This window comes from Plectropomus leopardus, chromosome 14 (genome assembly GCF_008729295.1).
Source record: "Plectropomus leopardus isolate mb chromosome 14, YSFRI_Pleo_2.0, whole genome shotgun sequence".
Classification (NCBI taxonomy): Eukaryota; Metazoa; Chordata; class Actinopteri; order Perciformes; family Serranidae; genus Plectropomus; species Plectropomus leopardus.
Genome location: NC_056476.1, coordinates 16582448 through 16725935, shown reverse-complemented (window position 1 = coordinate 16725935; position 143488 = coordinate 16582448). Strand labels below are relative to the sequence as shown.

The 143488-nt window shown below is 39.5% G+C and overlaps 8 protein-coding genes across 10 annotated transcripts in view; 6 read left to right on the top strand and 2 right to left on the bottom strand.

Moving 5' to 3' along the window:
* mnat1 (MNAT1 component of CDK activating kinase) overlaps positions 1–19799 on the top strand; it is a 45239-nt gene extending 25440 nt beyond the window's left edge. Inside the window, exons 7-8 of the mRNA XM_042501250.1 lie at positions 1380–1501; positions 19687–19799. Coding sequence (XP_042357184.1) covers positions 1380–1501; positions 19687–19798 — 234 coding nt within the window. The 3' untranslated portion in view covers position 19799. The remainder of the gene's footprint in view (positions 1–1379; positions 1502–19686) is intronic.
* Positions 19800–20222: 423 nt separating this feature from the next.
* Positions 20223–25439, bottom strand: trmt5 (tRNA methyltransferase 5). The gene is made up of 5 exons (XM_042501249.1): positions 25371–25439; positions 23429–24021; positions 23170–23294; positions 22374–23013; positions 20223–20303 (listed from the first exon to the last, which is right to left on the bottom strand). The coding sequence occupies exons 1-5, from the start codon at positions 25376–25378 to the stop codon at positions 20242–20244; spliced, it is 1428 nt and encodes a 475-aa protein (XP_042357183.1). The 5' UTR covers positions 25379–25439; the 3' UTR covers positions 20223–20241.
* Positions 25440–25506: 67 nt separating this feature from the next.
* slc38a6 (solute carrier family 38 member 6) lies at positions 25507–43206 on the top strand. Its single transcript, XM_042501422.1, has 16 exons — positions 25507–25771; positions 28715–28845; positions 29296–29369; positions 30783–30835; positions 31447–31486; positions 34297–34375; positions 36823–36908; positions 36996–37054; positions 37882–37953; positions 38410–38466; positions 40003–40082; positions 40181–40281; positions 40393–40517; positions 41682–41826; positions 42163–42257; positions 42360–43206. The coding sequence occupies exons 1-16, from the start codon at positions 25679–25681 to the stop codon at positions 42441–42443; spliced, it is 1374 nt and encodes a 457-aa protein (XP_042357356.1). The 5' UTR covers positions 25507–25678; the 3' UTR covers positions 42444–43206.
* Positions 43207–51713: 8507 nt separating this feature from the next.
* On the top strand, positions 51714–82618 carry prkcha (protein kinase C, eta, a). Of its 2 annotated transcripts, none has more exons than XR_006106538.1 (14): positions 51714–52432; positions 59653–59716; positions 63200–63353; positions 63446–63480; positions 63572–63654; positions 66103–66232; positions 66333–66466; positions 67327–67455; positions 67699–67872; positions 70816–70970; positions 76589–76730; positions 78215–78403; positions 78761–81603; positions 81708–81854. XR_006106538.1 is itself a non-coding variant. In XM_042501395.1 (14 exons), the coding sequence occupies exons 1-14, from the start codon at positions 52082–52084 to the stop codon at positions 82170–82172; spliced, it is 2037 nt and encodes a 678-aa protein (XP_042357329.1). In that variant the 5' UTR covers positions 51726–52081; the 3' UTR covers positions 82173–82618. The 2 variants fall into 2 exon arrangements, 1 of the variants encoding a protein (XP_042357329.1); XM_042501395.1 differs by lacking the exon at positions 78761–81603 and adding an exon at positions 82023–82618 and having other exon boundaries at positions 51726–52432.
* Positions 82619–89620: 7002 nt separating this feature from the next.
* On the top strand, positions 89621–110390 carry hif1aa (hypoxia inducible factor 1 subunit alpha a). The gene is made up of 15 exons (XM_042500379.1): positions 89621–89873; positions 100837–101027; positions 101718–101869; positions 102462–102546; positions 103173–103282; positions 104558–104760; positions 104954–105060; positions 105192–105339; positions 105542–105846; positions 105952–106154; positions 106566–106688; positions 107076–107323; positions 108479–108578; positions 108692–108767; positions 109169–110390. The coding sequence occupies exons 1-15, from the start codon at positions 89842–89844 to the stop codon at positions 109330–109332; spliced, it is 2247 nt and encodes a 748-aa protein (XP_042356313.1). The 5' UTR covers positions 89621–89841; the 3' UTR covers positions 109333–110390.
* Positions 110391–111184: 794 nt separating this feature from the next.
* Positions 111185–115547, bottom strand: LOC121953346 (serine protease HTRA2, mitochondrial-like). The gene is made up of 8 exons (XM_042500380.1): positions 114720–115547; positions 113824–114028; positions 112914–113108; positions 112481–112513; positions 112192–112300; positions 112031–112100; positions 111822–111917; positions 111185–111688 (listed from the first exon to the last, which is right to left on the bottom strand). The coding sequence occupies exons 1-8, from the start codon at positions 115166–115168 to the stop codon at positions 111523–111525; spliced, it is 1323 nt and encodes a 440-aa protein (XP_042356314.1). The 5' UTR covers positions 115169–115547; the 3' UTR covers positions 111185–111522.
* Positions 115548–115820: 273 nt separating this feature from the next.
* On the top strand, positions 115821–126414 carry mis18bp1 (MIS18 binding protein 1). Of its 2 annotated transcripts, none has more exons than XM_042500082.1 (16): positions 115821–116842; positions 117792–117932; positions 118840–119141; positions 119886–119959; positions 120153–120274; positions 120434–120524; positions 120689–120810; positions 122310–122470; positions 122575–122641; positions 123216–123927; positions 124031–124203; positions 124882–125015; positions 125119–125258; positions 125351–125438; positions 125544–125598; positions 125835–126414. In XM_042500082.1, exons 1-16 carry the CDS (start codon positions 116005–116007, stop codon positions 125930–125932), a joined length of 3318 nt encoding a protein of 1105 aa, XP_042356016.1. In that variant the 5' UTR covers positions 115821–116004; the 3' UTR covers positions 125933–126414. The 2 variants fall into 2 exon arrangements, with proteins under 2 accessions (XP_042356016.1, XP_042356014.1); XM_042500080.1 differs by having other exon boundaries at positions 124876–125015.
* A 1474-nt stretch (positions 126415–127888) lies between these two features.
* Positions 127889–139732, top strand: tpp1 (tripeptidyl peptidase I). Its single transcript, XM_042500907.1, is given in 13 exon segments — positions 127889–127939; positions 128398–128472; positions 129641–129718; positions 130139–130357; positions 130840–130961; positions 131946–132130; positions 132891–133089; positions 134051–134239; positions 134820–134892; positions 136170–136290; positions 136372–136533; positions 137300–137425; positions 137583–139732. Coding segments are annotated over 13 exon segments (1701 nt in total). The 5' UTR covers positions 127889–127928; the 3' UTR covers positions 137724–139732.
* The last annotated feature ends 3756 nt before the right edge of the window (positions 139733–143488 follow it).

Genomic DNA, 143488 nt, shown 5'->3' with positions numbered 1-143488 from the left:
TCAGTTGCCTTCCTGGATTTATTTGCCAGATGGAAAATCTACCCCCATTTGGCACTTGGTGGCTGTTAATTTCAGACCCTGCCTGGATCGCTTTAATGATACATATTGCTGATGCACCACATTATAAGAGTCTAAGTTGTCTTTGTGTAGTTTTTGTCTAACTATCCTACTCGCTGGCCTGGATAGAACAGTTACCACCATGTAGTGTTTGGCTCAGAAACCCTGCATCTTTTGCTGTCTCAGTGCTCATCACTCAGTGCTTTTGTAACTTCCAGCTCAGCTTTGGTTGCTTGATTTCCCCTTGTGTGCGCGCCTATGGGCCAAAGCATGTGTGAGGGCAGGCAGACTGAGGCCGCGGGGCACATGTTACTCGTTTAGTTTGGTTTTCATCAGCTCCCCTCTGTGTTCTGTTGTTTATACTCCCCCACTACTCTTTTCTTTGCTTTCTCTCTTATCTTTTTTTTTATCTTCCCTTTGTCTCTGAGTTCCTCTGCTCCTCTCTAAAATAGTCACTGTTTGTTTAGACATCATCTTTTTAATTCCAGGTTTGTTTCATGAGTCTGGCGCGTCTTCTGAGTCTCATTACTTTAATGCTGGAGAAAACAAAGTGGTCTGACGCTGTGTGGAAATTCCCCTTTGATGGCAGAGCCCCAAATCGAACAATTCTACACTGTCCTAAAGAAGTATCATGTTTCTCGCTCCATCACCACGGTCAGCAGCGTTAGGAACTGGAGTAGCATGACTGAAATCTCAGCTTTGAGTACTTATGGATCGAAGGGGTTTCTGTAAAGCACACTACAGTTTCCAGTGCTTGACACTGCAGGTCTTATGACTGTGGGAGACCAGTGTTACTTTTGTTAACAAAATCTATGACTAAATATGTTTGTGAACAACCATTTTTTCCGAGGCTAAATTGAGACAATAATGGGACGGCACTGATGTCATTAAAATACGACTGTGACCATATCAACATGCAGTATTGATACGTAGTTCTCCTGCACAGTGTTTGGTTCTCCTTTATCAGATTTCCATCAGGAATAGTTGTTAAGTTGCCAACAGTGTTTTGTTTGCTAAGAACATGCTCAGTCATTGTCTCATTTAGTTCCTTCAGTGAACCAGCAGTGCCTGGGGAGAGCGAACATGTTGTCAGACTAAACTCTTATTGTCAAACCAGTCAGTCAAGAACTGGTGGTTGATAGTGTTGCTGTTTGATTGACATTAAGCCTTTTCCAAATTGTTTTTTCTGTTTCTGTCATCCTGATTGTGCCATAACTGTAGTTTCCAGGGTTACACTGAAAACTAAACTGAGACAATGGAGAATATTGTCCTCTGCTGAATGCTGTCTCTCTGTTGTTGTTGTTGTTGTTGTGTTTTTTCAGCGTCAGACGGTGTCTCTTCAGCCTGCTCCAAAGATAGAGGAAGTTCTGTACCACTACAAGCCTCTTCAAGTTGAAACCTATGGACCCCCAGTGCCAGAACTGGAGCAGCTGAGCAGATTCGGGTACACACTTACACACTCACGCATCTGCCACAGCCAGGGATGGGGGCATTTTCCCATCCTTAATGCTTTACATAAACTATGAGTTTAAGTTTCACTTGTAGAGCACAGTTGTCTAATTGAATCAAAGAAGAATAACTGATAACACTTCCATAATTTCGCCATATGTTCTTAGGAAATTTCTGGAAAGAACTATGTGATTTAGTGCCAAGTAGGCTACAGGAAAAACAGCAACAAAGTGCTGGTACTGTTGAGATTAATTAGTTGTGTCTAGGCATGGGACAATATAAAAAATTTAATATCTCAATTATCCTGTCCAAAATAAGTGTTATTCACGCTATTATTATGATAATCATCAAAGAATGCTTAAAACGCATAAAATTGCCATAAAACAAACTTGAATCATTTAAATTTTTCTAAAAAAGAAAAAAAATTGTGCTTTATAGGACAAACATAGTGTAAAACAAACAACTTTGAAACCATTTCAGATGGCATCATATCTCTCGCTACGAAATGCTTATGATGATCTTTTCCTTTGTTTTGAGGTTTGTGCGTTGAGCTGGGTTTTTTTTGGCAGTTTTAGTTTATGGTTGCCTAGCAATATCTTTTGGTGCTGCTGGACACAATATCTATGATTATCTCGATAAAAATTCACCACGATCATATTACTGTGAGTGTTTTTCATATCATCCCATAGCTGTGTCCAGTTTCTAAGCAGCTTTTGATTTCCAGTGAAATTTCCTTGAAAGAGCCGCTTCATTTAAACCCAAGTAAATACTGAGAAAAAGCTCATCTGATCTGCTGGCACTAACTTAAATAGCAGTAATTTTGATTAATTCATTTAATATATACCAACTCAACTTTCCATGTAATTGATCCCGAATTAAAAAGTTCTTTCCAGGGACCCCCTTATCAATTTACATTTCCTTTCTAGGAAATTATAGGAAACTATGAGACGGGTAAAATAAATTGTTAGTGATTAAACTTGAATCGTGTAGTTTTGTAATTCTCAACATAGCTACAGTGGTGTAGTGTACATCGTCACAGAGCTGCCAGAGAGTCGGCCTGCTTGGAAAGCCTGGCTCGTCTCACTTGACTCTCCTCTGATTAACTGGGAGAGTGAAAGCAAATGAGGAGGAGGAGGAGGAGGGCTGGTAGAGAGAGAGGGAGTAACAACTATCGCCCTGCCACAAGCCGCCACAGTGCCTCTGTAGGAGCGTCCATTAACACACACAGGAAGTGCTTTCCCCGACGGCCCCTTTGGGCCAATCAATCCACGACGCCATTGGTCCAGTCCTAGCTGAATGTAAGCTATCCATCAGACAGCCCAGCGCCCAGCCATCTGCACTGCAACTGGCTGGCACTAAAGCCTGCCCACACACTGAGAGCGGCCGGCTTTTATTGGGTGACAGGAGCAAAGCGGGGTCATATTCTTTAGGCGAGCTCATTGACTTTCAGCGCTGCTTTACCCGCACAGTAACCTTCATTTGGCTGAGATGTGCGGGTTTGTACATAATGTCAGCATGTTTAGGATAGGAGTTTTCTAGTTTCGTCTTCTTTATTCTTTCGATAAAAGTTGCTATTGACTTTTGTTTGCACAATCACATTTACCTAATTACCTGGAAAATCACAGACTTAAGGTGAAACGTTTTCCTTACAGGATTGTGGGAGAGTTTAAGCAGAATAACTGGTCCTTATTTACATTATGTATTCAGCGAAGTGCTGAGGTCCTACTTCTTTTGGCCAGGCTGATCAATATGCAGATGAAACACATCTCACAATTTTTGCCGCATGCTGGAGCTCAGAGGAGGGAGGAAGAGGGGGGGGGTGGGGGTGGGGGGGGGGCCCGGTGTCAGCAGTTCAGGGGTCCAGGAGGACCGATGCTGGAGAGGAAGGGCTCTGCCATGGAGATAAATGAGGTTCAGTTCAGTGAGGAACACCAGTCCCATTGGTGCGGGCCGCAGGCAGCGACACAGACAGGCCCATTTAGACAAACCACAACTCCCAAGATGCAATGTGCTGTTAAGTAAAAGCAAGGAATAGTGCTGACACTTCTGCGCAGTTGGCAGTTTGTGATTCAGCGAAGTTTGAGGTTTTGTGCATGCAAGCTAAGATATACATAGATGATCAGGCTTGCACACACACATGCACACAGACGGTGTCCCTTAAACTGGCTACACATTTGTGTCATACACACTCACACTCACCCCTGTTATTGCAGTCCCAGCGTTTTGGCCACAATGGAAGTTGTGTGTGATGTGGGAGAACTTCACAAGTGTGAGTGTGTGTGTGTGTGTGTGTGTGTGTGTGTGTGTGTGCGCAGAGGAGAGAGAATGCAGACAGCGTTGAGAGGGTGAAAAGTGAGTCCCCTGTGTAGAGCGTTGGACTCCAGCTCCAATCCTATGACCTGTGAAGGGAATATGCTCAAACGTGTGAGAAGATATGGGATGTGCCTGAGCGTGGATGAGGTGAAAGGGGCTGTGAGGGGGCAGGTACTTATTTTAAAACACGGCTGTTTGTCTTGGTCAAGACCCACGTTGACAGCAGCACCACTGGTGATTTGTCTTGGACTCGGCCATCTCAAGTGAGACTGAAGAGTCGAGCTCACACACCCCCTCCCTGGTGGCCCCGGGGCCCCTGGGGCCAGTCTCTTGCACAGGATGTCCAGTCAACACAGAACTGACTGGTGCTTTTTTATTTCGACTCTTTTCTTCTACGCCGCTCTCTTTCTCCCTCTGTCTCAGTGTCTGTGTCTTTTTCGCCTTGTCCCTTTGCCCCCAAAAAACCGCAGGAGTGCTGCACGGCTGCCAGGAAAAAGAAGGGCCACGCCTCTTTCACTGTCTCTCCCTCTCTGTCAGCTGTACCTGAATAAATATGGGCTGAGCTGAGCGCTTATATTAAAGACAGCTGCCTCAATACTGAAGCAGAGGAGAGGCTGCATGTTCAGGCAACAGGGGCCTCCGAAAGTGCTCATTCAGCTTCAACATCTACCCCCCTTCACACACACTCACATACATACCCAAACGCTCCTCCCCTGATGTGCATAGGTGCGTATGATTTGCCACAGAGGATAGGACCCTTACTGTGCGTGGCTTCTATAACGGCTGTCGATCTTGTTGACTGGCACATACCCAGAACCATGCGTGAGTCGTGAGAATTATGAGTTGACTACGGATGAAACCTTACAGCTCGCTCTCCAAATGTCCTGCCATGGCTCCTTGCTTTTATGCTGAACAGTAAAAGCCTCTAATAAACAAAATCAAAGTAGAAGTAAATACTGCTTTGGACACACAAACGGAAACATATGATGTTTACGTTGACATGGCTGTGATATGAATCCCAGCACACAGCAGCCAAAGACTGGAGCGGTAGCTGTTTTAACTCCCGCCTTCTTGCGCCGACCCCATGCCTGCTGATGGATATAACCCGAATGGAGGCACTTGGATACATTAGAATACACCAAATGAAGCCGTGCCTGCATTTCAGCTAAAATAAGTCAGTTTCTGTGCACACGCTCAATCTGAAATTTTTATTTTTGTGTGTAGATGAGCATCTGGGTCCGAGTTTGAAGCTCCGACTGCGTAGGCGATGAAAGACTGACTGGGATCTTGGACAAGGACAAATCATATGGGGGGAAAAAATAGGGGAAAGAGAAATTGGCTGCGGAGCGTTGAAAAATTCGACTCAAACCTCAAGTGCTGACAATGAGAGCTAGCCAGAACAGTTGTTTGTGTTGGCACAGGTTGCCCTGAAATTAGCCCATCTCTCTCTGACAGAGGTTGCTCAATGCGCTTCGCCAAATGCCAGTGTGTATAATATCATGAAGTTTTGCCTCCTCCCCCCGCCCTACTCTGCATTGCTTTCTATAATTGGTGGAAAAAGTGAGGTTTTCTGTTGGGAGCGCTTGTCAAGCATCCGTCTCTTGTCGGTGGGGTGAAGGGGAGCAGCTGAATGAGCAGAGTGTTTAGTCTGGAGCTGGTCTCCTGGGGATACACTTCTCCGCACAAGGAAGTAGTCCTCAGAGCACTTTCTCTCACCAAAACAGACAACTTGGGACTAGCTGAGGGGTTAAATGGCCACGGGTAGTATTCTGTGACCTTCAATCATAAACAGAGGACAACCAATCGTTTTCATCCCCTCAAAGCTGCCCTCGAGTCCTCATTGAAAGTGACTCTTTTTATGGACATATGTACACACACGGGCACACAGAAGTACATAAATCACTTGTGCACACATCCATAGACTAGCTATGTTTAACGTGTACTTAAAGGACGCCTGCTCACTGTTCTGGTTGGGAGCCAGGGGTTAATGGGTCTCTGAGTGATGCTCTCCTCCTGCCTGTGTTCTTCAGCTTTCAAAGCATCCCCTGGCGTCTGCGTGTTTATGTGAATGCTGTGTGTATCCGTTTGTTTGTTTGTTTGTGTGTTGGCTTATACTGCATGTTAAGTGCTTTGGTGGGAGGGAGATATCCAGAACAGTCAGTGGTGCCATCACAGCCCTCAGTTCCTGGCAGCCGGCTTTGCTAGCCTCTCCCTGCCTTGTTGGCCTGACTCCAGGTCTGAGCTCTCCCATCTTTTCCAGCTCTGGCCTAGCTGGCCAAGAGCACTACCAGCGACCCAGGATTTGGCTCTGGGAGTACGCAGGACCACTAAACATGGTCCATAGAGTGCTCTTGAATCCATTTCTGCCATCGCTAAATTGGACTATATGAGGTTTAAATTGCATACAAATCATTCTTTCCTTCCCCTGCTTTCCCCTCTGACTCTGTGATGAAAGTGCAAGTCAGCCGTGATATTCTTCTTTTTCACTCAGTGTGCAGCTACCCCAGATGATTTTTTTTTTGTTGTAATGCACATTTTTGTTTTTATCGATAATAATAATAATAATCAGGAACAAAAACATGTAAAGAAACAAAACAAAATAATAGTGACACACTGACATCATCTCCAAAGTTAAACCCAGCCATCTTTCGGTTGCATTAGATTATTGCTTTGACCCCTAAGTTGCATGTAGCCAGCCGGTGAAAAGGCCCCATATAAACATGTAATGATCGAGTTTGTTCAAAAGAGAGTATGTCACCCTCTCATAAGCAGACATTTTAGTTGTGCATTTTTAATATGGGAGTAGGTTTTTTCTCCAGTGTCTCAATAGTATCTGTTTAGCTGTTGTGAAAGCAAAGACAATCCATCTCATCTCAAATTTGTCAGAGTCAGAGTCCTGAAGATCCATGGTTGAACCTAAAATAACCAGTTTTTTTCAGGACATCAACCCTAACCTGTTGAATATTATTTCCACAAATCCTCAAGTGCTAAAGTGCTAAAGAGCCATGAATAGCTTTTCCACGTAGCCCAGGTTCTCTGATCGCTGCAGGGTACATATCTATCTGATGGGCCTGGAGAGGCCAGGGGGATGGGGTCAGAGGTCACTGACCACGGGGGAGCTGAGGTGCAGCACTGGGACGTCAGAGTGCTGAGACTGACAGGAGCAGAGTGATGGCACCTTAGAGAGCAGGGCCTCGTATTCTTGGCCTCGAATAGTCATGCACTCGCTCTCCCTCACACAAACACAGCTTTGATGCTTAAGTTATGAGCTGGAGACTGAGGCGCCGGTTAGCATGACCTCAGATGAACTCCCTCAAGTGCAGCACGCTTTGATCTACTTTTACTACTATTAGATAATGTCTCAAGGCTCGTATTTTTCTCTCATTCGGCCAATTAAAATATTCTGTGACGTTGCCAAACAGAACCATTTATGGGAAAAAATTGTTTGTTTGGCTCTTGCATAACAGCAGGGCTTTCCCTCAAATACTTTGGGGTTGCCACCATAACCAAGACCTAAAGCTGAACTTGGTTTCTCAGATATCTGATATCCTCCTTTCTTCCACACTACACACTCATTGCGCGTGCCACTGTCTTGTGTTACTAGATCCAGAGACTATAGACTTCAATGCTTCTCTGACCATTTAAGTGTTTCCATATAGCAGAAATACTCGGCTTGCTTTGCTCATGGGACACTTTTGCAAAATGACAGGAGGCCGGGGGCCAGTTGCAGCATCCTCATACATGTTTCTAGGATTTTAGGATCTTTCTCAGATTTTAGAACGTTTCTAAAAAATTTTACGACATTAAAAGTATTTAAGGACATTTCTATGATTTTCTGACATTTCTAGGATTTTAGGGATGTTTCTAGGACTTAAGGGCATTCATAGGACTTTAGGACATTTTTTGGATTTTGGAACATTTATAGGATTTTTGGACATTATTTTCTCTTGATTTTGGGAAGTTTCTGGTATTACAGGATGTTTTTAGGATTTTAGGACATTTCTGGGATTTTAGGAAGTTTCTGGGATTTTAGGAGGTTGCTAGGATTTTAGGACACTCCTAGGATTTTATGATGTTTCAAGGATTTTAGGACATTGCTGGGATTTTAAAACATTAGGGGCTTAGTTAAGACCACTTAGCTAGGGGAGTCAGAGGATCCTCCACTGGCACTTTTTTTAAATAAACAAGCTGGCACCTTATGTATACTAAAAGTACAAAAACAATTCCCAGTGTGAATTTTTATAGAAAATTAGAAAATGGTTAGGGGGGTCATCCGGGTCCAGATTTGGCCCATGATCTGTAAATTGAGTATCACTGTCAGATAGCTTGGATCTGAAAGCTTTTCTGCAGCCGTGGGACTCTCAGATTTTAAAATTTGCATAACCAAAAGAGAGTGCAGGTATTGTAAAAGTGTGGAGGTTCAAGTCTGGCTATTTGACTTGCAAACGTGTCTGTGTCAACACAATGCCCCGTCTTCATTCGCAGCATATAGCCATCGCGTTGCTTTGAGCTTCTTGTACTGTAGGTGCTTCGTTACTAACTTGATCAGAAACAGAGTGGAGCGTGGGCACCGGCCAACTCTGCACCAGCCCCCACCCAGCCCATTATCCCGTCTGTCTCAGTAAACAGACCATTAACAGACAGAGCTGGTGGAGGCCACATCACTATTGTTTTCCCTCCCATAGATCTGTGCAAATATTGATCTTCTCTTGAAGTATGAGTCAAAATAAGCACGCGCTGTAGTTGACTGGAGGCTTTTTACTCGTGGGTGAGTCATTTCTGACCCAAAGAGCGGGGCGGAAACAGAGGGAGCATTTCAGAATGACAGAGCGGGAGAAAAATTTGTCTTGTGTGTATTCTGGTCATCTGGAAGAGGTCTGCTTTTAGTGTTATTGTTTTCCTTCTGTGGGCTGTGTGCCAGACAGACAAGCGGTCTCCTCCCAAGATGAACTGAGGCCAGGCCAAACCAGGCCAGCGAAGGAGACACCGGCGGACAGGGAACTCCGAGTATAACAGCGTCTGTTGCCTTCAGGTTTATTTGTGTCACAGCCTAGAGGCGACAGGGTCAACACCCAGAGGAGGGTGAGGTGATGCCTCCTGACTATTTTAAAACACTGATCTGTGTAGCGGTTTGGGAAGCGGCCGCATGTGTTCTAAGGTTGCATGCTTTGATTTTGATGGTGCTCATAGCTCTGTGCACACGCCCTCACAGTTTGTGTGTATTTTTCACACAAACACCATCAGACCTGTGCCTCTCCCCTGCTCTTCACCCCTGGGGCAAAGGGCCTGGCAATGTACAGGGGGATTAGCAGGCTCATTTTCCCCTCTTAAGAGCTGCAGAAAGAAAACAAACTCCCGTCATGTGGGGCTGGGCTGCTCGGCTTGCCACGCACACCTCATGGCAGGAGGTACCTCTCGACTATATGAATTATCACCCTCCCCCTGCTGCACCTTTCCCTTTTTGTTTTCCCTCTGTGCTCTCTTTCCATCTTTCTCCTTAATTGAAATCCTCTTTGCCTCTCCTCGAGGTGCTTCTGTAACTGATACCTGTGGAGGCGACCCATTCCCGTGGGACGACTCTATTCTCCCTCTCTGTATCGGAGCTCTGTTCCCACAATGTTACATCTAACTGTCAGGGCTCCTTTGCTGTGGATGTATGGGTGTGCCTTGTGCTAGCAGCCATTCACTGAACAGCATATGTCCTTCCATTGTTTACGGCCCCATTTGGTTAACGATGACACTGATGTCATGTCATTATCCTCCCTCTCCAGTCTGGTTTGACCCCCCTTCCTACTCCTCCTCCTCCTCCTCCTTCCTCTATGCTCTCCAGGGGGCAGAGTTATCAAGTGGCAGCTCAGGAGGCAAAAGAACGATGCTGTCTGTATCAAGTGGCTAGCGGGCTGTGTGATGCCTCTCCAAGCCTGCGGTTAGGTGTGAGGCCAGTGATCCAGCCTGTCTGCCAGCCTTTACTGCCCCCATCAGGTCAAAAAGAGGAGGTGCAGGGCCGACACACAAAAGAGAGCTGTGGATGAGTAGTGACAGGTGATGCTTGGACCAGGAAGTGAAGTTTGGGCACAATGGGCCTTTATCGTGGCACCTCTACAACGCTGTCTTTTACAAAACAAGTGCACCGCTTTGTCTTTATCGCTGACACCAACAAGCTCTTGAAGACAGCTTGTCAGTCACTTCACATATATTTCTATAAGTGTTAATGTCAAGTGTCACCCAAAGCTTCTGTTAACACTCTAAACATGTTCTCCCCTTAACTAAGTGTTAGTGCTACCCACCTCCTGCTCCTCTTTTGGGATGCAAAGACTCATTCTGTCGGTGGTGATGATAAGACACACGATAAATGGATAAGGGGCTCGTGAGGATATGACGTAACCGCCCCCCTCAGACACACTCAGATAGTACAACTTGAGATAATCTGGTGGACAGTGGGTTGGCTAATGGCTGAGGATCTGTCTCACACACTCCCATGTCCCAGAGGAAGCTGCATTCAGTGGAAAAGAGTGTGACCTATGACCCACAGTGATGAAAGACCGCTGTTGACAGATATAGTATACCTGTGAGAGTCCTCTGTGTTTGGCTTGTCTGCGGGGGTTTTTTGTTTCTGGACCGCAGCCTGGACCAATTCACACGTTCTCCAGAATTCTGCTCCATCAGTTTGCCATCGGTATCGATACAAACAGCTCTGACCTTAAAAAAACATGTATTCGCACGCGTGAATTGTATAGACACACACATGGGGGCATAAGCACACATCGCACATCCACACAATGCGCTCAGTGTGTCGTGTCTCTCACAGGGGTACATTTTCTCTCAGGATAGAGTGTAGGAAGGAGGGGCAGATGGGGCGGCAGTGCTGTGAGTGAAACTGGAGCCGCCTGAGGAATGCAGGGGGTGTTTTTGGAGGACTGGAGTGGAGTTTGGGGGGTAAAGGGGGGTTGACTTAAGGGGTAGGATGGGTGATTAGGGGGTGACAGCTGAGTGCTGACCCCTCTATAATGACAAATCATCTGGCAGGTGTGTGGCTCTGCTTCTACTCCCCCTCCTTCAGCCCCCATCATTTCCAGGCCAGGAATCCTCAACCGCTGCCTGAGCAGAGCGCTAAAGGAAGACTTCCGGACATTCGCACTGCCGTCCAGCAGCCTCATGACTGGCCTTTCAGAAGTTTGGGGCAGCCTCTGTTCAGATATAGCCTGCCCTGTGCTTGTCAGTTGCCCTCTTTGTGCACTCAACACACCCGTCTAAGCTCCTTGGTTTAATAAACATAGTTAATGAGGCTTCAGTCCTTGGGGCTGTCTCAGGTAGGGTAGGTTTCATTGATTTATCTTTGCAGATGTCATTTTTCCTCTCAGTGTTGATTAAACAGAGTTTACTTCTCCAACTGCCTGAAAGTCAGCGTACCCTGTTTGGGTAATGAATCATGCTGATGACAAGCAGAATTCAAAAAGCCTCTCATCTTTTGTGAAGTAAATACAAGTACTGATCCTGGATCAGTGAGGGTGAGAGCAGGCAGGTGCCAAGCTGAGACCAGGTCTCAGGTCAGTGCTTTGAAGGAAAATATAAAAGTAGCAGGAGTTCAGAATTAATGGATTCTCTCAGAAAATCCAATTCATTTTCTGTTGAAGGAGCCGCTTCAGCTTGAAGCATGAAGGAAGTATTTCACTGCTGGAAAGATGGTGCTTGTTTTTTTTTTTTTTTTTTTAAATATAAAACTGGGCTATCCGTGCAGTAGAAATACATTTCAGAAAACAGAAAAAGGGCTGTAGCATTCACTTTTGCCTAAGAGGTAAAAAAAACCTACAACTACCAAAATGCACTGCTCCGCACCGGACCAATAAATGCTCTTTCTGTTTACAAATTTTCATATTGCAAACAGTGCAGTAAAATATGCTTCTGAAAACGTTTTAGGTGAGAAATTAACAGTGCGGTTACAGAATCTTGGTCTCTCATATATATATATTTATAGTTTGATCTCAGTTCTTTTCAACCTCCTTTTTTGCAATACTGGAAACAGTATGCCGACCACTTCCTGGTCACAAATTCTTGTAGCTGCACTAAAATATGTTTCTGAGAACATTTGAGGTGAGAAAAGGGCAGCACAATAAAGGATTCTTGTTTCAGATTTGATCAGTTCTGATCAGTTTTACTGTTTGATCTTGTTTTTTTCAGCCTTTGTTTATACAATGCAGGAAACAGTATGGCGTCCACTTCCTTTTCACAAATTATCCTATTAAAGCCAAACAGCTCTCTAAAATATGTTTCTAAAGACATTTTAAGCAAAAAAAAAAAATAGGCAACACAATAACAGAATCTTGGTTTTTATTTGACGGATGCCTAGTTTTCCTGTTTGGTTTGAGTTTGAGAGAGAGGGGAGCTGCTCTCTTTTGATTCGCTTCTATACTCCTTGTGTCCATGGTGGTGGGCATACAAAAAATGCTAAAGTATAAGCTATAGTTCGAGCAAAAGCAAGAGCGCTTGGCTTCACCAGTCGGATTTGAGCGAAGAGATAAGCAGGGAGATCTTGGCGCTGGTAAGATGGAGGGAAGTTTACACAGTTCATTTACACATACTACCCACATTGTTATGATACAAAGCTGGCTGAAAATTGGCAAAGTATCCCTTTAAGTCTCTATGTAAGAAAGCAGCCAAACCACATACAGTAATTCTACAGTAAACGTTGTTTAAGACTGATTCAGATTGCTCCATTGTCCCGTGCGTCTGCTCTGTGGTTTGTATGTTGATTAAGTGTCGGCTTTCTGAAGTAGCCATTGTAGCATTACAGGCCTCTTTTCTTTTCCATCAAGCCCGAGCTTCCACAGCTCGTCTTAATCCAATTCCAGTCAACACATGGAGTCTAGACAAGAGGCCCAACGCACCCTGCACCTCCGTCTGATATTGCCCGTTTTCCCTCCAGAGTCCTGACCTCACTGCTATTTCCCTGAAGAGCCCAAACACCCTCCGTTCTGCAGCCGTGTCTTCGATCCAAACAAAAAGAGGAGCCGCACATTCTCAGCTGGAAATCACGCAGAACCCGCCGGAACATTTCGCTACTTATCTTTTCACTCTGAATTAGAGATGGGCCTGTGTGGTGTTTTCCAGGCAGCTGGAGTGGGTAATACTTTTGGGGTCCCGTCAGGAAAATCTCTGACCGTTATTAGCATTAGCAGGAGACATTGCCCAGGTATTTTAGAGTTCCAGACCCAAGTGGAAAAATGCTGCTGGGTCTGAAAAGTTGTGATCCAACTGCACATGGCTTTTTGAAATGAAGGGGTAACAGCAGATGGTATGAGTAGAGGATGAAAAATAATTCAAGCACTTTATCTACTGTTATACTTTTGAGAATCTAAATTCGACACTCATGCTAAGAGGATCTGAGAAAATTTGGCAAAGCATATCTCGGTCCTTTGAGTGTATACTAATGGAAAGCCCCGTCATATTCCCTTGTGGCAATTGCAGTCTGACAAGCACACTGTCGTACTGTGTCATACTGTGTCATTCAGTTGTCTTCATCACCTGCACTCGTCCTTTCCCATTCCCCCCGAGCGACATAATGGGCCAGTCCAAAGTGACCCATATTTACCCAATAATACAAGGCTTTGAAAAGACCCATATCGAGTTGCAGCTAATGCTCCAGTGGGGCCCGGAGAGTGAAAGATGTTACCGGCCGACACGGCTTGGGTTTCAGGGCCCTGCAAACAAAAGGCAGTCCAGTCCTCAGAGAGAAAGGGAGAGAGAGAGAGGGGATGGGGGGGTTAACGGGAGATTGTGAGTGCATACTGAAACAGTAGCGTCAAAAGGGTCTCGACATGTTTGTTTCAGAGGGGTGTACGGGGTTCCCGCAGATCCTTAAAATTTTTTAAAAGGCATCAAATTCATTCAACTGAAAATAAGGCCTTATTTGGTGTTAAAATGCCTTTATCCCTTTAAAACCTCTGCAAATTGATGTAATTTCTCTCAAAAACATGGGAAGAAGGCAATGAGCAGCTTAAGCAGGCATGTCCCAGAAATTAGGAGGAAATTTGTAATAAGTAAAAGAAAATTACCTAATAATTAGCACAAAAAAGAGAGAAAAACAAACAAACAACAGGAAAGCAACAACAAAAACAATCAAAGACAAAAGGTAAATCACTTGATAAAAAAAAACTCTTAAAATTATAATTATTTTGTAGAACAAAAATAATTTTAAATATATATTAATATGATAATTTGAAATGTAGTTCTCTTTTTTCCCCCTAGCTTTTTAAAAAACTGTTTTCCTAAATCTACTAATTTCTTGCGATTTGCGGGACATTTCTTGCCAAGTTGCTAATTGCCTTCTTCCAGTGTTTTCTAAATAAGTGTCACCAATTCACTTACAAAGGTTTAAATACTTGTGAAAGGAGTCTAAAAAGTGCAGTAGAAGAAAAGTGATGTCGATTCAGGTTTCAAAGGGTTAAGGAATCTTTTAAATGTCTTAAAAATGTAAGGATTTGAGATGTAGAATTTTATGCATTTTTTTTCTCATGTTGCATTGTAATATCTCAAAGTAATTTGTAGCATCTTTTTTTTTTCTTTTTTTATAATCATTTACTGAAAGCCTCTGGCAAGAATGTCACAAGATCAGGATAGTGGAACCAAAAACAGTGTTTGGGGTTTTTTTTCCCAAAAAATTGAACACGTTCACAAGTCCTTTGTGGCCCAATCAGAATAGACCTGCAGCCCACTTTTGGAATATGACCCACCAGTTGGGAACCACTACCCAAGACCACTGGTTCCCAACCTGGGGGTCCCGCCCCCCACTAGGGGATGCCAAAGCTTCATTGGGGTCACAGAGCCTTCTTGATCTTAAGCAGTTTAAGCAAAGTTTTTTCAATGAATATAAGCCGTTTTTTCTCCATATTTTATCCATTTCTATAAAGAAAAATAAATAAAATTGTTAATATTAGAGTTAATCATATTAATCAAGATATAAACTTTAAAAATAAATGCACAGGATAATAGCATGTTGAAGACCAGAACACAAGCTATTCTCACAGAGCGCTCACTCTTTGCTCAACAGCCTCATCCTACATTATTGTGTTCTGTACTGTTATTGATTCACATTAATATGCTTAATATGAAATTTCTGAAAGTGTGTCACTTAGGCAGGGGTTGTCACTTTAGTTAATGATAGAGTAGGCGTCCGTTTCGGTAAAAGGTTGGGAAAACTGCCCTAGATGACATGGAACAAAGTGCAAATTCAAGGAAAATTGGCTATTTAACCAAAATTTTGTTGCATGGCTGAAACCGGCCATGCAACAAACCAAGGTAATGCATTCAATGCTCTGTGTATTTTGTGCAAAACGTTTTTTTTCAAACACAGCAAGATGTTCACACATGCAGACTGTGAAACACAAAATTGCTCAAAAACTAGCCAACAAACGCCAGATTTAGGTTAAATTACAATAATAAGAAAATACAAAGTATATACAATAGAAGTAATTTCAGTGCTGGAGAGGAAGGAATCCTTAACTGCTTCAAAGTCCTCCCTTGTTTACCAAAAAACTGACATAACGCATTAAAACGAAACAAATTAAGCAACCAACAAACAAACAAGAAAACAGCACAAAAATATCTCTATATACACATGAAACAAGTAGTAGTGAAAGAAGAAGAAAAAAATGCCACAAGAAAAAAAGTAATTTTTTCGAAAACATTTTGCAAAAATTGTGTGTGCGTGCGCGCGCGGGTGTGTGCGTGCGTGCGTGCGCGCGTGTGTGTGTGCATGCGTGTGTGTGTGCCTGCCTGCCTGCCTGACGTGTCTCATTTTGTGTGTGAGGACAGTGTAAAAAGGCTTTCTTGGTTTTGTAGTCAAGCGTGCTGCACACTTTTAATGCATATCATGTTGTTGCATGTCTCAGCTGTTGTTAGACCACTCTTAACGTCTCAGCATTGTCGAGTACAGTCATGTGAAAAGAGTCGCGTTTATCTTTTAGCTTCCTCTACAGCCAGCCGGGTGTGTGTGCATGTATGCGTCTGGCCTTTACAGGAAGATGCGGATTCGGCCGCTGAGTTAATGTAGCAGAACTGAACTAACCCCGGGTGTTAGGGGTGAGCAGAGGGCAGACAGGGTTGGTTTAAGAGAAGAGGGTTTGTGATGATGATACCCAAAGGTGATTTCACCTCACATCCTCCCTCCTCTCTTTACTCACCCCCTCCTCCACTCACCCTCCTCCTTCCTCTCCTTCATGTTCTCTTTTTGCTCTCTCTCTCTCTCCTTAGGGGCAGGCAGGTATAAAGTTACACAGAGCTCTCAGCTTTCTTGGAAGGAATGACCACATGAGTAGCTTGGGGATTAGATTAGCAGGAAGAGCAGACTTAGCCGGGCTGTAAATAGCCCACTTTTTTCACCATTAAAAAGGCCCAGTACAATATAATCAATAGATAGCACTCATCTGATGCAGGAAGCCATATGAGAAGACCTCCCTCAAGTGCTCTGAAGGACAGGCTACAGCAGCTTGGGCCTAATGAAGTTATTATTAATCACTGGGCCTCCTGTTTTGAACTTGTGTGTGTTGTTTCTCTAGTGGGTGATGAGTGGCCTTTGTGTGCGAGATGTGCTGCTGATTGGCATCTCGTGCTGCTCTTCCTCTTACTTTCATTGTCTATTGTGATACAAAACAAGGTCATCCTGTGTGATATTCATGGCTGTTTGATAGGGGCTTCAACTAACTTTACTATTTCCTTTGTTGATTAATCTGTCAGTTATTTTCTTGATTAATCGATAATGTTTGATCTAGAGAGAGGTTAACTCCCTCCCCTTCTGTTTGACCCCTGTGGGAACTTATTTTGGAAGACAGTAGTAAACGAGAGGCAAAACATTTTTTGATTTTGTTTGAAATGTGCCATGAATTAAACATATGATGTGTGTCAATTTACAAGATGATTTTTGAAAGTCGCAGTATGTCATAGCTCTGTTTATTTTTGGGTGAAATCTCTGAAAACTACATCTTTTAAATAACTTCTCGAAACCCATTTTTATAGATTGGCTTTTAAGTGATGTTGTCTTTTTTATTTCCTTTTTGTTTCTTTTATTTCATAATTTTGATTTATGTTTTATCTATTTTATTTCCTTTTATCTGTATTTTGATTGCTTTTAAGGTTTCTTTTGTCGATGATTTGGGCTATTTCTTTTTATTTACAAATTATGCATCTTGCATAATTTGTCCAATGGTTTTAATTTTTCCTAATTCTACCTTAGTTTCTTCTTGCTTGTGTTTAATAGGTCTGTTTGGTTTTCTGTATCCCATTTCTCCTTTGCTTTGTTTGTCAAAGCACTTCGTATTATTATTATTATTATTATTATTATTATTATTATTATTATTATTATTATTATTATTATTATTATATTTAATATTGTCATTATAATGCAAAAGTCTTATGACAACCTGTGACTTTCTTGACTTACAAAATTACCTTACAATACCTACCTAAGTTGATAAATGTGTGTAATTCATGAAACAATTCGAACAACATAAAGATAATACTTGTCTCTCGCCGTCAACTACTTTACAATTTTTTAACAAAATATGGTCCCGTGGTGGTCCAGCAGGGGGGGCGGAGCTCACCCCTTCACGGGATGTGGAAAATTGGATATTGAAGAACTCAGCATCCCTGTTATCTATAGGATTAATCATTTTTTATATATTTTTTAGACAAAGTCAGTCTAACCTTTTACAAATGGGGACCAGATTAGCTAATGGAAAAAAAATTTGGGGTCAACTGCTTCCCGCATCATATGGGTTATTGTTTAAAAAAAATTGCATACAAACAAGACAATTGCAACTGTTTAATTTTCCATTTTAAAGTATTCAACTTTCCACTGCTTCTGAGGGCTGCAGCCCTCACTTGTTGATTTCATGTTACATTTTTGTTTGTTTGCTTGTTTACAGTTTGTTTATAAAGAGTGATCTTGCTTGATTAACCAGTATTATGTGGCGAGAGCCTCTTATTTTGAAAGAGAAGCCGCAGACTGTCCGTGGGCCATGATTGGCCCCCGGACCAGACTTTGGACATGCCTGCTGTAAAGTGTACTAGTCTCTCGTACTTAGAGAACAGTAGATGTGAAGGTTTCTGAGTAATTCTGTTTTCGTCAAGAGCTCTCAGCTGGCTCTGTGACTTCTACTATAAACATCATTGATGTTCACATTTGAATGTTTGTTGTTTTCCCTGAAGTTACAATCAGTTCATTTTTACCTACACATATTACTGGTTTATTTGTCAGCAGGATTGTGGAAAAACTACTGTCCCAATTTTCATGACATGTTGGAATGGTGTAGCAGAGGCCAAGGAAGAGTCCATTACATTTTGGAGAAGATCCAAATGACAGAGCGGATAAGCAAATAAATTTTCACTTTCGTTAATGTTGTGAAATGCAGATAGGGCTGCAACTAACATTTATTTTAATTGTTGATTAATCTCTCATTTATTTTCTCGATTACTCAAGTAGTTGTTTTTTTTTCCTATAAAATGTCAGAAAAAAATGTAATCAGTGATTTCCAAAGCCCAAGATGACGTCCTCAGATGTCTTGTTTTGTCCACAACCCAGAGATATTTAGTAAAGAAACCAGAAAATATTCACATTTAAAAAGCTAGAATCAGAAAATCCTGACTTTTTTGTGTTAAAACTGATTGTCAAATGACTTGGCGACTATTTGTTGAGAACTCATTTATTAATTGTTGCAGCGCCACAAATTGACATGATGTGTGATATTCATGAATGTTTGATTGATGAATATTTGACTCGACGTTTATGCCACAGATGTGCAGATGTGTTTTCAGTTTAGGCGTCATTGCTTCATTGTGTTACAGGCAAAGCACCTCGTAGAATCAGAAAGCAAAATATGATCTTTTCAGCATGTAGTTTCACCAACACCTTTTCCTCCCTGTTCGTCTCCCTTTTACACACACACACACACACACACACACACACACACACACACACACACACGTCTCAGCTCTCCAGTCTCTCTGAGCCTCCCCACAGGTGTTAGGTTACTCTGTAAAGCAGCTTGAATGGTCACAGAAATCACAGAGGGCTGTCTGTGCTCTTGATTCCCGTTTCACTTTGAAGTTTCCCCTGGCTCACAAGAACAGGGGCCACAAAGCCAGACTCGTGTGAGGGCTTTAGCCCTCTCTGCCAGGACTCTGATTTCTGCAGGGTGGGGGGTTGTTGCGGAGGGAGACGGTATTGACAGGCAAGGCTACGTGTTGTCTCAGTCGCCGGAGGACTTTGCTTTTTTAGCTTTGTAGTCGAGATGTGACGAGAAAGTGGCACAGAACATGTGTGCTGGTCCTGATGACCAATCTTTGATGGGACAAAACAGTAGAGGAAGGATTAGAGTGGGTGGGGACGCAGGTCAACCCCCCCCCCCTACACACACACAGTGCATAAGTGGAGGGACATCTATCACTGTGGGGACTAAATTAACAGCTCGACTGTTTTTCTGTCTGTGCTCGAATGTGAAAATAAACAGTGACTTTTGGCTTTGCTTAAGAACCTGAAAAGGGGCTTTGGCAGGATACATCTGTCAGCACTTAAAAAATAAAAGACACCCATAATACTTTAATAGAGCCATGTTGGAGAGGCTTTTAGGCACAAGGTGTTCCAGTGTTGGTGTACGGGTACGTCTGTCTTCGTTGATCTCATCAAAAGGCCAAAGGGTTGCAGAGAGCCAGAAAAAATAACTCCAAGTGTGGATTTAATGAAGAATAAACTTACACTCAAGTTACACTCACAGGAACTACTTTCTGAAAGCGGCTCTCGGGCTGCCAGTCAGTCACATTATTTACTAAATAGCTCACCGCTGTTACTGACCAGAGCGCTCTGTGTGTTCTCAGGTATCTGAACCACGTGCGGGCTGCCATGCCTCAGGACACAGCTGGAGGATACAGCTCAGCTTTGGCGTGTCATCGAGCCATTCAGGATGCTTTCAGTGGGCTGTTCCTCTGAGAACATCCAGAGCTCAAACTGCACAACAGCCACCAGGTGATAATGTGACCGACAGAACTACAAAAGCAGACAGAGAAGGTAAACGCTGCTCTGGTGGACGGTGCTCTGACTGGTTTTTGTTTAGGGTGTATATGACTTTTTATATTTTCTGTTCATAATTTTATATTTAAACAAATCAAAAGCAACACTGATAAACTGTATTATTCGTAGAATTTATTTTAAAGGGAAACAACTTCAGACGTTTGGTCAAGCTCTGAATAATAATAGTTCTAATACATTCTAGTGCGAACAAAAGGAAGTCTTTGAAGTTGGATCCTGATTTCTTGTGAAGTTCACCAACACTTTCAATAAAGCATCGGTAAAAATCAGTTTGTTAAAAAAAAATAAAAAGCGTTAACTTAAATGTTTCCTTGCGTTCCTTATAGTGGCGGGTCGATAGGTGATTACGTCGAATCTGTGGCTTCTTCACACTTCTGTCTCTTCGGAGCAGGTTCTGCTGACGGCTCTGTGGATAAACACAATCTGTTTAGACTTGAATAGTGTAAAACTTTATTGTTCACAAAGGAGGAAAAGAGTCCTTGGCCCATCTGGCAGCACAATAAAACATACAGGTACCCTTAAAGTTACGTTAGTTAAGAGCATTACGCTTCTCATATTCTGTAGCTCATATAATTATCTAATCATGGCAACAGTCACAAATATTCAGTGTATTTCTGTTTGTTTTGAAGACAGCGACGGTACAAAGCAGGGCGGGGAATTAACGCAGGTCATCAATCGAAGGTGGACAGTTTTGTCTTTGTCTCCTCATCAAGCCACTTTGCAGATAATTGATGTGTTTAAAGGGATAGAGTATTTAAACTGTCAAATGAAGTACTCTTTTGGTATCACATGATACCCTTTTTGTTCTACTTCATCTGATATTCGTCATGTGAACGGAAGCATTCAGTTGTGTAAAATGCCTCCACCATTCCTCCCCAAACAAATGTTTTACACACAGACATTTAAAACAGCGTTCAAATGACCAAAATACGAAATAAATAACTGTATAAACAACTCCGTTAAATGCACAGCCCTCGACTTCACCACAGAACAGACTGTATGTGTTTCAGCTGCTGCAGTAAATCACACGTCACATTAAACCGAAGATTGCCAGCAGTTATTGACTGCAAGCGAAACCACACAATAGTCATTTTTTTCTCTAAATCTGCACAAAACAGATCGAATGCATTTATCTCTAGACTAGAGAGTTTGCGATACTACTTGGGTTCAATCCTTCAAGGTATCAAGTATCGATATCCAGCCCTCGTAAATACAGTAAGGCTGCAACAAAAGATTATTTTCATTATTGTTATCACGATTGTAAGTTGTTGAAACGCTGAAAGATTGCAGTCATGATTTCCCAAAGCTGATGGTGAAATATTAAATAACATGTTTTGTCAAACAGTCCAAAAGATCTTGAGTTTACTTTAGTACAAGATTTAAAGACGCTCACTTTAGAAGCTGGAAACAGATCATTTTACTTGAAAATTGACACAATTGCTTACTTAAATAGTAGCACTTAATCGATTAATTTACTTTGAGCTCTTTTTAAATAGTAAAATACACAAAAATTAAGTAGAAAAGAAACAAACCAAAATAATTAAAATTGGATGTCCTAGACCTGAGCAGCCTAGTTACCTGTTGGATAAATTACTTATTTCTGTTTTTTTCTGTCAAAGGCGTCCTGTAGTAAGACGAACCGTCCTATCACACTCTGAAAACAGGAGATGTGAAGGTTTCTCCGTATTAACTGTTTCCAAAGAGCTCCGAACACTCAACTAAACATATTACCCATGTTCATGTTTGAACATGTTTGTTTCTTTTTCCCAAAAGTAGTTTCATTTATTATGTCCTTCACCAAGTAGGTAATGTTTTCAGTTTGGTTTGTCAGCAGCGTTATGGACAAAATACTATTTGAAAGGTGAAGCATGGGCAAAGGAAGAACCACGGGGCGGATACAAACCTTATTTTTTTCTTTTGTTAACAATGCGAGGCCTTTGGCCTTGGCAGAGGTCTGTGCTCTGAGTATCCTTCTACTTAGTACTCAATTCTTGCCCGATATCAGACGATATTGTTAAGTCTTTACACTCTGTTTGTATCTTAAGTCCGACACTGCGTCCACTCCAACTGATTCCTGTGGGGAAGGGGGATTTGATTTTCCCTCACCAATTACAAGAGGCAAACATACCCATAATTTAAATCATTTTAACTGATGCGTAGCCATGCCAACATACTTTTTTGCAGGGTTTTTTGTGAATGAAGTGTTGGGCATGTTGATTTAAAACAGCCCTGATAGCAGCGTCTAATCTGTGTAATGTGCTCATCATTGTCGTTATTAGTTCTCGGTGGTTCTGGTGCACTGCTAAACAACAGCTTGACAACAGCGTTACTCTTGCCAGTGGTGCTGATTGGTTCGATTTTTATTTTACCCAAGAAACCGTTGTCTCATGTCACGACACCAGATGAATCAGTCAACTCGGTGGAGTGGGCAGACTCAAAGGTCTGGACCTGTGCTGTGTTATGAGTGAGCTCTCACCTGTCTGTTCCTGATCGTCGCTGAAGAGGACCTCTTTAGGGAGCCTGAAACTCACACACATCATGTCTTTGTTGGGCGCTACGTTACGCACAAAATGCACAGAGCAGCGGTCCTTCAGTGGGAACCCGACACTGCGGGACGCCCTCTCCACCACATCCGTCTCAGGGTTGTCGTCTTTAGAGAAGCCGTAGCAGTGCACTGTGGGTAGATTCTCGTCGCAGGAAAGCTCCTGGTGCAACAGGCCTCTGAAAGCATCCAGAAACTCCAGAGCCAAGGCCGGCAGGTTCATGACCACGTGAACGCTGGCGTCTCCCGTCAGCAGCGCAGGCAGCTCCTGCTTCACTGGCCCCTGGATGAACGCTCTGCCGTCCAGGTTAAAGGTTCGGACTTTCTTCTCCACCTTGTTGAGTTTGCAGTTGTGCTGCAGCCATCGGTGGGACTCTGGGTTCAGATCATTGGCTAAGACGTTGGCACCCAAGCGGGCGGCCGGAACGGCAAAGGGTCCAACACCAGCAAACACGTCAAACACAGTGTCACCACGTTTGACAAGCTGCACCACGCGCTGGTGCTCCGTGCTCAGCCGGGGATTCCAGTACACACGGGAGAAATCAAACTCATACGTCACTCCATTTTCCTTCACCTGCAGCACGAACAAAGATCAACCATCAGTCAGCGATCTTATTATATATGAGAATTACTTAACAAATTGTGTTACAGTCTGTTTGTATGAAAAGTGAAATACAAATAAAGTCTGATCAACTGACTGAAATATTAGCAGGTCTGTGATTTAACCTACTTTGGCGACCATGTTTTCCTCTCCAGCCAGCACCTCCATCTTGAAGTTGCGGTATGTGGAGTCGATCATGTTGGTCTTATTGACCACGCAGGTAACACCGGGGTTTTTGTCCATGATGACCTGACCTACAATAGAAGCAGCCAAAAAGTTAGCAATGCAAACGGGTTACTAACTATTTTCTTTGGTAAACTATAATCCTGTATGTTACATACTAATCAGAAAATTGCTGTCCTGAACTCTTGCACCATGAGCCTCTCACCTATGAGGTTTTTATATGGCAGCTGGTGTTCCCTCAGGTTCATGTGTGCGATGTGTCCCACCCGGCTGAACCCAGAGGTCACGTCCTGACCCTGAGGCAGCACGGCCTCCAGCACTTCCTCACTCTTCAGGTTGTGGTAGGTGAGCCGCAGCTCATAGTACTGCAGGTCCTCGGGGACACTGAACGACCTCAGAGCCTCGGCTTCAGCCGCACTGAAGGAGCTCGGCGAGGTCACTCTGTGGGGGTCCAACAGGACTAACCGAAAGTCACTACTCTCCTCTTTATCCTGCACCACTCTGGGCACCCCTGGGCGCTGGATGGTCGCCTTTCTCAGGCTCTTTACCACTTTGTTCAAGACCCCGGTGGGCACACGAAGAGCTGGGACACTGATGGTTTGTGTGAAGGCATCTTTGTCCAGAGAGGTCATTCCCCGGACCTCCGGAGGGGGACGGTACAGTTTAGGTTCCATTATGAGGTTCACAGCAAAACCAGAACAAGCTGTGGTTGTTAGAGCAGAGCAGACGCTGCGGTGCACAGCAGCAGCTTTTAAGTTTCTCTGATTTGGTGTAGATGTACAGACTCTGGAGAGAAGCCTGAAATGACAAAAAAATGTTGCCTTAAAAACCCTTTAACAGCTGCATTCAGATGCCTTTCACAAACATTGAATTTTCTGAAACCTGAGGAAACTGGTTTTATTTCTCTAAAAAACGTGAGGCAAAAAGCAATTAGTAACTTGGCAAGACATGTTACACAAAATGCAAATAACTAGTATAAGGAGACAAGAAAATGCTAATTTTTAAGTAACATTCTTGGAACTTTTTTACTAATTTCTTGAAAATGTTTGGGCCAGTTCTTGTTAAGTTGCTCACTACCTTTTTCCCATGTTTCTTTTTTTTTTAAGAAATCTTTCCAATATGCTCAGATTTAAAAGGGTTGAAAAAATAATAATAATCTCTGTTCCAAATGATGTCTCCTACTGGAATAACCTAAATTCAGGCCTGGGCTGGAAGAAAATCATATGCATACCCTCTAAATATATTTTTACAAACAAGGTTAAAGAGAGAGGTGACTTTTAGGATGAATCATTGTTTTTATCAAATCGAAGTATTTCTACAAAGATATAAAAAGAAAAACATTGTTGTGGACAGTTTATTTACTCAACTGATTCCAGATTTATGCCATCTATTTTGATCTTGTGCCCATTCATTCATCTATTTTTTTCAATCATAAACCTTCCTTTTTAATATTTGAAAATGAACTCAAACAATACATTGCCATTTTGAAACTTTTACTTAAAATTTAGCAAAAGAAAAAGGTTGGAAAAAATAAAATTTGTAAAAAAAATAAATAAATAAAAGTTAAAAGTTAATAATACTTATAATTGTAAAAATTACAAGGACAGTGTAGTTATCTGGGAAATTTTCCCTTTTTTTATTATTATCTTCTATTTTCTCCCCTTTCTCCCTTTTTTTATGACTAATTTTCGAGTCTTTTTCTTTCCTACTTTCTTGTAATTTGCAGAAAGACACGCTGCTCATTGTGTTTTCAGCCATGTTTTCAAAGAAATCACTAATTTGCTCACCTTTCCAAAGTCTAAAGGAAAGGCGTCCTAACGCGACACAAGAATACTGATGTCGATCTAGGTTTCAAAGAGTTAAATTAAGTCTAGATTTTAAAACTACAAAAGCTCCTTCAGCAATGAATCTTTGTGCGCTATATAACACCTCATGATGTGATGTATGATTTCTGTTTCATGTACGTTTTGTGTTCATGCTGTTTACGTTTTAAAAACGGCATGAAGCGTTGCGGCGATGAGGCAGAAAAGCTAAACATAAACCAAAACCGTTAACCGGGTGTTAGATTTAACAAAACGGAGCAAAACTTGGTTAAATAACCGATAAATGAGCTATTATTTTGGGGAAAACTCGTATGTAAAGCTCACCTCAACATCCTCCGATCTCACGCATGCTTCTGTGGCGTCATCAGCGTTCGACCAGAGCCGGCTCGTGATTGGTCGCACGAGAGGAGAGTCACACTCTGACGCTTCAAATGCGACGGAAGAGAGTCACATGACGGGTGATAAACAACAACAGTCGGACGCTGATAAAGTTGATAAGAGGAGTGTATAAAAGTGACTCAACAGAGGATGGTACCATAACGCCTCAGGTCGTCAGGGTAACCGGAGTGAGGAGTTTGGCACGAGGCACAGAGAGTCAGTTACAGTAGTTTGTGTCGTGAGTTTTGGAGAAAATGAGCATCAGTAGAAATGCAAACGCAGATTTATACAGTGAACGTGTGTCCGGGGACATCGAGGGAAACGAAACTACACCTTTATTATCAAATGTAAGTACTGAAACAGCTTCTTCACCGCTAAGAGTCAGAAATTCAGTCTAAATGTTTGAACCTCTGGAATAAGCAGCAGTAACTTTTTTGTCATGCACAGAGAAACTACTGTTGAACTAAGTTGTCTGACTTGTCATATTGCTGATCATGACTGAAATCACGTGCTTTTCAGCTGTTCGGCTTCCTCTCTCCTTTCTGCCTCTGTCAGCACTTATAGGGGAAATCCAATATTTTTATTTCCCCAAAAAATAGCGAAGTAATAATCAACTTGACAAGATATGTCCCATTAATTGCAGAAATTAGTGAAAGGTGACAAGACAATAGCCTGAAAATCAGTTTTAAAAAGAGAGACAGGCTGAGAAAAATGAAATCATTACAAAACTATGAAATAACCAGGGAAAAATAGCAAACCATATTAACAAGAATTGTTATTGTATCTTTAAAATAAATAAAGGTTAAAGGTTAAATTTAAAAGAAACACAGAGCACTTTTCTGTACTTGTAGCATGTAAACTCCTCTGCAGTTGTTAAACATTTCCAAATTCTCAACATCAGTAAAGATGACATAACCCTGGTTATGTAAGTACCAGCCACATCCCAATCAAGACATGCACTGCTCATCATTGACTGTGATAGTGTTTTGAGTTGGTCATTTTAACACTAGTGATTGATTCAATGAGTTTTTTTGTTTAAGATTCAAAAAGTTTTATTTGACGGCTTCCAGTCAGGCATTGAAAATGTCTCCAAGTTTCAGTAAATTCATGTTTTCAAAAATATTGATTTATCTTTCTTAATGTATTTAATGCTTATTTACGTATATTCTGCAGTACTGATACACCTGCTTGGCTTTCTCGCTCTCTTCCTTAAATTATAATATTTAATACAATACCATTCTGCTGCTATGTGCTACTAACAAAGCCAAGAAAAGTCATCGTTGTCAATTAGAATTTTAACTTGTGTGCCCTTAAAGTCAAATTTTCCCTGTGATATACGACATACTATATAAATATTGATTTTTAAAAATATTTTAATTGATATTTTTTCACCATATTATATCATTGTTAGATTCCAGTAGAGAAAATGGTTCAGATTTACGATGGCTTTTTTAGCACATCCTATACTTTTACTGTGAAAATTCTAATTTTGGGTGGTTTTTCTCTTCCATATTCTTCACATCACATATTCTGATAATAGACACATGCAGAGGAGTGTGGATCAATGTCGAGTTTCTGTAGAGCCTCTTCATCAGTGGTGATGAGTGATCTGAGTGTGTTGGTGGATTCCTACACTGATCAATCAGGGTCATTCACACCCACTCAAAAAGGAAGCGGTGACAGCGGAAACATCTTTGCATTGTCTTAATGACTCATTACACATGGTAAAGATCAGAGGATTCAGCCTTTAATCTAGATTGATCCCATCAACAATCTGAAACAAATCTGCGATGTAAAGTAGATCAGGATACAGGTGAGATAAGCAGTGACAGGGAGATGCTTGAACTCCACTGTGACCCTTAACAGGTATGAGCAGGTGATGAATGCAGCTTTAGAGGTACATTACTGAAACAATTAAGCAAATTAATGACAAAATAGAAAAAAAACATCCTGATTATATGACATCTGAAGAGAGTAAAGACTCAATAATAATAAAAAATAAACAATAAAAATAAATAAATAAGTTCATTAATTCAAAGTTGCATCAAGTAAACACAAGTAGATGCACAAGTAAACTATCTGTAGGGTAGGTTTTTTTTTTAAGCTTTTCAGTTAATAAAGATAAAATTAATTCATTAATTAATCAATCAGTTCATAAATTAACTGTTGTATCAATGATAGTGGTGAGCTGGGGTACTGTAATAGTAACAGCCGATGAACTACTACTACTAATAATAATACATGACAACAATAATAAATGAAATTTATAAATAAATTAACAAAATAATTAAAATTAAGTAATAATAGAAGAAAGGATAGAGATAACAGTGGAATTGTAATAATGATAATGTTGAGAAGAAATCAAGAAAAAAAAGTTAAAAGTATAGTATAATATTATTATATAACACAATAGTTCATATTTATTTTAAAAGTCACATTCTTAGCACTGTATATTCAAATTTGTGTCAATTTGCTGCATGACAGTTTCACACAGCATCCAGTCTACATTTACATAAATGGCTGTGTGATATGGAGAAAATCCAATATTATAATTTTTTAAAATTTATTAAATACCTTAAAATATTGTAGTGTTGAGTATTGGTGCTTTCACAAAATATTAACACTATCAGATTTTTAATAAATAATCATTTGTAATGTTGATATAATAAATAAGCAGGTAAGGACAAGTATTAAAACAGCTGTAACAGTCTGATGAGTTCAGAAAATCACTTTACTGTAATGCTGCCTTTAAAACCAGGAAAAGAGAACGCGAATGATATCCAAAATCTACGAGGATATCTGATCTCATATCACAATATTGATATAATACTGATACATTGCACAGCACTTTCTCCATCAGGTGTCATGCTTTACTTCCTGTCTTCCTGCACTGTAACGCAGGGTGAATCTGATTCGGCGGCCTGCAGGTCAATCCGAGCTTGTTGTGACACTGACACCAGAGTTGCCACTCGTTCTCTCCAGGATATCCCCTATTAGAGAGGTCAAGCAGTTTGGGCAGCTCCCCTTATCCTGAGCTCAGGCAGCTGTCCCACCGCCAGCAGCTCAAATCCCAGCCCATCCATTCCCATTTCCATCCCCTGATCCTGCATGCCTCTGCAGTGTCGTTTCATGACATCCATCATCAGGGCCCGCCAGTTGTTCTTAATACTGTCAGGAGCAATTCTCGTAAAGCTCTTACAAAAATAATCTGCTTTCTTCTGCTCCTTTGTCTTCACACTCATTATTTTACCTTTTTATATCCGCATGTGATATCTGTGCTGTGTGTGCAGGGGTCAGCGCAGACCAGAGCCAAAGGAGCCTCCTTCGCCTCCTCCGTGTTTAACCTCATGAACGCCATCATGGGCAGCGGTATACTCGGATTAGCTTATGCTATGGCCAACACTGGAATAGTTGGTTTTTGGTAAGAATGCTCTCACTACACCGTCTGCCATATCTTCTGTTTAACCCTTTGACACCTGAGTAAATTGGTAAAAATATGGGGAAGGGGCACTAAACAACTCAACAAGACATGGCCCAAAAATAAGTAGGAAATAAGTTTAAAAAAAAAAATGAATGTAATAAAAGTATTTATTTTATATACTGTAGAAGATTTTTTTAGGTCATTTTCTTGTCACATTACTGATTTCTTGCAACTTTCTTGAGACATTTCTTGCCAGGCTGCTCATTTTGCATGTTTTAAAAAGAAATCAAACTAATCTGCTCAGGTTTCAAAGGGTTAAATAGCTTGTGAAAGGCGTCCGAACACAGCACTAGAAAACTGATGTTAATCCGGGTTTCAAATGGATAAATATCTGACCCAAATACAACTACATGTACACTAAGTTCTACTCTTTGTACCTTTTCTCCACAGTATCCTGTTAGTACTGGTGTCCAGCCTGGCTGCGTACTCTATACATCTCCTTCTGACGCTATGTGACCAAACAGGTGAGAGACTTACAATCAATACACAATCTAACTTTTGACTTTTCACAATCTAACTTCACTTCCCCGCTTGTTTATCTCAATTAGATTAGTGTTCAGGGAAGCAGCAGATGTAGTACTATCTCTTTGTGTCTTTATTTCCTTCCTAAGTGAATCAGGTGATGGGTTAATAATGTTTAAAATTTTCAAAGGAGCAACAATTTAAGATAAATAGAGATAACAGTTGGTCTTTGTTTATCAATGATCACCCAGTGATTGGTAAGAGACTCCTGAAGGTAGTGACATCCTATCCTAATGTTTGATCAACTTTTAAAGGGAACTCCAATCAAATTCACACTTTAAAGTGTTTGTCAGGCCTTGGGGAGTACTACTGCGTGCGTGTGCATGTGCGTGTGTGTGCGTGTGTGCGTGCGTGTGTGTGTGTGTGTGTGTGTAAAAAGTCTTTTGTGGTTCCAGAGAGAGGGTTGCAGCATTATTGAAATGCTGCATTGTTGTATGAAATAGTTGAAGGTTACAGTTATCATTACATTTGCTTGTCTACAAAGCTTGTCGCATGACAAAAAAGAAAACTATTACTGACTTTTTTAATAACAAAATTGAACACTGATCTGAACACATAGTTAGATAGTTACACTATAAACTAGTTAAATGCAGTTTTCTGTCAATACTCTTTTTTTTTTTTAAATCAACTGAAACAAATCCCAGAGTAAAATTTTGCAGTCTTTCAAGATGTATTTGTCAATCAAATTGACATTAGGCTTGGGCGGTATCAATGTATTACAATAGACAGTGTATTTAAAAATCCTGAGGGTATGACTGTGTGGTCGGGATAACGTTACAGGTCTCGAAAACAAGAGCAATGTCTCTGTTTCTGTTTGGGAGTATTGCTATATATAACATTGTCTTGCAGTGTCTTCTTTAAACAAAAAACACTTTTACCAGCTGCATGATTTTATTCCACAAATCATCTCTGTTCAGTCATGTGTCAGCATCAGATGCTGTAACAAGTGTCATCAGGTCCTCTAGCAAAAAGGGCAATAATTTCATATCTATTTATTATTCTGTGGGCCATAAGCATTTCAACCCAGCAAGTTATCTAAATAGGCTAATTAATTACGTTAGAAACACAACACTGTATACAATACAATGTGATTCATACTACAATAATTATGCAATCATTTGCAAGTATTTCAGCATTACACAAATTTAGCCACTTCTCGCGTAACCCACCCAAATCTACATCAAACTGTTAGCTGTCAAGTTGCACACGACAACATTTCAGGTTCTGCTGTATCAGTTTTGGTCCTTTCTGTTTTAAACTGTCCGTCATGATGTTACAGGAGTGCAATGCTGGATCTGTGGTGCATTGTTTTAGTAGTGGAGTGGGTCTGATAGTTTTGTATTTGACTTTCTTAGGTATTAATTCATATGAAGAGCTTGGAGGAAGAGCCTTGCAGAAACCAGGAAAAGTAAGTGTTGTCTTTTGGATTATTTTGCCCGGTCAAAAAAAAAAGTGAGTTCCCTCAGTTATATTTCCCTCAGATATCGAGGTGTACAGACATGGAATGATATTACATGATGATTATTATATTTAATTCATGATGTTTAATTATTTTCATATATATATATATATATATATATATATATATATATATATATATATATATATATATATACATATATATATATATATATTATATATATATATATATATATATATATATATATATATACATATTTCCATTTTTCCGTTCCACTTTGTTTTGTGTTGTATGTAATTCTTGGTTTTTGTTGGATTAATGTTGACTCACTGGTTATTTTTGTTGTTGTCATTTATGTTAACTTAGTAGGTTTTTGTTTGTTTTTGCTTTGCTTTTGTTATTGTTGTTGTTTTCAAGTTGAAGAGGTTCATTTGTATAAGCCTCTGGCTTCTTGACCTCTCCTGATACATTTTGTTTTTTGTTTATTTTATTCAACTGGATTTTATGCAGTTTTTAATTGTGTACAAACAAACTATGCTAAAACTAAACATGACAAGAAGAGATTTTCACACGAACCTCCTTTTCAAATTTCTTTTTAGGTTCTGGTTGGAATTTCTATTCTTATCCAAAACATTGGTGGTAAGTCAGCTCCCATTTCACTCTACAGTTACATACACTTCTTTTGACATGTCGGACATAAACCGATTTTGTGGGGTTTTTTTGTAAGTAAAGTGTTGAAGGGGCCAGACTCTGGCCAGTGTATTTTGGAGGCAGACAGTGCCTCCTGCTGGTGACCCGAAGCCCCTGCGCTCACTCCCTCCCTCCTTCCTGTGAGTCTATTATCTGGACTCCCTGATAACCTCTGACCCCGTAGCCGCTGTCCTCTCTGCCCGCTCCCCTGGGCCTGAAACCTGACTTCTTGTCTAATTGATCACTGATGGTAAACCCACCCAGTGTTGAGTAACCTAATGGGACCCCTCCCTTAATCCCCCCACCCACACACACTTCTCTCTCTCTCTCTGCCATCTCTGCTCGTCCCTCAGCCACAGACAGTGGAGAGCTGAGGTGATCGCTCCTCCACAGTCATTAGTGACACGGCTGAGTGGATTACTGCCGTGCCCTCTGGTATGTTTGTGGTTTTCCCAGCATGGGGCAGTATGTGTGAGAGTGTGAGAGCCAGCACTCCAGCATGCATCACTCTCCACCCCGGGCCCCTTTTATAAGAGTGCAATTAGCCTCACTCTGGGTAAACATTCATCTGTACTGCCAAAGGCTGATGGGCCAATTGACCTTAATTACTGACCAGCCCAGGGCTCTCACAGCCAGCCTGTCCCCTCACTCTTTAATGAAATGAAAGTGGCTCTGTCTTATGTTGAACACACTCTCCCACTGTTCACTGACCACACACAGAAGGCTTACATCAGTTTTCCTTGAATTTTTTATTTTTTTCATATACATGCTTATTATAAAAACATGTTTTCCTACCATTTGGCCAATAACAATCCTTTTTCTTCACTCAAGGGCCTTTTTTTGTTTAGAGACGTAAGTACCAGGAATTCCCATGAAAGTGTCGTGCTTACAGCAGGGATACTCAACTTGCTTTGCTTGCGGGCCACTTTTGCAAAATGACAGGAGGCCAGGGGCCAGTTGTAGCAGCCCAATATGTCTAGGACTTAAGGACATTCTAGGATTTCAGGATGTTTCTGGGACTTTAAGACTTTTCTAGGACTTAAGAACATTTCAAGGATTTTATAAATTTTTTTTAGGATTTTTGGAGCTTTCTGGGATTTTAGCACGTTTCTAGGATTTTAGGACATTAGGGGCTTAGTTAGGACTTCTGTCAGTAGGTGTGGGAGATCCTCCACTGGCACTTTTTTTATAAACAAGCTCTAATTTCATGCTGTTTTATGCAAGCTCTAATTTCAGGCTGTTTTATGCCCTTTGGCACCTTATGTATACTAAAAGTACAAGAACAATTCCTATTGGGGACCAAATTTGGCCCGCAGGCCATAAGTTGAGTATCACTGGTTTACAGTAACCAACTGCATGAAACTAAACCATTGCACCATGCCTGTTGTGTGATCCCTGACAATGTGTCTTTGTGTGGTTGAAAAGTTTTTTTGTGGCTTGTTTAAATTGCAGGGAAACTTTTGAGCTAAAAACACTAAATCAGCTGCCCCAGAATAACCTCATTGACAGATTTTAGTGCTTATAAATGGCATTTGCAGAGTGTCCTTGCGTCTGTGTGGGCTCAAGGGTTATTGGAGGAATTTTCTTTTATAAACAAATACAGGATCTGAGGGATTATGGTCTAGGCTTATTTAGCGGCGAGTGCTAGACCTGCCCTTGAGCAAAGAGGTCCCGGCTAACTCTGGCTCTGCCTGGCTTCGCAGATGTAAACCCCTTTACATTATCTCCCTTTATGACTGAAAACACGCTGCAACTGAATCAGACAGAAACATCCTCCATCTCCTTCCATTTTCGTCCCGATGTTTTTGGCAGTGTTGGATGAAGCCACACTTGAATAAAAGTATAGAAAACTATCTGATAATTACTGTACTTAAGTATAGAAAGTAGTTTTATTATATTAAATGTACTTAGTAGTATTGAAGAAGTATTGAAAGTTAAAGTAAAAGTAAATGCTGATTTCTTGGAAACATATGTCCATTCAAAATGGAGCGTACATTACACTTGAATAAAAAGGTCTCTTTTTACAGCTTAAAGGATTTAAAGAACAAAATCCAGTTTTTCCTTCCCTTTTATTTGTTTATTCATACGCTCATCCCTCCATCCTCCCCTATTTTGTAGTAAGTAACTAAAATAATTTTGGGAAAATGTAGTGGAGTGAAAGTATACATTTTATTAAGGGTATGTAGTAGGGTAAAGGTAAAACAGAAATATAAAAACAAAAGTTAAGTACAGATACTCCTAAAAATACTTAAGTACCTTTTAACACAGTATTGCTACTTCATCACATTACACTACTGGTTATTGGGGGCTTGTATGACCCTCAGGAAGTGACCCCGATCCCCTCTCTGACTGGCTGTCCATTGGAAGGAGCCCATCGGAGGCTGATAATATCCTGTTTCCTCGTGAGGTGGAGCAGTGGGAGAAATACCTGGATTAGCGTCAGAGATCATTATTGTTAGCATTCCTCCCCCCGCTTGCACCTCTCCATCCTGGCTGCTACTCCGGTCTCCAGCAGTTGGAAGATCTGCATAATGTCTGCTCCTCTGCACCGAGGGCTTTACCAGTGATCCCCTTGAGCTGCTTGCCCCACCCATCTGCATTAACTCAGAGCCGTGGTTCCCTCTCCACCCTGCCTTCCATTTCCCCGTGCTGGAAAACACACACCACCCTTGCACAGCAATTTAGGATTGCTTTCAGCAACACAGAGTCATCTGCTATGTTTGTGATCTAGTATTTCTTTTTTTCCTCTCTTCCCTCAGCCATGTCATCCTATTTGTTCATCCTGAAGTCGGAGCTTCCTGCAACCATCAAAAGCTTCATGAGCTCAGCCAATGAAGGGTGGGTACATCAGCTCTCTTCCTCGCCAATAAGGAAATTTGGTTCAAAATCTGTCACAGCTGCGGGTTAAAACCGAACCATTCTTTTAGATTAGCTGCACTAAGATAACGAATGAGTCAGCCCTGTTCCCATGATGTTGTAGATTATACCTTTGGCCTTCAAATAAGTCAAATTTGACACCACAAAGCTACACAAACTGGAATTAACAGAGCAATGAGAAACGTATGAATAATGTGGTGGATGAAGATCTCTCACCAAACCACATACACTACTAATGTCTGTGAGCAACTGGAGGGAAACTGGCCCAGAGGAAATGTATTTACGGCGGAGAGCCATACATCACCCATCATGAGCAGGCCGTGTCTTTCATTGGCCTACATGGACCAGCCTTACAGAGACGTCGCGGGCCAAGAATGTAACTTCTATCACTTTATTATTGGCCACACTGGTTTAAGCGAGAGTTGTAGCTGCTCTCGGCCCAATCCGTCAACATCTGAATCTTCCCCACACAGCTGCTTTGTATTAGTGCTCTCCTTTCACCCCCAAATCTCTCGCACATGTTCCCCGGAATCAGACTGATACAAGGGGATATCAGTTTTGCCATTCTAATTACAGCTCACTGCTGAGGGAAACAAAACATTTCTGTTAATGAGCGGCTTTTGGGATGTTAACAGACGTACACTCGATCCCATCAAAGCCCTAATGAACGAGTTGTTTTATATTAAACAGAGTTTCTTTTTTCTGGTTCATTTATCATAATGCGGCAGAGCAAAAACACAGTTGCGCTCAGTCTTTTCAGTCTCTGTCTTTGCTAATGGACTCTGCGTACAGCACAAGCTTGAGGTGCTTAAATAACTTGAATTTGGCATTAAAGTATTGCAATACCTTGAAAATCAGACATTTTTTAACTTGGTTCTTTAAGAAACAAGTACTTGGAAAAAAATGAAATAAATAAATGGTTTTATATTATTCTAAAAATATTTTTAACCAGGAAGCAGAGAACAGCCATGCTTGCTGTTATTTTTTTAATGCTGTATGTGTGATATGAGCTGCGTCCTGCTCGCTTGGCACTTTTTTTGTCCTTTTGTCCGTTTCTAGGATTTAAGGACATTCCTGGGATTTGAGGAGGTTTCTTGGATTTCAGGATGTTTCAAGGACTTTAGGACATTTGTAGGATTTTAGGACATTTCAGTACATTATCCTGTTTTTTGTCTTTTGCCAATTACATGCCTTAACTGAGCAAATTGGTTATGTAACTCTGGAAACATGAGTTTGCTCCCTTTATGAATCTTCGCAACTCTCTGGCAAGAGAAGGTTGTGGAGAAAACAATTTCAGCTTGAATAACAAAAACTAATGCTTGAGAAACTATTTGAAAGTCCTTGAATTTGACTTTCTCCTGTTTGTACGGACCCTTGTTTTAAGTTTCACCCATCGTGTTTTAGTACAGCTGTGGATTTGGGTTTTTGCTGCGTTTGCCAGATTTACACTGATCTTCAACACTATGTGAGATTGACTCATTGGCAGTCATACTCCAGTCTTAACTGAGAGCTATCCTGCATCTTGTTATACCGTGAAATGTGGAACATTTCATGGGTCTTCTAGGTATCCTGCGTCTTTACAGTAAGCCTCGAGCCTCCTGAGTGGATCCTGGTGGTGGTGGAGATTTTTATACGTCCCTGTGTGTGCGTAACGTTGTGTAAAAGTGGAGAGGGGGGTTAGTGAAGCTGCGGTCGGGTGCTTCAGCTAAACTTAGGTTATAGTAGAAGTGATTGAACAGGAGAGAGTCAGGGTCAGATCGGAGGTCTCCCTGACATCCAGTTACAGGGCAGAAAACGGCGTAGACGCGGAGACAAATCCATCAGCGCCTATGGTAACGCCACAGCTGTGAAACTGCCAAACAAGGGTCAGTGGGTGTTGATGTGGTCAGAGCAAGTGCTGCTGACTGTGGGAGCCTCATAAAGAGTGGTGGAGCCAGTCCCTCATGACCCCACGCTGCGGTCCAACACACTGCAGCACCCTTCCCATCCGACCCCGACCCCAGTGGAGCCAGCATGCCTTCCACATGTGTCACCTCGTACACTGCCCCTCCTCCTCCTCCTCCTCCTCCTCGAGCTCCCCAATCCCGTATAAACCGCCAAGGCTATCCCTCAGCAAAGGAAAATATTATTCCCCCTCTCTAAAACCCAGCAAGTGAAATGTGGTCTCATCTGACGGAGCGACACAACGTTTGCATGTGAATTACATAATTGTTATGGTTTGCAAGAACTAAAGCCCTTAATTCGTACCACATGATGAATCTGTCGCTCTGTATTTGAGCACGAAATGGAGACAAATTTCCAGAGTTGGTCCGTTTTAAGGCGCTGAAGATTCATCTGTCGCCCCTGACAATGCAGGAAAGATTACTTGATTCAGCATTTAAAAATTCATGTCCCCATGTTTTTTCCAGACCTGTCTGGTATGAAGACGGCAGATTGCTTCTGATCCTTGCCACACTTAGTGTTGTTCTACCTCTGGCAATGTTGCCTAAAATTGGTAAGTATATATAGATCTAATCTTGATTTACTGCCCCGACTGATTTGAATTGTTGTTTCTCACCAGATCTTTCTCTCACCTGTACAGGCTTCCTGGGCTACACCAGCAGCATCGCCTTTTTCTTCATGCTGTATTTTGCAGTTGTGGTAAGGTTATTGTTGATTGTTTTGATTGCTTGATTGATTGATATCTTTATTTCAAACATGTAAAATACAACAATTACAGTAAAAACATTAACAACAAAAAGAGAAAAAGAAAGACATAATAAATTCCATCAGTGTAGATGAGTGAAAATGAGTAAGAAGAAGCATAAACATAACAGGAAATATAAACTTAGTCCAAATATATACCTTAAAAAACATTTTTTGTATGACTCTGCACCAGTGACAGCTGTGGCCTGAAGCGTGATGTTTTTTTCTGTCCGTACGTCCGTCTGTCTCAATCTCAAAAAAACATCTCAAGTATTCAAATTCAAATTCAAATTTAAATTCAAATTCAAATTTGGCACAAACATCCACTCCTCAGTCTGTCACCCTGTTAAAATCAGAGCATGGCTTCTACGTAGCCTCAGGGAACCGGGGTTTGAACACTGAACGTAATAGGAATAATAAATGTGTTGCACTGCATTCCCTTTTTTGCAATGTCTGATAGATTTGTAGTGTTTGCAGTATGGTTTTGTTGATTGGTTGAATGTTTTTTTGTATTTAAGTATATTTTTTAAGACAAATTTGCAATTTTTTTCTGAAGATAACAAGAAATTAAATCAAATTATTCAACATCACACCTCAACAACACTTCTGTGCAGCAACTTCCATATTTGAAGCACCGTCTACTGTCATGGCTACATATGTGTCTGGACAGAGATGGATGTAAACTCTGCTTTGACTGGTTGCCGGAGGCATACAACCATGAAGCTGTTATTTCAGTTTTTTCAACCTTCTGTTGTTGACTTGTTGTGTCGTCTGCTCTCCAGGTTGTGATAAAGAAATGGTCCATCCCCTGCCCACTGCCTCACAACGTAACAACACTCTCAGCTGCCTTTCAGGTAAAAACAACCCCAGTTTCTTTCTGTTAGTGTCCACGTTAACACAGACACACACATAAGATACTGCAGGTCTGAGGTAGGTAGTTTGGACCTGACGGTCATGGTCATAGGATTATGAGGAAAACCCAGGAGACTGAGTTTACTGATTATGTCGGCTCTGGCTGATGAGGACCAGAGAAGGCTGCAGAGAGCTGTGTATGGTGAATGGTGCCAGTCCTGAGGGGAAGGAAGCTCAGGTGACCTTGTATCAGTCTGGAAATGACCTCTGCCCTTTAGGAATTACACAGACCGGAGTATGGCCTCAGACCTGGCACAGTTTACTCAGATGGTTGTTTTCCTTTTAACTCCAAAGCCAGGAGATGGAATCTAGCTTCATGTTTCTTCCATTTGCAGCACTGCAGAAGTCATCTCCTCTCAGAAATAACACACTCTCTCTTCTCTCCTTTTTTTCTCCAGATATCAAATTCCTCTGACTCAGAATGTATACCCAAACTCTTCATCGTCTCCAGTAAGGTACGTGTGTGAAAACAGACTTTTTTCCTCTGAGCTGCACATGCAGAAGCCATGAGGTGGCAGTGAGAAGTTGTTATGTCTGCTGGTGACAAGTCACACCCTCTTCCTCAGTTTGGGCTGAATTTGTGAGGATGTCCAGCTGTCACTCATATTTATGTTACACGTAAAGACCATATGTACGTGCAGAATTAAACCAAGCACATATTTGGTCCAGATGTTTAAACCATAGACTGTATTAAAGAAGTGGACACTGTTACATCACCCATCGCTTTGTGGACTACCATTTTGAAACCTCCAGTTCTGCATTTTGGCAGTCACCATCTTGATTTTTGGAAGCCAGAATTGACCAAATTTGGCTGAGAGGGTACCTCTATTCTGATTGGCAGGTCACTGAGGTAGCCGCTTGTCTATGACAAAGTAGCCACGCCCTAAAACATACCCTGCTTTACGTCTTTTCTCTTTAAATAGGACTATATAATGAAGTTGGTGAATTTTCTCATTGACTTTTATACAATTGGCCTTCTTTTTGCAATGAGTGGCCATTAGAAACAATAACGTTTAAGACACTCCATATTGGCTTTACTGAGTCCATTTTTCTTATATACGGTCTATGGTTTAAACACAACTTGAAAATGTTTGCAAGAAGATCCTATACAGTTATGAATTACACAGTATTTAGTAATGTATATTTCCATCTGCTGAATAAATTTACTCAGTAAATTTCACACTTAAACTTTGTATCATCACATTCTGCAGCCCAGATAGTAATTACCAGTAGTGGATGAAGTATCTGAAGGCCGTACTTGAGAAAATGACTTTGGTAGAGTTTGAAGTCCTCTGTTAGTATACTACTCGAGTAAAAGTCTCAATGTATCTGATATTGACTGTACCTTTGCATCAAGTGTCATTTTTATCATATTAAGTAAGTACTGAAAGTGAAAGTACAAATAAATGCTGTTAAGGTTGTAAAAGAAAACTTCTGAGCTTCAGGTCTGACACACTGCACTGGAGCAGTCGCCATATATGTACTTATCACGTCTTCGTCTCTTTGAGTCATTACTGGCCCTCTCTTTTGTTGGATGCCTTTTGCTGCTTCCATCATAAAGTCTGTCTCATTATCGAGTGGAATTCTACTCATGTAGACACCAGCATGTAGCGTTTGATTAAAATGCAGCCTGTACTTCACTAAAATCGAAACGTATCTGCGGCTCTGAGAGCTGTTGTGTGCACTGATTGATTAACCTATGATCTAACTTGCCAAACCCTCCGATTTTAATTTCTAGCAACATAGTAACAAAAATGTTTAGGGCAAATGTTCCGCAGTAAACGTGTACATTTTTTTTAGGAGATGTAGTGGAGTAAAAGCGACAGTTGACAGAAATTTAAAAACTTTATTTAAGTACCATAACAAAGTATAATTTTTTTTGTTACGTAACACTACTACGACAAAAACCCACCTGCCCCCTCACTCCTGCGTAACAGTGTAAGCTGATAAGTTGTGAATGACGGCTGTGCTCCGACTGATGTGTGTTACAGAGCGGTTACGCCATCCCCACCATGGCCTTCTCCTTCCTGTGCCACACGGCTATTCTGCCAATCTACTGCGAACTGGACCGGTCAGTACTGCAGTCTCTCACCTTTACTGTTAAAATCACCGAATCAGTTCTCCACCAGCCAAGTAAACATTCACTGAATGTGTCCTTGTGTCTTTCAGACCCTCTAAGGCCAAGATGCAGAACATTACAAATGTCAGTATTAGCCTCAGCTTCACTGTGTACGTTGTTTCTGCGCTGTTTGGCTACCTCACCTTCTACGGTAAGCCTGCAGTGACACACTTAACTGAAACTTATCACTGTAAATACTTTTCCGAGCCCTGTCATATCAGTGTGCATTGTTCCCTCACTCCGTGCTTGTCTCCTCTCGTAGCTCATGTGGACTCTGAGCTGTTGCTTGGCTACGACAAGGTTCTGCCTCATGACATCATGGTGATGGTGGTCCGACTGGCCATCCTGTTCTCCGTGTTGTTGACTGTGCCCCTCATTCTCTTCCCTGTGAGTACACCATGCACAAGTATCAAACAGTATCCGGATTATAATAGTTAACTAAAACTAAACTAAAATAGGTGTGAAAAAATAAAAATCAACTAAAATAAAAATAAAAGCTAGACTTTAGAAACAAAATGACAAACTGACATGACAATTTGTACCAAATAAAATAAAAATATACAGGAAATGTCTTTAGTTTTAGTCTTTGTCAACTTTGTTTGATTGTCAACACACAAGTTTGAGGATGCATTGGTGTGTATGTTTATTGAGACTGGGATGTTTGCTGTATTTGTTTTTATTAATACTTCTGAGCATGTTAAATCTTAACCCTGACAAATACCCCACATATTATAAAATGTGTGTATTTATGGTGCTGGTCACAGTGTCTTATGTTGGTAAAATGTGTCATCTGGCCTATATTTATCAGTTTTCAGTAAATTATATCCTATGGAATGATATTTATGCAAGCAGCTTAATTATATCCTATGAACCCATATTTGTAACTTTTTGACTATTTTTTTCATATATATGTAGATTTTTTTCCTTTCATTCTTTTTCTTTTTTATAATTTGCAACTCCAGTATTACTAGGTCAAATATTTTTTTTATAATGAAAAAAAAAGAAAATGTAATAAAAGTAATCACAAAAGATTAAAACTGATACTAAAAATAATAACAACTAAACTAAAAGTAAATTGTAAAAAAAAAAAAACTGAAATGACCAAACAAACTGAAACCAAGTGACACTGAACCAATTTGAAACAAAATTCAAAAACAAAATAAAACACAAACTAATGAAAAAAAATCATAATATAACTGTAACTGGATTTATTACTAAATTCAATGAAATAAATTTTTGTTTTTAAATATTTCCGCTTTTTAATGGTTCTTAAGTTTATCACTAAAAAAACATTATTATTGGTTATTAGAGGTAGATTTGTTTTTCTTTTTTACTGTCATTTGTGAATTTATATTTATTGTCAATGATTAATTTCATATGAAGTGAATGTCTGCATATTTGTTAAGCTCTTGTTTTGCCATTGGAAATAGATTAACCCTTTAACTCCTACCAACAACTTCTTCCTTCCAGTCCTACGACACCACAGTTTTTTTTTATATCTTTTGTGAGTATTTTTGTTTAGACTGATCTTTGATTATGTGTACTTTCCAGGCCCGTAAAGCTGCATCCTTGCTGCTGTTTGGATTTCGTCCTTTCTCCTGGCTGATCCACATCACTTCAACTGTAATCATCCTGAGTGTGGTGCTGCTGCTGGCCATCTTTGTGCCTGATATCAGTCATGTGTTTGGAGTCGTTGGTAAGTGATGTTTTTAATATAATGGGAAAAACTTGTTTTGTTTGATATTTTGCTATTTATTAATTATATAATGATATTTTTTTTTATTGTAGAACCACAATAATTTTGCTTAACTGTAACCTTTGACCCCATTCTTTACAGCAGACATTAAAAGCAGCCAAGCTCTCAGCCAAGACGTCAATATTTCACCGTTATTGATCGTGAGAGCTAAAATCACAGAATCTACTTATACATAATTAATGATGCAGGCCGGCTCGAACAGCTTATGAAGCTGCTATAGACACATGCCGTGGGCTGTCTGTGCATTTCATGTAACTTTCCTCTTTCTTTTCGTAGGATCGACAACATCCACCTGTCTGATGTTTGTTTACCCCGGCATTTTCTACCTCAAGATAAACGGGGCACCCCTCAGATCCTGTAACTCCATTGGGGTAACTAAACATTGAAATATATGCAAATTTTGGGAAGGATTTTGACCATTTCCTTGTAAGTAATGATACTAACTTTGTTGCTTCTCCTTTTTGTGTCTTAAGGCTGTGCTCCTGGTGATCTTTGGTCTCATGATAGGAATCCTGAGCTTCGTTACCATCGCTCTCACGTGGGTTCTTGCCTACTAACCCCTTTCCTGTGCTAAGCACAAAAGCAGACAAAGGGAAAAGTGTGCCAAAAAAATAGCGGTAAGAGCGGATAAAAAAAGGGAACAGAAAGATGCTTATCAGCATCACTTTATTATTATTATTTATGGCGAGGTCGTGTTCTCAACAGTAGACTCGTATTTGTTTTTATAACTCTGAAATATAGACCAAACGCAGCACGAGCCAAACGAAGCGAGGACTTTTATTTTTTTATTTTTTAAAAAACATTTTATTTGCTGACTTTTAGACAATACCAGGGTAAATCTTTACTTTTTTTTATGTACCTGGAAAAAAAAGTTTATTGTGTCAGAACGCTAAAAGAAAGTGTAAAGTAAATTGCCCATTATTTTCGAGTTCATTTTATGTACTTGTTTTATATTTTTACTGTCTGAAAGCCCTTTGTATTGCTCTGTGTGGATGATCATGCACCTTATGTAAACCCGTCTGTTCGCATTTTAAAATGCTGCAGGCCAAGTCTTAATTTCGTAAATGTGTCACATTTACAGTTTTCTCAAACGTTGTTTATAGAAGATTTTCACAGTTTTGCATACACAATCACTAGTTCTCATTAATTGTATTCACACAACTCAACATGGTTTATTTAACACTTTGTTTTGGGGGGATTTTTCTTGTCAACTTGTTTTTATTGTTGAATACGTGTATTGATTTTCCAAACCTCAGGTAGTGTTTCTGCTGCTACTCAACAGTGCCTTGGCCTTTTAATAAAAGGGAAATTGCTTTTGCACTGGCATGTCAGTGTGCTCATTTAACCGCAAACCTGTCGTTATTAGTGTTGTGGAAAGCTCATCAGTGTAACATGTCAGATTCATGGCCGCATGTTTGATTGGCAGGCTCAGCATTGATGCTGAGACCTGCTCCTCAGTGTTGTGCTGTGAGTTCAGGCTGCAGCTAATGAAAGCCACATGCTCAGTACGTTTCTAATCATGATGCTGTTTAGATTGTCTTCATGCTGCCTCTACAGCCACCCGACTGCTGCTTTTAATCTAAGGAATTAGGCAGACTGGCCCCACAGTCCCTGCAGAAAGCAGTGGCTGCCTGCTCTTCACGCCCCCTTAAAGTGGTTCCCCAGTCCAGGAAATATGCCATGCCTCTATACTCCTCTCTGAAAGACACTCCCATGAAGTCCGTGAAGTCCCCCACAACCACTTGCAACGCTAAATATATATTTAATACAACGATGTAAAAATTACAAGTCCTGCTTTCAAACAAACTAAAAATACTCCTTCTGCAGAAAACTGATTTTAGACAGCATGCCAGCATCGCAGAACCAAGAGTCATGACATTTTATAGTACACCATTGGCCTCAAGTGCGACATATAACATGCATCTGCTGCGCTTAATTAACAATAACAATGGCATTAATATGGCAATCACAATTATTTATCGCCTCGGTTACATGGCAGCTGAGCTCCTGAGTCATTGTTTTCTCAGTTCGCAGATATTTACAGCAGTTATTCTTCTTCTTTGAGTTAGCCACTAACTGCTGTTACCCGCTTTAAAAATTTCCCAGGGTGGGTCGCACACATAACACGTCATCTAAACATCACACCCGTCCTGCTCGTGATCCAAACTTGCTTATGCAGACACTGTTTTGGCGCTGTACCTTAAAGGTGAGACAACAGTGTTATATTCTCGCAGCTTCCAGTTGAGTATAAAGCAATATTACCTTATGAAATGTAGTAGAGTATATAAAGTATCAAAAAATGGAAATACTGAAAAAAAGAACAAGTACCCTAGATTTACAGTGCTTAACTAAATGTATGTTCTGCTTTTTTCTGGTAGAGACAGGAAGAGTTGAACATATCTATCAACCATCATCAGTCATCTGTCACCATATCTGAGGAAACAAGCTCTTTAAGAAATTAAAACAGCCTCTGACTCCATGCATGGGTTCTCATGAGAACCACTGAACTTAACTCATTTGCAAAACAAGATTACCACCTAGTGTCAGACTTTATTCACAGCAGTCCAGTTCTTCCTCATTTCATTGACATTCCTTTGCTGGTTTGTTAAATCCCAACTAGGAAGAGATAACCAGATGCTCCAGTTTTCTCCCAGTTTTATCATGTGTTGGAAACATGCACATTAACACAGACCAGAGCTGTTTTTATGGAGGTCTGACTGGGGCATGAGTCTTCATCCCAGGGTGGGAGTGTTTTTGTTTAGTTAAACTCACTCACACCCCGGGCCTGTGTCCAGCAGTATGACAACACCATCTCCCAGGGTTAAAGGATGGAATGAGGCGGAGGAGCGATGGTGGGCTGAAATGAATCCCCTGTTGGCAGCCTCAGCTCTCGTATTGTTTTAAGAGGAGTCGACTGTGTTCTTTGAAAATTATTTTCTGTTGTTGGAAATCAGGATTTTTTGGCAACAGCTGGGTTTGATCCCAGTGTCACTGCTTTGACCTTTAACACAGTTTGGTATCTTATTGTTTGATAGAATTGCTTTTATTGAATACATCAGTGATACCCAACTATTGACCTACTACTAATTAAAGGAATACTTCAGCCAAAATAAAAAATATTATTTGTATATGAACTACTCAACCTGTGTTAAATTGAATTTATGCCGAAAACTTTTTTCTCACATGCCTCCATGGTGACGGAGAATCCAAAAACCTTGATGAATTGAACTCTGCGTTTAACAACATCCGTGTACAAACTCTCATAAAATTAGTATTATCCAAGTCCCATTTATCCAGTCACATGCTCAGCACAATTCCCAATACATTTTCGGTATAACCTTACAATTGAAAACATGGTTGCTTATGATCCTTTAAACACTTAAAAGATAAACAGTTAAAATAGTTAACTTCAGCAAGGTATTGAATATGCACTTAAAATAGTTTTCTTAATTTAGGCTAATGGAGAAGTTAAAATAGCTAAAAGTAAGGCAATGGACAGACAGTTAAAAAAGATATAAGATAATGGATTAATAGTTATCTAAGTAAAAGATAAACACTTCAAATATTTAGCTTAAAAATATGGTAAGGAATAGGCTAAAATGTTAAGTTAGTTAGCGTAAAGTAAGGTAAGGGATAAACATATAAAGTAGTTAATGTTAATAAGATAATGGATTAACATTAGTTACCTAAGAAATAGTTAATTAAAAAATACAGTAATGAATAGGCTAAAAAGGTTAAATTAGTTAGATAAAAGTAAAGTAATGGATAAACAGTTAAAGTAGTCAATACTGGCTAAACATAACATAATGGATTAACAGCTAGTTAGCTAAATGAATAAAAAGGTAAAATATTTAGCTGAAATTGAGTCAATAGATAACGTCAGACAATTAATGTTATTTAGCTATCAATAATGGATAAACAGTAGAAATAGCCAAAAGGACGTTCATAAACAGTGGAAATAGCACTGAATGAGCTACTTGAGCTGACATGACTGTGGGGGTACGTCTGACCAAAAAAGGTTGGGAACTCTGGATTGGGTCATCTGCAGAAAGCATTCAGCTGTCTAATTGTTCAGTTTGACTTTGAAGTGAGGTGACTGACGCTTTCTACAAATTACTATTGGCAGAAAGTAGAGCCAACGCAGAATTCCACTTCCTCTTCCTGTTTGTGTTTCAACATCTGATCAGCATGCCTTCACAGGTAGTGGATGTCAGAAACTGCAGCAGAGCTGAGAACATGCACATCTGCTTTCTGTTTACCCGCATAATCTTGTTCAACAGGCATTCCTGGCTGAAAGGTGCTTCAAGGGTCTTTTCACATGAGCCTTTTAATGCTGGTTGGCATGATGAGTGGTTTTCCTTGTTAGTCACGGTGGCGGACTGCGACTCAGCAAAAGCCATCGATATGCAAGTGTCATCACTGATGAAGTGCTCTCCATCTATTTTTTTCCCCCTTTCCTTCAATTCTCTCCGTTCTCTCCATCTACCACCACTCCATGCTGCTTTTCTGCTTTTAATCGATTTCCACGCTCTATCAGTAAACATGCTCTTTGTGTCACAGTAAGAGCATTCCTCGCTCTGAGGACTCTTTTTGAGACAGCAGATGCTCTGGCCATAGTAGAATTTACTCTTTCTGCGCTCAAATTTCTTCATGCTTTTTGTGAAATTGTATTGATAAAATGGCCATGAATAAAGGCAGTAAAGACTTCCTATTTGGACCTAATCAGCTAACAAAGCGTGTGGCACATGGAGTGTTATCTCACAAAAGAAGCCCTCCAGGTTGTCTTTAGTGGTCTTGTATAACAACGCAAGTCTTGACATTGTCATCTGCCTCTGCTTTTTAGCCAGTGTGTCTCATGCTTCATGCTGCACGTGTGTAGGCAGGTGATGTCCTTCAGCTTACGCCCATTCTGGGTGTCAGAGCACCACAGGTTGCATAAAGCTGTCTTTCACCGTAAACACTGAAAACTGTGCTTAACCATTGTGTACAGCACACATGTTGTTGCCTTGAATAGAGACTCTTGAAACAGCGTTCAGGGGAAGAATTGTCCACATTCAGGGCCGACATAATAGCAGAAACACAATAACATAATATAGACTCCATGATTGCTGTCACCATAGTCACCAAGACATAATAATCCTTGGGGAGAGAATGACAGTGATTTTATATTGTCAGCATAGAAATCAAGGTCAAGGGTGAAATAACTCTCTGGTAAATAAACAAGGGGGATTTTACGATGTTTTAAGAAGTATTGCAGTGCTTAGTTATTTTGGCAGATGATGAGCCGGGGTTGAGAGGTAGGGAGATGGAGGCCAGTGGTCAGCAGCGCAGTATGGGGTTCAGTCTGTGTTTTTGGGATGGTGGATCGGGGTGAGCTTGTCTCTCTGCGATCCCATCAGCCCCGAGCTGAGCTCTTAATGCGGCCCTGACGCCTTGCTGGCGCAGGGGCCACGCTGCCTCACATCTGGAGCCAATTACCCCGGAGGGGCTGTGACAGAGCCCCCACCACCCTCTATGCTCTGCTCTGCTGTCCAACGCAGCTCCGACCACTCTCTCAGTCACATTCCTCCACTTTTCACAACATCATGCTTTATTTTTGTCCATGCCTCTTTCCTTCCGCCTGCCTCACAAACAACACATCCTCTTCATTGATAAGGATTTCTATTTAACAGAGCATCAGCGGCATAATGGTGACTAAGGGATTTAACAAACTGACCATGTAATCAGGAGTGTAGGTTTTATTGCAAAACTTAAATTTCATCAAAGTAAAAGCCGTCTTCTTCAGGTTATATTCAGGCTGCTCTTATGCACTAAATGTCTTATGAACGTCCGTACCGTGTTTCTTTTCCTAAACCTAACCACCACGTCCATCTCATCAAATGTTGCCGCTTTGTCAGTGGACTTCTGTGTCTACATATTACATCTACATATTCTGCGTCTGCGTCATTCCGGGGTGCGACTACCATTATGTCTACAAATGCACATGGTGGGATGACACTGCGCATGCATATGTTAAGGCAGCAAAAGCACATGGCAACTCACGCTTCAGCGTCAACAAATGCACATGCTTGCACAACCACAGTTACCTAAAAATGCCCAAATGACAAATACACATATTCTAAATATTGAGGGACATGTCCTTAGCGCTCTCCCCTCCCTTAAGTCTACACCTATGCATTTCACATTGTGTTGTTGTATGTCATCCCTTCTCTTTCGTCTTATTTCCTAAAAAGGCTCTGATAAATGCCTAAAGAAATACTACTTTTTCTGCTTGATTTGACACCATTTTTTCACTGTCTCACTACATTGTGGTTGAATTTCTGTAGAATCGTACAATCTTAAGTCGTGTTTTCCTGTGGTAGAGAACTGGCAGTAAACACCACTTGTGAATAAAGCACATTTAGTACCAAATCAGCTTTTACAGGTGTGATTTATGGAGTGCCTCTGCTTGAACAGGAGAGCCCAAGGGATGTGTGTGTGTGTGTGTGTGTGTGTGTGTGTGTGTGTGTGTGTGTGTGTGTGTGTGAACACACCGTCTTACCTGTGGAGAGGCTGGGGTCTTATGACTGTAGTATGGGGGTTACTTTTGTTGCAAGCAGTGACTGATGGATGTAATTGAGTTTGTGGTGGTGCAGGAGGCGTGGTGGGGGTGTATACTGGCCCCGTAGGATTTCTCTCACCGGGTCAAAAGAGCTGGGAACGGGCTTCGCCATATCTGGGCCATACTCTCCTTTCTTCCGCTGCCCCGCTTGGCACCAATGCTATGGTTCATTAGCTGCAGCTATAGGGTGTACCTGGGCAGGGAGCCAGAGGATTGAGCTGTCCGGGGTTACACGGACATAAATTGGAGCGTAGACTGCGAAGTGAATGTGGAAACTCTACAGGTGGCTGAAATTAAGTCGTATACAGAGAATCAGTCTGAAATATGGGAGGCTTTTGGTAGCCGGCCTTGTGCTTGGGTGCAATAAAATTTTGGCATCTTGACGAGACACATCAGAAATATTGTGTGTGTGTGTGTGTGTGTGTGTGTGTCTAAGGCATGCACGTGTCTGTGTGTACATGTACACATTTAGCCCACAAGTCTGTATTCTCAGTTGTCGAGAGTCGTGTGAAGCTGCAGACTTGTCCCATGGGTGCATAACTCTAGGTTGACCATGACAACCACTTACAGGGAGAAAGTTAGACTGGAATGAGGAGGAAGGGATGCAGAGCCATAGAGTTGACGGACAGAGGGAGACTGCAGGGTAGAACAAAGAACAAATCACACTGGACCGTAAAAATGCCAGCTCTGGCTCCAGGGTGAAACAAAGGAGAGAGGAAGTAAAATACATAGATTTTTAAAGTTGTTTTATCCTAGGAGAGAGGTGTGTATGGAGGAAGAGGATGGAGAAAATTATTTAGCAGTCTTATTGTGCCCTCTGCTGGACAATTTTAGATGTAATCTTCATGCTGGAATGGAGCCCCAGTGAGCAGAGGTACACCACAGACATCAGTCTATGCTCGGCACCCACAAGTTGTGGCCTCTGCCATATTGTCCAAGCACAAAAATACCTTTATCATTATTTTAAAGATCCAGCGTGTAGGATTTGCAGGAATGGAATAAACTGTGTTTTCTCTAGTTTATAATCACCTGAAAATAAGAATCATTGTGTTCTCGAAACCTCAGAATTAGCCATTTGTGTCAGAAAAAGTTTCTTTTTTTCTTTATTTTTTAAAAACTGCTTTATTCTGTGTTTTTAGTGGTTTAAATCATTGGGTCCGGGTTTTTTTTTTGTTTGTTTGAGGTTTTTTTTTTTTTTTTTTAGAGGAAGTGATCTCTGTGGACAATTTGGCTGAAAGTAAAAACCTGCTGAACGTCTGGATCTGAAATTATCCGAGAAAAAAGATGCTAGGTTAGCAACCCAACCTCGACATGCCAAACAGCATCAGAAAAACACAGACTTTAAAGTGAAACTTCTTTATTTATATTATACTAAACAGCATCAGATTTGTGACAATAAAGTGATTTATTTAAAGTTTTGCTGGTTTAATTCAGTGGTTCAGTCTGTTTCTTTTGGAGAGGTCGAGGTCTCTGTGGATAATTCACCTCCAAGTTAAAACCTCCTGAACGTCTGGATAAAAAAAAAAAAGAAAAGGTGAGCGCATTTTAAATAATCAGAGAAAAAAGGCGAGCACACATTAGCCGGAGCTGGGCTAGCGGCCTAAATGAGAAGTGCCATAGTAGAAAAAAAATTGTAATGTGAAAAAAAATTGTAATGTGAAACCTGTTTTTACCAGTTTTAATCACCTGGATTGTTTGTTTGGACAGGAAAAGACCTGTGGGCATAATTTGGCTCCCGCTTAAAACACCCTGAATAATGAACACTGAAGGAATTCTAACTGGGAGAAGTTTCAGCTGGTTGCAATCTGCAATCCTGACCTCTAGATGCCAATAAATCCCCCTAAATCCTACACACTGCCCCTCTAAGGTGGGTCACAAATAATGCAGGCAGTGAGCGGGAACATGTTTACTGTTGTTGGTTGAGATGATCAGCAGTGCAAATTTCACGTGAAAAATGTTTCACTGTCTGACTCAGGTCAGACAGAAAACTCTCAAACCTTCCTGGTAGCTGTGAGTGTATTCACACTCCTGCACCGAGCCAAGCTGCTATCTGCCCACTTTATCATTACAACCTTCTCTGCTCAGTTAAGGTCATGTCTGAGATGTTGTTTACAAGACAGTCTGTATCCCAGGGATGTGTAAGATGTGGGACCCAGGTTCTTTATTTATAACAGCTGGAGCAGAGGGATGGGGAGCACTGACATTTGGCAGAGTGGGGTGAAAGGTCAAGTCTAACACCAATAAAGTGGAGACTTTGATCGTGGCATTTATGGATGGAGCAGGCACAGCACCCTCAGAGAGAGACACAGAGAGGCATGTAAAGTATTAAAGAGGAAGGAGTAGCACTGAGAAGAAAGGAAACAATAGGATTCATTCATTCTCTTTGTTGTCATTATGGAGTGTCTTTGTTGTTGTTTTTTTTGTCTCTTTGTAGTTATGTATCTCTTCGTGGTCATTTTGAATTTCTTTGTAATAGATTTTCTTTTTGTAGTCATTTTGTGTCTTTTTGCGTTCATTTTGAGTCAATTTGTAGTTGCTTGCATCTCTTCATAGTAATTTTGTATCTCTTCGTGGTCATTTTGCATGTCTTCGTTGTAATTTTGATTCTGTTTGTAGTTGCTTTGCATCTCTTCGTGGTCATTTTGCATGTCTTCGTTGTAATTTTGATTCTGTTTGTAGTTGCTTTGCATCTCTTTGAATTCACTTTGTGTCTCTTTGTGGTAGTATTGTATATCTTTGTTGTCATTTTATTTCTTGTTGGTTATTCTGAGTCTTTTCCTGGTTGTGATCTCTTTGAATGATATCTTGCAGGTGAAGGTCAGGGGTGCATCGGCCCTTTGGCCCATTCAGCAATCTCTCCATTCCCGCAGTTTCTCCAATTTTAACTACTTATTTGCTATTTTTTGAGTCGCTCAAATTGGCAAGAAAAATTGGACAAGAAACAAAAAATGTCTCTATTATATTTTATTTTCCTTTGTTTTTATAAACACAATTAACCTAAAAATAACACCACTTAGATACCATCCTACATTTCACAACTTTTTTTGAGCTTTCATGTAGTTCACCATAAGAGCCACTGTGGGGCGGTTTCCTCACTCAGCACAGCACAGGTGAGCCATCTCACCGCCAGCGAACAGCATCATGGTCAATGTAGTATCACACTCCTCTTTCCAAACAAGAACTACAAATTCAGTCATGTGACAAACCAAACCAACAGTGACAGGTTGTGTGTGAGGGCATGAGCGCTCCGTGACAAGTTATGCGGAACTTGTGCCTCCTCCTCAGCATGTCTGTGTTGTGGTTTCCTATTTACTGACACTTCATGAACCAGGTTCAGACCGACTCCGCGGAGCGTTCAGGGTCTGACAGCGACTGAGCGGCGGGAGGTGAGCATGTACAGCCGGGATGACTGAGCGCAAGTGTTGACATCAAATTAGAGTGCAAAGATTAAAACTATGAATTTATTACAGCATTTTTGCTGGTCAGTGTTGATATGAAGTAGGCGTGAGTGTTTTTAAACCTCCTTGTTTTATATTTTTCGCTTCTTGAGTGCTTTTTTTTACTTGTCGCGCGACGCTAAACTAGCTAATAAAAATGAAGTTTAACGGTTATCTGAAGCTCCGGATCGGCGAGGCGGTGGACCTGACGCCGACCACCTTCTCCCTCCGTCACGCTGTCATCTTCAACAAAGCCCCCCCAGCCTTAGACCCCTACGTCGTGGTGAAGGTGGACGAGGTGAAAATTGGACAAACTCTCACCAAACAGAAAACCAACACGCCGACGTTCAACGAGGAGTTTTGCCTCAACGTGTCCGACGGGAAACAGATCGAGTTGGCCGTTTTCCACGACACACCGATCGGATACGATGACTTTGTGGCCAACTGCATCATCCAGTTTGAGGACCTCATCAAAACCTCCAACACAGGAGAGACTTTCGAGGGATGGGTGAGTAAAAGTAAACCTATCAAGAGCATCAATTGGAAAACTGTTAAGGAAATATGGCTGGATTTACTTATTAGGGTGCCTCGGGGGACACATTTAGGTCTACCTTTGGGTCCCCCTTGGCCCATACCCACAACACTTTTCATGCAGGGCCGGCCCCAGACTTTTGGGGCCCCCAAGGAAAGTTTGGTTTGCCCCCCGTCTCACTGTATCATGTTTACATTGTATACTGCAGGCTAAATGTTAGTTTAACCATCCATAATGAACAAATGACCATGCAAAGACTAAAGACTTGTTCCCACTGCACAAACACAGCTAACACCTGCAAACATCTGGCTTTTTAATGTGGTGGAAATTTGTAAAATTGGCATTCACACCTGATACAAATAAGTCTGCAGTAGTCATGAGTATTTATCATCTCCTGGCAGTGATGGAAACATAACACATGGATGAACAGGCTAATTTCACTTCCTTAACCGGTGTGTTGTGTTATGAGAAACTGAATGACTGAATAGTTCAGAGATATTAAAAAGAAGTGACAAAGTAATTTAACTGGCCTCCATGCTAAGTGACACACGAGAAAAAAAAAGAAAACAATAGAAAAAATACTTGTCAACTCCAGAGTGGCAATGTGAAAGGTGACTATTGCCCACTTTTGGTGAGTTTTCCCGCGTTTAAAAACCAGCATACATATGCTCATTTTAGTGGGAAAGCGGTAACAGCCCCCATAAATGGTTCATTTTGCCTGTCTTCGTTGAAAAAAAAGAAAATATAGTCTCATTGTGTTCATTAAAAAAGTCCTTTCTAGACCAGGGGACCCTAAGCAACTGTTTATATTGCTCAATGGGTAGGGTTAGTAGCAGCCACAACATTTAGTTTTAATCTGTTAAATACATGCATTCTGACAGCTTTTGTTACTTTGCATATGCAGATGTAATGTGAAATATGCAGTTTTGCATGATTGGTACTTTTACTTCTGTATTTTATATTTATCTTGACGCTAATACTTGTGCACTTCAGTGCAGTGTTTAATGCAGGATTTTACTTGTAACAGTAAATGTACACTCTGTACCTACTTCTTTAACCTGAGTATAAGATCTGAGTACTTACGTTATGAATTAAAACACGAGACAGTAAACTAGATCTGCAAGCAGGTATAAAAGCACCCTCATGGAGCTGAACCAAAGGCACACTATGAGGCCATCTCTGAATACAGCTTATTAACAATAATTGATGCACTTGGTATTGAACACTACCAGAGGCCCAGATGCTAACCTATATGCTACAAAAATACCTGCCCTATAGTTTTCTGCATGTCAACTAACTTGTGCCAATTTGATACAAAGCAACTTTATTGAGGAATAAGTCCTATGTGAGCCCAGTATCAACACAAAACAGTAGGTGAAATGTCATGAAAAAGATTTTAGGAAACCTTGAAAAGCAGTCCACTATGCTGGTAACCCAGTCTTGATAATGGGAATCCAGAAATAGGTAGAAAAATTACGAATTTTAGAGGTTTAAAGAGCCAAGGGGGCTCTTAAGGTCTTTGCAGTTATGTTCTGGCTCACGGACCGATTGTCTCACAGTCCATCAATGAGTATTCTAATAATATTTCCTCATTTACTTTTGGAAGAATACTGTAAAACAGGTTTTTCTAAATGTAGTTCCTTTAGATAGATTACATGGAAATATTGTATTTTTTTCCCCATGAGAGCTTCGACACATGCTGAACAGTCTTTGAGAGCAGGTTAAGGAACCAAAACATGCAATTTAGCTCAGGGCCATCGATGTTCGCTACACGTGTCACTGTCAGTGTGAGTAACATCGCCTGTTTTTCTGCCTGAAAACATCAACACTCCTTTGTATGCACAGGTGTCCTGAAGGATCACATATTCACATCACCATTATATCTTCTGTTTGTTTAACATGTTACACATATAGTATATATTTTTATTGTTATTCTTACTTATGTATCTATCTGTTGTACATTATAGCATTAGACTTCTTTTTATATTTCTAATTTAACATGCTTGTTTTACACATTGTTTTGAAGGATAAGGCACATGGTTTATATTTTCTCACATTTTACACACTCAGCACATTATATTAACTAAATGACTTAATGGTACTTTGATCACCAGCGAATGTGGGCTGAAACCACATGTACCACTGCTGCGTCGAGGTGTTAATTCTGCCAAAGTCGACTTGTTACACCACAATGCAGGGAGCACAAACAGAATCACATTGCTTCTGCCTGCCCTGCTCAGCATTTGAGCTGCATGTTCAGACAAATACATGGTGATAAACCCCCTCAATTTGCCTTCCTAATGCAAACTTGAAGGTTAAAATGGACCTCATCAAAGCTCAGATTAAATGCCTTATGATGAATATCATAACACGTCTCACTCTCTTCTAGACACAAACAAAAAACTGCTCCTTCAAGCTGGAGTTCCCCTCTTGTTGCTCATTTTCATCCTTTTAGCACTATAAGCCACTGCAGGTGTTGGTTAATGTAACCTGAGCCTGTCCACGCCTGGAGCACGCTGAGGTGGTATCGACCATGTGCACTCTCACAGAATTGTCAGCCAATACAGTTTGGGCATTTAAGCACATTTTTTTCTGCAAAAAATATAAAAAAATAGTTTAAACCTTAAATTAATCTGATCATTCGATGGATTTGTAATATGTTGCAAAATGCTTCATTTTACTAGTAAAAGAACTTTACAAAGAAATGTGTGTTACAAAAGTAAAGTAATTCAGCGGCCTTTGCCATAGAGGATGTTATAGTAACTAACATAAAGCATGTAAAAACAAAATATGAAAGCTTATATAGCATTATGCATTGAGACGAATGCTTCAATATAACTGCTTTATATGTAACTAAATTAGTAACATTGTAGAAAATGTTTACAAAATGTATATTCCCACCTCTGTACCTCACTGGCTGTCCAAACACTTGTGTATTTCTTCACCTTAGTGTGAGAAAGTCACAGTAGCATAGTGTTTGAGAGGAGAAGCATTTACATACTTTTTAAACATGTGTAATTACTGAATTTTTATCATAACTCCACAAGTATTTGACAAACAAACAAGTAGCACTTAAAAACATTCACAATAAGGCTTTGCAATTACGCTTTGCTTTGACACAGCAAAACAAACATATCGAAATACAAAAGAAATTAGAAGAATATAAATGACATGCAAATGCACAAATGATGATATCAACAAATGCTATTAAGCAGACTTCTGCAAATTTCCCCCTTTCTAGCATTTGCAAACTTTTAAATGAGTGTAAATATGATAAAAAAAAAAAAAGGATATTCTTATGTGCGAACAGTAGGCATTTATGCATGTTTGAGCAGTGCCAAATCAATTAAGAAAACAAAAACATCAGAGACAGCTTTGCACACTCCTTCACCAAGACCCTCAAGCGTCGAGGGGAAGTGGTGTGAAAGTGGAGCTCAGCTCACGGTTTATAAGAAGTAATTAGCTGGCTTTCTCACTTCAAGTTGTTATTTGTCAGATCTGAACTGTGAAGGGTGTTTGTTCTTTGTTGCACAGGAGAAGTGTTGGGCTGGTTTGTTTCACATGTGAGAGAGCAGAGACTGAGGCACAAGCCTCCACACGCCCACACTGCTGCTTATCACTGCGTTCCCACCATCGGATCAGCGCTGGAGGGCCCACTGTGAAAATACTCACTTTCTACCGGCTTTGTTCCATATTTTTGTTTTTACCCCCTCTTTTGCACACGGTTAGATGTGATGCACTTTAACTCTACTTACTCAACTCCTTTTAACTTATAATGTCACTCTGATGTCATCTGTCTGAGACATTCACCATATGACATTTAGACACATAAGGCCAGTTTCCTTTGCCTCCCACCTGCTGACTCCACATGGCATTGCATTGTGACATCTTTTGGGACATCTTTGACTCCTTTGAGCTCTTTAATTTCACAATATGGTGGCTTCTGAGGAGCATTGAGACTGAAAGTGAGTTAAATACAGCCCCTCAACATTTTCCAGTATTGTGAACTGCTTACTCGACTGAAACGGGCCCCAGCCCGTTTTTGAAAAAAATTAAACTTTTAAAAAAAAGAGAGAAAAGAAACTTCCTCCTTTGTGACACAGCATTAACTGTTCTGCTTTTAAACTACAGCATCATGCTGCCTTCTACCATACATCTGTTTTATATCAGCTCAAGTCTGTCTTTAAACAATACTCAGATGCCTGTCAGTACATTAAAAGAGTTCTTAGTTGCTGTAATAGTTCCTTCTGTCCCTCTCTGAGGAATGTATGGGGTGGAGGACAAAATTCACAGTTCTTGTCCTATGTTGAAATACATTCCCAGTTCAGTTAAGTCATAGCCAAAAGCCAGTGTAAGGCTTTGACAGCAACCATGAACTCTTTCTATATACAACTAATTGTCAAAGTTTTGAAAGTCGTGCCCACTGTCCAACTTGCAAAAGAAGTAAATTCATTGCGATGTTTCAATAACAAGACCATCAGGCAAACAGTTTTGTGGCAAAAGAGAGGGGCGTGGCTGCGAGGTTGTAATCAGCCACATTTACCTCGTGCAGTGGGTGTTTATGATTATCACTGCATAGTGACAATCATAAACATATCCCAAAGTGTTCACATTAAATAGGTAGATTCTTAATAAATGCTTAAAGTCTAAAAGGTTAAAGTGGATTTTCAAAATAATACATTTCCAGATCTCACAGGTTACATTAAGTAGATGTCTTTCCTTTTTACATAGTAAATGGTTGTTTGAAATTGTATGAAATTTTTATAGTGTGCTTGAGTACTTGCAAAAAAAATTATGTAAGAATTGAAATGTAAATTGTCTGACGATGGTAAACAGGTACAACCAGTCTTCAATCAGCCTTTTAAACCATAAATTGAAAGTAAACTTCAGTGAACTTTCTGCTGCTGATAACATTGTAGGTTAAACGCAGCACTGAAGGACCGTTTCCTGAGCTGCTCCCCCCAGAGTCAGTTCACCGTCTGCCCGGTTAGCAGCAGCTAACACAGCAGCAGCAGCTAACATGCTGCCAACACCTGACACCGAGCCGCTTAACGGTCCCAACAAACTCTCACTGACACCAAAACAGCCTGGCTCTGTTGTTAAGCCCCTTAATAACCCAGTCCCCAGTCCCCCACCTACGCATCTGTGTTGAGGTAGATGTGTGAATTATTCTTTTGTTCTGAAGATTTGAAAGTACAGTGCTTTCTCAAGACTCACAAGTGGGCCCCGCAAATCTTTAAAATCTAAAGACTGTATGGATGAATGAGGGGTCGACTAATATTGGTTTCTCAGTGTCGATACTGATAATAAGTAGTTAATGAGACTGATAACCGATGTGTGGAACCAGTATGCATTTACAATAAGATGAAAATCTTTCTGTCGATTTTTAACTCAGCACAAAACTTTGTTAAGATGTCTTTAGCAAATGTTTAATTAAAAGTGAAAATTTCAACATCAAATCAGCCCAGCAACTTTTTTAATAAATAAAAATAGCTCCCTGAGGTTTTACAAAGTAAAAGTTCCCCCAATGCTAACAATTTCTTTGCATTTTTAATTAATTATTTTTTTATCATTAAAATAAAATGCAGACACAGACAGTTGGCAAAATGCCAAATATCGGCCCCAATAATTGGTCAGCACGATAATCTGTCATGCCCTAGGATGAATGGGCCAAAATTTCCATCCTAACACTGTGAGAGATCAGTTTCTTTTTACAGGAAGTGCTTTGAAGCTGGTATTGCAAAAAAAAAAGCCTTCCCCAAGTATTAAAAAAAATTCTGTGTGCTTAATACTTTTTTCTGTGTCATTCTGCTTAGCTGCACATGATTTGTAGGGATCAAAATGTCACAATTTCTTTATCAGTGTAGATTTGTCAAGTTGATACAGATACCTGGTTCAAATTTCTTGTGAATAGCTGTATTTAAAAAAATAGATTCATTATCTGTAAGAGTCACAGGGGGCCCGAGTGTATCACAGTTAATATTGGGTGAGAGAAGGGGCACACCCTGGTCAGCTGACACAGAGACAGACAACCATTCATGCTCACATGCACACCTACGTATTAGAAAAATACGCAATAGAAAAAAAAAAGGTGTTTTGAATACTTATTTCCCGCTCTGTATATTGTAAAGGATGTGCAAATAATTACATTCTGTTTCTATTTACATTTTACACAGTCTCTCATATTTTTTTGGAATTGGTAGTTATACATGTAAATATTGTTTTAAGACAGACTTGACAGAACTTATCCTTTAATCTGACTCCTTTTGTACAGCTGAGCTGTTTGACCGGAGGGGAGAGACATTTCAGAAATGCATTGCAGCTCTTTAGTTCTTTACTAGAGCTTGACCAGACAAAGCAAATGTGAAAATACCAAAGATAGCACACACGGAGGAAGTCCTCACAGTGGTCAAGTCAAACTTGCTGTCTAGACTGTAAATAGAGACAGAGGATATGAGCAGGAAACCGAAAACAAAACTGGAGATGGTTGAGGTGAAGTAAAATGAAATCTTCCATTAACTGAAAGCTTTACCCTACATGTGCCATCTGGATGGCCAGAAGTGACACGTAATGTGTCACTGTTTTTGCAGGCAGACAGTATTTTCCAGGCGGGGGTGTATGTGTAACATAAATAGATTCTTTTTTAAGCATATAGTGACCCAAGTTTCCACTCAGTGGTTGCAGCAGGATGTATCTTGTTCTGTCCTCCCGTTGCTGAAGACCCTTCTCTCTGTGTGAAGCTTTTTAATGCACCTGTTTGTCAGATGTCACTCTCAGCTGAGCATCGCATCAGATCACCACAACCTCTGCAACCAGCCCTACCTGCCTAACCTGCTCTTTTGTCTTTCTGCCACTCCGACATAACGTACACACTGAAGAATGCAAAAATATGCAGTTACGTAGCTCCATATTTCCTGTTCCAGAGCTGAAGGACAGATGCTCAGATGTCAGATACTACCTCATGTCTCCTTTAACCCAGCTTTTGTAACTGAAGCCATATAAAATGTAATTAAAAAGTATAAAATCTGCCATATTTCTGATTTCCTTTTTGTTTTCATATAAGCTAGTGTGGGTTACCTATGTTTTTACAATGAATTAGTCTTGTACTATTGTGGTGGATGAATATTTGTCCGCACTGTTTCTGTTTATTGTCTTTGAGTATGCTGCGATGTAATTGTGCGTTTGTGTGTCTGCAGATGGATTTGGAGCCAGAGGGTAAAGTTTACGTCCACATTACGCTCACTGGATCCTTCACTGATGGTAAGACTGCTTCTGTAGATTGAAATGCTGAGCAATGTTTTATCTTCATGCAGAAGAATCGCTCTCCTTTGTTTCTTTTTCACACAATCTTCAACAACAGCGCTAAGCATTCATGTCAACACAGTTAGTCACTGCCTTGTCTCCTCTTGTCTGTGAAACACTGCCTACTGTTTTGAATAATAACCATCTGTAAGCCATCAAATACCCAAACTGCAGCTGTGTAACAATAGAGGCGTTGAAAATAGGTGTGCATGCGTGTTTGTGTGTAACTCAAGTATGTGTCAGGTATGCTTGGTCTTGCTGTTTGCTTCTTCAGACGTCAGAGGACATCAACACTGAGTGTAGATACGTACATGATCTTCTAACCAAAAAGATGTAGTCATTTAAATAAGATGAGTGAGAAGTGACCTTGCAGGTCTTTTGAAGCAGAAGTTTGGTAAGTTAGTGACTGCATGGCCTCAGTTAAGTTCCTGTTTTTAATCTGCCACCATCATGCCTCTCTGCCTGCCAAACCTCATGAAACACTAATATTTCATTTCCTTATGAAAAACATGCAGTCAAGTCTCCAGAAGAAAAGGCTGGCATAGTACGATCTTTTGGTGACCCATTGCTGTTTTTTGCCAGCTTTTTAGGCACCAAAAGTGGGTGTTTTTTAGTGACCTATCACTGTTTTTTCACTGGCTTTTAGCGACGGGTCACTGTTTTGTTTTTTATTGGGCACCAAAGGTGGGTGTTTTTACAGTGAATTTTTAGGCATCAATTGTGTTGGGTTATTTTAGCGACCCGTCATGGTTTAGAGTGGCTTTTAGGACACCAAACTTGGGTGTTTTTTAGTGAGCCATCACTGTTTTTCCTGTGGGTTTAGTGCCATGAAAAGTGACATTGCTGAGTTTTTAACCACAAAAACAAACTGGTATTTTAAGCCAAAACATGATTTTCTCCAAACCATAACAAAGTGGTTTCTGTGACTTAACTGAACCATGTATTAACCCCGTTAGCGATAGCATCCTCTACATAATAATGTACAAATGTGAGCTAGCTGAAATTTGCAGAAATGTATAATGGCAAAAAAACAAACAAACAGGTGATTAGGTTGAAAAAAGACAAATGTATCAAATATGGAAGTTGCTTCAGTTTCTTTCCCGCTGTTGGAAACTAGGGGAAAACCTTCACTTTTACTTTTTTAAATATTGACTGTTTTATGATTGGAGTGTTTCATAAACAAATGTAGTTCTAGTGTTTCCCTTGGTTGTTTATTTAAATATCATTTTCTAAACTTTCAAAGGCTCTTGGCACACTACTCTGAAATGATTTTTTTAAACCCTTTTTGCCCTCAGCAGAGTCCACTAAAATGTTTGTTTTCCAGAGAAGCACCATACTGTCACAAAACAGCTAGTAAACAACACCGTCAACTCACCAAACTTTGGAGATAAGCTCAGCCTTTTTATATTTTTATATTTTTAGAGTGTACACACTGTATTAGTCTGAAATAAGTTCTGCAACATTATCATTATCTGTGTGCTGGTTAACCTCAAGGGAGACGTGAGGGCTGAAAACAGCCACGAACAATTACAGCCAGCTGCTAAATATAAAAGAAAATACAATCTCTAAATGATTGCCAGTGAATGCATCATTCTGGTCTTGGTCAGCCAACAATAGGGCTGTTACTGACATTACTAACATGATATAAATAAAAATATTTTCTGATACATATCATCATATGGCAAATATATGCAACATGAATGAAAAATGTTAAAGTAATGTTTAATGTAATGGACTGCTCCACTGATATGCCTTTGACTCAGAGAAAAATCTTTGCTCATCGGAAACAAAAATGTTAAATGACTCAGTTTGTTACTTTATTTTAAAATTTCCTGAGTTAAAGTCAGAAAATCTGACTTTGCAAAATGATATTACAGTTTTTTCACATCATCAAGACAGGTTTGGTCAATGAATATGTCATCGTTAGGCTGCCTTAGTCAATATTCTTTTTACACATTCTTTATTTATAAATATCTTTATCCAATAGGCTATGTTTTATATAGAAAAATCAAGTTGTGCATATGATAGAGACTTTTCAGTGTACAAAGGCGCCGTGTAAAGAGTGTAACCCCTCACACCTTTTACGCGTCTACCACAAATATATATGTTGTTTGCAGGGGGGGTCAGCAGGCAGGTTTCCGTAATGCTTGTGTGGTTTTCATCTCATAAATAACTCTACATTTTAGCTTTTGAGCGAGAACACATAGAGCCATGCCAGAGGTAAAAAGATGTGCACGTGAATTTACACACTACAATGTCTAAAGGACTATTGTTCATTGTTTTTAAAATCCCTTTCTTTTATTCCATCTGTCTTCTGTTAAATCACTCTATAGTCTGTTTTTTTTGGTATGTCAAGTGACATTTTGTCATTGTACAGTCGAGGTCAGACGATATAATGAATAAAAAGTTTAGCCATAATTCTGATAATGATACAACAATATTTGTTCAGGTTTGGAAATATCATATTGTAATATCATTCGGGGGAACATTGGACCATTACTGAAACACAAAGATTAGTTGATTTGTCAGTCAAATAAAAAGTCACTGCTGTTTACATTATCTATCAAGCAAGTGTTCCAAGCATTTATTTGGTTCTGCTTTAATAATGTGAAGACACATTTGAGCCCCTCTCAGACTTGTATCCCTTTATTTTAATTTAATAACAACTGAACAATCTTAAGTCAGCTAGTCGAACGTTTTGTGATATGCTTAATGTTACCATAACACATATTGCGATTTCTTACCTTTTTTAACTGTAGATTATGTACCCCAAAGAAAAATTTGTCAACATCTGTTCTAACTAATAAGATAAAGTTTTTCAAGAATAAGTATCTCACATAAATTTTTTGTATTGCAACAAAATGTATATAGTGGACTGAAAAACTCACATACTATCTATCAGCTTTAAAGTTACGATGGAAAAGTTTTTGCACACATGGAAAAAAAATTATTGTATTCATTTGGAGCTCTGCACCAATGTCTGTGGGAAATATGTTGCTCTATCGCAGCCAAATGCTTCACCGCATTCACCAGGTTGTCGCTAACTTTGTCTGTATGCTGTCCGAGCAGGTTGCGTATAACAGGTGTTTGGTGGGTTCTTATTAGTCGAAAACAGCTGCCTGCTGTGGCCAAAAACAAGCATTGAGAATGAACCAGAACCAAAACCAAAACCAAAACGATGAAAGATGTTATAGAGCTCTGCAGAGATGGTTATTATTCTGAGTTTGACAATACGAGTGACCCTTTCTCTCAGTATTTATCTTATACATTGTTGATGCAAAAATATTGATAATAGCTGTTGTAGAGAAACAGTGATCCATAAACCTTCGGTTATATTGTAATGGGTCTAGGAATTACTGTATGCATTTCTGACTTACTGATAGCAGCACTTGTTGCGCTCCTTTTGTTTTATCACAAACTGCTCTAATTTTTTTCTGCCAGATGATGCCATAGTGAAAGAGAAGAAATACAAGCAGTTTACAAGGAAGCGTCACGGGGCAGTGAAACGAAGGATCCACCAAGTCAACGGACACAAGTTCATGTCCACTTTCCTCCGTCAGCCCACCTTTTGTTTTCACTGCAAAGAGTTCATCTGGTGAGAAAGTTGAGCAAGGACAAATCACTGCTGCCCGCACGTGTCTGTGGACTGTTAGCTGGACCTCATTGTGTCTCCTTCTCTGTTTATAGGGGTGTTTTTGGAAAGCAGGGTTACCAGTGCCAAGGTGAGCAGACTTTATTTTCTCTTTCTGCCCAAGTTATTTAGACATAGAGACACAAGTTACAAGTTTGACATTAAGCGATTGTTTTCTGCAGTGTGTACCTGCGTGGTTCACAAACGATGCCACCAGCAGGTCGTTACTGTTTGTCCTCGCATGAAGAAGCCGGCAAAAGATCAGGTAAGTACAGTTTGACTATCAGACTGTAAGACGCAACACTCTTCCTGTACACAGTGTCAGTATGCTGTTGCAACAGCAGGATTTCTGGTCACTGCAGATCATCAGAAGAATGACAAATAAGGGTGTCATGATTCTCCAAATCCATGATTCAACTGGAGTTTAGATTTTACGGTCAACATTTAAATTACATTTTTTTTATCGTCTATTAGGTCTTGATTCATAAAGATCAACAGATCATAGGTTTTATTCCTTATTCCTTAGTCATTTACACTTTTCTCTGTTGTCTGTAACCCTTTGAAACCTGGATTAACATCACTTTGCTTGTGCTATATTCAAGCACCTTTCACAAACTATTTGACCCTTTCAAAAACATGGGGAAAAAGTTTGAAAAAATTAGTAAAAGGTGACAAGAAAATAACCTAAAAAGTAATTTTAAAATAGGTGGGATTATTAACTAGGGAAAATTTGTAATTATTATAATTGTATTTATTATAATTATATATTTAAAATACTGTTACAGGGAAAAAATGTTTACATTTTATCTTGAGTATTTTTTTTTGCTTTATTGCTGTTTACTTTTTTTCTTTTCTTTTAAACTTATTTTCAAGTAACTTTCTTTGAACTTTTTTCTAATTTCTTGCCAACTTTTGGGCCTTGTCTTGTTAAGTTGCTTGTTGCCTTTTCTCCATGATTTTGAAGGAAATCAAATGAATTGCCTCAGGTTTCAAAAGGTTAAAAAGATGGTATCAAGTGTGATATAACTGCCATATTTTTGGAATGTTCCAAGCTGAGGCCATATGGTTTATTAAAAAACTAATATCAAATAACTTATTTCAACAGTCAATTAAAGAAACTGTATAGAACGAAGAGTCTCCAGATTAGTCATCATCATATAGCGACCCACGGGCCACATATGGCCTGCCAAAGCTTCTCATACAGCCTCAGGATGTAAAGCAATTCAGAATATGCGAGAGGAGAAAAAATGGGTTCCATTAGGTATGATATATAGAAATTTTGCTCTGTATAGAGGCAACTCCTAAAACAATCAACATGAAAGTATTCTATGGGGAGTGATTTACCAGCTCCACTTATGGGTACTAAAGACGTTACACATCCATCTGTTTGCTTATTTTTAGTGTCAGTGATGCGTCAAAAAGTGACAAAGCAGCTTCCCAAGAAAGTTATTATTAGCCAAACTTACAGAAACATTGCGTGCAATAGTGAACCTTTCACTTACTCTTCCCCTCTTTCTGTCACCCTCTCTCTCTCTCTCACACACACACACACACACACACACACACACACACACACAGAGAGAGAGACACACACACATGTGCCACTGTGCTCAGTCCCAGTCATCTCAGTGGAGAAGATGGATTCAAAGGTCTGGATCCATTCAGACAATTTCATGTAAGATTGGGGACAAATTTATAGCTCTCAATTAACATTTTGTATACTTTTTTTTCACATGCTCTCATGTTCTGACTGAAGATAACTCTACAACAATACCTTGAGTTTCCCCCTGATCCTCAGTGAGGATAGAAGAGTTGCCTGTGTAAATGTTACTTTTCCTGTCAAATCTTTTTGTTTATGATGTCCTGCCATTTTGTCATGTTACGTGAATTTGCCTATGGTAACCATGTGTTACAAAGCCTCCAAACTGTAGTTTTTCTGTCCGCAGCACTTTTATTGTTTATGTAACTCTCGTGGAAGGCAACATGTTGCCACACCGCTGACTCCAGGAAAGCAAGAGGATTTTCCAGTTCTGTTGTTTTGCCATCTTCTCCAGGGTCTGGAAAAGTGTAGCTGCAGGCTGAGAGATAAAATATCTACAGGAAGAATTGCTGGTCCTGCTTTTGATTTAAAGTTATTTTAAAATTTAAAAATCGTGACACCCCTAATAATACAGTAATTACTGTATCTGAAGGTTTTGGGCACTTAAGATGTTGCTATTATTTTTTTACGCCTGAAGGAGTTTTTGTGTAATACAGGATGTGCAGATGTGTTACAGCCCCCTCCCACACACACACACACACAAACACACACACACACTGCTGACTGACACCTGCAGTGTTTAGCAGACTGCACATGTTCCTGTTTCTGTGTTGAGCTGGTCACTGAGCTTGAATACTGTACTTTTCCACATGTGCTTGTTGTAGTATTTCTATATGTTTTATAAATACATGTGTTATTATTTGAACATGTAATTTTTGCTCTCTCTTACTTTATTTCACTGACCATTACAGGTTTCTCTTCCTATTGGAGGTTCAGAGAGTAGCAAATGCAGCAATAAACCGAAAGAAGGTCACATTATGACTAAAATAGGAACTAAACATTATTCAGTATGCAGTCTGTTTGGCAATTTTAGGTTATTTAGAATATGCGCAGGTGTGGCTGACCATGTTGCAACAATTAGTGGTTAGTTTACAGTATGTCTTCTCTCCACAGCCTGTAACCCAAGGCTTCAGCATCAACGTGCCTCACATGTTCAACATCCACAACTACAAGTCGCCCACCTTCTGTGACCACTGCGGCTCACTGCTGTGGGGAATAGTCCGTCAGGGGCTGCACTGTAAAAGTAAGACCTGCGTCAAGATTTGTCTCTTAAAATCAGGATCTCAAATGTCCTAATTTATCTGTTATTGAGCGCTGCTGTTTGTGTGGTTTCTCTTCTCCAGTCTGCAAAATGAATGTTCATATCCGCTGCAAAGGCAACGTCGCTCCCAGCTGTGGGGTCAACAGTGTCGAACTGGCCAATGCGCTTGCAGAAATGGGTCTACAGGCTGGAGGACTCTCTAAACGCAACTCAGTGGTACAAAGGCCTTGTTTTAGCAAATGAGTCCAATATGTGCGAAGTTTACTTTAGGTTTCCATAAAATCTAAAGATATGTTTAAGTTTATTTTTCCACACGCCTTGCTGCTATCATCACGTATGGACTGTTTAATTGGTATTTTTTTGCTAGGGCAACAGCTTTAGTCTCTGTTTACTTCCTGTTACCAACAAGAAATACACTTGAACAACTGAAGTATTTATGTTGTCAAGTTTGTCTATTATGTCCCCATCTGACCCAATAATGACGACAGTCATTTTGTAGGTTTTCTTAAATCTATTTTAGTGGTTGTCATTTCCAGAAAAACATAAAGAAGCCTTTGAATGAAAATTAATTAAGAAGAGAGAGAGAGAGAGTAAGTGGAGGCAGGACTATGGGGGCAGTGAAGCTGCGTATGTGTCAACCCACTGCTGGAGAGAAAAGACAGCGAGAAAGTAGTATCAGTTGCAGTTTTATGGAAAATAAGCACCGAAACTGTTTCACATATCCTGCATCGATGTATATGGATTCTGACTAAAAATTTTGAAAACACAAGTAGGCAATGGTGGTGGAAAAAGCCCCTGGCAACAGAGAGCAGGCTGTCCTCATTACTGTTCTTCATGTAACTTAGTAGCTACTGTCAATCTGAATTTGTGCTTGATGCACAATCATTTTTGTTGGCTATTGTAATGCCAATCAGTATCCACAACAAGTCCCTCTCTAGCTTCCTGTTTTTACAGGAAACGTAAACATGTAGAATCAAATGGCACTCTGATGGTCATTTCATGGGAACTTTTAATGTGGACTTAATAATCAGGCTGATCAAAGTGGTGTTTTATTGTTTTTATTTTTGCATTTACAGGCCAGTGCCAGTCAGGTGAGGGTGCCTTCTCAAAGAAGAGAGAGTACTCCCACTCAGCAGGAGACGCCTCGGCTGGGCATCTCAGACTTCACGTTCCTTCAAGTTCTTGGCAAAGGCAGTTTTGGCAAGGTGGGAATGATGAGAGGATGTTGAGAAATGCTCTGTGTAACAAAGTGATTACCCACACTAGGTAACCAAGGACAAGGTCAAGAGACATTTAATTAAGAAATATTACCAAAAGATTTTGTAACTTTGAGCATATCAGTTTGCATTACCATTACTAGATACATTTATATGAGTAGATAAAAATCACGGTGGCACTGGATTCTGCAAAACCTGTGAATTCTCATCTACTGTACTTCGTATCTGCAGGTGATGCTGGCGAAACTAAACAGCAAAGATCGGGTTTTTGCGGTCAAAGTGTTGAAGAAGGACATAATTTTGCAGGATGACGATGTGGAGTGCACCATGACTGAAAAGAGGGTGCTGTCTCTGGCCCGCTGTCACCCCTACCTCACACAGCTGTACTGCTGCTTCCAGACGCCGGTCAGTACTTACACACATATGTGCACTTGTGTCACAATGCAGTAAGCTTTTATTGTGAAGGCAATCTGTGCATTTTTTGTAATTCAACAGAGGTAATATTTTCATCTCAGAACAAAAACCTTCCCCCTTGCCTTCCTGAAAAACTGTTTTTTGATCAAGCTGGGGCATAAACAAGTGCTGTTACTTGAAAAGAGCACAGTGCAAACTGAGTGCGTTAAACTCTAAAACACCCTTTATACTGTATTTGGAAGTTTCTTAGAGGTGAGGATCTTTGATCCCTCCCCATTCTGAACTGCTAAAGATAAAGCAGTATTGTACAATGTTTTGATTGTAGTTTCTTGCACATGAGCAGCTCATAAAGATGATTTAAAAAAATATTTTTTTTACCCGGTTTAAATGCCTTGTATGGCAGTGTATATCTTACTTTTCAGCATACCACTTTTTTATTGATTTATTTGTTGTGAATTGCAATACAATATAAAAATCCAATCCAACATCAAAAATACATGTCTTTCATCTTACCTGTAGCGCTATGTATAAGTCTAGATTGTTTTGGTGTGAGTTGCAGTGTTTGAGATATCGGCCATAGAGATGTCTGCCTTCTCTCTGATATCGCGGAACTAGATGGCACTCACCTTGTGGTGCTCAAAGCGCCTAAAAATCATGACGTGATTACTCAAGATAATCCACACACCTTATTGTGAGCAGTTTCATGTACACCTGCTGACCGTAATACTGTGCAGAAGGAAGTGTGCATCTACTCATAGATGAGAGTCTTTGAGCTTGTGACAGCGCGAGATGTAAACATTAATGGCGTCCCTCTTGGGTGAGCTGTAATGTTAGCACCCTCAGTGGTGCGAGGTGAGCTCGCAGTAGGTGTTTGCTTCCTTCTGCACGGTGATACAGAGGGCAAGTGTAGTTCGGTAGATAGAAAATAGGTTCCTACATTAAACTGCTCACAACAAGGTCTGTGGATCATCTTGAGTAACCAGATCATGATTTCTGGAAAGAGACGATGTTAAGGTCATCAAATGCATTTTTTGGTGCTTTTAGAACGCAGAGATCGCTATAGCCAATATCTCTAATATTTAGCAATTTACGCCAAAACAATCTAGACTCATAAATAGCACTGCAGGTATAAGGTAAAATATGTATGCTTGATTTCCAGATCTCTCCTCAATCCCTTAAACTGTTTTGTAAGTCTTTTTGTCCTTTATATTTTTCTTCTGTTCTGATCTATATGTAGCATAGTTTTCTTTCTTTCAACCTTGCCTACCAATACATTCATATAAATACAATAAAAAATGCTTAACATCCATGATAGTAAATAGCGTGGCATTTACTTTTGTGCTTTATCAGATATTACTCCCCACATTATGTCAGGTCTATTAATCTGGATTTATTGCTTTAGTTTTCTTTGTACACAATGGCTGAGGTCTGGCTTGTTTGCTAACCACACAAACAGTATAGATATACACACTGTACAGTTAGTGTGGTTTTAGGATACAGCATTGTGATATGTACGTTGGTCAGCAGATGGCAGCAGTTTTCCAGTGTTGTGCCTGAGAAGCTTGAGGGAGCAAGTGAATGAGGCTCAACTGGCTGAGCTGATCCTCCTTGCACAGACAGGAAACACCTAATCTGCTTTCGTTGTTTGAACTGTCACTGACCTACTTCACCTTGGATCAAAATAGAGCAGCTCGAAGGAAAGAAGTTACTCAGTGACACTGCCCTACCCGATCCAGTCAAACCCACACACAACCACAGAGAAGCCTTAGTTCTACCACGATCCCTCGTCATTTCTTTTTTAAGCGTCTTGTCGCACTTTTCTTTTGCATATTGTCAGTATACATTACTTGGCCTTTTCTTGTGAAAGCACCTGGGACATTTTGAAAATTTCAAAAAACGGAAGTGTAAAATTGAAGCAAATGAGTGGGTATGGAAATGTAGAAGAGGGGGTGTGTTGCTTCTGTGGTGAGGTGGTGTGGGCACATGTTTTTTCTTTTACCAGATGTCTTTGGAAAATTGTAAGCAGTTTATCATCAGCTTTCAACTTGACCATTAAAAAGCAAATTAAATGTAATATCACATCACTGGACATCAAACTCATCAAGCTCACTGAGGTTTGCAGAAGGTCTTGCAAAATAAATGAGGATAAGAAAACTTTGGAAATTCCAGAAGCAGCCTTTCATTGGCTATGAATTTAAAATGACCACTGCAGGAAATGACCACTGCAGGAAATGACATCTGTGGTTTTCAACATTCAACTAGAATTGTGGACTTTAATTGAGGTACAACTGTGAACCAGGTTCCTGAGATAAAATGGTACGGGGCTCGATGTCAGTGTAACCAGCATTTTAAAATTTTACTATTTAATAAGAGTCAGTAGAGAGTTCAACCTATAAACTGTTTTGGTGTGAATTCAAAGATTCCTTTTACAGCTTTACAGCTCTGCCACACACAGAGTGATGCCTGATTTACTTTTGCAGCACATTATTATAAAGCATAATAAATCTCAGGGAAAAACCTTGACCACTCTGAACCACAGAGCAGTTAAATGGAGTCAGCTGTAGCTGAATGTCCTGATCACTTTGGGAAGCTTTATGAGCAGATCTCTACATCACGTTCTCCTGCAGTGCTTTTCTCCCTCCAGGCTCTCATTTTCTAGATCACATATCGACCATAGCCTGTAATGAGAGAGAAAGATTTATGGCTTTGATCAGTATTTTTTTTCCTCTGCTGACTTTCAACTTCGGTTAGTTGCACAGGAATCCATTAAACAGACATGTGAAATTTATGAGTAGCAGACATGTATCATCTTTGAAGCAATCTCGGCATGTCCACGGTCATGGGTTCTTGGACTGTATAATCACCTGTGAGCCTCTGTGAGGCTTGTGTGGTTTGTGTGCACATGTGTAAATGTCATCTTCTGACTTTTTGCAGGATCGTCTCTTCTTTGTGATGGAGTTTGTGAATGGAGGTGATCTTATGTTCCACATTCAGAAGTCCAGGAAGTTTGAAGAGCCAAGAGCACGTTTCTACACAGCAGAGATCACCTCTGCTCTCATGTTCCTGCACAACAAAGGCATCATCTACAGGTCTGAATAAGGAAACACAGATAATACTAACGGGCTTTGCTGTGTCAAATAGAGTTGAACATATTTGCGCACAGAAAAGTCTCTAAAGTTTTATTTAATAGTCTGCTGCAGTAAGATATTTTGTCTTTTAATGAGACCTGCTATAGTTTTTTGAGGATTAATTTAATATTATTGAGGATAATTCTTTACACTCCAAAAAAATCTTGTCTCAAAGTATTGGCACGCCATTAAAAAATCACGAACATAGAGAAACTGCAATGGAAACATGGAATAATACAGTATAATTTTTAATGATATAAACAGGGTTATCAGTTTGAGTTTGGAGACTATGAGAAGGTAAGCTAAGATAAAATAGATTTTATTAATCCCAAATTGGAAAGCAAGGAAAAAGAGCGATCTTGTGAAATAAAACAGGAAAAAGAAAAACATGACAAAAATCCGAATAAGCAAGAATAAAAAATAAAATAATTTAAAACTCTTAAGAACTTTCAATTATACATACACTGTATGCTGTTGATGGATGACTGAACAGCATAACTGTAATACACACAGTGTGTAGCACTGAAATGTAAAAATAATATAAATATTATTGTATAGTAAGTACAACATATTATTGCACAAGTGGGAATTTTGCACAGTGCAATTATGAAGGATCTGTATAGGGATTTGTAGACAGTCCTACATTAAAAAATGATAGATGAATGTGTGATAAATTACAGCCTTAATTATAGCAGAAGACCTGTGGCATGAAAAAGATTTGGGCATCCATCAAACAGGGACAGTCAATGGAAAATTTACTATCCAGCAATTTTGGATCTTGATCCGTACCAGAGACCATAACTCAGGATACTGTGACTTTGGGAAATTGTCCAACTTTATGGGAGAGATACAAAATCTCTACGGGTACTCTTTTAAGATGGATCTGTTTAGTGTGTTTTTTCAGCCATCATTTCCTCACTTACCATATCTATTGAAAAATCTAGTGAAGCCATTAGTCAAATACTGAGTTTGCCTCCATGGCTTCATCTCAGCCTCCTCTCAAACTATTGGTATCCATCATTGATTTTCCCCCCATTTTTTATTCTCCAAGCAGATCTTGGAGTTCAGTGTGTTGTAGCCAACACTTCTGCAGTTTAAGCTCATTATCACCTGTATTTTCCTCAAGGCCGATAGCCTATAATAGCAAACACAGTGTAACAACATATTGCCACAGAGTGCATCTTATAACAGCATGGGTGCAATTTTAGTTTTCTGTGAACTGCACTTTTAGTACTTTTATATAATGTTCTGAATTTTATATGGTAATCATTTTACTGCTCACCTTCTAGCATCAGATATTTGAGTTTATTCTTTGACACCTTTCAGGATGCTGTTGTCCACTTTTTGGAGTAGGGTGGCAGGGCCACAGGCTTCCTGCCAGTGCAAGATGATAACAAAAGGAGCATCATGTGAGCTAAATCCTGAGTTATATTTAGTGGTCCAAATGTTCTGTGTCAGCCTGCACCACATAGCATGACTGTTAGTTTAAGAGGCCACATGCCGTTTGCATGCTACAACTAAAATAAAAAGCCAAAGAGCAGTTCGCACATCAGACCAGTGCCAGAAGAGCAGAGCTCATGCTGCCGCATGGATATACGACTGTAGCCTCAGTCACTGTGTTGTGTAATATGCACGACTTCTCATGGCTCAGCTAGATGTATCTCTCTACATACTCTATATATCTTTTAGCTTGAGTTTTAAAGCTTCTCTGATGATTCAACTTCATGTTTTCCGTAACTGTCCTCCTTAAAAAGAAATTTAAAGATGTTTTTCAAAATGCCACAGTTTTTCATGATATAAAAAATACATCTAGACTTCAAACAGTCTGAACCAAGGCTGGCATCTGAGAGCCTGCAGGGGGTGAAGACAGTAACACGAACAGCTGCTCAGTGTCATGCAGTCCAGAATGAAAGCCCTGCAAAAAAAGTTCTGTAGGGACTGTACCAGAAAATGTCCTTCCCATGATGTCAGAGAACAAACCATATAATTAGGGAACAAAATATTTTTTAAAAAATGCATTACTTTCATCCAAAATCTTATTTTAAGGGTGCTTTAATTCATCATGTATAAGGAGACACTACATAATTGTTATTGTGGTGTAACTCTAAATGAATACTTCACCCCAAAATGATAATTTGTATTTCACTGAATCTGTGAAGAAATCTGTGAAGCTATCAGTGCATGTGGAGGTGTCTCGAACCAGACTGTGGAAAAGATCATTGAATCATTGAATCTATGAAGAAAACTTAGTTTTTCTTGCATGTCTGAACAGTTAACTAAGAATCTAAAAATGGTGAAATTCTTGATGAATTGAGGTAAAAGGGGACCACATGTAACAACAGCAAACTTATATTAAAACAACCATTTACAAACTCTCACACATCTCGTGCACCATAATGGAAGTTTCATTTATCCAGTCATATGCTCCATACTTTCCAAACACGCATTTCCACTAAAACAGTAATATTTAAAACGCTTCTACACATGTGTAGCATGCATGGGCAAGAACATGCTATTGAGTTGCCCATGCACTGCTTGTATGCGGAAGCATTTCATATAAACTGATGGTTGGATGCACTGCCAAATGCAAGAAAATGACACTGGAGATCCTATGGTTGTGTAATGAACTGTGAGGTGGCTGGATTATCTTGGAGAAGGAGAAGTTCTCACTAACACAGATTTGAAAAACAAGTGAAAACAAAAACATGTGAAAAGTGGGAGCAAAAACAAGTGTTGCATTTAAATTTTTGTTAAGTGCAGAAACGTTTGGTATAGTGGTGTTATAGTGAGCTGTGTGACAGTTTTTTAAACAGATGTTTTGTATAGTTTTGCTGATGTTAAACACACATCCATTTTTCTTAAATTCATCAACATTTTTTTGTTTTGTTTTTGGATAATTTCCTGTGGATGCATGTGAGAAAAATAAAGTTTTCTTTACTAATTCAACATAACACAGGGTTAGACATGAACATACAAACGATCATTTTGGAGGTGAAGCAGGCCTTTAGGTTGATGTGCATTGTAGAGGTTTCAGAAGTGGTAGTTTGTCTAGCTGTGCTCATAACCCGTGACCGTCAGAAAAAAGAAAGTCTGACAGTATGTGCGTCAGAGTGTTTGTCAGCACTTCCTCTTCTCTTCTTTGGAAATTTTTGTATTAGTGCATCTCTGTCTCTTACTTAGTTAGTTGTTTTGCAGTGCGACAAAGTTCAATCAAAGTTGCAGTTGTTAACTGTTTTGGATACAACACTGTCTGACTGACCCACCTCTTATTGAAAGAGGTTCAGAGTCAGGCTCGTCTTTCCAGTGTGTGGAGTTGGGTGGATGAAGGAGAGCAGCAGCGCTAGTTGCAGCGGTTTATTTGCATAGTGATGTGTGGTCCTGTGGAGCTCAGTGATGAGAGTGCGGTAGTAAAGCTGTCAGGGTTAAGGCTTCATTTCTCAGTGGAAACATTCTCGCTAAAATAAAATCACCAACAGTACATTGGAGTGCTTTGGAGCATGAGAATGTTTGTGAAATAGCAGAACTGGTCGTATATCACAGACACACACTTTCACATAAATTAGTTTACAGGCATCCACAGTTTTGTTATTCCTGTTGTATTAAACCCTAGCAAGCTCTCAGCTGTGTACAGTACAGTTGAGTGCACTTGATGTGTGAGCATCAGAGTTGATCTCTTTTGGCCCATTTTTAAGGCTGCGAGGGACAGCCACCATGAAAATTTGAGTCACTGTTACACAATCTGCTTACGCTAGAGAAGAGCAATCCAGATTAATCCAACCAAACCGGTGTTTCTTGGCCAGCCGTCTGACTGTCTATATTTCTTTCAGAATTTCTGGGTTCCTGTTTTTATCATCCTGTTAGAGGAAATAATTCAGTATCCTTTTGACGTTTTTTTCAGCTAGGAAAAACAGGAAATAAAATAATGTGTTCCCTATAACGTTGTATGCATCTCCTAAATGTTGCCATTTATCTTCAGCATCTGCCTGTTTTACAACATAGCAAATGACCTTGGTGTGAAGATGGGTCACCCGATCGCAGATTACAGCTCAGCTTCAGAGCCCACACTCAGAAGGTTTAATCCCTCTGTCAGATGACAAAGCACCAGCTGACACACATAGAGAGGAGCAGATCTTTTCCATAGTCTGGTTCGAGAGACCTCCACATGCACTGATAGCACTGGGGAGGATACTTCCACTGATATTACAATGCATTTTCTTTTCAATTCAGTTAATATGAATACATGATGTTATTGTCTTCTGTGTGAAAAAAACAACAACAAGCATAAATGGCAGTAGTAATAATAATGAGAATGTTAATCAAAGAAAGTGTTGTAGGTTGTTAATTAAATTTTAGTGATTGAACTGTTGTAAATTGCATCATTAATCATGAACAAAATAATTATTGCTTCATCAAGCTCTAGTCAGAGGTGTGAGCAAGTCATTGCTTTGCAAGTCACAAGTCAGTCTCAAGTCTTTGTACTCAAGTCCCAAGTCAAGTCTGATGAGTTACAAGTCCTAAACTTTGAGTTTTGAGTCCTAAACAAGTCATAATGCTCTCTTCCCCATTTTAACAAAATAGTTTGTTGATTTAGTAGTAGTGCTGACATGCACTCTTATTGCATATAGCACTATGTCAATATTAGTTTTGACTTACTGTTCTTTGTGCATCTGGAACATGCACACTTTGCATGGTGTGGTGGTCTGGCACATTTTGCATATTGCAGTTCCTTTTCTGTTGAACACATTATTTTTGTACTCAAACAGATATATCTTTGGTATGATTTTTCCAAACTGGTGCTCAGTAATGTAACTTTCTTCATGCTTTTCTCCTGCAGCTTGATTTGATGCTGTCTGATTGGTTTCGAGTGGTCTGAAGTCTAGAGGTGTTGGGATGAGTAGTGTTAACATAAGTAGATTCAGGAAATGACTTGATTCATGGCAAACTTTTTAAAGAACATACCTTTTCATTTTTGGGTTTGGGGAGAGATATTAAGTATTTTCAAGTTAATAGGCTCAAATCAAAGTGAAGACAGGAGTCGCTGGTGTTACAGTCCAAGTTCCAAGCCTTTTTTGACATTGTGAAGTCGTGTCTAAAATCATCCAATTTTTCATGTGAAAAGAGTACACACTTCTGGCTCCAGTACATGTGATCTGATTCACTGTGCTGTAAGAACCGGTTCCATGATAACAACACTAGCTCAGGTTTTGCCTCTCCTGGATACAGAATGAATAATGATATCAGAGCACTTTCTTCCCTCTTGGCAGCCTAAGTGGTTATCCGACTCTTACTGGCTGCTGTTTAACAGTCACTGAGTCGTCTATCAGTGTCTTCTGCTGCCACAGAAGCTTGACTGTCCTCAGAAGACCTTCCTCTTTTCATCTTCCACAAATTTCTGCCTTTATCAGATAAAATTAGAAACAACACAAACAGCGTTTGATTGGAGACTGAGCTCAAACTTGACATTGTCAACTGGATTGATGAGCTTCCAGCTTTTACTTCTTTCCATTTATGTCAGCTTGATAACATTGCCCCAGAACAAACATCTAATGTTTTGTTTCTGTGTTTGTCCTGATTTTCAGGGATCTAAAACTGGACAATGTTCTTCTTGACAAAGACGGTCACTGTAAGCTGGCGGACTTTGGCATGTGCAAAGAGGGCATATTTGAAGGCGGCGCCGCCACAGGTACTTTCTGTGGAACCCCAGATTACATCGCCCCTGAGGTATGTTTCTACACGTGTGCTGAACAAACGTACTATGACTTTATACACAATGAGCTTAAGACCCATAACTATTAATAGTAGTTATGGGTCTTAAGCTAAATGTACATCCAGAACACCTGTGATACACAATAATTTCATATATTTGGGTGCTTTTTCATATCATCAGGTTGCAGCAAAGAATACATTTAAACACACTTTCTTGCAGCCAGGGTTATTTGAGTTCATATGATGCACTTCCCAGTCCCGTCCTTTCTCCATCACACCACCTCACTATAAACAAACACTGTGGTCACTGCCCGTCACTCCAAACTCTCTCCTGACTTACTGGAAGGCAGCATACCTGTGAGGTCAGTTTGTGAAGGGCTGTGTTGACTTGACAGGCCGTGATCCTCCTCATCAGAATGTGCCTTAACCAACTTGCTTGGTTTCCATGATGAGGGATTAAGATGGTCTGTGTCCTCATGTTTGAGAGATTTTTCTGTGTCTGGATTCATGAAAGGCTTCTTTGCTGTCCTCAACACTTGGTCCTTAGTGAAGCCTGAGTGGCAACGCACCAGTCCAAGTCTACTGACTGAACCCAACAGAGAGGGTTTAAATTTGCCTTGTGCTGCTGTGATGATTCACTATTTAGGGACACTTGGCCGATTATCAGCCAGTTTTGTATCATAACTTAGCAGCGCTGATAAAATATAAACCAAGATTCTTTAGCCCCTTTTACACAGCCTCTTTAAGATGTGAATTTCACACCCTAATGCTGCCTTGCCATTCTCCATAAAAGGTCTAATCGCAGAATGGGGGAGATAGTTAGGATCCCACGCCAAAATTAAGCTCTCTGATGAACACGTTTATGATACTTGCATGTTTTGTTTAGCATGATAATCTTCACACATGAACACCACTTTTGTGTGTTTTGAAGCGCACAAATTAAACGTCACCACCCCGAATCATTCAACTTCACTGTAAAAACATGTTAAAGCACAATTGAAAAACATTATAAACAGATAAATCTACACATTTGAGCTTGGCTGTTGCTGTTAAGCTGTAAAGGCGGGCGAGTTAGTTTAATGAGTTTCCGTGTCCGGTGTGATGACGTCGATCATACCCAATAAACACTGTAGTCCAATTTAGCCACTTATTAGCAACCGCTTTTTTTAAGACGAGTAAAACCTTAAAAGTTCAAAAATTGGGTTTATATGGACGTATTTTATGTTGCAAAACAAAACAAATAAATATATTTAGACTGTGTTAACCACAGACCTTATTTAAGGCATTTAAACAAAAACCCATTAAAAAAAACCCATAGATTATGAGACGAGGGAACTGGAAGTAAAAAAAGGCTAACAGACTTCCAGGTTTTAGGATTCATCACTTTACCACTCTATAAACTCATCTTTCTGCTTCATAGACAACCTTGTTTTATAAAACCACCATTTTTCTAGCAGTTAAACACTTCTTTAATGGTGTGCTGTGACTTGTTTCCACAGATCCTGCAGGAGATGCTGTATGGGCCCTCTGTCGATTGGTGGGCTCTCGGGGTGCTGCTGTATGAAATGCTGTCGGGGCACGCCCCCTTTGAGGCCGAAAATGAAGACGACCTCTTTGAATCCATTCTCAATGAAGAGATTGTTTACGCGTCGTGGCTCAGCACAGAGGCAGTGAATATACTCAAAGCTGTGAGTCTGCATCTTTTACAGTGGTTCATAATTTGTACAAACTGCAGAATGGATACAGCTGGATGAAAGCCAGGTGTTGCTGTAGACATTCATCCCCTTCAGATTGCCGCTGTCTGACTTTTTACATTGAACAATTGCAAGAAATGTCTGCAGCTTTTTTTAAACTGAACTAGTGATAGAGGAAATCAATTTCTCACTGGATTTGTGACCAGCGTTGTGAAGAAAAACCCATAAGCTGTTAACATTTAATAGATTCCCTGCATTCCTGGACAGTGTAACAGGGCCTGCTGTGTGATGTATTAAGATATCTTTGCACCATCTCTCTGTGATCAGGGTTTGTTATTTGTTGTCCTTCAGACTGACTGACACCCTCTGACTGCAGAGTGACTGGAAGCCCTACGGAGCTCTGGCTGCCAGCTGTTTGGCCCAGCCTGGGTCTCTTACATAACTATATTAAGGCATGGTCCGCTGGCCAGCCACAGCACACAGGCTATAAATACGAAGACACCTCCTCCTCCTCCTCCTCCTCCTTCTCCTCCTCCTCCTCCTCCTCCCATCTTTGCACCCAGTTCTCCTCTTATCCTTGCTGTTATTCCAACATGCTTGAGGAAGCACAGGGCCGATCTCCCCTGGTGATTTGTGTCACTGCTGCCAGTGTCACACGTTACGTAAAGATGCTTGGCGGTGTGAGAGGATTTGAGCGCTGCTGCACTATTTATACTGAAGGTTGATCCGCTGCATGGTTCTCCTCGTTCCTATGAGCAAGGTCATGGAGTTCATTTGAGTTAGTTATGAATGATTACTTTTTCAGTAATAACTGAGGTTTATTTTTAGAGGTTTGTGTAAAGTTGCTCAACAAATAGGTGGATGTTGATTACCAGAAGCTATTAATTAAGGCTTTAACAAATTATTACTTTCATTGTTGTTTTTTGATTTATCAGTTAATCTTTTAATCTATATAAAATCAGAAAACGCTTTTAATTGCCCATCACTATATCCCAGGAAAGAAAGAAAGATTCAGTTTCATTTAATGATATAACACACACATTACAGAAGCTGGGAGCAGCAGGTATTTGAGATTTTTGCTTTAAATGCAAACTGATTAATCTATTAAATCAAAATTTGTTCATTAGTTTACTTATTTTCTGCCAAACCCCCTTTAAAAAATATGACATATTAACTATTCCATACATGTCAGCAAAAACACATAACTCTAGAAACACAAGATAAAAGGCCTCATGTGACTTCAGCATTCAATTTCAATTCTGCATCAATATAATTTTGCGTACAGATTTTACATTTTGGAGTTTGTTGCCTCAACTAGCTACCAGCATCCGTTGGTTAGCTGTGCTGTTTTCGTTGTAGGAGACAGTGGGAATGAGAGGCGAACCATTTCGAAAATTAAGATTTCTCAGTAAAATAAGTTCTGGTTGCCCAATTATATCCTAAACCTTATTCACTACAAGAGTTTCTTCTCCTTTTCCACAGTACCAGAGAACTGAGACTTAGTCACATTCTTGCGCCTCCCTGGAGTCTCCTCTGTATTTACTGTCTGCCCGCTTTACTGCTGTTTGGCGCCGGAGAGAGCGCAGCTATTAGTTGTTTACAAAGTTAATTTCATTGAATTATTTGCATGAGCAAGAGACAAAATACAAAAGACAAAAAACGTATGATAATACTAAAATTGTTTGATTTTATCGGAAAGTCAAGTTGAAAAAAAAAAGTCTGACTTAAGACAGCTCAGACAGAGTTTTTTGATGACCTTACACCAAACGAACTCTAACGATTAAACTCCAACTGGAAATTTTTCTGCAACAGTAAAATCGTTTGAAAAGTCATTTGGTGTAAGGTTGGCACAAAGATTTCAGCAGAACTCATTTCTGATTTCTTTGTGTCTTTCCGCTGCTGTTGTGGAAAATGGGCACTTCATGTAGCAACGCTGACATGGCAGGCCTGGTGCTCAGGATGGCACAACTGACGTGTAAACTGTGGAAAGAAGTTGCCATCAGATTCCGTGCAGCAGTTTTTTTTTAAGTTTTGTGGTCTGTGAGCTCCTGAACTGATTGACCCCTGCTGGTCTGTCTAACTCAGTCATTTCCACTTCAAGGCCCATACTGGTGCTGCTGGTATGTGTTTGTTTGTTTTTTTTTTTAAATGTTTTTGCATATAAAATACAAATCAGGTCATCACAATCATGCTCACGCCTGCAAATACTTGTGTGAGCATTGCACTGTAATGTTTCGAACCCGAAAAACATTCCACAGCAATGTTAACAGCAATGTTTTATCTGTGTCAATGCAGAATTCAAGTCTATACAAGGTTATGGTGTTCTTACATCAACTGAAAACCAAAGCTGCTTAGAAGCTGTTGTTTGCTTTTGGAAATGTGTATATGTGTGAGTTTAATTCATTTTCAGAGTTATTTATGAGGACTAAACTACACAGAACCAAGTTCTTTTAAATTCATCCCCTCTTGATCGTTTCATTTTCTCTTTTGTGCTGTTCTTTATCTGCATTGACGTCTCTCTAATCTCCTTTCTCTTTCTCTGTGATCTTAGTTTTGCTGAGGCATGTAGTGTTATTTAAGCCTCTGGTTCTTAATAGTGTTTGGAGCTGATACAGTAATTCATATTGATCTTTTTCAAACGCTTTGGGTAAATCTGGCCACTGTCGCTGTGGAGACGGTGGCCTGTTATTTTGTTGTGGCCTCGTCTGAATGTCACCGTCAGCCCTTAGGTGTACACAGACTCCTCGGCCAAGAGAGAGCCGTCCAAAACACATTTGTTTTCTTAGAGTCCTCCCAGAGGCAAGTTAAAACAAAGTTTCTCAATTTTGAGTTTGTTTTATTTAGACCTCTCCCTGTGGCCTTTACCACCCACCACTACTTTGGTGGCAGAGACACAGTTGGAGTTCAACAGGTGATTCACTGTTCTATTGTTTTATTGTGTTCAGCACCAGGAAGTTGAGACACCAGAGTTGCACTTGACTGGACTCAGCTGAACTCTTTTCAACTTTTGCATTGTGGGAGGTGCCTGATACAATCCAGGGTGTGTTTTTTGTGTTTGGAGGCGGGTAGTGACTGGATGTTACACTGGCTCAAATCCAGTTTGGCAATACTCCCAAAAATTCCTGGTCTGATCTAGTTTATAACCGTCACATTTCCTCACATTGTACACATCATCACCAACCTGCTGAAATTCAGTCAGTTCATACCTTGATAAAGTTGCTGTTCTATGTCCTTGATCATTTCCTAATGTTTAGTGCCTTTACTGTCTTTGAATTCATCCATCTTTTGCTTTTCACAGCTATTGACCAAAAACCCCACCCGGCGTCTGGGCTGTGTGCCCTCAGAGGGTGGAGAGAGCGCTGTGACCAGCCATGCCTTCTTCACTGGCATCGATTGGGAGAAGCTGAACTGTAGAGAAATAGAGCCCCCTTTCAAACCCAGGATCGTAAGTCACGTGAATTTCTTTATAGCTGGCATGATAGCATGTCTGTTAATGATAATGAAGACACTCAGCAGACACTACGTAATGTTTGACTTTGTCTTACCTTGTGCCAGTGACTGGCTTTTTGCTCAAATGTTGCTGCTGCTTATTAACTTTATTATTTCCCTCCAGAAAACACCAGAAGACGTCAACAACTTTGACCCAGATTTTACTCAGGAAGAGCCCACCCTCACGCCCATCGAAGACCCTCTGATCCCTTCCATTAACCAGGACGAGTTTCGTAACTTCTCCTTTACCTCGCCTGAACTGATGGAGAGCTAAGAGTCTCTCCTTGGTCCACCAGTCGTCCTGCACTCTCACTCTTCTCACTGTCTGTGGCTTTGTCTCAGACAGTTCCCAGAAGTACGTGCCATGTAACGCTGTCACATTCCCCAGACACATGAGGGTGAAAAGTGCCGAGATGTCACGCTCGAAAAAGATCCAGGGCTGCACCTGATGAACTCTTAAGCACTCCTGTAACTCTCCCCTAAGTAACATTTGATCAGATTTTGAAATATTTGTAATATTTTTTAAATATAGTTTTGACTATGTTATGGCTTGATTTGGACACATTCACACAAGTGTCTGCGTGGAAATTGTGTATTTGATATGTTGTGTTGTAAACTTCTTTGACAAAGGTGTACAACTTCAGACTTTTATTGTACATTTTACTCTGAATGAGTTCATTTCCAGTTACTTCAAATGAAAACGCACTTTTTGGAGCATAAGGACATGGGTTTGTGTTTCATTTTTCCTCTAGTGCTGTCCAGAGAAAAGAAGAAATCAAGAGTCACTTTAAACCAGCCTGCCAAAGATTCCCAGAAATGTTGAGCTACCAGTTAAAATCCTGGAAGGACTGAGTGAGCAGATGAAATAGTTTTATAGTGATGTGACCATACTATGGGAAAAAAACACTCACAGACCCACACAGACTGACTAAATGACAAGCTTTCAAAATAAAAGGATAAAAATTAAAGGAAATAATATGTATTTTTCAACATGGACCCCATTTCCTATGTTTTTGTGTTAAAGTGAATAATGGGAACAGCCATTTTTGTCAAATATTGAGCAACAGTGCTGCAGCTGTGGAACAGGCTAAAACATAATCCTTTGGGGCATGTTTTCACCGTCATTTTACGTCCACTATACGTGTTTGTTTTTGCCACTGAAAGGCTCAGATTGTTTTGGTACATCTGACAACATTATAGAAAGGATCCTAACACAGAAATAGAACCTTTGTTCTGTATCCTTCACTGATACAGTCAGATTTTAAAGCAACACTTCTCTTTGAGCTTAACTTGGTTCGACACAATCTGAGCCTGTCAGTGGCAAAAACAAGAACTTTTAGTGGACGAAATTGTTGGTACCCTATTGCATTGCTTAATACTGGACCAATTTTGAAAATAACATAATATTAATAATAATTTGTTTTAGGTTAGGTTAGGCAGGATGTACTTCATTTCCCCATGTTTTTGTTTTAATGAAACCTGGGTATTTTTCAATCTGGACTATATTTTCCCCTTGTTTTTTTTTTCTTTCCGAGTGACTAATGGGATTAACCATTTTTTTAATTGGTCCAGTATTTAGCAGGAGGGCTGCAGTCAGCAGCTGCAAAGCAGGTTGCAGTGCAATCATTTGGGGCAATACAACACCAATAATGTACGTCCATTTGAAGTTCTTGTTTTTGTAACTGACAGACTCAAACTGTGTCTGAAGAAGTCTCGCTCAGGGAGTAGTCTCGTTCTGAAATCTGGAGAAATAAGTTAGAGAAAGAAATAAACAGACCATATCAAGCAAAAGATAAAAATGTTTTGGGATCCTTTAAAAAACTTACAATAACAATCTGAACCTGTCAGCTGCAAAAACAAGTATTTTTAGTGGATGTGTATTGACAGTTGGAAGATGGCCGGAAGGGTTATGTTGCAGCCTGTTTCGTGGCTGCCAGCTGCAGCACTCTTGCTCAACACTGACCCAGATTAAAAAATTGCTGTTCCCATCAGTCCAGGTTGTAAAATACAGATGTTTTCTTTTACATGAGGCTTGAAAAACTTGATTTATTAATGAAAAGTTAAATTATGTTCAAGGATAAATAAGGATAAAAACATTTTTTATTTAAGTAAACATTTTAAAGTTTGATTTGTGTCAGTAGCTGCAGTCACCTTCAGATAATTAGGTGATGTGTGTTATTTATTTATCGGCCACACCCAGTAACAAAAACTTGGCCGGGCATTCACCTCAGTGATTCTCCATGTAATTTGATCAGCCAGGCATGTTGAGGATGATGCAACATTTCACTGGAGATGAAAGCTCTGTGGTGATTCATGCTGACTGTGAAATATCCAAAAGTTCAAGATTGCCTCACACAGTTTTACAGGCCTGAAGAAGAATAATGCCAGTATGCTGTTTGGCAACTGTTTGATTTGACTGGTGTGTCTGAAGGTTTTTCAAGAGTAACCGTAATCGCTCACAGTCTGCTGCTCTCTGCTGCTTACACACATTCACTCTTTGTCTTTCAACAAACACAGAGCCTTTAAAAGCTTCCATGTCTGCGGGCAGACTGCCTGTGTAATGAGAGCTCACATGGGGGCATTTTCAAACCTGCAAATCCGAGAAACTTATTACATATTCTCCCAGCTGAGCACTTAAACCACCCTCACTGTGAGAACATAAAATTAGGAGGTAGACAGAGAGAGAGAGAACTTCAAAACTTTAAAGCAACATTGGCCAATCATCATGGAGGAGGAGGGCCTTCAGGAGCTCATTTTGTCATTGCAAACCTGTAGAGAATAAACAGGAAACCACACAGCATCATTACTGTCGCCTTTGATAGAAACAGAAAGACACAAGAAGACCAGAATCAGGCTTTTGACACTCTTTGAGATGCAGAACATTATGTGCTGTTGGTGATACAAATTGAAACTGCTAAAACAACAACAAAGGAAAAAGAAGAGCTGGGAGGAATCTTGTGTACTCTTTGCTTAACCTGCCCAGACATGAAAAGCTCTGACCTTACAGAACGGAGATGGACTCTTCCTGTTAGTTGGAGGGAGGAAGTCTTCTGGCTCCACACCACATCTGTTTATCTCCTCAGCCCCCTATCCTGTTGAGGATTGAGTGGCTAAATTGGTATCTTCAGCTGCACAAATGCCTGCTTATAATGTGAAACTGAGTGCTATGCTTTTATAGAACAAAACAAGAGCGAATGCAAAGTTATGTTTATGTACAGAAACTACATTTGAGCGAGTGGAGGCTATTAATGCAGCTAAGCACCTCCCGTAGTGCTTCAATCCTTGTCAAAGATCATTTGAAAACGAGATTTAAAAGTGAATTGATCTCAGGGGCTTAACAGCAGCCAACTAATCTACTTTAAGCGTTTGCTGACAGAGATGGGTGGTGTGTGCTATACAAACAAAGGGACATTGGATTAAATGACTTGATTTTTTGTTTACCCATTATCGGGGCCCTGTTTGGCAGCTCTCCTCGGGTGATGTCTGAATGAGAGGGAAGATTTAGGAGTCTTGTCTGAGCTTTCATTACTTAGACTTACTGATGACTGCTAGCAGTGTCTCTGCACTGCTTGATTGAGTCAGTGTTTGACCCTGCTGCCCTTCCTGTATGATTAAACAGACAGAAACTTCAACAAATAATGAATAATCTTAATTTTTGACACTTGTTTGCATCTCTGTGTACCAACATAGAATAAGTTCTGTGAGTTCATACACACTCAGGACCCCAGCCTGCAGCTCTTACATTAGATTATGGTCTTAACCCTTGTGTGGGAACTGACTCAGACAGCAAAATCCAATCAGATAATGGCCATTAATGCAATGACAATGTAATCTTTCTTGTAGGGGGAGACCAGAGTTGGCACTGCTATTTTCTGGTCTTTTGAAGGTCGCAGAGACAAAAATGTAAAAATGTTTGCTGTCTTAACTACAAAAGCCCCTTTTACACTGATTGCACCATAGAACCGCTACTAAGTTCCTTCTATATGCATCCTTTGCATTTTTACAGAGAACAAAACAATGATGGCAGCATCGTGCTGTTCCAGTGTGTGATTTTAGGCAACATGCTTGCATCTTGAAAGCAAAAGAGGCGTGACAATGTGAAATGTAACACAACAATGTCAGCCTCTAATGCGACATAAAACATACATGTCGGCAGCACTTTATAAACAATAACAATTTCATAAAATGGCAATAACCATCATTTACATTTTGGACCAGTTTGCTGATTTTTTAAGACAGCTGTTGTTCCTCTTTGAATTAGATGCTCACTGCTATTAAGTTACAGATATAAAACTTTTATATGTCTTCAAAAGATTTATTTCTCTCAAAATTTGGTCAGAAATGTGTTAAAATCCATGTTCCCCCTTTCTTAAGTAATCCATCCTCCTGATAGGTGGATTACAGAAGTGAAATTAACATTAAATTCATGGACAACAACAGTCAGCATGTCCTTCAAAACCTGTGACATCGTGTTGTGTGATAAAACTACACATTTTGGAGTGATCATCCCTAAGCACACTTAAATGTGTGTGCAGTATGTGTGTGTGTGTGTGTCTCATGAGGGGGGCAGAGGACAACCATTGTTGTGCTTTTTAAATTTTTTTAATTCATTTTACCGCTTTTTTTTTTTTTTTTTGTTACCAAATATGCATGACATGACACACTATCATCATATTTACGCTGTCCAATCCTTCCCCGCACTGCCCCATCCACCTCATGCCACCTGACCTCCCACATGTCTCACAATGTTGCAGCAGCATGAGCAATCTCAGGGTGGCATTCTACATAATGGTGTAAAAACATTGTGTTTAAATATAATTGTAATTAGACAGTATGTAAATGGCTTCAGACATATCTTCTCCAGTGCTCAGCACAAAACTTAGTATTATAAAGAAAGGTGCATTTAAAAGAGTGCAATTAGAATCCACTTCACACTCACTGGCTTAGAAATGGTTGTGGTTACTTTCCTGAAGTGGTTTGGGGGTTTCTGTCCAGTTAGGCTCCTCCTCCCAAACCAGTAGCAGTAATTCAGATGCCTGTGATTCAGCTTTTGCCTTGAAAGAGAGAAATGTTAGGAAAATGATCTCCCGACTCCCCAAAACAGCATTAAATTTCCTCTTTGCTACACTGCCTTACAGTTCTTCATTCTTTCACCTAGCACATGTTGCTTGTTACATTTTTTTTAGACTTAGACGACTTTTTTGCTGTGACAATAAGCAAAACTTTCGTTGTCACTTCCCAGAACTGCTGTCTGAGTGGCACAATACGTCAGTGTGTGTGTGTGTGTGTGTGTGAGGGTGTGTGTGTGTATGTGTGTGTGTGTGTGTCAGAGCTGCAGACCTTGACTTGAGGGCAAGCAAATACATGACCAGAAAGGCCTAATGTAGCTTTGCTTTACTTTGTGAATTTATTTTTTCGGCCCATAAATCACATTGTGACTAAGAAAAACAGTAAAAAGCATGTAATGACCCTCTTGATTGCAACAGTTGCTGACCTCTGCACTTGTAGCAGCACTTCACCAGAGACAACTGAGTTTGTATTCAACATTAAGTGTTAAAGGTCATCGTAAAGAGGGTGTCTACAGGTCCTTAAAAAGTCTTAATATGTGTTAAAATGTATAAACATTGGGCCTTAAAAGTCATTAAACAGGCTAAAATGTGAAATTGTGAGGTCTTAATTGCTACAAACACTTCTAACACTATCTAATGCCATTTATCCATCTTTTCATTTCTTTTTTTGTCAAGTCAAGCTTTTCTTTGTGAAAGTCCACATTTCTGATGTTACAAATCTTACAAACCCAACACAGTACTGTCTTTTTGCTTTACCTTTGCACTTATCTGTTGGCAAAATGTAGATTAACCTAACTCACTTGAATAACCATATCTTATATAAAACCTACATCTCGCAGGACTGCATATTTAATACTTACCTTTATACTTACCTGCAATGCTTAAATAAGAAATCCGTCTTAAATTTGGTTAAACATTCTCTTGAAAGGTCATAAAAAGCATTAAATATCTAGTGTCTGACACCTGTTGACCCTCTGCGAGGATTACTCATTTGCAGTGAGAGATGTTTGTTTATTTAGTCATTCGGATTAACCTTATGACTGTCTGGAAGTTGTCTATGCAGCTTGACGCACATTTTACTTTGCTATTACTCATGTCATAAACACATTGTGCCACCTCAAACATTATTATATTCCAAGCCCTGCCAGTTATCTCTGTAAGAGCAGTAAGTGTTAGATCATTATTTGACTATTGTTTGTGGTGAAATAATTGAGCATGTGCATGTGGCACAAACCACAAATGCTGTGTTGGAAGGTCAGTTAAAACACACTGAAGGGACTCTGCTGTGTGACAACACGATTAACACAGCTGGAGAGAAATGTTGAAATGTAGGAGACACTGGGGTTGATTGGCACACTTTTCACTCACCCTAATCCAAATTAAAGGTGGTTGGGTAGCACAGTTCTAAAATGGTTTAGTTACAAAGATTACAATTCTACAATTCTACAATTTCATTTAGCAGATGCTTTTATCCAAAGCGACGTACAACACAAGCAAGATTAAGCAACCAACAGAAACAATTTAAACATGTAATTCAAACAAGAACCAAAAAACATGAACATTTGATAGAATATCTGCCCATTTTTTAAACCAAGCAACATTTTAAGCAATCCATAAGTAGGAATGTCCCACTAGTGAATTAACTAATAATATAAACATAGTTTAAAATTTTCAAAATAGTTTTAAACTCTCAAAATAAAGTCACAGTTATAGCTGTTCCTGTTATAACTGGCTGATACATGTCAACCAGCCCCAAAATCAATGTGCCAACAGAACCGCTCACATCTGACCCAATTTAGCGATGAAATGATGTCAGCCAGCTGCCATCTCTCATCACAGACTTTTGAACGATAAAACTGTGTCAGTGATACTCAATTTATAGCCTTTGGTGTCCCCTCAACCATTTTCTAAATCACAATAAAAATAAAGTGATTCAGATTGGGAATTTTGATTGATTTAATTTAATTTGATTTAGCTCTATTGTCAGAAAACAAAATTTTACAACATATGCAACAAATTACAACAAACACCATGAAAAGTGGATGCAGTGCAACATTCATTACCTACATTGTATGGGTACACTGCTGTTTGATATTTGCTCTTTTATTCTGAAAAGCACTTTGTGCTTTAACTTTAAAAGTGCAATATAAATAAAAATGTTATTATTATTATCATTATTGTTGTTGTTGTTGCTGTTGTTGTTGTTGCTGTTGTTGTTGTTGTTGCTGTTGTTGTTGTTGCTGTTGTTGTTGTTGCTGTTGTTGTTGTTGTTGCTGTTGTTGTTGTTGCTGTTGTTGTTGTTGCTGTTGTTGTTGTTGTTGTTGCTGTTGTTGTTGTTGTTGTTGCTGTTGTTGTTGTTGCTGTTGTTGCTGTTGCTGTTGTTGTTGTTGTTGTTACGATTATTATGACACTGCGTGTTCTCATATAGAGCACTCTAATCTGTATAAACCTTTAATATTTATTTCGGTGTCGTTGACGCACAGTTGAAAGAAACACTGACTTGAGTCGAAAATTACAGTTTGCTCACTTCTTTTGGTCTGTGGCTGGTTTCCTGTGCGCGTCCTCGTTGCAGAAAGCATGTGACTGCGCGTGCCCGCGGCGGCAGGGGGAGGAGTACCTCAACATTGTCTCGTCAAGTAACCTCTCTCCAGCGTGGCACTGTCTGTGCAGAAGAGTACGCCAACGGGCTGTTATTAGCGATGAAAGCTTGTTTTCTTTGACGAAATATATACCGTGAGAACTTGTATGAAAAGCGCTCGAGGATTTACACAATCGTTTTAGTGAATAATCGCGGGATTTTGGTTCATTTCTCGACGGGCCTGGATACAGCTTGATACCGAGAGAGAGACTCAACTCAGGTCCTTTCGTCCTGACATGGACACAGGAATTGTACCCGAAAAGAAAAGGTAACGGCAAAGCTAGCTAATGCTACGCAGCAGGCTATGTTGTTGTTTGAGAGCTGATTTAACAACTTTGGTCCTCGGTTGAGATTTATTTTCTACTCTTGGTGTGACATTATAGGCTTTGTCTCAAGGTTAACTGCTAGTTGAGCGTGTTTGTTCGACAAAATGCTTTTGCTAGCGACGCTATTATCGTTAGCAGTCGGCTAACAGAGCAAGCTAATGTTAGCTGTCAATGAGCTCGAGCTATTAACGTTAAAATGTGTACTTATTAGCTAACGTTAACTACGTTAGTTGTTATAACTTTGTCTGTTTATTTTGATTAAACCGCTTTGACGTTTATTTCACATGTTAGCCAGCGTTACTACGTTTTGTGTTTCTGTTGAGTTGACACCTCTCAGAGAAAACATTGGCGTAATTTACCTTTTGTTTTGAATGTGATGGACTGCTATACATCCTATTAATAGTCCATCAGTAGGTGGTGTATTGTTTGTGTGTCATGTGCCAACCTTGATAGTGTTCAGTGAAAAGCTTTCAGCGCTCCTGTGAGCAGTTCCGGAGCGAGGTGTGTGGTGTCTGATGAAATATTTAGGGATCAGTGAAGTTGGCCTTGGTTTGAATTTCTCTTTATTATTTTTGTGAACCGGGAAATTGTTTATGATGGAGTCTTATTAGAGATGTATGCATGCAGTTTGTAAACTCGCGTGTAAAGTTGTCAATAGTTGCATTTAAAACTACTTTCAATTTCTCAAAACTTATTTTTAGTAAGAGGTGTGACCTTCCTCCGCAGCAAACACACTCAAAGTCGTCTAAGAGTAATTTTAGTTGGAGTTATTTTCCTACTTAAACAACATCCTCTTAAGTGGTTTCGGAAATTGTTGATAATTTACCACACAAGGCAGTGTGCAGAACAAAAGCTAGTTTCTTCTACCTGGCCAATCTCAATAGAAAACAACTCAGCAAAGGGTTGCAGCTGAAAATGGTCTCCACAATTAGGCTAATCAGTGGTTTGATTACTCCTTTAGTGAATTACAGGTTACCAGCGACCACCAAAGTGGTGTGGTAAAATGACATGGTTTGTCCTAGGGCTGGACTATGTGGAGAAAATCGAATATCATATAATAGGTTTTTACCAAATACCTTGATGTTGATGTTGTGACAATATTGTAGGGTCGACTTTTTGTACAAAATATTTACACAGTGAGATTTCTGAAAATTCAGTGGATAAAAGCAAATAAAAGAACAGCAAGAGTAGTAGGGGTGGGGATTATCTGAGGTCCCTTGATATGATATTATCACAATTAAATATTATTGCAATTTTAAATATTTTGCATTATGCTTTGTACGGCTATATATCATATTGCAGTAAATTGTGATTTATTACCTTTTATGAACTGCAAATTAAGGAAGCTTTTTTGTCAAAATCTGTTTTTATCAAATAAGATAAAGTTTTCGGTCTGTTCCTCTCACTTCATTAGGTTTTTTTTGCAGCAACACGTTTCTAGTGGACTGAAAAAAACTATTGATTTTGTTGTTCCAGTCAGCTACCAAAAGTTTAATTTCATTTGCAACAATAACAATTCATATAATAAAATATAAAATGTCATATGCAATAATATACAGTATCATAATATACAGCATCGCTTTACTGTAATCTAGCCTTTAAACCAGGAAAAGGCAACACCTGCAATATTATGATATCCAAAATCTTAAAAAGACAATTTCTAGTATCATATGATGATATTGATTAAATATAGACTATTGGCCAACCCTAGTCTGACCAACAAGCAAAACCCACAATACTCAAGCTATAATAATTTTAACCACAGACAACCAGTTAAGATGATGTATTGTCAAGGTTTCTTGCTTGATAAATGAGTTTAATGATTAATTGATAATCACTTCATTGTTGATTGATTGATTTTAATTCAATTGACTAGTTGTCAATGAGTAAATCCATCAATAAAGCCTGGCAGAGGCTACATCACCTGTAATGTGTGGTTCTGCATGCTTTAGCTAAAACGCTGTAATTAGTATTGACTGTAGAAGAGGATAATTAACCTGTGCATGCCCAGACTCTGCATCCAGCAGATCACTGATCTGGGCCTTCTTATCTTTGACAGACATGCGTTATATACAGAAAAGTGATGAATGCATTGATGAATGTATGCTCAAACTTTGGTGTTTGAAGTTTATTTTTTACCACACAACAATCCTGGTTCCAGCTCGGATTTGCACTTGCTATACAGATTCAGATTGAGGGAAACGTGGTTCTAAGTGGGTGCACGGCCAAATAGTCATCAGATAAAACAGACAGTTATGAGATAAACAATACATATATCATAGAAATGATTAACAGGTGATTGGCAGGCGTGTTAAAGTGGACAGGAAACCTTGGGATTCCACCACTGTCAGATGAGAGGTCAAAGAGCAACAATTAAATTCTTCCAGTGGTCAGCAAGGGACGCTTCCCTGAGTAAAGCAAGTTAACTAAATCCTGAGTGTTGTTTTATGTGAAAAATAAGCATAGGATATAGAAGATGCACTTTGCACCAAGGTTTTCCTGAACAATTTCTGAACTGATTGTCCTTGTTAATCAATATGAAATAGAACTGAAAGGTAGCTCAATGTGTTGTAACAGTAATGATATGATATCAACATTATTGTTAAAAAAAACATCTGAAAAGGACTCCAGTTTGCAATGACTCTTAGCACTTCATTGATTCAGTCGTAATGCATTTCACTTTGTAAATACAAACTTTTTGTCATTTGAACATTTATATTAACTTTGTATTATTGCTTAGTCTTAAAATTTTGATCAATTATGCAATTTATGAAGTTATTTAATAGGGGAAGTATCTCCATAGACCATTTTTGGCTTTCAACCTTCCCCCTTGTCTTTTCCGTATATGTTTATGTGCAAATAAATAAAGCTAAAAACCTAAACTAATGTGTTTGAAACATTGATAACTCTACGTGGATGCTATTTGTATCATAGAGCTTAAGTTTTGTCATCTTACATGCTAAAGTCCCACTGAGCTGTTGTGAAGATCTTAATATACATGTTGTCATGCACTTGTCCCGAAATGGTTGATTGGCATATGTTAAAACATCTGATTTATAGGCTGACGAGTTAATATAGTTGGCTTGTAATTTCCTTGTAGTTGTAAATAATTGCGTTGTTGAGGATGTATTGTTGTCTCAGGCTGCATTCAGTTGCCACATGGGCTTTAGTCATTTACTACAAGTTTGAAGTTTCCCACGTTGTATAGGCCTGAGATAAAGGGACAACATCCTATTTAGTTTCAATAAACAGTTTTATCTCAGAAGAAATGTGTTCTAGTTTGATGCAGTTTTAACTGGTGTCTGTGAGGTTGCTTGACATTATTTCTGTGTCATCTCTTAATCACTGGGGTTTGACGTCAATAGGAGTGGCCTAAGTGTGTAACAATTCACAGCTTGACAATTTACAGGTTTTCTTGTTCAAGTACAACTTGTGTGCAGGCTAGTTAGAACCTGAATAGGAAATGGTGTTACCTGCGGATTCAGGGCATCAGTATCTTTGTTTGTGTGCTCATGTTTCTCATCTCATGTTTTGTGAATGAAGATAAAAATGAAGAAAATGTGCACTGAAGACTTTCCTCTATCAGACTGCTAAATCTCTGCTTTCTGTGGATGATCATTGTAGCCCAGGGGTGTCCAGACTTTTTTGAATGGGGGCCAGATTATATAATACGAAAATACCTAGGGGCCAGGCCAGCTGCTTCTTGCATCATACGGGTTATTTAAAAAAATAAATTAAATTTTTGGCATGACTGCTGCAGTTGATCAAGTAACTGTTATTGTGTTGGATAAAAATTAAGGTAGAGGAGGATTTAGGTATGGGTATATATAGTAAAACAAGATGTTATAATTCTGAAGCTTTGATTGTGAGGACTGATTGATTGTGTAGGGAACTAACTCTTCCCCAGAGGGTAACATCTCATAGGACACCACATCAGAAAGCTTTTTCAAAGGTTTTGTTATAAAGATGTCAAATCCCCCATTTATCTGTGCAGTGTTACATCCTTTTTTGCTTTCTTTATTAACAAATACTCTGATGGCTTTTACATTGTCTCATAAACAATGCAAGGAAGTAAAAAAAAAACCCTCCATACATCCTGTCTTCAGCACATTGCACATTTAAAGTTTGTTGCTTAATACATTTGCCAGCACTGATCAGTTGTACAATTCTACTGCGTACTATACTACTTCATAGATAAGTGTCTCAAATTGTGCCTAAGTAACATATTTTAGTATTTTACCTTTATTTATTTGCCTCGGGTTAGGGGCGATGCCACTGACTATCATCAAATAATGATAACTGTGAAAGACTGTAGATGAATTACATTATGATGCCAAATCTCCACCAATAACTATGATAGTCATGCTGAACAAAAAGCCATTTTAAGATGGGACTTTATGTATTTTGAAAACTCTGAGACACTAATAGCTTTGCTTAGGATTTGCTTTAATCTCATTGGACATGGTTTAAAAGGCCAAAGGTCAGCAGCACTGATGATAAGTTTCAAAATATTGACTGCTGAGAAAAGTGCTAAATTTACCTGACTCCCAGGCACCTGTTTTTCCCTCATCATATTTAAAGAAAAACAATTTAAATTTTGCTTTCCTTACAAAATTGCATTTGTAGCTAAACGTATAACAGTCACATAGTTATGAATGCCTGCTATTTTAATGAATCTTTTTATGCAAAGTGTGGGCTAGTTTCTTCAAGGCTGTATTTTAAACACTCCAAAATGCCTCTTTCTCATTGCATAAACGTCAGAGGATTTTTTTTACAGCACAACTCAGCTGAGTCAGACTGTGCCAAAACCAGTAAAATGATAACCATAACTGGCTTTTTCATGAAGTGAGACATAACGTGACTAAGGTTATGGGAATACAACTTTCATACATGTCCTCGTCTGTACACATGATAACTGCTTCAGTCACGTGATACGTCATACTTTTGTTGCTACTTTATGTCATCGAAGTCCATCTTTTGTCGTTGTTTTGATTGAGAAATAAAAGAAATTAAATACTGTGGTTGTAAAAGTTATTCCTTTTACATTGTCATTCAAAACACTTAAAAAACGTCTTAAACCATCTATACAAAGAGTTTGACATGCTGCTGATTAGAATTAATATTTCTTTGTCTATTTATTTTATTTATGGACGTTATTTTAGTTGTTTCTGAATCTACCTCAGATTTGTGAAGTGTTCCGCTATTTTGGCACATTTTGTAATGTTTTGACAACAGATAATAGTTTAAATTACAATTAATCATATGATTTCTTCAACTTTTACTCAGGAGCAAAAATCAGTCCTTAAACTTGAAAGAAATAATAATTTGATGTTTTTGGCAGATAATTATCAATATTGACCAATATAAACATTTTTAGCATGATAACATTTTTTTGTCATATAGCCCAGACCTAAATCAGGTCCACTTTTACATTCATAATGAACCAAGCAAAGTGAAACAAAACCTATACATTTACTAAGGAAATTAAATATCAAGATAATTATATCAATACAGTTGGCAAAAATGTTAATTCCGTTTCCAATCTGAGTTTTCGTCTATTTCTCTAGTTGTTTAAGTGATCAGTTGAGTAGCTTAATACAAAGTAAACATATTACATCACAGCCTCTGAACCCTCGTACTGAAATCTGGCTCTGTTATTTCACTTCCAAAATAGGCAGAATTTAGGGGAGGCCCCTACTATTCTGTTTCCAAAAATGGCTCTTCATATTTTACTATCATGTCATGGGTTCATTTTCTGTAAAATGGTTTTGTCTCCAGTGTTACTTTGCTTTTCTTTCCATGTTGGGTAGAAGCTGTAGTTGTGGTGTTTCCCCAAATTGGATTATATAATAGATAAGACAGTGTTTACAGTCACACTAAACTGGAATGACAGATAGAGAGAACATTTTTCTTGTGAAATAGGTCAGCCTCTAGTAGCAAAATACACAAGCAACTCTGGCAGCATTGGCAAGGCTGATTTTCATTTTACACTGGATCGTTTTCCCAATAGTCTCCAGTGAACTTGTTCATAACTGTTAATGACTCAAATAACTTTTGTTTATATAATAACACTCATTCTGACCAGACAACAAAACAAGTCTAATTAAAGCTACAAAACTGTGAATGATAGTGTATGCAGTGAGGCATGTCAAGCAGAGGACTGCTGGGCATGCATGACCATGTGCATTAATAGTGTTATGTAACGGCGGCCTCTCTGCTCGCCTTTGTCTTAACATCAAGGGAACTGTGTGGTTTTTATTGCATGTTTCATGTGAAAGTAAGCAGTTTTCTTCCCCCTAATGTATGTTTTAATATGGTGGAGCAGGTTCATCGAATAAGCATAATTTTAATTTTTATCGTGAAGTATGTGGGTACTGAAAAAGGCACAAACTACAAAAACAAGTACAAAAAGTAATATTTGTATCAGACAGTTGTGTCTTCTAGGTCAGAAGTTAACACCCGCTGGGCGCCAAATATGGGTAGATTTTCTGTTTGGCAAGTAAATCTCAGAAGGTCTTCTGCCACGCTGGTGGGTAAATGTTTGTACCCAAATAGTTACATAATAAAAGACAACTATGCTGAGTCTCTACTGCATTTGGTGTCATTTACTGCCATGCTGCCTCTGTCCTCTGCTTTTTGTCTGTGTTGGAAACGAGTTTGACTCTCATAGCAACAGGGACTTCATGTGGCATTCAGGTGCACCTCTTTAACTCTATGTTACTTTGTAAAGCAAAGCATGAGAGCGCTACACTGATCTATGCTAGACTGGCCATGAAGGTTGTATTAAACAGGTGAGCATTTTAATTATTAGATTCTTAAATTGTAACAATATCATAAAATACAATATATATAGCCGATCAAATCAAGTTATCAGCAAACCGTATTATATTCTTGTTTAACATGTCCCCAAATACCTCTGTTATTATTTTCAAGTTGTTTTACTACAGCATTTTAAAATGATTAAACACTCAATTCATGCCCAATGTGACTATTGATATGCATATTGTGTGTGACTTCAGCATTTAAGTATTTTGGCCAGTGGAAATATTCATAGTTGAAATAAACTAGTAATACTCTGTTGTTGTTTTTTTTTTTTTTTTAAGTTTGGGGCCTTTTGCCTTAAATTGATAGGACAGATTAAGCATGAAAGAGGGAGAGAGGGGATAACATGCAGCAAAGGGCTGTAGGCTGGAGTCAAACCTGCGGCTGCTGCAGCAAGGACTAAGCTTTCGTGCATGGGGTGCCCGCTCTACCAGGTGAGCTACTGGGCACCCAATTTTTTGTCATGTTGAATTTAGGCTTAGCTAAATGTCATAGCTGTATTGTGTTCCTGTATTCAGTGGCTTTAAGGGTGCAAAATTAACTTTTTTGTTCACCGGCCAAATGGCTAGTGTATGTTCAAACTTTTCCAGCTGCTCAGTCGATGATCAGTTTTGGGGTTTTTTTGGTTGGTGAGTAAAGAAAATCTTCCAGCCACATTCCTATTTTACCAGTGTTTGGCTAGTGGATGGTGCTAATTTTGTACCCTGAGTGTATTGCAGTGGAATATTACAGCTGACCTTCTTTTGAATAGGATTTGCATACAGGCATGTGATACAATGGTGTGCAGTCATCACAGAGGAGAACAAGTTGTATACAGGGTTTTACTAATCAATCATCTCGCCTCCGGTTTAGGACCACAGTTTGTGGAGTTTATCTGTCATTAGATCACCATAGCATAGCCAGTAGCTTAGTGCTCCTTGCATACAATGGCCTGTCAATCATTTGTGATAATTTTACCCTGTGGTGATAAATAAATGTATTTACATGAATGTAGCTTGGAAGCGATTGTTTCAGTAGGAGCCAAGTCTGCCTTGAAATAAAGGAAATGTTTTGATACAGTACAGAAGAGGTTTCATAACTCTGCGATCAGGTTTCATGTTGTCTGAATATTCTGCCTGAAGGAGTTGACAGAGACATTATAAATATTTGTCAATGGTATTTGCAAACATGGCAAACACATGTATGAATGTATACACTCTTAGCTGTAACTGCAGTCTGGGCTGAAACATTTTTATATTTAAAGTAGACATAAACATGTTTGAGAGGAGGAGGATTGTTGGTATACACAACACTAAGACCCTCAATGCATAATTGGTATCTGCAGCCATTTGTCATCAAAATTGGGATCAGATCAACAGGGAACGATATCCAGTAGAGTTGTGGTTGGGCTATGATCCAGTATTAGTTGGATGTTTGTATTTTTTGAAATTCTTAGGTTTGAAAGTGGTTTCTGCTTCTTTATTTGTTTTCTGTACAGTTTGAACTCCCACTCCCTAGTATAGCTATGTAAGAAGACACCTGAGTAGCTGTCTGCACACAAAGTCCTCATGTGTTTACGGATTGACGGATGTTCTTCTCAGGCTTAGGTCAGTGACAGGGTTGGAGCTGCCTAAGAGACAAAGGCCACACTCAGATGTTTTACCCCAGAGCACTTATTTTGTAATCTGCACTTGGAAAGCTTTGTTCTAAAACCAAAACTGTTCCCTACTCTATGAAAAATCAGTTTGCAAAACCTGCCATGTGACTTGATACACAGAAGGCAAATTTCAGTCAGCTGGTCCATTCTCTTGTTAGAGATCCTTAAATAACAACATAGCCTTGGTAAATGCTCTGAGTACATAACAGATCAATTTTAATGAGGTGTACATTTCAAAGCCCAGGGGCTTTTAAACTACCATCCATTCTGTTGTGATGCAGCTCCAGTGTCACATGGATGCATTTTAGCTTGTGGGGTCGTGGTTGTGAGGTGGATAATGGCATAAAGTCGGCAGCAGTCAGGTTGACAATTGCAGTTATGTTGCAGATATAGTCAGTCAGTTAAGTAGTCATGAGAGCTTTACACATGCTCACCAATACAAATAAAAACTCCAATTGGTACTTAGCAGGCTTTGGTGCTTTAAAAAAAGCATTTTTCCTCATAACAAGTCCTGTAACCTTATTGCCATCTTTCTTTCTTTCTTTCTTTCTTCTTGCTCAGCTGCTTGTTCTACCAGAAGAGACTTACTTCTGGTGGTGCGTGCTTTGCACTACAACAAAAACACATATCAGGATAGTGGAACTGGCAACACTTATGTTGTTTGTGGCGAGCAGAGGATGTGCACTGTGTGCTAGCTAGCTAGTTGTCACAGTACTCTGGATGATGTGGGGAAGTGCAAATTCAACAAAAATTGTCTAATTAACCAAGATTTAGCAGCATGTCTGAAAGCGATAGAAGGCAGTACATATGAGATATGTATTTTATTCAAAAGGTTTTTCCAAACTCGGCATGATGAAAATCAAGACAGTGAAATCCCACATGAAGAGGGAGAAACTCGCTCCAAAAAAGACATTTTTTTGTTGCAACGAACTTTGAGCGAAGCTGACCCTAATCCTAAGTAATTGATGTCGGGGCATGTTTTTTTTCCCTTCAGTTTTGGCTATTGTAAAATTAATCTAAAATTTCAATCCGAGTGGCATTTTCAAAAGTTTTTTTTAAAAATTAAACTTAACTTGGCATAAGCTATAGGAACCCTACATACATACAAACCTTTTTCTTTTAAATGCATGTGTGTCCCTTTGTATCATTTCTAAATTTGGAGCTTTTTTTCCAGTCTGTGAATCTAACACAGGCATGGCACTTCATGAGTTCTTTTTCAACTCAGCAACAGTTTGTGACTGGGCTGGATAATTTATCTGTCGATTAGTTCAGAGCTGATCATATCAGATAGATTGATGAGGGGAACGGCTACTGTGAGTGAATACAATTTTTTAGGCCCAGAAGAATGAATTATTAAGCTTCACTCTCATGCGCTTGACGTTTTGTTGCTCTGTCTGTGCCCAGAGTACACTTTGCGCTCCGATAGTGTGGATGAATAAATGCATGGTTTATATATTTCAGCAGCACTCTTTTTTAACATTTCAGCTCCAAAATGTGTTTCTATTTGTTTTGGCAGCTGTTTTTATTGTGATAGGCCACCATAAATACATGAATGCGCAGGAAACCCTGAATAAGCAGAACATCAGTTTAAAACAAAGAGGAGCATCTGTACTTCTGATGGTACTGAAAAATCATACCATCAGGATTTCTAAATACCTGCTACTCTGTAATACCTAGATGCTACCTGTGCTTGTGCTTAGAAGCCAAGATTTTCTGCTGTAAGAAATCAATTAAATAAAGTAATTTAATAGTGACTTGCATATGTCCTTGTGTCCTACAAAGTTTGCTGTTCTTTGTTGTTTTAAAAATACAGCCAGGTCTTAAGATCTTGTTTACAGTGTGCTGAGAGTCCATTAGCCAGACCTTGGATAACTGCCTGGATAAATGCTTGCTCTACTATGGAGCTTCTACGATCAGTCAGCAGTTACGGAGGACGCTGATGTAAAATCATAGAAAATTGACAGTTTGTTTGTCCTGGTGTTTGAAGTTGTCACTCATTCTTGTTTGTGTGTACTCTCTGTGTTAGTGCCATTATTATCATTCCCCTCCCTGTAGATCCGTTCAGCCAGACTCGTAAATGTCAAGATGATTGGTGTTGCACTGTAGCTTGGCTGCGCACCAAGAGACAGACAGGAGAATCCATGCCCAACCTCCCAGCCAATCACTTTTGGTGGGCAGACTCCATTTCTTTTGGTCAGCAGCCAATGAGATGGTTGCTGATAGTCATGTATGTAAATTAGTCTGACGGGGGTCCAGACGGCGGCTTGGCTCAGAGGTGGCTTGTTGCAGACTCCAGCTGCTGCAGCCTCTCCAGTGACAGGCCAGTGGCTGACCAGACTGTACACATACTCGGTCGGGAAGGGAAGAGGGATGTCAGCTCTTGTAGTGTGCCTAGTGGGATCAAAACCAGTTTGTGTCCAAGCTGACCCACTGCCTGTGTCTCGCAGGGTGAGCTCGGAGCGGAGGAAGGAGAAGTCAAGGGATGCAGCGCGATGCCGGCGTGGGAAGGAGTCGGAGGTGTTCTACGAGCTGGCCCAGCAGCTGCCCCTGCCTCACAGCGTCAGCTCCGGCTTGGACAAGGCTTCGATAATGAGGCTCACCATCAGCTACCTGCGCATGAGGAAACTGCTCAGCACTGGTCAGTATCTGTAGTTGTTGTACTTGTTAGTGGACAAATTTGGCTTAGGGCACCATCTGGCCTTCAAATGCTAATTAAATTGTACAGCAATTTTCATTATTATCTTAAAGGCAGCTTGAGAATAATTGTTTTTATAAATGTGCCAGATACTTTTTTCACTGTGATAAGCCACAGATAAAAGAATGACAGGGAAATTTCAGCTGAAGGAAGAGAGGTCCCAAAAAGACAATGTGAGCACAGTTCTTGGTGCAGAGGAAAATTGAATAAAACACTGGTAGATGGTTAAACATTGTCAAACAATCAGTCAGCATGATATGAAGTGATCTGGACCCAAACAAGTTTTAACATTCAGTTACTGTACATGATATTAGAAAACGTTGAATCATTGTGTTAGTCTGACTAAAACCAGACTTTTAAAACACATGTTAACATGTCAGTCTGTACTGCTGTAGGCCTAATCGAGCTATAATCGTAGTGCAACTTATCTTTGTATATAAAAGTACTGATGGAATGATCGGCTTTAAAGAATTATCTCAGGTACAGATCTCTTCGCAGATATACCCATGAGTTGTGTGTTTCCTTTGTGATAGTGTCCTGCATTGCAAACATTTTGACAACAAAGACCTTTTATTTCACTTTACTCTTGTTTTGATTTTCTTTCCCTACATCCCTCTGTGTTATCTCCTGCAGATGAGCCAATGGCAGAGGACGAAACAGAGCTGGATATACAGCTAAACAGCTCCTACCTAAAGGCTCTGGAGGGCTTTCTCATGGTGTTGTCTGAAGATGGGGATATGATCTATCTCTCCGAAAATGTCAACAAGTGCCTCGGCCTGGCACAGGTTGGTCTTATTTGACCTGCTTTGTGTCAACACTAAAGAACATCACAGAGGAAAGAGCATGAGTTTGATAGGAAACTGAGTCAGAAGCAGGAAATGAAATGTGGTTGTCAAGTTTTGACAGATACTGCTCAATAGACAGTCACACACACATTTAGATTTTTTATTGAAAATGGTTTGAAGTCAGTGTCTTCCTTGAAAAACTATACAGGGATCCCATGGTAATGAAAAACCTGGTAGTGAAAATTTAAAATCTGGTTTTACTGGTCTGGAAAAGTCATGGAATTACAAAAAATCAAGACAGGTTTCATGTATTTGTAACATACTCTGACGGCGTTTGTTATGGAAAGCATAACTCTTCGGTGTGTGTGTGTGTGTGTGTGTGTGGAAAAAATATCATAATCGGTTCAGCAAATTCCGCAGACACAGTGAAGTGTATGCTTTATGAAAATTAAAATATTATTATTTGTGCTTAAAGTCATGCAGAAGTTTTGAAACATTGTCCATGAAAATGTGTGGCTACCCTGACCATAACTATACTGCTGCATTTACAGGTTAGAGGGCTTACATTCTGTTCTCACTCTCTCTGCTGCAGTTTGACCTGACTGGACACAGTGTGTTTGACTTCATACATCCCTGCGACCAGGAAGAGCTGAGGGAGATGCTGGTCCACAAAACAGGTGAGCAGTGCCACATTATAAGACCACACTGATGGACCGAGTCGGGATCACACAAGCACTCAGTGCTCAAATCACTCTGCATGAGTTATTTTTTTCCCACTTGAGTCCCGAGGTCAAAATGATTAGAGTTGGCTAGTGTTTGGACTTGCGTGACCTTTCACTCAGCATTACTGGAACAGTACGCTACATCACTGGCACATTTCCTATTTTGCTTGCATAACACAATGTAGTGTTGCTTTGTGTGAGTGGATTGAATTTGTTTAGTCTTTTGTATAGCTTCCATGTAATTAAATAACATTTCTCAGTAGAATTTTAATAAATTTAATTAGGCTAAAACTTCGAGTTCTTCTGCCTAAGATGTGCTCCACAACATCATTTGTTATCAGTGCATTACATGTATTTGAACCCACATTTGCTTTTCTGCTCAGCACTTCAGTACACTCTATTATCTCAGCTACAACGGCTGTTAACTCCACTTCCTTTATTTAACCTGCTGCAGCTGACCACAGAGCTTTACAGCTTAAAGTCGCCTCAGAATGCAAATGTGAACAGTTGGCAGTTGGCAAAAGTTTATGGCAAAACAAAATGGTAGAAGTCAATGTCTCTTCCTGTTTATGTGATTTCAGGCTCCAAAAAGACCAAGGAACCAAACACAGAGCGCAGCTTCTTCCTCCGAATGAAATGCACTCTCACAAGCAGAGGTCGCACTGTCAACGTCAAATCAGCCACATGGAAGGTAAGGCTGCCGTGAATTTAGATGGGAAATTTTCTCTCAGAAATGTGAAAAAAACAGTATATATCAATATTATATTGACACAAGACCAGGTATAGTCATAGATTTTGAATATCATAAACGTTGTCTATTCCAGGTTATAAAGGCTGCCATATTACCATAAAGTGATGTAGTTTTCAGAACTTACTAGACTGTTCCAGCTGTTAGATTATTTGCCTTTACCCAATTAGTCAATGTGCAAGTACATTAATAATAACATGGGATGTTAGTGAGGTCAGTCAAATTTCAGGAAAAATTATTTTAATAAAAACATTGTTAAAAGGTGGAAAAAATATTACTTTAATTATTCTCTTGACCTTTTAAGAATTACATGAATGTGTCTCGTAAGGCTTGGGGGGCATGACAGGTCATGAGACTGTAATTCATGTTATTGTGTTTAATGTTATTCCTCATTCTCAGCCTGGAAGAGCTGGCAAATAAGGAGCCTGACATGTTATCATTATAGTATTATAAATGTTCAGATGCTGAAGTTATATTTGAATAATGCCTGTGAAGAGTTAAAAAACATTGGTGTTTAAATGCGAAAACTAGAAAGATACAGATTGCATTTAAGTGGGTGGATGTTTACATCAGCACTAATTCAATAAGTTAATGTGCAGAGGAAATAGACCATCATGATTGTTTTGATACAAATGAAACCATTTGTGTCTGTGATTGACGTACTGTTCATGCTCACAGGAAACCAGAAGCCATTACTTAAATTGGTTTCACATTTAAATCAAAAGGAGTTGAGTTAGCATGAGAACTTTGAACTTAAGTAATCTTCCAACCAAATATAATGCACTTAAGATATCTGAAGATCATTTATTTGTAAAGCCCTAATCACAAGTTTGTTTCAAAGCATTATTTACGTGTCAAATTTCCTCTCACACAAAGTCTAGGAAAGTATAGCGTCAGATAATTAGAAATAATATGCGTAGGCGAAATTTTCTATTATCATAACTGAGGACACTTTATAGACAGGACAGACTGCTGGGTTGGGTTCTTGTGTGAATACATTTTTGTTTTTTTTTTCCATGTAAAGGAAAATGGAGAGGGAAGACAGTTATGATATGTCTATTGCTACAGACCTAATAGCCCCCAAAACATTAATTTATTACTTATGATAATTATGTGTGTGCTTCACTACGAAACGTTTACTCTCCTTGAGGTCTGGAAATAATAATAATAATAAAATGTTAATAAAAGTGTCATGACCCTACTTTTGCCACTCTCCAGGTGCTCCACTGCTCAGGTCATATCCGTGTATATGACAACCTCACTGAGGAGAGTCCCAACGGGCACAAGGAGCCGTCTGTCCCTTACCTGGTTTTGATCTGTGACCCCATCCAACACCCCTCCAACATTGAGGTCCCTCTGGACACCAAGACCTTTCTCAGCCGCCATACAATGGACATGAAGTTCACATATTGTGATGAGCGGTAAGTTTGCCCGTGTGAATGAATACTAAGAAGCTTAACATGGATCCATTCAGCTGTGTAGTATGTTTTATTGCCTGTTATTGCCAAAGCTCTCAGTTGCGCAGTCACACAGAGCCACCTAGTGTTCAGTGTAGATACTACAGAAGCCTCATCAGTGCCAATGAAGGAAATAACCTTTTCTTTGTTTGTCCAGGATCACTGAGCTCATGGGTTATGATCCAGAGGACCTGTTGAATCGTTCTGTGTATGAGTACTATCACGCCCTGGACTCAGACCACCTTACCAAGACTCACCACAACTGTAAGCATCAACACTAAGAGAATCTTGAATTAAAACACAACAAAGTCCAGCTGGTTTTTTTGCCAAACCGTTAACCAAATGTCTAAATCTGTCTTTTACAAAGTTCCTCTCTTGTTTCTCTTTGCTTGTAGTATTTGCGAAGGGCCAGGTCAGCACGGGCCAGTACAGGATGTTGGCCAAGAGAGGAGGCTTTGTGTGGGTGGAAACACAAGCCACTGTCATCTACAACAATAAGAACTCTCAGCCACAGTGTGTCGTCTGTGTCAACTTTGTGCTCAGGTATTGTGAAAGCTCTTCAAAGTCAGCAATTTCGTAAGAGCTGTGGTTAATGTCGTCTTTTTTTATCTGAAGTGAAGTGAAACAGCTGACAAAGTGGCATGCACATAAACAATAGATTACAGACAGTGTGAATGGACTTGTGGATATTGTCAGAGCCATTACTCAGTAAACTCAGTCTTACAGCTGTATAACTCTGTCACAGTGGCATCCAGGAGGAGACACTGATCCTGTCTCTGGAGCAGACTGAGGATGTGAAGCCAGTGAAGGAGGAGCAGCTGGTTGAAGAAAAGGCAGTGGTCGAGAGCAGCCAGTCCGACATGTCTCCGACCCTGCTGAAGGAGGAGGAAAAAGGCCCAGAGCTGGACGTGATCAAACTGTTCACTCGGGCCGTGGAGGCCCAGCCTTTGGCTAGCCTGTACGACCAGCTGAAAGAGGAGCCAGAGGCCCTGACTCTGCTGGCGCCAGCTGCTGGAGACGCAATCATCTCCCTGGATTTTAGCTGCCCTGGTTCGTGGCCTCATATACACATACTTAAGCTTCTTCTTAGCAGAAATCAGAGTTTATGTTCAGTGGATTGAATTCATTCTTACCTCCCTCTGTCCTCTGGTACAGATTCAGAGATCCAGCTGCTGAAAGAGGACACTCTCTACAATGATGTAATGCTTCCCTCCACCAGTGAGAAGCTGGCTCTGCCTCTCTCCCCTCTGCCGCCCAGCGAGCCCCTTCACGTCTCCACCACCAGCTCTGAGGGTGCCAAAGCCGAGAGCTTTACTCCAGCCCCGTCCACTACATCGACCAGCCACAGCCCTTCAGAGGTCAGACCAGTTAATTATTGTCATTTTGCAGGATAGGCAATAATCGATTTTGTCCATTTACTAATATCACTTTGTTTGTTGTTACATTTTACCTGCTTGTAAGAATAACCAACATTCAAAACCTTTTATTCCCCCTGCAATATGCCTCTTAGATTCTCTGTAAATATATATTTTTTTCATTAATTTTATTGTTTTCATCTATTTTATTGATGACCACACTTTGTTTTTTCTACTGATAGAGTCTTTCTGATTTATTGAGCTCCCTGTTATATTACAGTTTTCATTTATTACTAATTTATTTATGTGTCTACACATTATTGTATGTTATAGTGTGTGTGCACAGTAAGCTGCTCGAACAAATTGTGCCTTGTGAGATAAATATCTGAATGGAATATGTACTCTTCTCTTTAGACTGACAGTCCGCTGGACTATTGTTTTCCGATGGACTCAGAGATGAGCTCAGATTTCAAACTAGACATGGTGGAGAAGCTGTTTGCCATTGACACAGAGCCCAAGACTCCCTTTACCACACAGGTATTGATCTCAGGAGAAATACCAGTCATGTATAATTCCTACAATAATTACATTCCAAAAAGTTCAATAAAAAATGTAAATGTAAGTCCGAGTAACCACATTTCATATCCAGTACTCCTATTTTCAGTGCAGTCGTTAACTTCTGTAAACTGTCAGCTGTTGTCATAAATGCAGTCTTGTATACGTTTGTTCACTGTGTGTTTCTACAAAAACTGTTTGGTGCTGACTAGGCAATACTCAGCTGAAAAAAAATCTCAAAGGGGTACATTATAGAAAAAAGAGAACCATTGTTCTAGATTTTACTGCATTTAAATCAAATTAATAGTTGTTCTAATACAGTAAAAGGTTCTTTTTACTGTGATTCATTAGACCTTTTTTCCCCTAAAGGTGATGGAAGGCTTAGATCTGGAGATGTTAGCACCCTACATCTCCATGGATGATGACTTCCAGCTGCGCAGTCTGACCCCAGACGAGCCTTTAGCTTGTGGACCAGTCAAATCCCTCGAGAGTTCTCCGGTCGACGTCACACAGGACATCCACAGCTATCCCAGCTCCCCATTCAGTGCACCAGGCAGTCGCACAGCTTCCCCAGCACCACTCAATCCTCCTCATCCTGTCGTCATCGTTGCTAAGAGGTAGAGTCTCCCAAATGCTCCATATTTATTGCTTTCTAAGGCTTTTTAGGTTAGTGATTTACTACTGTTGTGCAGAGATTGTGTTAGACATTCTCATAAAAATGTCATTATCTATTATTTCTTGTCATTTTCATATTTTAATAATTATTAGACATATTTAATATCATTAGTACATTTTTAAAAATTAGTTTGAAGAACAAGCTTGTTCATAAGCAGAGGTGTATTGCTTTTCATTTAAGTATCCTCATGCACCTGTGGTGTGTATGCATTTGTGTGCATGCACTTTTAAATTGTGGTTTGTTGCAAAGGTTTTGCAAACATTGTTCCTATGGTGGCAATTTTACAATCTTTAGTCAAGAATAACTATAATGTTAAAGGCCGTTATGCTGCCTTTTAATCTTTAATAGGTAACAGTTAGCAGCTATAGACTAACAAAATATAATTTAATTAAATGTGTTGTTCAAAGGCTAAAGTCAGCAGCTACTGATAACTTTTGAAGTGGAATGTTTTTTTGTAACTAAAAACATTAGCTGAGTTCCTGAATCAATCAGCACATTTTAAATGTCAATGTTACAACTTTGGTCAACTTTTTTATTGTCTCTCACATGAAATACACTTCCGTGATGATTTGAGCTTAAGTTGTTAAAACAATGTTTCTGATTTCAACTGGGTTACACAAACTGCTAAATATTTTGTTTCCTTACTTAAAGGAAAAAAAGCAGTGGAGCGCCATATTGGTGCACTCTTTAACACAACACTCCTCTTTATAAGGGCATTTAGAAAAAAGGTGAACAGAGACACTGAGTGTGCAAAGAATCATTGGACATGCCATGTCCAATGTCCAATGTCCAATGTCCAACTGCCATGACCTTTGCAATGCTGTGTAGCCATATAGCCTACTAATGTGATGGCTAAAACCAGCAAGACACTGAGGTCATGCATCTGAGATTAAAGAGAGATCAAATAAGGCTAGACAACAACTAATGTGCACACGCCACCAACTAGGCAGGGGTGTGAATTACTTTATGTCATGGTAGATCACCCACAGAGTTCTAGTCTGTGTCAAAATGACGGACGGCGTTGAGATTTTTCAAACAAAATTCAGTCAATGGCGAAAAATATTTGGTTAACGCAGCCTCTGTTGCTGTGCACCAGGACCCCACAGCTGGATAAAGAAGTTTCGCTCAGGACTCTGGCAGCTCAGAACGCACAGCGCAAAAGAAAACTGGGTGACATAAAAGATATTATTGGACAGGTAAGTCCTCAACATCCAAACATAGTTAATCTACTGGAGATGTTACTTAACATTTGCAGATGCAGAAGTTGTGTTTCTGTATTTGATGATTTTTCTATGAAACTTTGTCCCAGGAACAAGCAGAAGAGGGCAAAAAACTGAAGCCCTCAGAGTCGGGAACAACCAGGACCATACTGCTGCTGCCCTCAGGTGAATAAACATTAATACTTAAGAGTTTTCGTAAACTTTATCCTAAACACCAGCAAAATCAGAAGTCTTAAACAGTGTTAATTTTGTCAGCATTTTTTATATTTCTACTGATAGTTCTATGTCAAATTTCCTTGTTAGTTTTATCATTAGTCAACCACATCCAACCAATTTGCTCAAGTTATAAAGGTTTAAATGCATGTGAAAGGCATCTAAATGCAGCACCAGAAACCTCATGTCACTCCAGGTTCCAAAGGGTTAAATATCATGTTCTTTATTAGATTTTTTTCCCCATGACTGTTTTCATTAAAAAGATAAATGCCAATTATACAGTGTTGCAACTGAAACATTTCCTTCCATGTTTTCTTTTCTATAACAAACATGCCTCCCCAATTCTCTCTCAGATTTGGCGAGTCGTCTGCTGGGCAGCACATCAGAGGGCACCGGTTCCCTTTTCACCCTGCCACAACTCACCCGCTACGACTGCGAGGTCAACGCACCCTTGCAGGGTCGCCAGTACCTGCTGCAGGGGGAGGAACTGCTGCGTGCTCTGGACCACGTCAATTGAGTCAATGCTTAGCCTGCTCACTGCTGGACTAGACTGGACACTACAATCTCTCCCTCATATTGTCACTCCCTCTCCAAGACCCCTGACCTCCCCCCACTGCCCTTTATTTATGTATCTGTATGAGTTTGACTATAGTCTGGCTGCTGTTTGTGCACCTCATGTGATATCTGCAGCATTCCACCGTGACAAACACCATAGCAGCATCTGGGTTTTGGTGCAAGGGATTCAGGCATCGTGAGATGTCCAAATTGTCGTTTTTTGTTTTTGTCTCTTCTCTCTTCCAGGGAGTCTCTCAGCACACAATGCCTCGACAGATGACCCTTTTCCAGCAGGTCACCAAACCCTGGCACTACTGCCAGCAGTGTATTGTAAGCTTCAGTCGCACAATTTATATTTTCTTAAAAAGAAAAATATTACCAGCAATATATATTAAGCCTTTTTAAAGTCGTTTTAATGGGATTTGAACAATTTTATTTTTCCTCCCATACTTGTATGTTGTAGTACTCGTACCTAACAAGATGTCTTTAGTCCAGACGTATGAACATATTGTTTAAGCCCTAGGTGGTTTGAATGTTATCTCCATTTAATAGCTATCAGTCTTTGAGGTAAATGCATTTAATTGTGTAGCAGTCCAGTACATGTCACTTTATTACTTTACTGTAAGTGTGTGTTACTGTACATATACCAGGGAAATTTTAATTTACTCCATATGGCTTCACAGCTTTGACTCTTGCTCTCTAAATGAAACCTGAGAGTAACTGCTTCACTTTTTTTTTTGCTTCTCATCATGGAGTATCGGCATTTTTTTCTCTAACATGAAGTAAATTCATGTTTTTTGGTTTTTACTGTGCGTGACATACTCAAAAACCGTCTGTTGAAATAAGTGGGATATTCATATTTTACTTGTGTGATCATCGTCATCATTCTAGCACTCGTGAGTTGTCAAACTTGTTTGCTCAGTTTAATGGTAGTCCGTTTAATATCATTGATCCATGCTATATTGTTGGGTCTCTCATGCTTCTTGTTGCCGTCTAACATTAAATGGCTTTAATAAAGTACTCTGTTTCAGGTTTTATTAACTTGTTAACCAAAGTGGGGCCTCATTTGCCCTTAACAGCTGTATTATATGGGAACCATGCCATCCAATAATTAGTGATTGGTCCTGCTATTTATAGGCCCTAAATGCCCTTTTTCTGGACCTTAGATTGACTCGCTCAACGGCATATTAACTGCTACTGAAAAATGTTGTTGATCGTGCCCTGAGGAGGGAACACCTCTTCCAAGATCATGTAGATCTGTTTGCACAGTGACGAGAGCAAGTCCGTCGATGTCTTTGTTTTAGAATTTGTACGGTTTTTTGCATCCATATTTGAAGCATCATTTGTCATGGCAACACGCATCCGGACAGCCATGGATGTAAACTGTGACTTCACCTTAACTGGTTTGTGGAGGCATACAACTGTGAGCTGATAATTGTAGACTTATGTTTGGAGTCTGGTGCTCCACCCTCATTACACTTTCATGTGGCCATTTTTGACTTAATTCTCAACTTTTTCTGCGTGCACACGGCCCTGCAGTCTCATGCCCTTTTTATGTGGATTTACAATGTGTTTAGCTGCACTAGTTAGGATTGTCTAGCACACGCTGTCAATTTATGAGGACAAGGTGATTCATCATTGTAACATGGGTGTAAACAACTCTGAAGAACACTTTTCTTAGGCCCTTTCTCATGAACAAATTGAAGAAATAACTGCGGGAGATATCAGTGAATGAGGTTGTTGTACTTTAAGCTTTAGAAACACAATGACATATGACCGATTTTGCTGCTTTAAGAAGAAAAAGAGGCATTTTCTAGAGGTAGAAAACATGTTTATTGTTCTCAAAGAAAGCTGAGAATAAATACTTGACTGTTAATCCATATAAGTCTTTAGGTGCTTGCAGGTTCATGATGATTTAGACAGTTTGAATTAAAGAAATGACATTGAAATCATTGTGTAGTTAACAGCCGTCAGCCATGTTGACAAAGACAACCTCTGAGAATTATTCTTGCTTAAATTTCCTATCAACAAAATATTTAACAAAAGTCTTCAAATACTGGAACTCAGGACATTTAGACGTTTAAATAAGGACTCATGATGAGGCCGTCTGTCCCTCAGGTTAACGTGAAGAAACTAAACCGCGCGGTTAGTGTCACTCTGTGAACTCTGGAGTCATTTGCAGTCGAAGCAACTCGTTTCCTCGCTGCACCACCATGGTGATTTTGTCGCTGTTGCGGACGGCCTGGTAGATCTCGTCTGACGTGTTCACCTTTACTCCATTTATCTCCACCACGATGTCTCCTGGTAGCATGCCGGCTCTGGAAAAAAAACATCATACAAGCTCATTACTGGCTTACATTATGAAGAAGAAAAACGAACCACCTCCAACACTGTGAAACTTCAAGAGCAAGACGATCCTCCACCGCACAGCTACACTCATGACGTGCTCACCTATTGGCCGGGGAGCCCATGATCACCCTGTGGATCAAGATGCCGTGTGTCACGTCTGGGAAGGATGGATCTCTCAACTTCAACTCTGCGATGATGCTGAAGAAAAGGGGCAAAACAGAAATGGATTTAGACAAAGTGGTGCGATAACTCTGCTGTAAATACACTTCACCCAGTTTTACTGCAGGGAGTTGTGATAGTGAGGACTTTACCTTGGCGTCAGAGTCAGCATCATCACACCAATGTATCGCCGCTTTGTCTCTGACTCACCGAACCAAGAATCTTGAAGGAGAAATAAACGATGTGTAAAAAAAAAAAAATCTTTCATAAGGAAGACAGAGAGAAGATGCCATATGTAGCTTTTGATTCTCACTCTTTTTGTTTGCTGCTTGATCAAGAAATAGTCTCAGGCGATCGGACGGAATAGCAAAAGAGATCCCTGCAGTGACCTTCATGGTGTTTATACCGATGACTTCACCATCCTAAGTAGAGGAAAGATACACATTCACAAAGGGTTTTATGTTAACACTCTTGTTATTTGGCTGCCAAAGTCCAGTATTGTCAATCTGAAACAATAATAAAAGCATCCCACGCCACAGCCACAGCAGGTTTGGTGGCATTTGAATGTGATGATTAACATTTAAACTTGACCTGTGACTCACCAAGTTAATCAGGGGACCTCCAGAATTTCCAAACTGAAAAACAAAATATGTGACGTTAATAATATGAGACATTTCTGAGTCACAGTCAAACCTCTCCACTGGCTTATTTTTTCCCCGATCCATTTAAAGCTCTTATTTCCTGACATTTATGTGGCCTGCTAACGTGCCGTCAAAGCAACTAGTGTCCTCTTTACCCTGTTATCGTGATTTTGTGTACAAATATACACCAGCTGCTGAGGGGTGTGTGCTTTGTCTGTAACTATGTTTGGGTTAAATGTTAAGTAGCATCCATATGAATGCCAGGAGCCAAAGTTCCCAGAAGAATGTAGCATTGTACTGAGATAATCAATGTTATTGAGTTCACCTGTCAGTGGTTTTAACGTTGTGGCTGATTGACGTTTATCCTTTAACAGAATTACTGCAGAATACTCACATCTATGGCGGCATCAGTCTGGATGTAGTCCATGTTGGACTTGGACAGGCCCAGCTCCTTACCGCCTCTCTGCACTGAGCTGACGATTCCTGACGTGATTGTATTACGTAGAGCGAACGGGCTTCCCATGGCAACCACGAACTCTCCTTGTCGAACATCAGACGACCGGCCGAGGGGGAGCGTGGGTAAAGGATTCTTCATGTTGGAGGAGAGCAATGGAGAAATTTAACAGTTTAGTTTAGTACATCCTCACTTCTCAAAGTTCTCGTAGAAGTTTAAGAATAGAACTTAGAGAAAAAGCCTTTAATGCTTCTGTCACAGTTCTGCTTTTTGACGGGGCAACTGAAGACCATTCATCTGGCTACAGTGGTATTTCAGTAGACTGTATGAATCACAGGCTAGAGATGTTTAATTGAGACCACTAAATAACTGATGACAAAGAAATTCAGTGGTCTGATTAAAGTGATGATGTTAACCATGACACTACTTTATACACTGTATATTGTATATTTAAGGGGACTCTTGTTCTGTCTCCTCAAGAGTGCATGTTTGCTAGATGACAAACACCCAAGATGCATGACTGCACAATATGGTGAAATTCATATTAAACAGTCACTAAAATGTATTTAAATGCCATAAAAATGTTGCTAATTTTGATTGAAATTTGAATATTTTGTTATGAACCATCTGGCTTTATTGGTGTCATTCCCCTGGTTTTTACGTTTCTAAAGAAACCATTTGTGTTATTTCCTTAAATTGTTACTTTCATTGTGGTTTTCTGATTCTGTCTGTTACAGTGGTGATGCTGACAGCTCCATGGCAAAGTGATGAAAGCATAACATGGATCCACTGAGGTAAAAAAATGAACATTCAGTTCCTCAAGCAGAGATTATTATACGCAGTTACTCACCTTCGTAGTGATTTTGATGGTAGCGATGTCGGCCGCCTGATCAACATCTTGCACAGTGGCGTTGTACGTGTCTCCGTTGTTGAGCTTCACACGGACACCTCTTTTGTTGGCCACAACGTGAGCATTGGTGACAATGAGACCGTCACTGCTGATGATGAAACCAGAGCCATTTGACATCGGCACTTCTCTTCCTAAAAATGGGTTTCTGTAAAACAGTAAAAGCAGTTGAGCTTAACCAGCCTGGAGGCAAAATATGTTTATTCATGAAGAGAGAGGCAGAGAGCAAAACATCATTTTAGCAGTTCATAAACGTGCTGCTTCAGCTTGTCCCAGTAACAGGACCCAGTTTAAGGCTCTTTATGCAATTTGATACTTTACTTTTTTACATTTCACCAGAATTCTATTCATATGATTTCATGTGGTGAAAAAATGAAAATGAATTAAATTCATAGAGCAGTGGTTCTCAAAAAGGATCCGATGACTCCCTTTGGACCTCGAGAGATTTCCAGGGTGTCCCCAGAAAAATTGGGGAATAGCTTATTGTCACTTTCTTATTCACTGTAGAAGTTTCTTGTAAATTTTTGGGTAATTCTTTTTTTGCTCATTGACAGTGTTCCCATGTTTTTTGAAGGAAATTAAGGCAAATTTCTCATGTTTCAAAGGGTTAAATACATTTAATTTCATAAAATGACTGTTGATACTTAAGTGCAGTAAATATCAGACACTTTTAAATCTTTACTGAATTTTCTAACAGGTGACTTTTCTGGCAAAAAAAAATGTATTATGACTCAAGTATGCAGATTTTAGGTACCTCATCCACTGGGTGATACTGTAGTTTAGGATTTGTTGTAAATTAACTGACATTTCAACTACTCTGTCACCTTTTCATGACTCACCTGACCACGATTTCGATGTAAACAACAGCTGGAGTGGACTTTTCCACCACATCTGCAATAAAGTTGTATCTGTAACGGGGGCTGTCCGGTTTAAAGGGAGAGGCACACTGGGCTGTTGGCAGGATGAGTTCACGAAACCTCCCGGATATCGAGAAACCTCCGTCCTCCTGGTCTTTGTTTTTCTGAGTGTCCAGCAGCACCGCACCGCAGAGACCCAGACCCACAGAGACTGACCTGAGCAGAGAGGAGCTGCTGCTGTCCCCTCCTCTCTGTCTGTCCCACACCGGGGGTCCTTTATCCAGGCTCTCAGCTCCCCTGTGCTTACATATCACTACAGAGGACACCCTGCTGACTGTCCTCTCTGCCACAGAGTGAAGTCCACGGCTCTGACACCAAGTATGTGTCCTCAGCGCCGAGACAAAACACTTACTAAGAGGAGTTGCTGCCATGTTGCATCACTTCACTCACACCGGTCCGGAGTTTATTCACACCGAAACAACACTTGAAATCCAAATATATTTACAGAAACAACGGTCCGTTTTGTATTAGACGTAATAGTCAAACTGTTCATATAGATAAGAACGATATGGTATTAACAGATCCTGTGAATTTCAGCGTTATCTCCAGCTGACAGATCACTAGCGACAGTCAACAAACCAACAACCTAACACCGGAAGTATAACTGTAATACGGGCATGCGCAGTACGCTTCTTCTAAGGGTTTTTGTCTCATTACTGTTCTCCAGAGGATGAAAACGAAACTGTTATAGAAAGAAAAGGCTAATAAATAAATAATAATAATAATAATACGGTTATTTAAAAATAGAGTAACAGTAAAGGGCACCACATTTAGCATGTTTAACTGCTTGTGTGTTCTTTTCTCGTGTGTAATCATCTTTTGTTGGTCTGCTTATCTTATTTTATTTTGGTTTTAGTTCATTTATTTTTTTAACTCTCAATTTTTAAATGGTTATTTTTAAATGTTAATTTGGTAATACTTATGTAAAGGCTTGACAGAGGTGTCTTTGAATTTATTTATTATTTATTGTCATTTTTATAAGGTAAGATATTTTATTCAATTATTTTTATCGAACGTTTGGACAAAATGAAATCGAAACAAAATCGAGTTTTAATGTGAAAGACATATACCACGTGCGGAAGTGACGTATATGTTTTGGTAGTTACCGGAAAGGCGGGCAGCGATGGCAAATTTGAAATTTGCGGGCTAGCCGCTAGCCGCTAGCAAACTCCTCGGATTAATAATAAGTTTCTTTTTCACCGAAACCATGGCGTCGTATCATCATTTATTACAACACACAAAATCGCGGTTTGAGTCTCCTGCTAAAGTGTTTGCTAAGCTAAAGTCCAAAGTGCGGAGAGAAGAGATGTGCGCTAAAGACGGGACTTTCACGGCCCAGGACCCGCTGTGTAACGTTACAGAGAAACATGGAGCAGGTTTTGGGTCGCCCAGGAAGCGGGCAGAGAGCACCTGGGTGACCGAGGAGCTCAAGGAGAATCAGAGGACTACTTATTATCGACATGAAGCTCAGGCGTTGACTCTTTCACCCATAAAGAGTCCTCAGAAAAGCTTCGCTTATTCAAACATTAGCAGAAATGCGGAGGAAATGCCTCCTGTGACAGAGAGAGGACACGGAAGTTCACCGAGAAAAAGAGCTTTTGTGGAGTCGGTAGCTTTGTCCTCTCTGGTGGACAGAAAGCAGATCCACACAGAGACACCTCAGATCAGAGACACGAGGGGCTTCAGGGTGACCAGCGGGACTCCAGTAAAGATACATCCAGTGGAAAATGAATATGTGGACAGTGTTTTTGAGGAGGGGTGTGCTCCTCTTGACAAACTGATGTCTCCGGTTTATATGTGCTCCCCCATGAGGAAGAGGCTGAGGAGGAGTAAATGGGAGTCGCAGGAGTTTAACAGAGTCAGCAGCAGCACAAAGGAGGTCAGCAGTGGACCCACAAGTCAGCCACAAGAGAGGAAAACCTCCAGTGCTCTCAGTGAGGACATCCACACTCACGTGGAGGACATGGGTAATTTCAGAGGACCAGAGATGGACAAGTTCACTCATGAACCAGCGCTCCCATCACCGAGAGCCATCAGAAAGAAACGTGAGATATTATTGATGCTTTAATCCAGATTAACTCTGGATCGACATCCTGAACCCTGAGCAAATTGGTGCAATTAAAAAAAAAGAGCTAATGAGCAACGTGCTAAGAAATTGCACAAACTGCAAGAAATTAGTAGATTTAGAAAAAAAAAGTTCCGGGAAACAAGAAAAAATCAAGGGAAAAGCCATCTTTATCATTATAATAACACACTTTATTCATCATATATTTTACATAATTATTATACATTTTAAGCACATTTTCTGGTCATTTTCTTGTTTGTTTAGTTTTACTTTCTTTTTATGTCTTTATTTTTTTCCAAAAGAACATTGAAATACAGTGACACACTGCAGAACATACAACAGCTGGTCACCTTAGTATCTATACAAGCAACTGCACTGATAGATATACAAGACAGTTCATATGGTAAATATTTGTTTTACGTTATTATTAATGTTCTTTTTTAAACATTTTTTAAACTAATTTTCAGGTCATGTTCATGTTTTTGGTCTGTTTTTTTTTTTTTTTTTTTTTTTTTACTAATGGATGATTTCTTCTTTTGCCACAAATTGCAAGAAACTAGTAGAAAATTGTGTTAAAAATAGGGAAAATGTCTATGGAAAAAAGAAAAAAGCCAGGAAAAAGCTGTAGTTATAATAATCATAACTGCATATTTCAAATTATGTTACAGGCTTATACATTTTAAGCACCTTTCAGGTCATTTCCTTGTTTGCTTTGTTTTGCTAACATATTTTTTTTAAACACATTTTCTTGTATTTATTTATTTTTTACTGATATCTTACTAATTTCAGGATGATTTTTTCGTTGCTTATTGCCTTCTTCTAATTTTTTTCAGAGAAATCAAGCCAGTTTGTTCATGTCTCAAAGGGTTTTACTCTTTTCCTTGTGTTAGGTAAGAAGTCAGCTGATGAGTTTTTGCTGTTTTGAACAGGTTGCTTTGTTCCTTTGGAAACTCTTCCTCCGATGTCTCCAGCCAAGATGTTTGCGTACTTGAAGGAGAGGGAAAGTAAAAAGGAGCAGCAGGAAGTTCATAAAGTCAGCAGCAGCACGAGGGATCTCTTTGACGCAGGTGGTGAGTGTATTAGGAAGTTAAAATACTTAAATCCAGCAAAGCAAAAAGTTATAGCTCACTAGTTCTCAACTTGGGGGTCCCGACTCCCGGTAGAAGTCACCAAAGCTTCGGGGGGGTCATGAGGCGTCTTTAATTTTTTCTGGGGTATAAAAAAAACCCAAAACACTACACCATATCTCAAAACAAAATTATTTTTTTTGTAATAATCTTTTAATTGGTTTATATGAACATAAAAAAAACAACATCCACCAAATAAATGCGAAGATCTTTCAAGCATGGAAAAAATAAAATAAGTAGATTGAAACAAAAATAGAATTAACAAAAAAGTGAAATGTGTTATGTATGTATCTGATACTTTTTATTTACACAAAATAATGTCTCACAGTTGAAACATGCACTATCCAGATAAGATTATTATTCAAGATATACATTTAAAAAAAATCATATTAGACAAGTAGACAGTTAAAACAACCCACGAGCTAACAATAATGGCAATGTTTCCGCGAGAAGAAAACACTGAATTTGTCTTAAAAGAAGCCTTTAAAGTATGTATGATAATTTAAAAAAGCATGACACACAGAATCATATAAAAAGTTTCCAAAAATGTTAGGACAACTCATCTCCAAGCTAATACCCACAGGAAATAATCTGCTCAGAAATCATCCAAACTGCTCATTTATTGCTGTTCCTGCAGTCATTGCGTTCTGTACTGTTATTGTTGTGCATTATAATGTGAAATATCTATAAAATCAGTCACTCAGTCAGAGGCCTTTTACCCAATAAAAGAAGAGGGGTCCCCCAAGGAAAAAGGTTGGAAACCAATGTTCTAGCTGATGTCGGCAAAGGCTCTTTTGTGTTTTTCATTACGGTTTGCATGTTTTATAGTTTTGTTTATGTTTTCCCACAGATAACCTCCACCAGCGCAGAGACACGCCTCCCTCCACAGCTCACAGCGTGGGTGAGATGGAGGACGTTGATTGTAGAGGTGCTCCAGAAAGTGTGGTTCCTGTCAGCCGCTCCAGAGTCGAGTCAGCTGACAGCCAATCAGACACAGATCCCTCAGAAGATGTCCCGAGTCCTGCTGTGTCACCGCAGTGTGTTTTGTTCGAAGACCCACTTGTACTGAATACCCCACGGATCTCCATACCAAAGAAACAAGAGGCTGTGTTCAAGCCAAACAGATGGCCCCAGCGCACGAAATTCCCAAGTGTGAGTAGAGGACACTTATTTAAAAATAACACCTCTTAAAAGGAAGTCTTCGGTTTATTTTAGGGCAAATAAAAGAGTCTTATGCTGATCAGACAGGGAGGCTAAGGGTCAGCAGTAACATATATTTTAGGCACCTAAAAAAAGTCCCAGCCAAAACAATTTCAGTTAAAGTGTATGCTATATCATGTTTGTGTTATCGTGATACTTTGGTGAATTTTAACTAATGCTTGTAAAAACCAAAGTCACACAATAACATGAACAGTATAACTGATCAAGGCGGTGGTAGAGCAGCAGCTCTTGTGTTCAGGAATGTTATAAATCACAGTTTTTCTCTGTGGAGTCCGGCTTTGAAGAGAGCGACAAAACAGCTTCAGTTCTTTGTTGCAATTAACTGTCTGACATGAAGGTGAAGCTGTGAAAATACTCTGAATATAGCATACACTGACTTTCTTTAGGTGGCTCAAATACATTTTCATATATATCTTGTTGACCCCCTCCACAGCAGTAAATCACTTGGCTTCAGTGTCAGTACTCCTGTCTGCATGCTAACCGCCATCGATCGGCGGTAATACACCGACTGTGGAAAAGAACGTACCTCATACAAACCCCCCTTCAGAAAATCTGAGCTATTCCTTTGAGGTTTTAATTTGGAGGCACATTTTCGATGAAAATGGGAAATGATGGGAAATTGAAATCAGTTATAGTTTGTCTTGTTTTTGACAATTTTGTTTTTGTCTTTGGCAGGAAAGCGTGATTTATCTCAAAAAATGGTTCCTGAGGAAAAATCACAAGGGCTTGTTTGTTGATGGAGTTCACCGGTAAGTTTTTCCTTGAAGCACCGTGATTTTACAAAAAAGGAAGAATATAACGCTGTCAGAGTTTATGGTAACTAATTTTCAGATTGTTTATTCAGATACTGTCAAAGGAGACGGACGTGTTTATGCTTTAGATTTTGGATCTGTGTGGTTTAGTGTGAACACTTTTTTTTGTTTACTTGTCTTTTTCGCCTAGGGACGACAACATACCATGGAACAGTAACATCATTGTGGACAGGGTTTCTAAGTCTGTGGTAAAGACGGTCTCCGGCAGGGTTTACATTTTGGTCGGAAAGATGAATAAGAATATTGAGTCCGGTAAGCCAGATTTTGTGTGGGCGGATATTTTCCACAGAGAAAATGATTCACTTTGGCAGAAAGAAGTTAAAAAAGACACAACAGAAAGAAAACTTATGCAAATGTCAATACTTTGTGGATTAACACTTCTCTTCATGTATCTTTCATTTTTGCTTGCAGAGTTTCCAAAGTGGCTTTTGAAGAAGTTTGCTAATGGGTTTCCTCCAGACTGGGAGGCACTTTATGAGAGGTTTCTGTCAGAGTCAAAAGAGTAAGAATATTTATTTCTGTTCATTTTGTGCTGTTACGGATAATTGCTGTTACAATAAAAGCATAATACTTAATACCATTTGATGTCCGAAAGAACTCAAAAACTATTAACAAATAGTGGTTAAAATGTGGTTATTTAAAGAGCTGAATTTTATTTTGTTGCAGCGACCCCAATAGAGAAACAGAGAGGAACACTCAGGGGAGAGTCGTCATATCAAGATTGAAATCTGAGGCGTCCTCCATCAACCATTCAGTGAAGCAACACAGGCAAAAGTCTTTGAGGGCACGTGAGTACGAAATTAATGCTTTAGTTAACAGCTCAGCAAGTAAATTCTTTGTTTGAGAACATGCAACGACATGTTCTTGCACTGAGGCCTGCTACTCCCATTAGTTATTTGGTTTAAAGAGCTGTAGAAAACACTACTTTTCCTCCAGTTCTTATTATTTTGTGCTTTCTGTTTTGCTTTTTTTTTTTAAACAGCAGCAGAAAGGTCTATTGTTTCATTATACAAATGTATCACATGGAGATTCATTCTGAATGTAACAATACTGAGTCTACAGCCTGTGCCAGCGGCTCTGTGGGGCTGCACCAAACGGCAACCCACAGGGCTGGAAAAATTAAGCCAGCGCTGAATTGCCAAAAACTGGTTCCTTGAATGGCCACTTGAGACTGGCTGCAAAACAGAGCAGATCCCCGTAGACCTCCATGTTAAAATGCCCACGTTTACAGTAAAAATAAACATGTTCACAGCCTGGTACAAAAAAGGTTTTAGGCTTTGGTCTGTATAGCTAATTTCAACATTTGTGACAACTACACGGGGGGGCGAACTTTTATATAACTCACCTGTTCCGATTTTATGAGAGTTTAAAGTTATGCTTAATGAAGGCTATGGCCACTTTTAATGACAGGCTGTCAGAGAGGGCTGCAACTAACACAAGTTTTTGGGTCTTTAAAATGTCAGAAAATAGTGAAAAATGTTAATCTGTGATTTCCAAACCCCGAGATGACATCCTAAAGTTTTATTTTTTCCACAAGCAAAAGATTTTCAGTTTACTGTCATAGTGTAAGAAACCAGTAAATATTTTCATTTAAGAAGCTGCAATTAGAGAAATTTTTTTTTAAATAAAAAAAATACTCAAACAAATTGATTGATGTTCTAATTAGTTGTCGATTCATTTAATAGTTGACGACTTATTGATAAATCAATCAGTGGTTGCAGCGCTGCCGTCTGTGAGGCGTTGTCCCGGTCTCTCAGTCAGATTCACCCCTCACTCCTTCCCAGCTCCAGCCTCTCATCCAAGTGTGGTCTGTTGCGCCTACATAAAACCAAAATGGCGATGACCAAATTGTCAAACTAGAGGCTTCAATACAGGAGTCCACAAACCAATTTTTCAGCATGCTAAGATGCTCACAGTGATACTGCTAACGTGCTGATGCCACGCAGGTATATGTTTGCCTTATTTCCCATCTTAACCTATTTTGGGAGGATGATAATTAACACAAAATACAGCTGAAGTTAATGGGAATGTCAGTAGTTTTGCACTTTTACTAAAGTTTGGACAGTTGTGACTTGATGGTCCGAGTTATTGGGATTCATCTTCTGGGGACCATAAATGGCTGCACCAGATTTAATGGCAGTCCATCCAGTGTTGAGATGTTTCAGTGTAGACCAAAGCGGTTGACTGACCTTCTGACTGACGGACATCGCCATCTTCAGAGCAGCTAGCATGGCTAAATACTCATCTTAGTCTTTTATCCTTACAGTTATTTTGTCGTCCTCTCCAGCTGATTCCTGCCCTCCTGAATCCATGACTTCTGCAAGAGTGTCTCGAAGTGGTCGTGTGATTAAGCCTCCTCTGGAGTATTGGAAAGGAGGGAGAGTCATTCTGGATGCACAGATGAATGTTACTATCCACGAATGTTACGATACCTCCATCTGCATCCCTGTAAGCACCTGAAGTTGAGCTCATGAGCCACATAATAATCCAGAATATTTTTTTATCTATAAACCACCGATTATTCTAATGTAAATTTCTATGTATCACATCAGGTCACTACGTCAGTGTCTACGAGGGCGTCACAGAAACCTGTCCGTGTGTTCCTGCCCTGCAGTGAAGGTAAACATAACTTAGAGCTGGAGTTTCAGTGTTGTGCAGGGTTCCCACAGTCATGGAAAAGCTGGAAAAGTCACAGAATTCCACAGTCACATTTTCCAGGCCTAGAAAAGTAATGGAATCAGTAAAAGTTATTGACAGTTTTGGAAAAGTCATGTAATTTTGTTTTGCATTATGCATATGTTATAGTAATCTTCCATGGATAACCTTACACATATTGTAACATAGAAGCAGTTTTAGTTTCAGTAGCTGCGGATGTAATGTTGATCTAATATGTGTTGATGTGTGAAGTTTTGTTTACCATCATGGTAATCATTCGTAAAATCATCATTTTTTAAATTTTCTCTCTGCCCTCTGTCTCTCCCTTCCTATACACACGCTAACTGAAATTATGTTTGCATAGAGTTTGACTATGATATGTTTCAAAAATGCTGGGCACGTGGGGGGAGAAAAAACTATTATGGGTCCTTGAAAGTCATGGTGAAGTTTTGAAATTTTGTCTGTGAAAGTGTGCAGGAACTTTGATCGTGGGACATGTTACGAGCTGTATGCAGATAACTGTCGCCTTTGTTTTCAGGCCGTAAACAACGTGAATCGGCCAGTGACGAAGAGACGTCGGTACCGCTGAGGAAGGTCAAGGCTCCACTCCGCAAACACAACAGAGCCAAGGTTAAGCCTGACGAGAAGCCCTCTTACTCACAAGAACCTCCTGTGGAAACACATAGCAGCACTGACGAATGGTCTGGCAGGCACACAAGGTCCAGCCAAAGGCGTCCAGCTAAAGACAGAACAATGCATGTGGACACTGTCCCCCAAAGGCAAAGTAAACCTGAAAAGTCTTCAACATGGAGGTCAAAAAAACAGACACATGGCACCTCAAAGCCGTCAGTGAGAGGCAGAAAACACGCTGTCCGAGCATCTCCAGAATCTGTTAATGACAGAACATCCACATCATCGCCTGATGAGGTCGTTGGGAGAAAGAAGCAGCGGAAAGAAGTACACAGGGAGAGAGGCAGGGGAGCCCCTAAACCACGACCAAACTACGTGTTTCCATCAAGCGATTCGTCACAGTCATCTGAGGAGTTCAAGGAAGAATTGAAAAAAAAACCTAGAGTAACGCAAACAAAAGGCAAACAGAGCAAACGCAGCAAATCGTCTTCACCCTCCAAGCCGTCACCTAAGTTGACACAATCCAGTAAGAAACCCCAATCAAAGAAAGGCAACGCTCCGATTCCAGCAGAGCGAGATGACGACGAGTGGACGGAGGCAGAGCTCGTGAAGCTACAAGAGTAAGCCTAGTAAAGCTACAGATTGAGAAAGTAGCATTTTGTGGAATTACAGTTGTATATTTCTGTATGTAACCTCACAGCTCACTGGTGTTTATGTCTCCAGGGCTGTGTCCTACTACCCCAAGCACATGACAGCTTACTGGGAAAAGGTGGCGAGGGTGGTCGGAACACGCTCTGCAGAAGAGTGTCACCACAAGCACACGACCCAGGGAACCTCCCAGACCCCCGCTAAAAAAGCCAAGAAACCCAAAAAGGTGGAAGCAACAAAAGATCCAGGTAGAGAACGTTTTTAGTTTGGGTTGTAAGCTCGCTGCTTTCTAAAAAGCGTCTTTCACACAGTTCCTTCAGGCAATGCTAGTGAGTTTCACTATTCACGCAAGCACTACATTTAGGAACGTTTCCTTCTTGCGTCTTTTCACGCCTGCCTTGGCAATGTTGGAATAGAAGGGACAAGGAACGGTCCAATCAGATTGAGGTAATGCAACATTGACGTATGTATGCCATGTGTGTGTTTATGTGTGCAAACACGCTCAACAGTGAAAGTGAGCATGAACGTCAAGCCCAGATTCAGTCGTTTGGCATTTTGCCTCACTATATATGTTTTCTTTGGACCTTCGTTTCTTGGGTGCATGCAACTTACAGTCTGGCACCTGATTTCCTGATTTTTTAAAGCCCAAACCTTATCTAAGCGCTGTGGGGGCACACACACTGAAAAAAGTCCCAAACACAGAAAAGAAGGAGCACATTAGAAAATACAGGCAGAGGGCACTGGTGGGTCATAAGTGATGACCGAGGGGATTACTTCTGTATGAGTCCATACATAGTTGGGTTTTTTTTTAAGAAAACCTTTCATAGTATATTTTTAGTAACTAGATTTATCTACATGTTTATGCAAAAGGGAGGGCGTGTTTAATGGCAGAGATTTCAAAAGCTATTATTTATGCCCAGTGACAGATGATCCGGTGATATCTGCCCGAGCGGGAACCTTCAAGAGAAAGCAGCAAGTGCGTCAGTTCCTGGACAACATGCCCAGAGACGATGTTGAGGACGTTTTCAGCTCTGCGTACATGCAGAATAAACGCTTTGAGGTTTGATTCTTTCCGTCTTTGCAAAAATTTTGCAATAATAATAATAATGACACCATACAAAACCAGTGCTAACTGTTTCCCTCCCACCTGTCCTGATGCATAGATGCCTTCCATGTGTCCGAGTGAGCACGACTTCAAACTCCCAGACATGGAGCCACTGACCCCCATGTCGACAGGTTTCCCTGAAGTGAAGACTCCTCAGTGTCTGCATATCACTCCTGGCATGATGGGCTCTCCAAGCAGGTGAATGACGTTAACTTCTGTGTTCTAGCTTGTAAAAAGTGATCGCAGTATAATAAATAACTTGCCTCTTTTCTTTTTTTTTAATTGCAAAGGAACCATGATGACAAGTACGTCTATCAACTCCAGAAAAGGATGAAAAAAAATCAATTTAACGTCTGCAAACAGGCTCCTTCTTCAAAGGTGATAATTCACAAGGGCTCATTTCTGAGATTCTTGTTATATTAAACAGATCAATTATTGTTTTTTTATTGTAAAAATATAATTTCCCTTTGTTGTTTCTTTCAGAGCTTCTCACCCACACCATCAGTTAAACGAACAATGAGAAGATGTGGTAATGCAGGTAGGATTCCTGAGACGTGTGCAAAAAAAAAAAACCCTAATATAAATTTGATTTATATTGTTTGTATTGTGTTAACACAGGTAGAGCTGTTTAAGTTTTATTAAATTGCGAAATTGTCGGCTTTTTGTATACTGCTGTATGTACATGTAGCTCTGTTCACAGGGAGAATTTCAGAAATGAATTGAACACATTGCCTTTTTTTAACAAAACCCATTTCTGTCCCTTTTTACTTGAAGATGACACCTTTGTAGTCTGGGAGATGTTCCCGGGAAATGGTGGCCAGCTGTCTGATAGTGAAGAGGAAGAGGATTTTTACTTTTCAGATAAGGACTGATTGGAGCTGAAATGTCAAACCATTGTAAATGGAAAAAAAACAAACCCTTACATATTGTTTGAATGAATTAAAGAGTTAAAATCAATGGAACAAAGGCGAGATGTGACTTTTGCCCTGGTAAACTCATCAATTTAAACTATAAAACTGTTGCAATTTTGTTTCCGTCTTTCACCTGTAGGAGTTGAATGTTTTTATTTTTTTAAACATAAACTCAGATTTGAGCTCTTTAATGTGAAACAAACACTATAAATAGAGTAACTGTTTTTTAATTTTTCAAACACAACCTGCAATGCTAGGTATGTATGGTAAATTAAACACACCTTGTGGTGAGGCTGTGTGGAACTGGAATAGCTGAAAATTTCTTTGAAATTTAAATATGCTGTAAAAAACACATTGTGTTCCAGTATTTGCTTGTAAATATAGTTTAAGTTTTTAAAAAGTCAGTTGTAACTGTTCTTTTAATAAACATTCTTTAATTCTTAGTAATGATTTTTGTGTATATTATATATTTAGAGAGCAGAACAACTTTGTGTCATAAAAATGTTAAGGACAAACACTACAGGTGAAAACATCGTTTTTTGTTGGGCTTTTTTTATGCCATTTCCAATTTTGAGATTTTAGGTAATTTTGTTTCCAAAATATCTTGTTTCAGACTAGTGGATAGGAAACTTCCAAAATGCACATTTAAGTGATTATTTTTCTTCAAATTTCTGTTCTTGAACTGTGTGCAAAAAGCATATATTTTATTATATATTGCATAATTTCTAAAAACTAAAAAGTTCTCAGTAATCAGCTGAGGAAGTTTCTCTGGGATATCTCGTTATCAGGGCCCGAGCATGACATACACCAAGATGAAGCAGACATTCAGTGTCCTCCTGTCCCACCTAGTGGCCACACTACACTACACACTTACAATGAACATTTATATTGCATTTTACTTTTCCACTTTATCATATGTTTGAAAGTATCATCCAATATACAATACACTGTATGACATTGATTGTACTTACCTAGAACAACAGCTTCTTTGTACAGTAACACTACTTGCACAAACCTCACGCAATATTAGAACTAGAAATAACAATAATGGCAATTTGTTTCGTTTACTTATGATTATGATTAGAGTTGCTAATAATTATTTGGGACAGTGGTGAGTGGTTGCCTTCATAAAAATTACATTTTAAAAATTTATATATATCTCGCACTTATCTGGCACTTAAAGAAACCAAACTTTCATGTTTTATTCCTGTGTATATTTTGAAGGTTTTTTTTTCTTATATCATTCATACATTGATTTATATAACATTTTATTCGTAAAATAAGACTAAATTTTATGTGTTGTTGTTGTGTTTGTGTGTGTGTGTGTGTAGCTGTTGAGCGTATTTTCTGATTTATGGATTATAAAAAGAAATCCAAAAGATTTTATGGTTGGACCTATTACTAAAAAAAATAGATAAAATGTCTTCTTCTTATTATTATTAATATCATTATCATTATTGTGGCTGTTTACACATTTTTTTTTAAAAAAAAATATCTAAATTGAAAGAAAAATCAATATTTTTTCTTAAAATTGTTTGACTCATATGACTAATTTGACTCAACCAGAAACTGTACCTGACTTTAAACAATTTTCGGTGTTTTATTGTTTTTTTTATATATTGTGTTTTTATACTTTATATTCATTACAAATAAGTGTATGTTTAATCACAGAATGCATTAATTTTTACACTATGATACGATTGTAAAAGACTTGTAAGACCAAAAATAATGTCTTAATGTAAAGTAATCAACTGGAGCATGTACATGGTGAAATCTATTTAGGTAAGAGTGCCCCCCTTAAATATGCAGTAGAGGTGGCTGTGTGTGTTTTTGGACTGTCTATGGTCTGAATGCGCCAGCAGAAAATAAAATCACGTGAACGCATGTCACGTGACTGCCGGGACTATAACTGTCCAGCAGACAACTCAGCTGAGTTTAGACGTTAGCCGAGGACACGATGAACACGCTGTGAGTGTTTAAGTAACGTCGTTGTGTTGTATTTTTACAGAGATATCCTGTAAATACATTAGACAGATGATGTAAACTCTTTTTTACGTGACTTTTATTGTGGCGGATCTTTTGTGTTTGGTTTTTACCGGCTGTGTTGACCTGGATTTGCTGATACCTCACTGCTAACATAGCAGGTTAAAAATGTTCACGTAACGCTAAGACTTTTTTGAAAAGCAACGTGGCTTTTTGTTATAAATGTAGTCAGTAAACCGTGTTATGTGTGTCTACCTGTGTTTAGAAATTCGTGTAATTTGACCTACTAAAAGCTAAGTCAGACTATGTTTCACTTTTATTACCCTGAGATAACACGGAAGTAATGTCGCCTTTTTGATACCTCCCGGGTCTATTTCTGTGCGTATGAATCTGTGCATGTGTACATTTGATTCAACAGTGTTGTTTTTTTTGTCCTCCAGCAGGCTGACCTTCTCAGTCCCCTTGTTATTCAGCTCGTTGGTGTGGAGTGGATATCTGGAATATGACCAAGATGTCTTGTAAGCAAATCCACTTTAAGAACCATTTCCTTATCCCACTGTCATTTACAAAATTATCTTTGTATCTCACCTGGTTTAAACCCTTTTTAGAAAAATGGAAAGTCAAACCTTTAAGACTTTAATTCAAAGGTAAAGTACAGTTTTGGCAGCCCAAATGTGCAGCAAAGACTAAGAAAGAGAAAAGGCTTTAAATATCATTTGTCTGTCTGGTGATTTGCAAGTATTGGCACTATTTTGTGTTTGTTTTTTTAGGGCACCAATACGTTGGTCATTTTAATGACCTGCTGACAGTGACGTGTTTGCTCATTTAACAATTGAGTCACTACAATAAAGGACTTTTAATATTTTCTTGACTATATATCTTTGGAGGGCCTGGATCCTGTGTCTCCTGATACTTTGGCGACATTTAGTTCCAAGCATTTCTCCAAATTCAGTCAAAAAAATTAGGTTCGGATATTCCCACATTAAACATTTTGGTCTGTGGGACCTGTGATGTTTGCTCTTAATATGTGGCTATTTTCACACGTTTGAAAATCTTGTACAGATCTCATGAACTGCAGAATAGACAGACACATTGGGCAACACATTTGGGCAAATTAAGCAACTCGGGGTTGCTCAAAAATGGTTATACAACTGAGATGTTTCTGTACGTTTGCACAAAGGTTCAGCTCACTGTAGATCCACAACAAAGTCATAAATATATTTTTAATTCAACAGGCTGGTTCGCAGCTACATATTCAGTGTCATGACGTTTTGGTAAAGTGAAGCCCCTTTTTTTTTTTTCTTTATTTGGTTTAACTTAATAATACTAGTTATCTTAGGTACTTTTACACAGTGAACGATTTTTCTCTTTTTTTTTTTACAACATAGAGATTAAAAAGAAAACATAAAAAATATTAAAGTGTTGTATAAACACATTTAAACAAAAAAAGGTTGTTTTGGGGAATAAAAGGTCATTTTTTGTAACTTTTTATTAATTTCTTTCTTCTAGTTTTTGGGTCATTACTTGTTAAGTTGTTCATCACCTTCTTCCCATGTTTTTGAAAAAATATATAAAAAAGCAAATTTGCTCAAGTTTTATAGCATTAACAAGAATATGCTGATTTTTTTTAGGGAAAGTGAATCCCTCTTATGTGAAAGATCATGACACTGTTGCCTCTTTCCTCAGAATACCAGGCGACTGGACTCATGTGGGTCGTGTGGACCCTTCAGAGGAGCTGGAGCTGACCTTTGCCCTGAACAATAAGCTGAAAAAATGACAACAAAAAATAAAAAAGAAAAGTAAAAAACAAACAAACAAAAAGAAAACCAAGAGTGTGCTTAAAAAAAAAAGTTATGTTTTTTTATGTAGCATGATTTTAAATATGTAGTTATGAGAATAAAAAATATATTTTCTGGACATTTTTTGCTATTTTTTTGATAATATCTAATAATCTTATACAGCTAATTTTTAAATTATTTCTTTGTCACCTTGTACTTTTTTTTTTTTTTTTTTGAAGTTTGCCAGACATTTCGTCATGTTTTTTTTTCCATGACTTTGAGAGAAATCACATTTTCTCAGGTTTCAGAGATTTAAATGCTAGTAAATGGCATCTGAATGCAGAACCAGAGAACTGATGTCGATCCAGGTGTTAAAGGGTTAAGTTGACCCTGTAAACATTAACAGATCCTCAAGAGTTTATTTAAATATAATACTACAAACAGAGTGAAGGAGGCCTTTTTTTGTCCCCACAGGTAAACACCTCAGCCTGGAGGAAGTCTCCTCCCTCGTGCGCCCGTCTGAACTGACCCAGAAGGTGGTGCATCGCTGGCTGCAGAGCCATGGGATTACAAACTGCCTGACTGTACACTCTCAGGACTTTTTACAGTGCACCATGACTGCAGAGTAAGCATATCTTTTTAAGCATTTGTTCTGCCAACTCAACAGTAACTTTACTTGCTCTTGACACAGTTAACAGCAAAATAGTTCCTTTTCTGCTTTACTTCCCTCTTTGTGTAAATCATGCAGAGGCCACACTCTTATCTTGTGAGACTGTTCCTCTTTCTGTGGTTTTTGGTTAAAATCAAACTTAATATTTAGCTGGAAGGTTTTGTAATTCTTAAATTCTGGGACAAAGTTATTAGATCTTAAAACAACTAAAAAAAACAACCCACCTTACCGGATAACTGAGTTTTACTTACTGGCAGCAGTTCGGCATCCATGGAGTACATTTATTTCATTTGGAGTTACATCAGTTTTGCACAAAAGCTTATGAGTTTCTGAAGAATCTGGAATTGCATGGTTGTTTGTTCGTGATTTTGGAGTGTATTGGTAGTCATTTAGGCAGTGTTTGTTTGTTTGTTTGTTTGTTTGTTTTGTGTATTCAGGGTTGCAGAGACGCTGCTTCCAGGTAGCAGGTTCCGTCGTTACAGCAGAGACGGGCAGTCTGTGGTGAGGTCTTCAGCCCCGTACTCTGTGCATGATGATGTTCACCAGCACCTGGACTTTGGTGAGGACTCTATATCTGTAAAATGCTCAGCTGACATCTGTGATTGCTGTGTATTTAGGTTCTGGCCTGTACTGGACTCACAAACTAATTGCACCAGCAAAAGACAGAGCACATTTTAAGAGCACATTTTAATTGAATGACAAAAAGCATTTAAAACCCAACCAAATAGATGTATTTCACAGACTTTAGGCTCCACGAATTGATATCAATATAACTTCCCTACCTGTTTAACACAAATCCATATACATACATACACACAGAGATAGATGACATCAGTCCCTCACCTCCGCATCCCTGCCAGGACCCTCCATACTACAATAGCTGACACACCTAAATATCAAACTATGAAATTATGTTATTGTTTTCCATTCCTTCTGTACTAAAACTGATTTTATTTTTAATTTTTTAAATAGTATATTGAGATTTTAATTTGACTATTTTATATAATGGATAATAATTTTATATAATATTATTTTTTTATTTCCCCTTTTACACACACAGTCATACACATAAAATAGTGTGCCATACTTAAAAAAAATCCCAAATTTAACTACTCCTGCAAGATATTATTAGGATTATTATCATTTAAAAAAAATCTATTCATTTATTTTTATTTCTCATTTGACAAGTAATAGAAAACACGCAAACATTAACATACAAAAATGCAAATTACAAAGCATATACTAATATGAAATGGAAGAAAATCAGACAGGGAAATCACAATTCAGTTTGCAAGTAAATTACTAGAACTATTATGAATATTATTTCATCTTTTTTTTGTTGTTTCTGTGTCATGTATAATTCTGTATGCCATGTCATTTTTCCTTTTTCTGTCCTTGTATATTTTCCCCTTGTTACTATCATTGTTATTCCTGTAAAGCCATTGCTTTTTTACACTTTCTGTTTTGTTTTTGGCACCACAGAAAAGGATCTGTAATAACATTGCTGGCTGGATGACCTTTTTGTGTGTGTGTTTTTCCACAGTTGGAGGGCTTCACCGCCTCCCTCCTAAAGGGCAGGACCTCAGCAAAGCCTCTTCAAACAGGAAGCGGAAGCAGTCGAAGGCCGGGTACCACCTGGGAGTGACTCCCGCTGTCTTGAGGGCTCGTTATAACCTCACAGCAGCTGATGTGGGATCGGCTCAGAACAACAGCCAGGCTGTAGCTCAGGTGTGATCATCTAAGAATACTTTAGTTATAAAGCCCTGTTTGTTGTGTCGCTTTATACAACAGTTAGTTCTGATCAAGCAATTTGACTAGTCGAGAGGCATTTTAGGAGTGCTGATATAGGAGTACAACATCACTGGGACTGTTAATGCTTCAGTTAAGTAGTGAAAGAGTGATATGTTTAAAAGTAGAATATGTTTACAGTATTATGTAAGCATAGGTTCAAACAGCTAGTTGGTGCTGTTCACGAAGCTGTCAGTTGGTCAGGTTGAGGGAGGAGAGAAGAATAGAGACCGAATCACAACCGTGATGATATACGAGCTCAACGATCACTCCCTCTCGTGCGATATTGCTTAAGTAAGACATGCCTTCATTAGCTCAGACATTACAAAGTATCTCTCTGTCTGTAAATCAATTAATAATACCAATACATCAATAAATCAAGATCAATCAGTCAGACTGTATTTGTATAGCACTTTTCATACAAGCAAAACTGTAACACAAAGTGCTTCATACAATAAAACCGGAACCCCCCCCCTTTCACACACATACGTTACACACAAACATACACACAAGCACATGGATAAAAAAGCAAGACTTTGTAATTAATTCAAATAAGAGTACTCATTAAAATCAGGAAATGAGGAAACAATATAGACAAAAAATATAGATAAAAGGTAAAAAAGAGATAACAGTACAAATTCAATCTGATACCATAACTGGGTATACTTTCTCACTTTAGCTACCTGTTTTCTGTTGTTAGTTTTTGGAGCAGTACTACAGCCCCGCAGACCTGTCGGAGTTCATGGGCATGTACGGCAAGGGCTTCAAGCATCTGTCTCAGGTGGACCGGGTCGTCGGCACTCAGGGAGCAGGAAAGGCTGGACTAGAGGCCAGTCTGGATATAGAGTACATCATGAGCACCGGGGCAAACATCTCCACATGGTTCTTCACCAATCCAGGTCTGTATGATAGAGAGTGAGGCTTCAAATCGACAGTTTGGAGTTTTAAACTAGACTGCTTTAACAAAAGACGTAATTTTACTTAGCAGAACACTAGAGCTGCTCATCTACCGCTGCCTCGATCAGTTGGTTTGTTCATTGTTGTTGTGTGACTTTGGTGTTTGAAGGGTTACTTCAGATTCACCAAAAACAAATGGATCCAGGCAGCAGTAGACCAGCAACTTGTTTTGTCACAATGCTGCAATTTCTACCTTTGATACAAAACTTAAAAAATATTGATATCACAGAGAAAAAATAATGAGGGGGATCATTTCAAATTTGTATTAAAAGATAAATAAAACATAGCAACAGAGACTTTTCTTGTCTTTGTTAGAAGTAGGGAAAAGCAGAATGACTGTAGTAAACATTAACAATAAGACAGAGCAAGAAAGCGCAGCTGGTACCCATGTATTCATACTACCGTTTCAAACATTCATGTATCAATTAATTGATATTTATGACAACCCTACCAGCAACTCCCTTATTCTGTGAGGTAAATTATATTATTTGGTCAAAAAAGTCTGGTGTCTTTAAAGGGAGCACAGATGGATTTATACAATGGCTTCAGATCTCCATGTGAGTTAATAACCAAAAGAAAAAAAGAAAATTGAACTTCTATGGTCTTACTTTAGTTAAATTTTAAAGAAGTGGTGATTTTGGAGACACTTACTATAATCATATTCAGGTCAAGTGTTACAGTCACAGTTACTGTAAAAAATATCTGGTGTTGTGCAATAAACAAGTTCATGCAATGGGAGGTAAAACAGCATAAAGTAATAAAATCAGCAAAAATACTTTGCTATGATTAATAGTCACAGCAGTTTTTTTTTTTTTTTTTTTTCTCAGCTTGTGACAGTCTGACTATCCACATTTAAGCTATTTAAAAACACCAAACCACTTTCATTTCTCCATTGTCCTTCAGGTCGTCATGAGTCCCAGGAGCCGTTCCTCCAGTGGATGGTTTTGCTCAGCAACATGTCTGAGCTGCCCTGGGTTCACACCATCAGCTACGGAGACGATGAAGACAGCCTGTCTACTGCGTACATGATGCGCATCAACACAGAGTTTATGAAGGCTGGCGTCAGGGGAATCTCTTTGCTCTTTGCTTCTGGTCAGTAGGGAGCGATCATGCAGAACCCATCTACGTGCTTATAATTTATACTATGTCTGCAAAGTATGTCAATGTTAGGCTAGTGTTTGGTCTACAGGACAGATTCAGCCTGTTATCTTAAGGAATGTGATTCCCTGTTTCATGCAATGACTGCGACCTTTGATCTCTTTCCTGTTTAGTATTGATTCCTTTAGTTAGGTTAGTAAAAAAAAAAAATCAAATTCCTGTTTTCAGTGGAGTCAAAGAGCAATAGTTACAACACATAAGCTGTCATTTTTCTAACCTTCTGAGAGGGAGCTCATGACATAATGTAATTAGACACCCTTGGTCTTGGCGTCAACTTACTGTTTCTTTGTTCCATTGTTATTGACAGATCCTTAACTCACTTGAAACATGAATACACTGCTATTGTTTTAACTAAACCCCCATGGCATGTTAGGACTGGGAAAACGGGTTTACATGCCGTAGCTTTTTCCACAGCTGGGAACTAAACTCATGAGGTTGTCAGTAAGATCTGTTGCACGATTACCTGCTGCATCATCTCAATCCTCAGCCTTAATCTTCATCTCTTCACACTCAGGTGACAGCGGTGCAGGCTGCAGACATTTGGGTAAAGAACAAAACTCCTTCAGGCCAAGTTTTCCTGCATCAAGGTAAACCTTTCTGAAAGCAAACCAGTTCTGCATGATATCAACACAGCACTGATACTAACATGACTGGACTGGGCCTCCAAAGGCATTTTTCTCAGGCATTGTATTAGTGACATGCACATAAACAAATGGATCTACTGTTTTAAATCTATTAAGTGAACCAGAATCACAGCCTTGTGATTGTACGCCTTTGAAAACCTGCCAAATTGCAGTTACAATTTACATCCATGACAACTTAGATGCTTCACGCACATCTTCCCCCGGCAGCACAGAAGATCTGAACAATCAGCAGTTTCAAAGAGGACACTTAAGATTAGAGTCACCAATTCAGTGTCCGACCAAATGTCTCGCTTTTGTTCCTGAGTTATGATGTTGAATAATAGCCAGAAAAGTGCTTTTGCAGAAAATTATGATGACACAGTGAAGCTGACTTGACTTTTTGGGTCTAAAATGTCATCACTTCATCATAATAATATTAAGTCTTAAGTTTTCGCAAAAAACATTTAATGTGAGCTCACAGTGATCTTGACCCTCTAAAAGGTTCATTCTTTAGTCCAAGTGGACGTTTTTGCCAAATTTGAGGAGGCCTCTGGAGGCTTTCTGGAGGTATTTTTAAACATGAATGAGACAGACGCAACATCAAAGTGACTTTGACCAACAAAATTTACACTGTTTATTACTGAATCCAAGTAAACATTTATGCCAAATCTGACAACGTTTCCTCAAGGTGTTTGTGAGATATCACGTTCATGGATATACGGCAGATGCAAGGTCATATTGACCTTGACCTTTGACCTGTTATCACCAAATCTAATAAGTTCAATATTTGAGTCCAACTTTGTGCCAAATTTAAGGAAATTCCTTCAACAACTCCTTGAGATATCTCACGAACAAGGATGGAACGGATGGACATCCCTAAAACATAATGCCTCTGGGAATAGCCATGTCAGAGGAAATATATGAGGTCGTTGGGAATGTCAACATTTTATAAAATAAGAACCACAAAATATTAACTTATCACCCGCTAAAAAATTCAATGGCCTGCGCTATTTTTACAAACGTCAGCAAACCTCGTGCACTCTGAGCTCCTACAAACTTTCCATTTATGAGGTCGTTGACACCACGTGAGGGAGGCATTTAAATGGACTCCTGGTGATCAGGATGAACACAGCTCCATTTGAACGCAGCACATCACTGGAGCTGATGCTTAAATTTCTCTGAGCCCCATAAATTTTGGGAAAAGCTCTAAACATCTACTTTGCCCCACCTCTCGTTCCTAGCCCGTATGTGACTACAGTCGGGGGAACCTCATTCAAGAACCCATATAAGGTCACATATGAAGTCACAGATTACATCAGTGGAGGAGGCTTCAGTAACGTCTTCAAGATGCCAGACTACCAGGTAATAATCAGGTCAACAGCTCCTGTAATGCTCACTCATTGTAGACAGTGTCATATATGCTTTGTGTTTGTGTTCCTGTAGGCCAGTGCAGTGGAGGCGTATATGAAAACTGTCGGAGTAAAACTCCCTCCTCAGTCATATTACAATGCCAGTGGCAGGGCCTATCCAGACATGGCTGCCCTGTCAGATAACTACTGGGTGATCATCAACAGACTGCCTGTCCCCTGGGTATCTGGGACCTCGGTAAAATATATATAAAACTTGGTTTTGCATTTGAGTGAATAGAGTATTGACAGTAATTTTAAGTGAAATCAAAGAATAAGGCTGAGTTGTAAAAAAAAACAAACAAAAAAAAACAACCTTTTTTGCTATACTACTATACTAAAGCTATTTTAAATGACATACTGTACTTTTACTTTTTATGCTATTGAGGTCGACATGCTACACTATGGCTTTTTTATGGTATTTTGGACGACATATTATACTATGAATATTTTGATACTATTTTCGATGATACAGTATAGTATGACTTTTTATGCTATTTTAGTCGACTTTTTGTGTTATTTTGATCAACATGCTATACTGTGACTTTTTATGCTGTTTTAGGCAACATATTGTACTATGAATGATTTAGTGCTATTTTGGAGTCATACTATGCTGTGTTTTTCTTTAATGCTATTTTGGAAGAGAATCTATACTTTGACTTTTTTATGGTATTTTGGATCCACGCAGTGACTATTTTTATGCTATTGTGGACGACGTTTTCTATTTTTTTAATTCTTTTTTAAGGAACATACTAAACTTTGACTTTTTTATGCTATAGAGTATGACATACTATACCATGTCGTTTTCTTTATGCTATTTCGGACAACATACTGTATAACTACTGTATATAACTTTTTTTCTTGCCATTTTGGATGACATACTATACAATTTTTTCTGCATTTTGAATGACATCTTGATTATTTATTGAGCTTCATTACATCTCATTGTTTGATCTCCCTCCCAGGCTTCGACCCCTGTAGTCGGAGGTATGCTTTCTCTCATCAATGACCAGCGGTTCCTAAAGGGCCTGCCTTCCCTGGGCTTCCTGAACCCTCGCCTCTATAAGCTCAAAGGAAAAGCTCTTTTTGATGTAGGTCAAGTTTTTAATGTGGTAAAGTCTATTTTGGTTAAATTTTTTGGTACACTTGCACATTCTTTAGAGCATAGTGTAAAATTAAAGTGGAAGGAAACCCTTTTTGCAACACATTTCAAAGTCGTGGTCTTGTTCTCTGCGTCTATGTCTGCAGGTGACTGAAGGCTGTCACCAAAGTTGTCTGGACGAACAGGTTCAGGGTAACGGTTTCTGTGCTGCAACCTCATGGGACCCTGTTACTGGCTGGGGGACACCAAACTATCCTGAACTGCTGGCTGCATTGCTAGCTGAGTGAAGCACCACAGTTCATGGGTGAAACCACCGTCTACTCTGAGAGCAGGTACTACACACACATCCAAAGGCAGGGCGGTGAAATCAAGGGAAAATAATGCCTACACTTTAAAATTGTAGTCCTCTTTGATTCATTCAATTTATTCGAGGTCGAGACACGGCATGTTTCCTCTGTTCAGGAATGTTTTTATCTGTCATCATCACCTATTCATTTAAGGTAAATCTTGACTACTTTAGTTATTTTCTCCAAAAGGCTTAAAACTGTTTCCTCATATTTTAAGGTCAGGGATGGTGGTCTAGGATTTTTAATGCTACACTACAGTTTCTTGCTCCTGCTGTTCACTGCATTTTAAATGACCCAGGTTTCTTTGCAAATCTCTCAGACACTTACAGGCAGATTCGCATTAACAGTCATGCCTTAAATTTATGCCGCTAGATACACAGCAATGTAAGAGTGGGTAAACTGACTGCTATGCATTAAGAACAAAATACACCCACCAGTCTATCTTTTAGATAAACACACAGGCATATTTGATTTTTTTTTTATATCAAGACAATATTATATGTTAGATGTGAATCAAGAATCTATATACCGGATGCAATACTTTCACCAAATCAGGAAATTTATCATAACATTTGATACAGGTTTAGTTTTAGTGAGACTCAGATGGCCAAAGTGTGTGAAAGTGTTTGTCTTCATGGCCATACTACTCTGCAGGGATGATTTAGTTACGTGCCATTATTTCATTTAATAACTGAATACATTTGTATCCATTATTAAAAATGTTACTTATGTATTTGAAGTAAAATAAGAACATACAGCTGGTGGATTAAGATTAACAGAACCTTTTAAAACTTGATTTTAATTTTGTTTATTAGCCTTCCTCTGTGGCTACAAACCACCTAAATGCACTGTGTTGTGTTGGTGCAAAGTGATTCAGCAGTTTTGCCCACCAGCATTCTTGCACTTGTTTTTGTCTTTCAACCATGTAAATCCCAAATCAGATGCATTTGATATGAGAGACTGTTTGTGCTGTGTATATTTGAGTTAACTGAAGATGGCTTTTTATTTGTAAGTATTAGTTGATTGTTGAAGTGTGAAATCTGATTTGGATACTGAAGTTTTAAGAAATGTACCACATGCTTGTGCAAAAAAATATGATGGAAATGAATTGCAGAATTGAGTCTGATCACTGAAGGGTTTATATTTTTTTAACGCAAAACTGCCAAATGTTTCCGAGTTCCAGTTTCCAATATTTAAAATAACTTACAAGTTGCAGCCCTAAAAGGATATTGGTGTAACATCTCAAGACAAGGTTGTAACAATTGGTGTAAGCAAATCAGAATCAGTCAGTTTCCAATGCAAATTTGGACATTTTCCCCGATCTCTCTTCTGTCAGGCAGTTGAGTGTGTTTGAATCATTGTTACACATTTACCTCTTCCCCCGCCAGAGTATTTTTATTAAGTTGCCAGCCAGCGCCAGCATTTTTGGTCATAATTGCTATTTTTTTAAGACCTCCAGAATATTTTGTGTTTTGATTATATAAAGAGCTTGACGGCTGCTTACAGCAGTGTTCAGCGGTTACTGTAAGCAGCAAGCATGGGAATAAATGACATTATATTTCCTCTTTGTTCCCTGCTGATTTAATAAGTCATTAAATGTGCCTCTTGTTGTGTTTTTTAAAATAATGTCGCTGAGAGGGTCCAAAAAGCCACTTAATAGCGATGAAGTCAGCACATTAGTAGTCCTCTTCTCCCGTCACCCTGGGACTTTAGTTCGTCATGTTTGTGTGTTTTTGGACGTGGAAATGTTGTTTTATTGCACAACATACATAACTGTGTCCCCTACACTGTAACAGTGAAAACACAGATTGACAGAAATCACGTCAATGGCGGGGAAAGAGTTAATGAGCTGTAAGATGCCACGTTCAAACTGCTTAGTTGAAGTTTTAAGATGTGATACAATTGTCAATCATGTGAAAAGAATAATAAAACAGACAAAAGAACCAGAATTTGTTCCACGCCTTGTCTTTCTCAGTGTAATCAAACAACTATTTATTTACCTGCTGAAGCAACACTTTGGAGGAGTCGAGAGGAGGGGAACTACACTGACTGTCCCCAATAAGACCAGGGGCCTCATGTAGAGACTTGCGTGGAACATGGTGTACGCTTAAATCCAGAAAACATACACAGAAAAAAATCCAGATGTATCTAACTGTGCATGAATCCAAGCACATTTCCTTTGTACATCCCAATCAACGTCAACAATAGGGCACACATGTAGGAGCACCAGATCCCTCCCTCTCCACGCCCCCATATGAATATGCAAAATAATTTAAATAGGCCCTGCATGCATGATCCCCCTCTCTGCACCATCAGATAACAAACGTAAGTTATGAGTAAAACTAGGAAGCAGAGAAATTCTTGAGAGTGCGAGTTGGAGACGCTCCTAAAAGTATATCTTATGTGCAAAATGGATTTACAGTTTCAGTTTGTTAATTTTACACACCAATGTTGTAAATGAATGCAGCAATGCGCCGGAAAAGGTGAGGCTGATTAGGTCATTTTAAACTGGCACATTCCTGTTCGGTCGGCCAGCTCCCCCTGGTATGCCCGTTTCGCGAGGAAGCCCAGGGTGGTCAACACCTGTATGGGCACGGGCAGCGCATGGCTCCTCGCCGTGTCGTGCTCCCAGACAGATGGCCTGGTCAGAGGGAGGAGGCAGCTGAAGAGGCAATGGAGGAAGGCCACAGAGGAGGAGAAAGAAGGAATAAACTTGTTACAGGCAGATCTGGGATATCCTTGCTGAAAACCTGGTGAAAAGTGCTGGAATAAGGAGCAAACAAGAACACACTTCTACAAAGATCCCTTCAAATTTATGAAGGTTCTTCCTCACGCCACAGGAAAAGGACTTGTCGGAAACCAATTTTGCCAGATCAGTCCCCTGAAGATTGAGAGGGAAATCTTCTTCAGCGTGGTAGCTCAAAGGCAGGTTGTCAAAATAGAGGGAACAGACCTTCATGTGGTGTTCCTGGACTTTGCCAATGCCTTTGCTTCAATCCCTCACAACCTCATTTTGACTGCTATAGATTTCTTCAGGGTCCCAGTAGCCCTCACAAATCTTATCAAAATACTCATCATGACCACGGCGTGTACTATACATTTGATAAGAAAGCTTCTAGAGATCCTAGTTTGCCCGAATGAAGAAGAGTCCAGAAGCATCTCCATTTGTCAAGGGGAAGTTGTCAGACCAACACTTTTGCATCGGCGACAATGTTATTCCAACTGTCTCGGAGAAGTCTGTTAAGAGCCTAGGTTAGTGGTACAGTGCCGCCCTCAAATACACGAAGCTTGTAATTAATGGCCTGGAGATCATCAACAGTACCACGCTCTCAGTTATGTTCAAGCTTTGGAACATACAGTAACTGAAATGCCTGAAAACAACAGAGTACTATGTAGAGTACTGCCCATCACCAGCCTATAAAAGTGAGGCAGGAGATGATTCTGATGGATTCAAGTCATCCATTCATAGCCCAATCTGCCTACGGCAGGAAATGGAGTCCATTGGAAGCTACAGAGCAGGCCTGGAGCAAAACACCCTTTCCCAGAGACGCCAGGTTGTGGTTCAAGAGGCACGGCAGCAAGATGTGCTGTTGCTCAGGCAAGGGCAATGGTTGACATGAGAGTTAGTGGAGAACAGGAAGGTCTCCTGGAAAGAGTTGTGTGAAATAGAAACATTCAGAGCAAGCTTGACCATCAAGGCCAAGTACAATGTCTTACCATCTCCCTACAACCTGAGCCAGCGGTATGGTGGGCACCGCATATGCTCCCTCTGCCCAACTCCAGCAACCCTCAAACACATTCGGGTGGGTTGTGAGGCCAGCCTCAAACAAGGCCTTTACACCTGGTAGCACAACCAGGTGTTGCGATGCCTAGCAAGCAGTGTTGGAAAGTTGGCGGACAAGTAACCCCTTTTTCCATTTTTTGTTTTGATCATTGAAAACGGACAATGACAAAAATTCTGATATCTAATTTGCTTTGATGTTCATATAAGTGGAAAATGGGAATTAAAATAAGTGAAGAAAATAGTTGATCAATTTTACACTGCTTTTTTTTTTTGTGATCCGGAAAATATCATAATGCCGCTGTGCCTGGACGGCAGGAGTGCTGATTGGCGGTTGATTTGGCGCTGGATTTAGAGTCACATAGCAACCTATACAGTCAGGAAACAACATGTTTTTGCAAGTATATGCAGGTTTTATAGCAGAAAACGTAATAAATGGAAAGTCTTGTTCAGTGCTGAGTTCGGAACACTCAGCTATTTAATTTGATTACCATAAACATGTTGTTTGTTTATTAACAGAAGATGTATCAGTATTTCAAAAAATGGACGTCTTAATTAAATTGTTTATTTATATGGAACATTTAGGATAAACTCAAACATGTATGCAGTGTAAGTAGTGTATTCAACTAAATGTACATTTTGCACAAGACTCATTTGGACAGAAAAGTATGACTGGATGTTTATCCGCAAAAGGAGTTAAAGCTTCTGAGGATTGAGTTGGCAACGTGTTGAGAAGAATTCATCAACCATACCACATTGCAAGATAGCAGGTAAAGTCAAATAGCATTGTTTTTTTTCGGCATTTCAATGGAACATTGATGTGATGAATCTAATCATACGAATTATGGATTACTGAGTTTTTATAATAATCTATTTTTTTTATATTTTAGGGTGCCTGGGTGTTCTGTAACAGTGGTGAACAACGTTGTCATTTATAAGGAAGTTTACAGGTAAAATAACTTAACTAATGTCAGTAGTTCCAGTTGTTTCCAGGCTTTTTAGGGTGGTACCCAAAGTTGGTTAGGACCCATAATTGAAAACATTACTGAAAGGTTAGAGGTTAAAACCTAGATTTGTAATGTAAAAATAATTAATTAGGCAACATGCACTTGATTTTATGAAAAACTTTTTAACTTGTAATGATCTTGTAAATGTTAATTATATCACACGACACAGTTTAACTATTATTGCTATCATATCAACATTTTTTTTAGTTGTCACTCTAGGGATCTGTGGCTTTGATGAGTTCTGTTTATATTGAACAGTTGTATTTTATTTTTGTCTTGTCAATTTATCCACAGACCTGCTGTACTTTCCTATGGACCATGGGACCAGGTAGTTCACTGTGGAAAATAGTTTTACCTGGCATTATTCTTCAAGGGAACGCTGGCAGAACATTGACAAAATACTCAAAGGCAGCCCTACATTCGGAAACCTACAAGGGTAAAATAACTGTTGTTAAAAGTGAATACTGTTTTCTTACAATTGTGCCATATTTCTAATGAAGGCAGGCAGACTGACTGATCTTAAAATGTGCACAGAACCATGTGATGAAGAGAAAGTGGTCGGAGGTGAATGCCTGGCTCAACAACCCTAGAAGACAGCTTCGGTACAGATGGTGGACCAAGAGAAACAAATCCAAATATTGTGTGTCAAACCTGAAATGCCACATGGCTAGGATTGGCATCACAAATGTTGTAGAGGCATGGAATGCACACAGGATCCCAGGTATGAATCATTTCATTTTATTGGCTGCATCATAATTTAGCATGTTGAAAAAATTACCAAAAGGCAGGGCAAAAGTAAGGCTAAAATGTGAAAATATTACTTGTCCCAAAACACCTAAATACAGCATAACATTGTGTGCCAAAACAAACCATAGCTTAAAAATGCACAAAACAGTCCAAAAACACCACAATAATGC

Coding starts and splice junctions, on each gene's coding strand:
- trmt5 (XM_042501249.1), bottom strand. Junction 23,295..23,428: donor GCCATATAAAAACCTCATAG/GTGAGAGGCTCA, acceptor CTTCTATTGTAG/GTCAGGTCATCATGGACAAA. Junction 23,014..23,169: donor AGGAAAACATGGTCGCCAAA/GTAGGTTAAATC, acceptor TTCGTGCTGCAG/GTGAAGGAAAATGGAGTGAC.
- slc38a6 (XM_042501422.1), top strand. CDS start 25,679: ATGAGCATCAGTAGAAATGCAAACGCAGATTTATACAGTGAACGTGTG. Junction 31,487..34,296: donor TCTTATCCAAAACATTGGTG/GTAAGTCAGCTC, acceptor CTCTTCCCTCAG/CCATGTCATCCTATTTGTTC. Junction 40,083..40,180: donor ATCTACTGCGAACTGGACCG/GTCAGTACTGCA, acceptor TGTGTCTTTCAG/ACCCTCTAAGGCCAAGATGC.
- prkcha (XM_042501395.1), top strand. CDS start 52,082: ATGAAGTTTAACGGTTATCTGAAGCTCCGGATCGGCGAGGCGGTGGAC. Junction 52,433..59,652: donor GAGAGACTTTCGAGGGATGG/GTGAGTAAAAGT, acceptor GTGTGTCTGCAG/ATGGATTTGGAGCCAGAGGG. Junction 76,731..78,214: donor CAGATTACATCGCCCCTGAG/GTATGTTTCTAC, acceptor TTGTTTCCACAG/ATCCTGCAGGAGATGCTGTA.
- hif1aa (XM_042500379.1), top strand. CDS start 89,842: ATGGACACAGGAATTGTACCCGAAAAGAAAAG. Junction 105,340..105,541: donor TGTGTCAACTTTGTGCTCAG/GTATTGTGAAAG, acceptor ACTCTGTCACAG/TGGCATCCAGGAGGAGACAC. Junction 107,324..108,478: donor GTCGTCATCGTTGCTAAGAG/GTAGAGTCTCCC, acceptor GCTGTGCACCAG/GACCCCACAGCTGGATAAAG.
- LOC121953346 (XM_042500380.1), bottom strand. CDS start 115,168: ATGGCAGCAACTCCTCTTAGTAAGTGTTTTGTCTCGGCGCTGAGGACA. Junction 112,101..112,191: donor TCAAGCAGCAAACAAAAAGA/GTGAGAATCAAA, acceptor TTCTCCTTCAAG/ATTCTTGGTTCGGTGAGTCA. Junction 111,918..112,030: donor ATGCTGACTCTGACGCCAAG/GTAAAGTCCTCA, acceptor CCTTTTCTTCAG/CATCATCGCAGAGTTGAAGT.
- mis18bp1 (XM_042500080.1), top strand. CDS start 116,005: ATGGCGTCGTATCATCATTTATTACAACACACAAAATCGCGGTTTGAG. Junction 117,933..118,839: donor GGATCTCTTTGACGCAGGTG/GTGAGTGTATTA, acceptor GTTTTCCCACAG/ATAACCTCCACCAGCGCAGA. Junction 120,811..122,309: donor GCAAAAGTCTTTGAGGGCAC/GTGAGTACGAAA, acceptor CGTCCTCTCCAG/CTGATTCCTGCCCTCCTGAA.